This window comes from Chroicocephalus ridibundus, chromosome 1, assembly GCF_963924245.1.
Source record: "Chroicocephalus ridibundus chromosome 1, bChrRid1.1, whole genome shotgun sequence".
NCBI lineage: Eukaryota > Metazoa > Chordata > Aves > Charadriiformes > Laridae > Chroicocephalus > Chroicocephalus ridibundus.
In genome coordinates this window covers 101,244,284-101,388,462 of record NC_086284.1, presented here as the reverse complement: position 1 = coordinate 101,388,462, position 144,179 = coordinate 101,244,284, and the positions used below count along the sequence as shown (strand labels likewise).

Genomic DNA, 144,179 nt, shown 5'->3' with positions numbered 1-144,179 from the left:
GAATATTGCACCATTTCATTTTGTTTTGTTCATTTGTCCATATAATCACCACCAGTGACCAAAAAAACCCTATTAACAACGCTTGTTGCACCTTTCTTCAGTTTGGAGGATTTCTTCCCCTTCAGGCAGACAGCAACCCCATAATTAGTTAATCTGGCATTTGGCACATCTAAGGGGTCTGTGGTGGAGGAAGGAACAAGTTAGTGATGAGTGGAAATCTCTGATAATGCCAGTAAAAAGGTGGCCCAATTACTTTTCGTAAACATGATCATCAGTAAGCTGGTAGCAATTTAAGAGCGGTATAAGGAGCTATGCTAAAGTGATTAGGTTTAATTAATACAAAGTCATTTATCAGAAAGAAATGATTCAGCCTGGCGATTTCTCATTCATGTCTTCACGAAGGGGAAGGTGCATGCTCCAGTGTAGCTTTGCATCATTTCCTCTGCTTCCCATTGTTTGTGCAGGAGCGAGGCCTTGATTGTGTCCTGGGTATTGTGCTGCCTGGAACCGTGCTCACTCGATAAGTCATATCAGTCTATCCTGAAAAGGTTTTAGATCTGGGAGGTTCATAATTCAGGATAAAATCTGTCTCACACTTCACCTATATGGAGAACTGTGCTGTCAACATTTCTGTCACCCATGAGGTGGGCACCTACATGGACAACCTCTCTTGAAGTAGGTTGTGTGTGATGGTCACTTCTTCAGCAGGGCAAAGCATGGGAACAAATAGGTAGGGATGGTTCGGGCATTGTACTGAATGCTAAATGTAATTTAAAGCATGCTATCGAAGGTGGACACTTAGTCTCTATTATCCCACGGATTCTCAGCTGTTTGTAACCTAAATGCCACTTAGAGTGTTTTTTCCCAAAGATATTTTGCAAAAATGTCAAACTTCAGATGTGCAAGTGTGTACAAAACCCAGCGGTGGAGCTGGTTTGGGAAGCACTGGGTGAGTTTGCCTAGCAACTGTTTCAGACACTTATTCTAGTTAGACAGCACAAATGTTCTAATTCCTTGACTGCCTTCTGCAGTCCCAGGTCTTTACCTTGGCTTCAGATCTGGATCAGACCAGAACTGCTTGGGAGTGATTTTCCTTTATCAGTTACTTTACAGATAATTTACTAGCAGTCCGAGCTGCATATTTACTTTGAAGAGCAGAAACTTCATTTTTCAGATAAGATTACTCTCCTACAAGTAAATATTGGGCAGAACATAAAGAAGGGATGAAAACTGCAGACAAAATGAAAAGGAAATGGCTGAACAGGCTATTAGATAGTTCAGGTTGAAGTACCTTCAGAATCAGTGAGAAAAGAGATTAGGGGAGGAAATAGTTCACGGTTTTGTAGGACCAAGTGCAATGCTCTACACTGGCTTGTGATCCTTGCAATGTATTCGCCTGGCAAGCTCAGTAGATTTAGATACTGAAAGTTAATTCGGAAAGAGTCTGGAGGGCTATCGTAAACCCTATTCTGCTACATGTGTCTTTCCACTGTAGCATCAGAATTCTGTTGCTTGCTAGCCCAAATTCCTGAAGGGAAAAACGAAAGCCCTGTCTAAAAGCCTCTTCTCTGTAGCGGGGATGCTGCACTGCAGGGCAGCAGGTGCCAGGCTTGCCCACCCTTCCTGTGAGGGAGCTTTTGGGGGAGCGAAGGTTTGTAACAAGCTCTGCTGGAGCGAACGCCACAGGCAGCATGCCAGGGTGGGGAACCTGGGAGAGAGACAAAACGATGACGAGCTGCATCAGCTGCAAACCTGGGTGCCGCGTTTCCATGTGGTGCTTGGCTACCCTGGTGACAGACACGTTATAAATACCCCAAGACAGACCCATTTTGGAGGCGTGCCTGCAGCTGTGGGGAAGCTGCAGATTAGAAATTCCAACCGACTCATCACAGGCATGAAAAATATTTCCTAACGCCACTCTGTGCTCGGGGGGCTTTTCTTAAGCAGATGAGACTTCACTAGTCTGATCAAATTGCTCTTAGGAAGGCTTGTGAGAACTGCATTCAGCCCAAAACTTGATTACTGCTGTTGTCAAAGTCAGCGTGATGTAATGCTTGCCCTTGGAGCAAAATAATTAGACTAGTAGAGAATGGATTCTGGTTGAAGAGGCAAAGGCTCAAGCTGGGTGTTTAATGCCATCACTGGGTTGTGAAACGGACGAATCAGTAGCAAAAGTCCACAGTTGCACCTAGACACCAGGTCACACAGGCTAAAATGTGCTTGTAGGGCTTATGTCACACATGTGATGTCAGCCAGCAGAAGACCGCAGAGAATCCATGGCATAATAGGCATTCCTGGGCTGTGAGGCAGTCCTATGCCCACCCAGCCAGTCACTCAGCCCACCTAGTAGGGCTCAGGTATGGGGACTTGCTGAGCTTCGGTGGCCGTGGTAAGCCTTTTGTGTAAGCTCTCTGAACAGGACAGAGTTTTTACCCACTTTGAATAGTTTTCTCCACTGTGGTGGATGCTCACAGGGCAAATTCTCCTAGAGGAGGACAATCCAAAGGATGGGAATCTCAGACAGAAATTACTAACACTTTCTTTCTTTTTTCCTCCATAAGGTTTCAAACCTGGAGAAAACAGGACTGCAGTGGCCCAGCAGCAGCCCCCCTAGTGCTCCCTGCTAGCTCTGCCTCTTGCATGTTTGCTGAACCCTGTAGTTACAGGAGGTTACAGACACAGAGCCAGATTCTGCCATTGATTTCCCATGTTTTCCCTAGAGAGCAGCCTCGTTGACTTCCAAGGTATTACCCACAAAGCAAACAACTGCTTCCACTCATCTGGCCCTCAACAGTCATGTTACGTGCTTGCTTTGCCCACACGCTGCTCCACAGAGACTATCACAAACCATGGAAAATTCCAAAATTCGCCTTTGGAATTCCTGCGTGTTTTGAATGAGGGAAGGGGCCGGGTCTGCATCCAGATTAAGTTTAATTTGGTTTGTGGCTCAAAGCTGACCCAGGACTAGAGTTCATATTCATAATTGAGGAGTGGAAAACTCGTGGATTCATCTGATGAGGATTCTTACCAAAACAGCTGCTATCCTTGCATTTGGGGCACACATGAAGCAAAGCAGGACACAGAGTATCCCCTCAGCATCCATTGATTTCCATGGCATGACCAGAAGACCTTGCAGTCAAGCTCTAAAACCAGAGTATGTGAGGCTTATGATTTTCTAATTCTTATGCTGAACAGTATCCATTGAAGCATGATTGCTTGTGGGGATCAAAGCCCTGGATATTCTCAAGATATTGTGACATCTAACCTCCCTGTGATGTCTAAACAATGCCTAGGACTGGACTTTGTCTTAATCTAACTGGGAGGTAGTTCTTTTCCACTGCTATGGTATATGGAGGTGGGCAAGCTTGCTGCACTGGCCAGGGCCCTGGGATTGGGCTAAGGGACTTGTGCCAGCTGGCAGATTTGTACTATAAATAAGCATTGCTGCTTACTCTTTGAACTTGATTCTGCAGTAGCAGGGCTTAATAGAGGATGCTCATCACTATAGTTTTTTATTCAATTCTGGGAGACCTCCTTCCCCGACACAAAATCATAGAATCACAGAATGGTTTAGGTTGGAAGGGATCTTAAAGATCACCTAGTGCCAACCCCCCTGCCATGGGCAGGGACACCTCCCACTAGACCAGGCTGCTCAAAGCCCCATCCAGCCTGGCCTTGAACACTTCCAGGGATGGGGCATCCACAACTTCCCTGGGCAATCTGTTCCAGTGCCTCACCATCCTCATAGTGAAATTTTTCTAATATCTAATCTAAATCTACCCTCTTCCAGTTTGAAGCCATTACCCCTCGACCTATCACTACATGCCCTTGTAAAAAGTCCCTCTCCAGTTTTCTTGTAGGTCCCTTTCAGATACTGCAAAGCTGCAATAAGGTCTCCCTGGAGCCTTCTCTTCCCCAGGCTGAACAACCCCAGCTCTCTCAGCCTGTAAATCTTACAGTCTTACAGTACTATGACCAACAACACACTCAAAAAGAAGATGGGGTCTTCAAAGCTATTGAGGGTGGCATCTCTCTTAGCTTATAGAAGAAATGCACTTTTTCGCCAGAACACCATGACCTGCCCACAGACCAGCTGCATCAGATGAAATATGCATCAGGTCCTCCTAGGTGATGTGCTCCAGCACTGCTAGAAACAAATCTGTTTGCTCTTTTATCAGTGCAGCACACAGCACCAGTTTTCCATTCATTCCATTGCGGATCCAAAAAGAAAAGAAGCCAAACCTTTCGCTTTTCCAGTGTTTGTTAAAGTATGAGCATTTTATTTGGAGACTCTGAGAACATAATTGTTTAAAGTCTTAAATGAGATTCCTGTGCTGCCAAAAACATCCATTCAGAAACCACGAATCAGGCCACTAGAGATCTTAAGACTGGCATAAACATCATGAGACCTTAAAAAACAAGAAAATATGGATTCTTTCTCTATTTCTTTCTGTTTATCTCATTCCTCTTTCTTCCTTCCCCCCTCTCTTTCTCTCCTCCCCTCCTTCTCTCTCACTCTCCACCTCTCTCTCTCCTTCCGGCATTAATATTTTAAAGCTTTTCTCTGAACCACTAGAAGTAGAGAAACTTGTTTCTCAGTGGAAGCTGAGACTCAACTGTAACTACCTGACTCTAGGACATGAAGTTTTCAGAAAAACTCAAATACTGGGAGACTTCTAGTGCCATTCCAAGAACCTGCCACACTGACCTGCCAGAGGAGCTCCAGATAACCACGAGGACTGGAAAGGTTTCCCCTGACATAGAAGCTCAGCTGCATGCCATTTACTTGACTTCTTTTTAGTTCGTATCTGGCAACAGCAATTTCATGGCTACTTTTATTACAATTTATTGTCTATATTAGAGTAACACCTTCAGACCCTGTCCAAACTCAAGATACTTGTACACACTATAAGAAAGAGCCATTAACCTCAGAAGCTGCAGTCTTAAAGGACAAGATGAACAAAGGGAGGAAGAAATGAGAGATTATCTTTCCCTTCCCCCTTCACAGACAGACACTGTGCGGCAAGGCGAGATGGAGTAGCTTTCCCATGCTATCTCAGGAAGTCCATGGCAGAGATCAAAACTGAACCTAGATGCTGATTTCCAGGCAACTGTCTTATTCTCAAAACCTTCCTTTCAACCAAAAGCCAAGAAATGAAAGCAGAAACACTCAGACGGCAACCTGAGGCAACTTGCCACAGATGAGCTGTCATCAGGCTCCGCTCTGCCTCCCCCCAGCCACTGCCTGTGCAGGGAAGACACCTGGGGCGGTCGGGGTCCCTGTTTGGGCAGGGGCTGTCCCTCACCCAAACGTCCCTGGGTGCCGAAGGGCATGTTTCTGCAGCACAGACCCTGGCAGGTGAGCTGTGACCTGAGGGTGACTTCAGGACTTGTCCTGACACACAGCATGGGGAGGCACCACCGGCGCCGATGCGTAGCATGAACTGCAGTGCTCGGTCACCCCCATCCTCCCAAGGCCTCCCTGCCCCGTGCGAGGCGATGGCCGGCTGCTGGCTCTCAGGTGCCTTGTTTTTGCTCCAAGAGGAAAGAAAAACATGATCAGCTTCGCTTACCGTAGCATGACGGGAACAAAGGAACAAAGTACACTGTTCTTGAAAGTCAACACATTACGGAGAAATATCTGAGCTGGCAGGAATATTACTTTGATTAAATAAAAAAAATTGTTTGCTGGTAAACTTCCTGTAGTTTAAGGAATCTGTCTGACCTTATCAGAACACAGGCTGGGGGTGCTGAATCACCTTCCAAATAACTGGTAAACTATCTAATGTAAATAAATTTTATGACTCCCAACTATATATTATTAGGTAATAAACTTAATGACTTTATGAAGGTTATTAAGAGAAACCGTATAAACTGTATCAGGGTCCAGGAATAGGTACTGTATATTTTCATTTAAAAGAGTCAGTGGGAAACATAAGCAGGGAAGTAACCTACCAGTTTTCTGGATAAGATGATTTATGGTTATACCAAAAGATAGTAAGCACTGCTGTTGGGCTCAGAGGTCTTGTCTCCAGTGCATTGAAACTTATATACCGGTAGAGCTTGGGATCAAAAGGAGGCTGCAGAACCAAAAAGCTTTTCTGGTGGGAGGTAAGAGGATGGGTAAGCACAAGCAAGCGACAGTTTTGCTTTTGCAAAGGAAGGGGATGGGATGGGCCTCCCCAGGAGCAGGGAAGGGTCAAGCCTTAGGAAGGGGCTCGAATCAGATTTTCTGATTTTTCTTTTCTCTGAAGTGGATTTGATTCACGTAAAAGTCGTTGGCTCTGCAGGCTGTGCCTGCTACTGAAGAGCACCGTCACTGCCCCGGTGGGACTGGAGTCAGTGTCTGACACAAACAAGCCCAGCTGGCTGGAGTGTTGTGGCTGATGAAGAAAGTGGCTCAACCTGCAGCTGGCAGTTCCTGGGGACCTGTGGGGACCTCTGGCATGCCTCCCCCAGCACAGGGAGGGAGAGGGGTTCAGAGGCTCTGTGGATCTCTCTGAGTCAGAGAGGTTGTTTGTTTGCTATCTCTGGCAACAACGGGGCTGTTCCGAAAAAAATTCCACTTCCAGGTGCATCTCATGGGCCAAAGCATACTCCCTGTCACCCAAAGAATGCTCCCTGTCATCCTGCACCCTGACACGGACCTGCCCTTGCCACGGCAGCTCCTGGGGCTGCTCTGTTGCTTGTCGGCATGGCTGCGCCTCGGCAGCCGCACACCTTCTCCCACTGCCCCTCTCCTCACCCCCATCCCAGGCACGAGCTGCTGCCATCACTGGTTACACAGCTCTGTGTCTCGAAAGAAGGGAGAAGGTTTGCTGTTTACTTTGGAAGGCACTTACACCCCTCTTTTGTTACTGCAGATCGCACACAAAGGACAATCTTTGTCAGTTTTTCTCTGATCCCTACTCAGATATTTTTCCAGTGTTGATACCAATCTTGCCGGCTGCAAATGCAGGTGCCCTTTCCTTCCTGCTCTGCTCTCTCTCCTTTCCCATGGTTACCCAAGTAAAATAAATTATTTACAACAGACTTTGTCTTTGCAGCATTGTTCAACTTAGTAAGAGGGCTCCTGTCTAAAGGCCAAATCATGCTGCTCCGTGGACATATTCACTGGACTTTGATGGGAGCTACAATAATATCATCTGTTTTTACTGTGTAAATAGGCAGATACCTTAAAAACATGTTTTGATTCTCCTAGAAAGGCTCTGCAGGAGTGGGCATAGGCCAGCTGATGGAGGGCAACACCTCTTTCATGCACACATGAAGAAAAAGGTCTCTGATCTAAGGCTCCCTGAGCCGTGTCTGAAGCACACACAGTTCACGGGTGAGATGCCCACTGACTGCACAGGGCAGTGGTTCAGCTCCATACAGGGATGTAAACACACGGGCCGCTTTTGTTGTAAATTTTCCCTGTGCTGAAGGTGACACTGCTCAGCTGGGCAGGCCTGGCAGGAGGATCATCTCAAGGACCTGATGCAGATCACACACCGCCCGAGGCTGAGCTCTGAGGGCACCATCTCTGCGTTGTCTCATGGGTTTCAAAGACAAGGATGGCCCAGGAAAAAAATGAAAAACAAGTGCATCTGCAGCCCAGAGGCTGTGTTGTTCTAGTTCCCCCTTCAGCAGGAGGGTAATTACATCCCATACACTCACCCTTCCCTTTCTGTCCTCACACAGCACTGGCATTTCCCAGAGGAGCATTAGGCCAACAAAAGATGCCAGATCACTGTGTATCTTTTCTTTAACATTTACATTTTATTTAACAGGTATTTGAGGTGTCCCAATGATGGATAAGCATTGTTATTCTTCAGACCAGATGGGCAGGTATAACCAGCAAAAAGCACAATTTCTGACCCAATGCCAAAGTGGAGGGTGAAGGCGGTGATGGTTGGCCAAGGGCAGCTGTTGGAAAAGTTTGCAGCTCTGCTGCAGCCACTTGGAGCTAAAGCTGCAGAGCAGCAGTAGGTTCATTTATCCTGCAGCTTTGTGGAGCTCCTGGGTCCACCATGTGTGTTAAGTAATGCACCATGGTACTAATAAAAACCACTTTTTTTCAACTCCTGTTGTCTAGGAACTGCCATTCTTTTCTGACATGGTCATTTGCACTCCCTTGGCCTTTTCACTTATGCAGACCACAGTAAAACCATAAAGCCATCAGCCGATGGGAACACTGACTGCAAGAGAAAGCTGTGGCAGCACTGCTTTGCAATACCAGCTGCCACAGACAAGCCACAGGCCTGAGCCCAGCATTTCTGAAAAGCTGCCTCAGGTTTTGAGGTGGAGAATGACTTGTCCTCCACCAATAACTTCCCCCCATAAATTTAATGTTCTTCTGTTTGAGAGAAAAGGTTACTTTGGAAGCTGGTCCTGGACCATGAAATCATCTGCCCACAGGAACTGTGGTCTATCTCATTCCTTGTCACCCTCTAATACACACACAGAGGAATGAGGATGTAAAAAAATAAAGCGTATCCTAAACCCCCTGAAAACACTAAATCAAAACACATCGTTGCACAAATTATTTTTCCTCTGGGAAAGGAAAATCAAACCGCATGCACCATATACTAATCATGTGATTTAATGTACTCCTGGAATCATGTACAAGTCCTGGGAAGATAAAAGCAGTATAATAAAAAAACAACCAAAATCTAAGGGTAGTAGAACAACCTGGGCAGCACTGTTCACTAAATTCACAGGGACATTTCCATTAAGCTGAAGTAGAGGATGGGTGAGATGCACAGAGGAGCACTTCTGGTGGGTTTTAATTTTTTTGTCCAGAATGGAATCGAACCTTTGGTCAAAATGAAAAGCTTAATAAGAGGACTGCAGAGGGCATGGATGAGAAGAAAGTCACACACACACACACAGAGTGAAAAATGTGTGGTCTTTGAAGCAGAGGTTAAAAAAAAATTGCCACAGGGCTCATGACCCCCCTGAGACTCAGTGTAGCGTGGGCACTGGTGGGACAGAGGACTCAGGGTTGATAGCTTCCTGCTCCGCCAAGGCAACAGGATGAGAGTCACAGCACGGCCCCGTGCATGCCCCGCGCTCTGATAATGTCACTGCTGCAGCCGCTGAGCCCTCCCATTTCCTTCGGCGAATAAACACCTCTGCTTCCTCTTGATTCTCCCAACAGATATTTGGCGACCGAGCTTCTCAATTTCCTCATGAGAGATAAAGAAAAGTATAGGTTTTTCCCAGTTGCGCAAATCCCCCTGATTATAACCTTGGCATGCATCAAGAAATGGTTTCCTCTCTCATCAGCAAAACCTTTGCACAAGCCCCCCCCGCTCCTGAGCTGGCAGGAAAGACACTGTTGGATTTACCTTGGCTCAAGAGCAGGCACAGCGTGCTACGGGCTGGTGCAGCCTCATCAGTGACTAAATGTAAGCAGCAGGAGGACATTTCTTGGTATTTACCCTGTTCCCACTCTTGATGGCTCGATGGCAATTTGTTGTGGGCCACCTTTGCTCACCTCTGCTCTGTTCTCCAAAAGGGCTGGACAGCAGAGACATTGCCAAGGCCTTTGTCATAACAAACCTGGAGTGCTACACCAGTAAAAACACTTGCACGGTGAAGGAAAAGTGTGCTTATCTTTTTTTTTGTAAGCTAGACAAGGTATTGGTGGCAATCTGCTAGGAGAAATCACTGTAACTCATCAGCACCTCTCATCCCTTCAGCTTAGCAGATCGTGCAGCCCTTGTGCAAGGAAATAGCTCAGCGTCTCATTTCCCTCTCTTTCCGGGCAGTGGCGGGCATGTCAGCTCTCTAACCATTGCTCTGCTTTCAGCGTGCTCACCTTTGGTGTAGGATTCAACCTTCAGGGATGTGACTCTGCTACAATGGCATTACTGGGTTAGGCACCCGCGGTTTTCTTTTTGGCTCCTCAGCTTGTCGCAGAGTGAGAGGAGGACTCCACTTTATGAATAGCAAGGACAGGATGCTGTGCAGTTTTTAGCCTTTTGTGTATTGAATCCACACTCTGCACAATGGCATGTTTCAGAGCTAACAGTCCCTCAGGAGGAAAACACACTGGAGGAAGCATTTCCTGCTGTGGGCAGTTGACAGCTGGTGTTGAAAAAGGGCTTCTCAAGTGATGGAGAGGAAGCTATTTTGGGGAAGTTTTGGTAATATTATTTTACTCTTCTTGTCAACAGTGATGGTTACCATAACACAAGTACAGTGACAGATCAAAGGGAAAAGATGATGGGACTTAAGGGCCTCAGGTCAGTATGCGTGTCCCACCATGCAAACACAGGCATCTCCACTCAACTCTTGTCATTCTCAGATAGGGCTGGCTGTCTCTCACCTGACAATCATGTTTTCTGAGCAAGGATGGAGATGATGAGCAGAGAGAGGCCACAAATCCTCTTGTATATAACACCATGTATGGACTATGTCTCTGGAGAGCTGTGGTAGCCGGGGGGTTTGCAGTGACAATACAGAAGAAAGAGTATGGGGTGAAGTCAAGCTGTTTCGGTGGCACAGTCAGGCCTGAGCCGAGCAGGGAGTTCATGAACCATATTTTCTGCAAATGAGACAAGGACAAGTGGGAATGTAAGGGTCAAGATTAGGATGATTCTGGTGAAGTTCTGAAAATACAGGACCATTTCAGCAAGTAGTGTGGGTCCAAGAGGACAAAACAACAAAAGGGAGTCAAAGAAACTCATTCACTGAGCTCGGAGGTCAGCCAAATTGCAACAGCCAGGGTCACAGGGGCCAGTCAGCTGGGAAATCTGATAGATGTAGAAAGAGACACTAATTTCTGCTAACTGGTAGCAAAATGTTTTATTACACTGAGCAAACCAAAAGGGAATGCTTCTAGTGTAATTACTTATTTCTAGTCAGTTACTACCTCCACAAAACCTGGGGCACGGCTTAGCCTGGCAGTAACATCACTTGTTATAGGAGAAGAAATTCGAAATAAAGGTCATATAAATATGAAGAAAACTCATTTTGGAAAACCATATGGCTCTATGAGTGGAACTGGATGAAATCATTTTTAATGAAAGGGTTTAAATCAGAAAAATATCCATTTTAATTGACCAAGTATTTTGGTGAATTCCCATCAAATTTGATGAACTATTTTGACCAGAAAGGGCTGATAAGACAATGGCTAACCATCAAAATATTTAACTTCAAGATTCTCAAGCAGAAATATTTGGTTTTCCACTTCAAACTGAGTATAGCTTTCCAAAATATATCTCTGTATAAATATATCTTTCAGATTAAGGCTGGTGGGCAAGTGTTTATCTCTGAAGTCATTTATTTGCAGTTTGGGACAGCTTTGCTGGAAATGCAAAAGGAGGTTGCAGAGCTCCTGCTCAAACCGCCTGGCATGTCACGCACCACATATTAGAGGACAGCTGCACAGCCTTCTTTTGTCTGTCCATCCCCTGGCATCGTGACTGTCATCACTTCTCATAGCTTCAGCTGACACGATGAACTTGACAACACAGACGAGCTTGTTCTTTGTGTTGCTGCTTGATCTCGCAGTCTTGTCCATGACTACTCCAGCATGTGCCTCATGGTAGTCTACCATTCCCCATGTACATCATTTCCCCACAGCGCTATTGCTGAAGCAAGGGTGGTGGCCTTTTCTCCTTTTCTTCGTAACACTTCCTTTATTATAAAAAGGCTACAGAGCCTTAGGGAGAAGAAAAAAAAAAAAAAAAAGAAATCAGCAAGCTGAATGTTTACTTAATTGTTGGTCAAGTGTTGGCTCCTGTGGAAATGCTGGCTGAAGGCAATGCTGTAAAGCGTAGTCCCTTCTACGAGAGTGCCAGAAAACCAAGGGGCAGGTGGCAGTTCTTGAACAATAGTCAATTACACTTTTTAGGCAAATATTTGTTCATGTGTCCAGACAATAATGTCTTGTGGAAATGTGATTGCACAATGTCCTTGACAAAGGCTCATCTATTAACCTGGACACAATTGGGTACAGCTCTGGAACAGTGTTTAACACATGAACTTCTCAGTTCAAGCAACAACAAAACATCATGCATCCAACTCTGAACAAAACAATCACCCCAAATTACCTTCATATGGGGAAAAAAAAAAAGGCCACTTGAAGAAGATTTACTTTTAGCCTATAAAAGCATCCACCGCGAATGCGTGTGCTGGGATCTGTGACTCAGTTCCTACAGTTTCAGTGTGCTTCCAGTATAGCCTTGGCCATGTCACTCAAGAGTGGAGTTTCAAAAAGCCCCTGCGGGGTGCCTACGCTGTGCCGTGCTGTGCCACCGCAAGCGAGCTTTGCCCGTGCTCAGTGCTGCTGGGGGCCCAGCAGTTGTCTCAACAGGACGCTGCCTCACGTGCTGAGGCCCTGGTGAGCAGCTAGCTTTGCTTGGCACCACGCTGATTGCACACACACGGCTTCCCCCCGCTCCGTGCCCAGACAGGGGATGAGTCTGCCTGAGAGCTGTTGAGGATCGTCCTTGTTCCTCCTCAACCTGGATGTGGGTGGAAACTCTGAAGCAGGAGCCCCAGTCACATCTCGGCAGCATCTTCTGGGGAGCTGGCATCACTGATTCCAGCCCTCTCCTGAGAACGGCAGGGATAGCAGAGCCTCATCTTCAGGGAACAGTGGGAGTTTTGGGTGGTATATGGGTGTATGACAGCGTACCACTGTATTGCTGGTGCTCATAGTACTAAGCAAATAATAGTTTAGCCCCATAGTGCCCAAACTTGGAGTGGGGACTGCTGAGGAGGGGTTGTGGACTAGAGCTAGACAAAGTTCAGATAAATTTTCTCTACTTCTCTCTGGTTTTGCGGTCACACGAAATGAATGGCCTGTAATGGGGGTAACAGCCAGCAGCATTTGGGAATTGTTAGTTTAGTCCTTGGGGTTGTAAATAATCATTCACAAGCTGCTCGTCTTCCCCCCCATGAATTCCTTAATGCGTACCAGTATTTTCTGAATGTTTTGGCTGAAAACGTTCCAGCCTCCGCTTTGCACACCACATGTTCACCTCATCTTAATGGTGATTCAGTATCCACGAGGTGTGTGAGTCACCTCAGGGATGTGGGATTGTTTCTTATTCCCTGACTGACGGGTGGGCACTTATGCAGGGGAGAAGATAACATTTGCTGTAGACAGTAAACAAATAAAGGAACTAATGAGCAACAAACACAGTAGTGGCTGAAGGTTTGGCAAAAACACACACTTGTGCTAAAACTGATGAAAGTGACAGAATTCTTGTACTTCTGCCTGGATATTAATGAAAAATTAAGAACCTGTTCCCCTAGTGTCAAATTCATTTCAGGAGCATCTGGGTGAAATCGTGTGGCTTCTGCTAACGAAGGAGGTCAGTCAAGATGAGGAACTGGTCCTTGCTGACATCAAAACTGTGACTCTGGGAGTCACAGCAAACTAAACTTGCCTTGTTTGTTCATAAAAAATATTCCTGAGACAACTTTTTAGGCTTTGCCCCTCTTGATGTATGATAAAAATTCTCAAATTCCTGCTGCGGCATTCCTGATGGAGAAATCACGTTCATAACCGTTTTGTTGCGATCATTATCTTATAACTCTTTCCCTCCCTAAGCTTATTATTTTCCTGTATCATGTCAATACCTATTTTTCCATAGGCTTTCAAAGATCAAGCTTTGAAAACCTCTTTTGCATGCTAGAAGAAACTTTACCCTCTGGGAAGCTAAGCTCAGGTTTAAATTGCAAGGACAGCAGAAAGAGACAGTTACTGAACAACAGTTATGATGGACTGTGCTGAAAACCTTCCTCAGTTATTATAATGCATCCCGTTTTCTTCCTGTTCAGTTCTTCATGAGCTGTAAAGCAATGCCTCAACTGGAGGCACCTTTTGCACTCTCATGATGTCCCAGTTTTCACCACTAATGCATATAACTGAAGAAAGGCCTAATAAGTAGGTAAGTATCAAACACCAGGACAGGTTTAAATTGCACACAGAATTTTTCTTGGGAGAGTGACCAAAACTGTGAAGTGTGGCTCAAGATCACAGAGTTCAGCACAGGTCGGTAGGGTTTCATGTGCCTAATCCATAGCATCATGAAGGAAATCCTTCCAGGAGACATTTTTCTGACACCTCCCCCCCCTCCCCTTCCCGTGGCTGGCACGTGTGTTGATGAAAAAAAAATCATCTATTCAGAAGAGGAAAAAAATCACTCCTTGAACAACCATATTCAATGGCTTCTGAAGAAGTAACTAAAATATATCCTCTGTTAATTACTGCTCTCCAGAAGACACATTTAATAGCGTGATTACAAAAATCAGGGCATATACAAAGGCATAAAATATTCATTCCCCTGGGCCAAAAGCTGCTTTCAGTTACACCCAAGAAACCACATTAAAGCCTCCTGCCTGCGAGGTGCCAAGCCATCCTCAAAGCACTGCATCCCATTTGCTGCCGTTGACATCAGCCAGCGCGGCAGGCGCCAATGGCTGCCCCTGGCAGCTCAGCACTTGCCAGATGAAGTGCCAGTGCCCTGGTATGGCGACGGGCATGCACACGTGCCGACTTCTGCACCCACAGCCGGCCCCCACCAGCGTCGGTGCGAGCTGGACTTGTGCTTATGGGCTGCGGGGAAACAGTCCCCGCAGCAGGGCTCGGCTCAACCCAGTGCCTATTTCGGCACTAGAGGTTCGCTCCCGTCCTGTTGGGGATGTATAATTTTGGTAATTGGCTTTGCTTTTTCCGAAATTTCTGACCCATGGATGCTGTTAATGAAAGCGAGCGAAGGAGAAGCGGGGCTGGAGTCGGAGCGGGCTGGGGCGGCTGCAGGCGGTTGAGCACCTCTCTGCGTCCTGACCCAAAACCATACCGCTCTTTCAGACCCTGGCGCCTCTTGAGCGGAGGCTGACAAACATGCACCCTCCTGCCAAACCCCAGGATGGGCCCTGAAATGTGCTCAAATTAGGGTCCCCTGCAAAGAGGGGATTGCTCTAACCCACCGCTCCACCTAGTGTCAGGACATTTTAAAACACTCCGTTCCTCCGTGCCCACGCGTTTTGTTCCAAAGCATCCTAAATATAAGCTCTTCACACATTTCTACAATCAGGGTCTGCTTTGTAAAGTCTTTTTGTGGTTGCTGTTGTTTGTTGTTTGGTTTGTTGTTTGTTTTGATTTTGGTTTGGTTTGGTTTGGTTTGTTTCTTTTTTCTCCGGGGTCTCCTGAGTTTACAAGAGGCAGCAAACTGCTGCCCTCCAGGAGGGCTACGGGTGAATCCACCCTGGAGCAGTCCTCTCCTCTGAGACTTTGTCGTCACTTTATTATTTCATTAGCAGTTGTGCTGTAATGGTGCATGGCAATTTGTAGAGCGTTAAACAGACCAGCTTCCTACCCAAAGACACGCAAAAATGTAGCAAAAGTGTATTGCTAAGCATAACAAGGGGAGTGGGCGATGAAATAAGCCAGATATACAGATCACACTTCGCACGGTTAAAATAGGGTAATGCTCAGGGACAGTAATGTGCTCAGCTGACCCTCCAAGCTTATGTACTTAGAAGAACATCTGCAAGGATGCATCCTTGCAAGGACCTTACCTTCTCCAGGTCTATCATGTGGAAAGTACGAGGGTAAATTCAGGGCTAAGTACAGTTTTCAGACTGCCTTTCAGCCTTTCAGACTGCACGCTTGAACTTCTTTTCATTTATAGAGCCACGATCCTATAATTTTCTTTAATGAAAAGAAAAATCCCAGCTATTCAGATGATAGCTCTATTAGAGACATTAATGAATACAAAAAGTCCATTATCTTGGAATGGGGATTGTTTTTCAAGCTAAAAACTACTGCTTCACTGACAGATAAAAAGCTTTTTTTCAATATGTTATAAAAATTGCAAGGAAAAATAATCTTACCAAAAGGTATTTTCATTAGTTTTATTCTTTTAATCGTGAAAATATTTCTATAATTGCCACTATGTAGAAACATTTGCATTCAAAAAACACCTTAAAACGTGGCCTAAATTACCAGACAGACTCTATTCATAGGTTTATGGGCTGTGTTGCTCAAATGAAAAAATAATTAACTTCTCAGCAAAAATCCTAATGATGTCAATTTTACTACAGAAGATAATTTCGGCATACAAGAAGTTTAATTGCAATATCGCATACTTGTTTTTCTCATTGCCTTTGAAATAAACAACAGAACGTATGGGGGGGGCGGTATTTTCATCCTACCAGAAGACATCCCCTCCTGCTATATACGCCCAGAGGGTAGCAGCTCCTTTTTCAGTCTGTTTTTTGTTGCCTGTAGCCTACAGCCCCGTGAAGGTCTGCCCTGGGGAGGTGGTGTCTGCGGGCTGCGAAGGGACCATCCCTCGGTTATGGGGGGGTGAAACGTGGTGGGGGACCACAGTGGAGGGCCCCGGGTGGCATTTTTCACAGATGTGAGAATATTCAGAGCGCAGAGTGGTTCACTTTTGGTGAATCCTAGTGCCATCTTTTGGGGGAAATAGGAATATGCCTTGACCGGCGAGTATGCCCTGACACGTTTGAGGAGGGCAGCTCGGGTGATTCTGCTGCCGGCCCCTGATGCATGTGCAGGGCAGGGCTGGGGGCGCAGGGTCTCCTGGGTCTCCAGGTGTTACAGCAGCTTGAGGAGACAAACCAGGGTTGACTTTCCTGAGCAGAACCACATCCCAGGCCGAGTAGGACAGCGTGGCATTCAACGATGGTGACAGGGGGCCCTGGCCAGCGCTGCAGCAGGGGGTGAGGGGCTGGGGGACACTTGCCCCTGGCATGAGTACGTTGCCACCCACGCCGCAGGGACCTGCTGAGGGGATGAAAGATGTGCAGGGTCTTGCCAGAAGGAGCAGCAGTACTGGACTTGCAGTGCAGTACAGCAGCAGCGTAACATCAGGCCAGGGCAGCAGAGCAGGGACAGCACAGTCTGCTGCACCTTCCCAGCCCACCCTGCCTTCATCTCCCCCTCTCACAAACCTCCATCTCTCCTTTGGCTGCTCTGGGGGGATCAGGCTCAGCACCACAGCCTACTCCAGGCTGGGGCAAGGGGCATAGCCCAGACCTTCAAACAGAAACTTCAGGGAGCATTGGAAATACAGGGGGCATCCAAAAATGTCCTTTGCCTTCAGCTCTCCCTCGCCACCCAGATGTAGCCCAGGAGGAAAGCGAGGAGGGGAGAGGGCAAAGAGACTGAATAACATCTGTGTCACAAAGCATAGCCCTCAAAGAGCTGGTTGTAAACCCCGTGGCAAAACCCTGCAGATCCCCCAGTACTACAAGAGCACTGGTACGGGAATGATGAGATGATGGGGAGGCTTTAGCAGGGACTATTAGGAGCATGGAAACTACACATACGTGTGTGCACACACACATACACACTTCTGCTGACATTAGAAGGAAGCCCCAGCCCGTACCTGAGGGTGCCCAGCCCTCCCTCCATGGCTGCAGGGAGAGGGGGACAGGAACAGGCAGGGGGCACACAGGACTGCTTGGCAAAATCCCCAAGCCCACACGTTCATGCCCCAAGATGAACCCCACCATCTGAGGAGCTCAGTGACCATGCAGGATGAGAATGCAGGAGGTTTTGACTTGGTGTGCCTCTGCCCCAGCCCCTTGGCTTTCGTCCCCAGCCCAGAGGTGCTGCACACTGGGGCTGCTGGCATGGCTGGGGCAGTGGGTTTTGTCCCAGCCTGGCAGCCCGCCTTGCCCACTGCCCCACAGGAGCACAGCCAGAAGAGCCCTGCCCCAGCGGTCCAGCCTGAGCACACTGCCGCCAGTAACATGGGTTTCAAATTCACTTACCAGTTCCCGTATTTTTTAAAATGGATTTTTTGTTTTTCTTGCTGAACAGAAAAATGCTCAGTGCCTTGGACACCCACCGCTCTGTGAGAAACCTTGCCTGTAGGGACTGATTAGTCAGGGTGTCCAGCTGCCAGTGGAGTCGTCATTTCTGGATCTCGAAGCCTGAGCCAAGGGTCAGGAGAGGTTGCAGGATCTGACTCAGTCACTCTGTAACATGAGGGAGGGTCGTGAAAGTGGAGGCACGAAGCATTTGCAGGCCAAGCCCAATGTGCACTCCTGTACTTCAACAGTCAAGCAAACCACACCACTCCTTGAAAATGTTCAGGTCACCTCTTTCTATAGGAGAGAGTCTCCAGGAGCCTAATTACAAGGCTAATTGCATATAACCAGCAGGTGTATGGGAGCACTACCCCTTCCCCAGGGGCCTGTCAATTCTCCATATGGTTCTCCACGAACCACAACCCTGCCCAGATCACTTGGCCATCAGACAGTACCACAAGCACCCAGACCTTCCTTAGTGTCTCGTGTTACACTATTGTTCAGGAAACTTGTTAGCACCTTCACAGTCTGCAAGAATGCTTCTCCCTACAGAAGCCCTATAGCCTTGAAACAGGTGACCGCCCAGGCACTTGTTGGCTGCTGCCATTCTCAAGGCCATAAGAGGCCCCAGCAGCCACACAGAATGGGTTAGAAAATGCAGGGGCAGTTTTCGTTAAGGTCCAAGAGCCATAAGACCTCTATTTCTGTTTGTGTGGGAGAGCTTGTCTGGGGACAGAAGGTCACACTTGCACGTCAACATGCTGGTGTCAGAGCAAGACTGTAGACTTCACAGTCAAGGGTGCTCAAACACCATCCCAAATCTACATCATTTTCCAGCTCTTTTTCTTTTCAAGACCACCCTAAGCCCCACCATGAGGACATAAAGCTATTCGTCACAGTTTTGAAAAGTGCTTTGGTGAACTATTTTTCTTTAACAGTGAACATTTTATATGGTGGCATTTTACCCCCTGAAGGCTGCCTTCACTGGAGGGTTGGTCCCCTAGGGCTGTGCCCTCAGCTTCAAGTCCTTCCAAATGGATGTGACTTTGTTAAACGACAAAGCACCAGGAAAGGATTTCTGGAATATCTGGGGGGCTGAGACACACAAATGCCATCACAAGTCTATCAGATTTATGAACGTAAGCTACTTTGGGTCTTTTTGAAACCTTATCATCAGTCAGCTAACTACATTTTGCCAAGTATTCTGACAAAATAAAGCTGCTCTTCCTCTTCCAATTTCTCCACTTTTACATTGTATTGTGCCAAAATTGAAGAAAAAAAGGCATGTTAGATCCCAATGACTCTCTATAACATAATTGTAATTACAGTAAAGCCCACCAGACATTTTTGAGAAATAGATGACTGAGCCACAAACCAAACGTCTCAGCTTTTAGCCAAAGTAGGGAAATGGAAACGCAGCAGTAACTAGAAGCACCTACCATGTCTCAGCTCAAGAGCTATTCCAGTAGTCACAATGGATGATCAAAAATGCTAAAGTCGTGACTGGTTTCCCACCTCATAGACTGCTATGCTAAAACCTTTTACTGTAACCTGCATCGAGAGGAAAAGGAGAGCATATTGGATTTGGCACATAGCTGGAAACACACACTGTATGCATGAAACTCTGCTGGTTTTTGGTATACAATTAAAATAACAAGAGTGAACAAAGCCATTTACAGAGTGCTAAACCAGCATTTTATACAGCTTATGACAAAACAACAGAGATGTATTGTCTCATGCTTTTATACAGTCTGGAATGATTTATTATATACTATACATTTAGCATTGCAATACATTTAATTGTTGAGGTAAGTGGTTACAGAAATGAAAAATGCTGGTTAGCTCATTTTGCATAGCACTCATCAGTGATTGGAACTGGATATTACATTCCCAGTGCAAATTACCAGAATTGGCAAGGCTATTTTACAGCTGTTCAGTGTGCAGTCTACATCGTAATGAAGTCGTGACATGAAATGTTTGTGGAAAGTTTAATGAAATGTTAGCTGAAAATATACTAAAGTGGTAAGTGTAGAAAGAGAAATGAAGTATAACATTTACAAACTCCACTGCCTCATCGGCTCAGGCAGCTTCAACTGTTTCTTTAGCCCAGATATGCTAACCTGCCTCCTCCTACTAAATTGCACATCGCAGTTCCTCTCCAGCATCTCCTTTGGGCTCAGTACTTTGAATTAAATGTGACCTTATCTTCCTTGTAAGCCTTTTTCTGTTCTCTTGAACCTCTACATTCCCTAGGGTCCATGATCTCCTTTTCTTTAGCTTTCACCTCTCTTTCTGTTAACCTCTTCATATCCAGTTGCTGTTTCCTTCCCCACCTCCCTCAGATCCATCTTTCACTTTCTGTTCCTATACAGGGAAATAACCTGTTTGGGTTTCCCCAGGTATTGAAGCCTCTTGGCATCCCCTGACTACACGCACTTCTCCTTTCCCTAAGGGGGAGGGGAGGTTGAGCTAAGTCAACCTCCTTGATTGCTGCCTTCACGTTGTCAGCCCATGTTTTGATCCTCTGGTTGGCTCTCTGTTTACTGGCGACTCAGGTCTGATCTCATGTCACCATCATCAAATCAAGTCTAACACTTAGCACTGAGTAATCCTTGCAAGTGGCCCCTTAAAGGGCCACTTATATCCCCTTCCATAAATTGCTAATAAGGAGGCCGGTGTCATGAGACTTTGCTACCCCCTCTGACAGCACTTCATAACTATTTTTCTTCTTTCCCTCTTGATTTTGGCCTCCTTCTCCTATTTTTCCTTCCTTTTTCCAAGCCAAACTGATACTAGCTCTGTCATTTCCATACATCCTTGGTTGTATGCCCCCTTTGCTGCCACCTGCTCCACTTCCATTTTCCAGGAACAGCCAAGGTAACAACCTTTATTTTCACACCTGTTTTGAGAATCTAGCCCTGCCCTGCTCCAAAGGCTGTGTGCCACTTGCTGTAGTCCTAATTTTCTGTCTTTTCCCTTGGGAAGTCATGGTGGGAGCTTTACAACCGTACAGAGCCACTTAGAACTTTTCCATCGTTGTAAGTAGTAGTCACTCAGGGAAACAGCAGACACCTCAGTCCGCTGGGGAGCCAGGCTGTGAGCTGTCTATCTGTGTCAGGATATGAGCCCATCACAACGTCCAAGCACCTTCTACACATTTCCTGGATTTATCCTCAGAGCATGTTAGAAGAAAGCAAAAAACCAATTCCACCCTCCCTCCTTGAAGAAAGACCTGAAATGGAAAATGTTCAAGCTAGTCTTGGTAAGAAATGCAGCCTCTTCCAGCATTTATTAGTCTTGTGTATTTAAAGATACGAGCACTTCAAAGCAACATCTGTTAGTCATGATCTGTATTTACCATATCCAGCACAATAGGATCCGACTCATGGCTGGGTCATCTGAATGCCATTCTCATCCCAGGAAACTGATGTACCAGACTAGTGTTTCTGGGAACTAGACAGCATGGGGTGATTTTTCAACCGTAAAACAAATGAATATTTTGACTTTCCCCCTTTTTTTCTTCCCCTTGCATTTTGGCTACAGTAATGCAGGTGAACATACCCCCTCCCCAACACACAAGGGAAAAGGGACTTTATTTTAAAAATTGACCATTTCAGTGGTCATTGCTGTTGCAGATGTACTGGACAGCTTCACAAGCCCTCCAGCTCTTCTGCACCCAGGAGGGTGCAGGAAGGTGGTCTTTGAAGCCCTATACCGTTCCTAGCAGTCCTGCACTCATGCCTCAGGTGGCCAAGGGGTCTACATAGCTGGTTTGCTGATACAAACTGGCAATTAATTTTGCAAAAATATATGAAAGAATTGAGTGGAAGATGTGTCTAAAACTTAAAACTTGTCTTTCATATCCTCTTAGGACTGCTTTGAAGCCTGAAAGGACGGCGGCAATCATTTAGCCCGAGTGCCTGTGCCTGTTTTCAGAACCTTGTATCCATGTTCTGCAGAGCAGCTTTCAAGTTTCCAGTGGAGAAGAATGACACCATCATGAAGAAAACTGAAAATGTATAGGCACTTCTTTGGCAACGTTACTCACGATTATCTAGTATAAAGCAAGAACACACTGCTAGGTGTCCTGTGGGTTTTCTGCCTGAAGCAGCTTTCAGCCTGGACGGGACACAGATAGAACAGCCCCAAAATAAACTGCACAGTTGGGCGAGGTGAGCTGGTGGAATTAGCGCAACAAGTTCACAGCAGTGGTTTGGAAAACCCTTCCTAGCGGTCTGTTGGTGGAGACTTCTGAGGAAGGGAGGTTTTTCAGTTCATGAGAAAGAAACTGCTGCAAACAAAGGAGAACATGGAAGTCCATTCAGAGCTGAAGGGATGAACGGTCTCTTAGCTGCTCAAGGAAGACCTTTCAGCCAAGTGAGGCTACAAGCACATTAACTGCTTGACTGGGGAGAGAGGCATAGACTCCACTAGGAAGGAGGTGGCAGTCAGAGAAGTTATAGATCGAAAAGGTTTAGACAGCAGGAGCGTCTGCTCTTGTGCACAGACAGAAAAAAAAAACCAAAAAAGAAAAAGAGTCCATTAACAATTATCAGAGAAGCAGAGGGATAGGTTTGTGAAGTGGAATATGTCTAAGCTTGGCTAACGTCCAGTCAAAGGGAGCGTGATAACAAACTACAAATATTTGGAAAGCCCTAAACATTGAGACAGGCTAGGAACTCTGGAGTGTGATGCATGGGGAGCATAATCAGAAGAAATTGCAAAATACAAAAATAGCAGGAAAACAAAAAAAACAACACCCTCTTTGATAATGAGATGTATTAGCCCCCGTGTTAAGGGAATGGCTGGAAATGCCCTGGAGTTAAGACATTTTCAAATGAGAAGAGGGTTAAGGAAACATCAGTAAGCATACAATAGAAAATAGTTCCGTAACAGTGAAGGGGATGGATGGGGTTTCCCAAGTAGACTTTCCCACTAATTCTTCTAGGATTGCACATATCAGATTATTCTGCCCCTTATTCTTTTATAAAATATATACAACCCAAGATTCTGGTACGCAACCCAAGAATTGTTCTGAGCCTGGTTTTGAGAAGTTCTCACTCCAGTCATTTAAAAGTATATCTATGGGCAACTCCCAGCCTAAGCAGCCTGGCTGTTTTATTTAGTTTTCTTGAAAATATGTGCCTTTTTAAACAATGATGGCCATTACATTTTGAAACAATTTTCCACATTCCAGTTGGCCTAATATCCTGACTAACCTGCTCACCAAGTGGTCCCCCTTCTTCAAGCAAGGCTTCGGGTCCTCCACCCAAGGGGGAGTTGTGGAGCCTAGCCACTTTGGAGGCTGCAGCTGAAGCCTGGAAAGAAGCAGGGAGACAGGATGGCCTTCTGAGCAGCCTCATGAGTGCTTCCTGAAAATGGTGTGGCTTACCCAGACTTCTTTTTCATATTTTCTCTTGCTGAAATCCTGGTGTGACGCACTGGTCTGGTCTGCAGAGAGGTCAAGACATAACCAGGTGCGAGGCATGAGGGAGCGCATAGCCTAGAGCTTCATGCCTTGACCAGGTGCGTGTACGTGCAGTGATCATTGTGGAGGAAGGGCAATAGTGCTAATTAACCAAGGGGAGAGGCTTCATGGTCTCCTTAGCCTAGCCTCCCTCCGTGTAATGCCAAGTGCTGGAGGGTGGCCTCCACTGAACCCTTGTCAGCTATTAGCTGAGCTCTGACGATGAAGGGCTCTCCAAACAGCCCAACACAGCAAGGGATGTGACAACTCCAGTGAGGGCAAAAAAAGAAGAACTATCTTTACCAAGAAAGCACAAGGGAGCTCTGTTTTTTTCCACCAGGAGTTGCAGGCACATAACTGGTTTACCTGTCACTCATGAAAGGGTTTGTCTTGCTGATGGTCAGCAAGGTCTCAGACAAGCCCAAGGACGAGCCACAGTCCACTGTGAGCCTCCACAATAGCATCTAATGTCCTAACGTAGGTCCCAAAGGCAGGCTGGATCTGTTGTGAAGATATCTGAAGGCTCCCTCCACTGACCAGATATGGAACTAAGCACTTGTGTTGCATCTGGATTGCTTCAGGAAGCAGTTAAAATTTTTTCATGCATAAGTTAACTGAATCCTTTGGATGGATGAGGTGCCATTCTGACTTACTAGCGATATAGGTAAGCAGAGACTATTCTCAGGGCTGTTCCCCTGATGTGACCAAAACTTGAGAAGATGGCACAGAAAAAGATCGTGGCATCATTAAGCACATAAGGCAGAGTGGGTTTTTTTACCGTTCTTTAATGACTCTGTAATTAAAAATCTATTTTAAAATTAGATCTTAGCTGATGTAAGAAACAGTCCGAACAAGAAGAGTTTGCAGAAGAATGTCTAAATCATTGATGATCCCTGTGTTTCTGTGGGCAGTTTAAAAAGCATGTGGCATTTGAGGTGCCCAACGTGGACTCTTCTGAATGTGGAAAGTGTGGGGAACAAAGGAATTTAATACATTTGGTGCTGTCCTGTCCTAACCTCTGTTGATCTTCCCCTAAGATCTTCCCCTAAGATCTTCCCCTAAGATCCCACAATACAAGTGTTATAGAATACATCCTTCAAAGGCATTTTTTATATACTCACTAAAACCAATTTAATATTGGGGGAAATATCTTGACCAAGAACAGTGAAAATTGAGCTTCCTAGTTTTAAAACTTCTCACCATCTCTTCCCATGTAGCTTCTCAGACAGGTGCATATTTCTTGGTGAAAGTTAAGCTGCTTCTTTCAGAGCAGTCCCTGGAGTGCTGTAATAGTGTATGAGACTTGACTGACAACTGACTTTAAAAGAAGTCCTAATTTAAGCAAAGGGCCAAAGTTATCAACATGGCCAACTTGTACAAAGGTGGACTCATCAAGGCCATGCTGTCCCTGCATCTGGGTGCTTAAATGGCAAAGAGATGGCATGTTCAGCTGAGGTCCTGGGGTCTGGCTGGGACTCATGTGAATGTCTCTCATGGTATGGATGCAGAGCCGCTCAGCTTCCCTAAGCATTTTGGCTGTACTGGGCCCATCTGTTGTAATGGTCTGAACTGTGAACCAGCCCCTAAAACTCTGACCTCACTCCAGTCTTCCTGGCTCCCAGTAGCAGGGCCAGATTGGGTAGCAGGCAGTGTGCAGGAGAGACACTACCATGGGTCCACTCCCTGCTTTGCCTCTGCCAGTGCCCTGGGATACTGGACTGGTCCTTGCCCTCCAGCAGGAAGAGTCCGTGGGGTCGCTGCTGCCTCTCTGGTAGGGAGCTCCTGCAAGTAGCAGAGCCACCTGTCTCCTTGCAGTAGCAAGTTGGCCTAATATCCTTCACTCTCCTCTTCATCCTCAGGGTTGCAAAATCCAGGTTTTCCAAGGCTCCTGGAAAGCTGTGAGCTGGTCCTGGGGAAAGGTCTAGCTCTAGGACTCGTGTCCTGGACTCCTTCGCCAGTGAGCTACCCATGGCTTACTGTAGGATTTTGCTTTTCATCATGAGGGGTCTCCATCACACCATCTGCTGTGACTCCATCCCTGTCCCAGGATTTGGAACCTTTCCTTTAACGTCAGGATGTTGTTCCCATTGCACATGATAGCAGCCAGGCAACACAATCTGGAAATCCTGCAGGCAGCTCTGTGAGCACTGGGGATGCTTTGGAGGCCTCCAGGCAGGTCCTTGCCAATCTAAACAAAGACGGTTGTTTTATCTGGATTTTTAAGTGTTTAATTAAAAGGTGGTTCAACAATACACTTACCGTTTTTTGAGCTGGAAGTACAAATGAAGTAGATAGCAAGCATCTGTAGATGTATTTCCACTGAAAAGCAAACTATTATTCTTATAGTCAGCATGTAGGCGTGCCTGCCATAACTTTCTAAAATAGTGACTGACTAACCTTTTCCAAGAGTTCAGTTTTTCTAACCTTACCGTGAGTATTTATTTTTTAAGAAATACAGACTTACAGTGCTTATTTCCCAGACGATCACAAGGCTTATGATGCCACTGGTCAGGTCTCAAACATTAGTAAAATAATCTTGTGCTTATAAACTGCCACCAAGACACCCATAACACGGGAGTCTGTCAAGTAGGCTCCCATTGCACAGCACCGATTATCATGCTCCACAAAACGGATATGCAGGACATTTGCTACAAAACCTGAAACCACACCCATTTTGTCTGAAAAACAGACAGAAGAACAGCAAAAAAGAGGGATACAGATGGAGGTCTGAGCTGTCTGGGGTCTCTGCAGTAAACACTGCCTGCTGTGGAGACCCACTCATAAATGTCAGTGCGAATTTTCCAGACCAGCTCTTCAGCTGGTCTCGCAAAAAAACAGAGTCATGCCATTAGGCACCAGATGTAGTTTTGGGGCCCAGGGTACAGTGTAGGAAGCCTCTAAATCTAGAAGAGAAAGAAAACACCCTGCCCTTTGTAAACAGCCAGCATGGACTGCAACGACAAATTAACAAGCTACCATACACTCCATTCTAAAGTGAGGAATAATGGAAGTTATTCATTATTCACTTTATTTACTAATAATGATACAGTATGTATTAATAGTAAGGGGGCACGGTAATTCAACATATGATTCAGTATGAAAATACATCTCAGTCTGAGATTATGTCGCATAATCTGATAGCAACAAAAGGTAATTTCTAGGTATCAGTGTTCTTCCTTAGAGGCCTCTTTTAGACTTCATTTTCGATCTTGGCCATGAAGTTGTCAAAGAATTGGGCATGGTTGCAATCTCTGGGCAAAAGAAGCTCAGGACAAGAATGGCAAGGCACTGTTAAAGAAGGGCTGCAAGCAGAACCGTCTGGAAAAGAAGATACACAGCACCTGTCCACTTTGAACTTAGGCTAAGCGTTGCTATTTGGCCCTACGTTTTCATGATTGCCAGATTTCACAAAACAAAATTTTAAAACAAAATGCCTAGCATATTTTAACACGGTGAGTAGGAGGTCTGATAGGCGCGTCAGGCACTAAAAATGCAAATGCGAATGCAAACTACAGTGTCAATCTGAATTGCCATGCTAGGCCAAGCTTATTTTATTACATACATTCTGCATTCTAAGTACTAATATGTTCATAATGTAAACATTAAGCATACAGAGTTAAAATTCAAGGCCACAATATTTTTGATTGTCCCTTTTTTGTGTCTTTGGTTGGCCGAGATCAACTCGTAGTGTATAAATGCATAAGTTATATAATAATTATATAAAAAGGAAAAAATAACATTGACTTGTATACTTCATTCTGACAAACGCACAGCGTTCGCGACTCGATAAAGAAAAACTGGCGCCCGCCTAACAAAAATACTTAGATGATTTCTGATTTTGGCAGTCAGGGGTTGTCTCTTGCTTTAACCAATAGAAAACAAACTCCCTTAATAATGATGAGGTTCTAACTGGTAACTTTTAAATATCAAACACAATTCCAGTTTTACTTTTTTTTTAGAGATGCATATTCTGATTTCTGAATTCTTCTGCTTTTCCCTTTTTTCACTTTTTTTATTACTATAAAATCAAGTCTGTTCCTCCTGTAATACTGGGAATGGTATGATACTGAGCAATATGTTTCACAAGTCCAAACAAGTGTTTCTTCACAGTCCCAACGCTACAAAGTTTTCAGTCTTTTCAGTCTCTACCGGTAAAGAAGTTTCTTTTCTCCCGTCCTCACCACCTTTGTCCTCCTCTTGCTCCTTTCTGCTTCCTCTGTCAGGTGCAGGCCTCTGATCTACAATCATACACTTGCCCTTCTGCACATCCTCATTTCCAATGTTTGGCTCAGGGTTCCTGTAATACTGTCAAGGAATCTTAAAGTTTGGGTTGTCTTCACAGTTTGAGTAGCTGATAACACTCCGATAAATGGAACGCATTTGATTTTAACCAAAACAGTGCTGTTACATTCCAAATCAGCTTCCACACTAAACCAGTCTCTTTTGTTGATATGTTTTGATTTTTAAAATACAGGTAGGGTTTTTTTCTTTTTTTTTTTTCTTCCCTTCTTCCCCCCTCTTTTGTAATGATTCAGATATTGTATGTTAGGTCACTATAGACTTATCCTTATATTGCTGTAGTATAGTCCCAGTTTTGCATTAGCAAGATATCAAACTTTACACATAAGCTTATCAACTTTTTAAGACCACTAGCTTTCGTAGGTTTTCCTTATCATTTCATGCTTTTACCTACAATAGTCTATTGTTGTTTGGTCCACAGAGTCGATGCCTATATACATTACATTTTAGTATCTTAATACTTCTTGAACACCTCCTTTAAATCCCTACTACAAAGAGTCTTTTTGACATCTATTTTTTAATGTGTTTTTTTTTTTTTTTTCCCAGCCAAACGTTCACTTGTCCCTTTAGGCACTTTTAATTCGTGTACTCCAATAGAGTTCATTGCAATTCATCAGGGACTGTAACCCAGCGAGAAGTGTCTTTGCTTTTTCTGGTGATACTTTTTTTCCCCACTTAGTAGTAGGTGCCAAGATGAGAAGGCATATGAGCAGCTGGCAGCCTGGTATTGGGGTAGATACCTCCAGTTGGTGAATTCCAGTATGGATTAGGGGCAGCAAAAAAGCTGGACGATGTTACAGGCAAAGCAGGGGGGTGAGGAGCTACAAAGTTCATCTTCTGAGGGTGTGCGTGATAGGAGCTCATGTAGGGGAGGTCTGATGGGTATTTGTACATGGACGACTCTGGGGGATGAGGCTGGAGAGCCTGAGCAATTCCGTGGAAATCAAATTTGTAGGCGTAGCGCTTACCATGAACCTTAGTCATAATATTTTTATCATAGTAGTAGCGGAGCGCACGGCTGAGTTTGTCATAGTTCATGTTAGGCTTGCTTTTCCGCTCCCCCCAGCGTCGAGCTACTTCGTCGGGGTCGGTCATCTTGAACTCCCCATTGGTGCCCTCCCAGGTGATGCAGTTGGAGTTGGAGCTGTCGGAGAGGAGCTCCAGCAGGAACTGCCATAGCTGTATCTGCCCACTCCCTGTTGGGGGGGAAAGACGTAGAAATGTCAGGACTAGTGACTAATAATGTTAAGACATCAGTTCTTCCAGCCTCTCACATAAGACCCTACTAGGAAATGTTGCAACGTCGGTTCCTACTTCTTACTCTTAACTAGTCCCCTTTCTCCCAGCCCTGTCTCGTGAAATCCTAAAGAGCAGAGATAATGGTAATGTGTCATGTTTTCCCTCATCTGAGTGGCAGAATGCCATTACATGGAGATTTAATAGTTACCTAATGTCATTCAGTGTAGACAATTGATGGGGAAATAATACAGCGCTCATTTAGGAAACTAATCTCTAAAGTTCAGGACAAACAGCTTTCACTTGCGTAACATTTTGCTTGTTCTCACAGCATTATGTTGCAACTAAATGTTCTCTGCTATGGAATAAGCCTACACAAAATAGAGAAGTTTAGAGAAAGCTGGGCTGGTGCCAAACCATATCATCCATTTGCAGCATTTGGGGAAATGCAGAACGGAAACTTATTAGCTTGCTGTTGCACTGCATACAACCATAGGGCAAAACATTTGCAAGAACAGTGAAAAGGTCCATAAAATACACTCTTGTTGTCGTTCTGTGTCAAATGAGTTTAAATGATTATCGAAGTAAAGGCTTAAAAAGTTGTTGCTTTTTTCTCACTCCTCCGCCAAATTAATCTTAAAAAGAAAATAATTAGTCTCTGTCAACTTTGCAGAAGTGTGTTGCCCAGAGTTATAGGAACAAAATTTGACCATTTTTAAGTAATTGAAAGTAGATTTCAAAGGGCCTTGACACTGATATTCATGTTAAAAGCTTAGCATTTCTTAATAAAGCAGCACTGAAATGATGCAAAATACAGCTCAAGCAGCTTGCAAGGCAATCTGTTTCACAAGCACAATGTCAGCAGAATTTGCCAACCAGCTTGTATGTGCTAACTTCTAAGTACATCTCTGACCAGGAATCGGCTGGGTTTCTTTTTTTTTTTTTCCAAACCAGATATGTGGGTATAATAAACAAGCTTTTCTTTAGAAAGCTTATAGTAGCGAATTATAATATCAAGCTAGAGTAGCATCTGAAATCCATTAGCAGTTTATACTTCAGTGCAACTGAAACCCATATTCGTTTAAATGATATTTATCCAAACTGTCCTTAATGAATTTCTTCTGTTCCGTTAACATGCATTAAGTAAACAAACAAACAAAAGAATCCATGGTATGAGCAAGGCATGCAAGTTTTAATACACGAAACATAACAAGAGGATTAGCCTTTGAAAATCAATAAACAGTTCAGCACTGGACAAAACACAAATTTTTGAATAAGCAATCCAACATATGTTCTAACATAAACACTTGCCTTCCAAATGTAATATATAGTCCTATGAAAATAAATGGTTGCTGTCAATTTCCTTTTAATGAGAGAGTAATTCCACCAATTTATAAACACACAAAACATGTTAAAGCTCTGGAATGATGGTGTGCAGGAATTCCGTATCCAAATGTTAAAAAGTCCCCCAATCCACATCATGTTAGTGTCTTCCACAGTAATGAAGGCTACCCAATAGACACTTGACAAAATTGTAAAAGCCAGGGTTTACTAACAAATTAAGGGGAGGTAGGCCCCACTTCTAGTTAAGATCAGTGTCATCTGGAAACCCACTGCCTTAGGCCATTTGGAAAACCCTATTCTTAATACTCACTTAATTGCCTTCCTCTACCATGCAAAACTGTTTAGAAAGTAAGCTAACCTAGAACTGTGATTGATGTCACTTGGGATAAAGTGAAAGGAAATGGATCGGTATTTTGGCAATTTCATGCCTTAAAAAGCCATACAATTGTTGTAAGAAGAAACATTGTTACTGGGAGTTGAGGAGACCCACAATGTGGAATAAGGAACACTGTGCCCTGTGGCTGTTGAAGCAAGGGAAGTAGGAAGTGGCAGGTACAATGTCAATCCATTGTGGCAGATGATGATGTTGATTGTGGTAGTGTCTGGCCACAGTGTGTCCTGCGGACTCAGAGCAGCAACAGTGTAATCTGCACAGTTCACAATCAGTTCACCAATTAATTCCCCAAGAAGGTTCCTCATCTTCAGATAAAATATGCCACAAGCCCCTGTCCACAATGCACCCCCACTGCCGCCTTCCTAAAGTGGGAGAACATTTTTGAGGTGTTTAACGCAATTATTCTTTGCAAATCGATTATGCTTTCCTGATTTTTCCCCTGTATATTTTTGCTGGTTTGGATTATTCAGCCCAAAATTTTCTATTTGTCAAGGCCACTACGGCATTGTATTGTGGATTAACAGAATCTGTGACACACATGATGAAAATTAGTAAGAGACTCATGCCCTTCTGGAGGGGTACCGGGAGGCCAGATGGAATATCATGCAGCACTTAACAAAATCCCAATGTTTAGGCAACTGAAGTGAATTCCTATGGATATGAGGAGTTCAAATACCTCTAACGAGCTATTTGACTGACTGAATGTAACCATCTACTCTAGGAGGACTCGAATAGCTCTCTACAGAGAGCTATATTAACTACATCTCCAATGAATATCATGGGAACTAAGACATCTAGCTCATATATAGGCACCTACATTAAAATACATGAGTTTATGTGTCTTAATCTGTGACCTCAGTGCAAAAATGTGTAATTTAGAAACCTAATCCTGCAACACATTGGGTATCATCAACTCCCACTGATTCATACTGAAGAGCTGTAAAATTGGTCACATCACCTTCTAGGTCTGGCCTTAAAGCTGAAGTGGGGACACTACGTGAAGAGAAATCCCCCTACATCAACAAAATCCTTTCTCACCTGGATTTGCAAGTCGGCTGCTGGTCGGTCCAAGAATCTGATATGGATCTACAAAATCGTGAAAGAAAGATTTTAAATCATGTACCAGTGATGTCAAATATTTTAGTTATTTTTTAACCTTGTAAGGGGCAGTGTACACGGCCTGATGGGACAGCAGGTCCACCACTGGGGAAAGCAGTTCCTTTCTCTGCATCACAATATTTGCATGTTTCCCCTTAAAACTGGGCGTGCAAGTGAACAATTGCAAGGATACACATTTTCTTTTTGTGCTGTATTAGCGTGCACAGGCACATATTCAGACACACTGTAAATTTGGCCCAGAAGTATTCTGATTCCTACTTAAATAAAGAACACATACACACAGGCACCCTTTCATACTATCGACCCTTGCAGTGTTCCAGGCATGGACAGGTAACAGGGTGACAGTCCCCTCCACAAAGGACAGTGGCCTCTTTTCTTGTGAGGCCACATTTGTTTTCCCCATGCCACTGCTCACTCATTCTGTGCCAAAGGAGCCTCCACAAGAGGCCTGAGAGTGCACGGCTGAACCCAGGCAATGTGGCTGGGTCTGTTCTTCTTTGTCACTGGATTACAGTGAGGGATCCCCTGATTAACCTTGCAACTAGGGTTTTCAGAAGAGCCACACAATGCCTGTAGCACCTAGAATCATAGAATCACAGAATGTGTTGTGTTGGAAGGGGCGTTTAAAGGTCATCTAGTCCAACCCCCCTGCAGTAAGCAGGGACATCTTCAACTAGATCAGGTTGCTCAGAGCCTCATCAAGCATGGCCTTGAATATCTCCAAGGATGGGGCCTCCACCACCTCTCTGGGCAACCTGTTCCAGTGCCTCACCACCCTCATTGTAAAGAAATTCATCCTAATGTCTAATCTAAACCTACCCTGCTCTAGTTTAAAACCATCGCCCCTCGTCCTATTGCCACATGCCCTTGCAAACAGGCAATGTATTCCTCAAGGGATTCCCTCAGGAAACGAAAATTTATTTTGGCCTGAACTGAAATACAACAGAAAAAAAGGAAGGCTGTGACAGAATCACAAAAGCCAAAGCTATGGGCTGCAAGCACAGCCCAGAGCCCCTCGCTGAACGACCCTGTCGCTGGACTGCCTTGTCTTCGGACGGCTGCTCTCAAACGGCCGCCAGTTTTACAGCCAAGAAGATAATCAGGTTACATTCCTTATACATTGAAATAATCACACACAGCCATTAAACGGTCCTAAAGACTTACATAAATCATCGGTATATTTCCTGAAAGATTCTCATGGTTGGAAGGCCAGATTAGATAAAACGCTATTTGGGCAAAAAGCAATATAATACTTCCCAGGCAGCATGCATATGAGTTAATGAGATGTAGTCATGTGCACAGTCTTATTTAGCTATAAGAAAAAACAGAATAATGATTTGAAAACCATGTGATAAAAACAGGCTCAGTCTTCTGAGCTAAGAATATCCTCCAAATCTCTTTTATTTACAATTTTTGCCTTTTTGCTGTTAAAAAAAAGCCATAACTGACTCAGAATCTCTGTAGTACTTTCTAACTACCTGTCCAAAACACAGTCTAATTCACAATAAGGCATAAGGTCCTACCCCATGGATTAGCTGCTTTGAAAACCCAAAATGCACCTATTTTGCAAAACTGCTATTCTACAAACTCATAAACTTCTACTTTCTCCTTAGTTTCCCAATAGACTAAGAATCCTTTGAATTTTCCTGTTTAATTCGGAAGCCCAATTCAAATAGGTTTCTGTATGCTGTAATCCATTTTCCTTTCTCTGATCATGCACATTTTCCAAGTGCTAGCATTTCAATTACTGTGGAGTATATGGTCTTTTGACATCCTTACCTTCCTCCTTTGCCCCTAACCTGTACATAGGTACTTTGTTTAACAGCTTTTTCACTCCGCAAAGTTGTTACTGCCATTAAACATTACTAAAGGCAATTTTCAACCGCCATGGGAGCCTTCCTCTCAGATACAGGTGTAGAGCCAACTCATACACATCTGGGGATTTAGTGGTCACCAGCTGGAGATCTCATTAGTGGTCTGAATCAGATGCTGCAATTTGCTTCTGGTTGGTAGGCGAGAGCTGTCCTTCTCATCACGTTCAACAAACCCTGTCACACCCAGGCATAATTCAAACAAAATGACACCCACCTAACTGAGGACGCTGGTCTTCTGTTTTGGGAACTGTTGAGGATGATGGCTGAGTAGCTGAAAATGGAAAAAGCCATGTAGTTATTTTTCCAGTTTGGAAGATGGTCACCAAACCTGTGACAGATCATAGGCTTGGGAATCCTGCTGTGCCCACTCAGAGATGGTCACAATAGGATTTAGCTTTATAAGGCTATATGGCCATGGGCCTGATGAAGACTGAGTTCAAGGAAGGATGTGTCTGCCCCTCCACCCAGTATTGCCTATACACAGCTAAGAGGCTTTCCAGCCAAGGCACAGGTAAAAATCCTCCAGAGATGAACGCTGAGGTAGCTTCTACCAGTTCACTTCAGAGACTATCCCGGTTGCACCAGATGTGCATTAGGCCCACAGGCTAGACATATGTCAGTGTTTTTTACCTTTTGACTGAGGACTGGGGTGGGTGTGACTCGTCCATGCTGATCTCCTGGCTTGCTCATAAGGCAAATCTGCGAAGGAAAAATACATTGATTCATGCAGATATGTCATGAAGCGTTTATGTCCATAAAAGGCACATTTCTAGGGAACCCATTGGATTGGAAAAATTACTGACATAGGAAGGACACTCTTTGTTAAAACCTTTATTGTATTTATTGTCTCTAAAAACAACAGTACCACGTTGCCCTCTGCATTGTTCTTTAGAGGTACCTATTCTTGTTAGATGTCTGAACTGCACTGAGATAGCTGATGCAAATATAGTCCATAATTTCCAAAGGCTCAGAGTACTCCCTTTGGTCTCCTTCTTCAGCCCGGGACACCAAGGAATCACACACATGGCACATCATGGACAATTTATGCTAGAGTCTTGCAGGAAAGTCGCCCATGAGGTCAGAGCTCAGATTAAGCATAAACTGTGTACCATTCCCTCCCAATCTCAGCATGTAACAGCATTTTAAGAAGATAGACTTCAGTTGACTTTATGTGCCATTCTTTTTTAGTCTGTTGCTGTCATCCCCTGAGATTGATCAAACCTTACAGGCTGAGTTTGAGAGTTCCCTTTGCTGTCACCTGGTCACAGGCAGAGATACGTGAGACAAAAAAGTCTTGGTTTTGTTTGTTGCAGATTCCTCTAAACCACTGTTGTATGTTTGTGTTTGCACCGGCTCTCATTGCCATCATGCACTTTATTACGCCCTCCCTGTGATGTTACTCATGTTTGCCAGTGCTCCCTTCCTTAGATGCACCCTCTGGTCTCACTCTCATCAATCAGAGTCCAACCTTTTGGGATAACTGATTGCTCACTTTGCCAGTCTCACTTGTTTCTCTTCTACTAGTCATTTCACGTTATTAGTAATTCTTTTTTCCTTCACTTTCCCTTCCACACCCCATTATCCTCACAGATCTTTAGAAATGTAACATGTGCAAACAGTGAACACGCTTAAATGTTAAACATATATATGTACACATATTATATTTCTTACCAAAAGTGGATGGCTTTTTTCCTGCTTCCTCTTCTTAAATATACCTTCCTGCTTTTTGGGACAAGCTCCTTAACTTTATGTATCTGAATTTTTATTTGCCCTTTCTTTCATTTACTCATTACTTCTATTTCATTTAAATGCTTTAGCATATAGAAATGAAGAAACTAAAACAGAAAAGCTTTCTTCATAAAGTATATGTAGCAAATTCAAATGTTTGGTTTGCCCTTTGAAATCTTTTACAGTTGCCAGGGTTGTTCTATGGCTGGCTTTAACACATGAACTAAAATAGCTGCCAAAACCAGAGACTTATGTAGCCTGCCCAGGATCTCAGGAAGGTAGCAGTACCCACCTGGTAGAACTAAGCTTGTGCAGATGATTTGATTCTTAACGGTGCTTGTGCTTTATTTTAGAAATGATGATTGGAAATGAAACCAGTTAGGAAGTAAAGAAACAGTCACAGACTGGCTATGCGCAAAACAGATGTGTCTCTGCCCATTTCCAAGCACTAAGAGCAGAAGTATCAAATGGAAATAAAGTGTAATGTGAAATTTGCAACCAAATTACCTTTAATTTATTTAGTCTGTTTGGCTTGAGGAGCAGACTGGCACTACCAGCACTGTCGTCTCCTGGAATCTTACACTTCAAAAACTTTGCTTTTGCTGAGCTATGCAATTTATCTTTGTATTACATATGAATAACTAGTGCCTTTTATCCCTGATTTCTTGAAAATTATTCCACAGCCTCCCCTCCTCTCCTCTCCTCTCCTCTCCTCTCCTCTCCTCTCCTCTCCTCTCCTCTCCTCTCCTCTCCTCTCCTCTCCTCTCCTCTCCTCTCCTCTCCTCTCCTCTCCTCTCCTCTCCTCTCCTCTCCTCTCCTCTCCTCTCCTCTTTGTGGGTCTGCAAATCATTAGACATCTTTATGCTGAGAGGGATGTGTGATATTATGTGCTCGTACTCGGTGGCACTTGCAGTCTTAAAATATATTTGGTACAAATTTAGTACTGTGAGAAAACTGTTTTGCCTTTTAACTCAACACATCATAAGATCGTTTTCTGACTACGCCCTCTCCATTAAAAGAAAAATCCAGTTATCAGCCTTTCTTGAAATAGCGCAAAATTCCAACTTCATTCTTAGTTCAGTATTGTGCCTTGATAAACATGTTGCTATCCTAGATAAGCAGATTTGTTTTTTATTCGTGAGATATTAGTACAAGATGTCCTTATCTTGGACAGATCTTTGATGGGAATGCTCCTGTTTGATGAGACATGGAGACAAACCCATATTAGGTACTCCTGAGCTCCTGATGGCTTCATTGTATTACTTTCAGCTTGCTGAAACCTCGTGTTCTGTTGTAAAGGTGACTGAAGAAATACGCCTTTGTCATCGCAGTTCATTACAAGCCCTGCTCATTTCCTATTTTCTATTGTAATGCCTTAACAATGGCAATGCTTAATTACTTTCTCCAGAATTGCATCCCAGGATTTGGCTAATTCCCATTTAACATTATTCGCTGCCCCCCCCCCCCCCGCAATTTTTGACCTTTTTCATGTCATCAAGTGATTGTCCCCAGGGTTTGCTATTGCTCTCACATGAAGGAGCTTTGTTATGAAAAAGTTTCTTTGCAGTCTAGTTGAAATGTGATATTTAAATAAAAGGAAAGCCATGGAATAAGCCAACAAAACAGTTTCTTGAGAGAAAACTGAATTCCGCAAAAATTTTTTTCTTTCTGAATGAAAATTCTGACTTTAAAGATGTTTGTCAACTTTCAGTTGTAAAAGATAAAATAATATTTTCAAAATCACATGATCGTTTGTAGTAGGAAATTTTTAGTTAGGATACATCAGTTTACACAGAAGAATGGAGACACCCTATATCCAAACTGCAACTCCCACAAGGAAGTGTGTCAACACAGGAATATGCTCTCAATTAGCATGATTATTTTCTGCAGGACACCCGGGTCCCTCTGGTCTTATGTTACATGTTCATTTTCGTTGGAAACTACTGAGAGCTTCAGGCATCCAGTTTTACGTTGCATAGTTGGTAACTGTTTCTATAGCTATGCTTTGTTTTCTCATCCGTATTCATGTCCAGGTTCCTCCGTGCCATTCAAAGCTCCTGGGTGCTACTATAACCTGTGACCACGAGGGCCACGGTCTGCTTTAATCTTTCATGAAAACATCTAACTTTTTTTTTAATATCCTTTCTTCTTATACTTAGACTAAGTAGGTACTCTGTGACACTCTTTATTTTGATAATTATATCATGTTTCCTCATCCCCAGACCCTGAGTTGAACAATTTAGAACTTTTATATCTTTCAACATGCTCAAAAGATTTTTCCATGCTCCCATGGCTTGCTCTAAGTGCCTTCTAATTCTGCAAATAGTCTTTTTGATAAGGGATGATTCATACAGCTTTCCACACAAGGCCACACTGCTGATTTATTTAACGGCACAGTCAGACTTCCCATAAGATCCTCCACTGTGTTTCTTCATTTGCTTACTTTTTTTTCACTTTGGCCAACAACTAGAGCAGTGCTCTGGTTCACACTTCATTGTGCCCTAAATAAAGATGCCTATGTTATTCCTTTATGAGTGAAGAGGGTAAATTTGAAATCAGTAAGATATGCAAATAACTTGTGTCTTATTCTGCATTTACCGACTTGCATTTTGAGCTGTTAACATATTGACAGTTCATTGATCTCTAATGAGGCTCTGGGCCCTTGTACAGGAATCCTTTAGAGTAATCTCTGCTTCTAAGTAATGCTGAAATCATACATCATCTCTACGTTTTATACCAAATTTTATTGTGTCCTTTTTCTAATTATTAATAGCTATAGGTCATGGCAGAGAATGCTGAAGCACTCATGATGTCCGTTACTTAGCCTTTGTAACAGGTTAATCAGCCAGTTCTTGATCTGTTAAAATATTTTGTTTCTTCTGATAGGCTGACTTAACTTTCATTGTAAATAGTTGTGCAGCACTTTGGTAAATATCTTAGGAAAGCCAAATGCCCAATGTATGCATTGGATCACTGGTTTCCTTTGATTTCACTATGGTATTGTTATAGACAAACAAATCTAGCAGAAGAGTTTGTTTTCCTAGAAACTGAGCAAGGTGGATTTGATCATGTAATGGTCTGGTTGCTGTTTCCCTATCTATCTTTTTTAATTATCAATTAACAAACCTGCAGACATGCATATATACATGTATACAAGTGTATATTAGTTACTTGTGTATACTTTCCTGGGTTATACCCTAGAGCACTGATAAAAGATAAAATATTTGCTATCTAAATGCCCCTCTGTTTTTAATGAGAGAATGTGTCTTTTTACAAGAGCTGTCAGTTCAAGTGTATGTCCCTTCAGAACACTTGGATGTACGCCTCTGGCTCAGTGATGGATTTCCTTTAAATTTAGTATTTTCTTACAACTCTTCTTGATGTCCCACAGTACTCTGCGCTTATTACTGGGAAAGTAAATGTTCAGATTAGGTATTTTTCCAGCATCTTTAGTGGTGAAGGGTGATGCAAAGAAAATTTTTAGCTTCACAGCAATGTTCTCATCTTATTTAATTACCCCCTTTAGCCTTTCACAAACCAACACACCCACAATACTTTCATGGGCTTCAAACTTTTGAGCAATAGGAACTTTCTTATGTTTTGATTTGACTTATTTAGTCTCTTAAGCTCACAGTCAGATATTGTTGTGGGGTTTATTTGCTGCAAACATGAATAAAAAGTAGACAGCAGGAGAAACACGTATCCTGCATTTTTAGAGTACTTTTTCCCAGTATACATCAAATAGCATTATATTGTACAGACAGAGAGCTGAAGCACATTGAAAAGTGACTGCGCCAGGACAATGCAACAGAACCAGTGAATACAGGTCTGGTCTTCTGTTTCTCTGGTGCTTTAAACACTCGATAGCATCACTTCAAAGACAGAGATATGTGGAGGAAACAAAGGTTAAACTGCTCTATTTAAACATCTCACTCTACACAATGATATATGCACACACATATACAAAAAACAGGTATACAATATGTGTGTATACTCAAAATATTTATGAAAAGAGAGTTGAAGGAGAAAAAGAAAGAGATACTTCAGGAGATGAAATGAGTAAGACAATAGCATACAATAGGTAGTCATTGTTCATACCTGGCCTGGTTGTAATTCTTTGTGTTGCTTCTGGATAAACTGATGTATTTGGAAAAATAAAAGTGGCACCTCCTAAAGAGAAAGAAGACATAACACCTAAAGATTCATTTTCACAGTCCCTAAGTCCATTGATATTTTCTCTCTTGCAGTGTATCTGAATGAAGACTATAAATAATTATTTTCTATATTCTTAGGACTGTTATATGTAAAAGTTAATTCCGATAGCCTTTGCAACTGTGTAAATCCATTCAAATTACTGGATAAAAGTCTGTGCAAAATCTGTGTCAAGAGAGGAGAGAGTCAAGTTCAGAAAATCCCTTCTACCTTTCCCACAATCACTTCCACCTGGGTAGGCGGCTTCATATCTTCTGAAATAAAACTTCTTTGCCTTCTCTTCATTAGCGCATGCACTTTCCAAATGGGTTCACATTTTCAACAGAGTCTGTAGGTCTGGGCCAGAGCCTATTGGTGTCTGTGAGAATCTTCTCACAGACTTTGGTCGGCTTTGGGTCAGACCCTCAGAAATCTCATTCTGTTCACTGAATGAAAAAATTAAAAATATGGAGTTTGATATAGAAAATGGTATCTCGCTTATCTCAGGCATTGCAATTGCTCTAACTACATCAACAGACTTCTAATGACTGTCTCACTAGGAACGTGAAAAGGGTCATAAAGATTTGTGCAATTACTGATGTCTTCAAGAAGAATTTGTTGCTAATTTTTTTGGGGTCCTTTGAAAATCCCACTCCAAAGCTCTTATGCCACCAGAACAACTAATTTTCCTTATGCTGATGATCAGTGTGATATTATTCACACCCCCAATGACAGAAATACAGACAATCTCATTTTGGTGAAATGAATTTCAAAATATCATTGTCAGTGCACACATATAGAAAAAGATAACACACAGAACTGCTGACCAATGCTTGGATAACTGTATGCGGAAACTGCTTAGCAAATTAAAACCTGGAAAGCCAGAGATGGAAAAGACCATCAAGTCCATCTATTTTTAAAAAGGGCTTAACGCTTATTGCAAGCCCCATCAAAGTCAGTGGAATTTTTTGTTGCTTTTGGTGAGGTCTGCAGCAGGCCTATAGCCCACAGTAGGACTGTGACAAACATCTAATCTCAGGGAGAGCTCTAATCTAGTTAATTTTGCTAGGAAACTCACTGCTATTTGCCACAGTGAAAAACTAAATGAAATGTGAAAAAGGCATCGCAATCCAAGGTTTTCTTTTATTTTTCTTTTGCAATATCCTTTGTATTATCTTTTTCATTTCTCATAAAGAATTGTTATTTCTGGTCACTGTAGGTAACTAATACCCTCAGGCATGATCATGCAATATTCCAAACATCTTTAATCAGTAGGTATTCCATACTATATGTACAATTCCATGCCATCCTCTGTTGCACAACTGCTAGAGCAAGATAAAATTTCTTTTGAATTACTTTCATATATATTTTAAGTCACATCCTGAAAGACGGATGCTTTTGAGGCACGTATTGTATCGTTCTCCTTCCTACACTCAATAATTTTCTGGGCCAAATTAACAGAAGGGTGAATAGTAACAAAAATCGTTTTACATTCAGATCAGATTTAGTGGAAATTACAACATCAAACTTAGTGGAGTTTCCAGCTCAAGTCCCATATAGCTGACAAATGAGATGAGCTAACTGCCTAAACAGAAACTTTACTGAATTATACAATATATACTACATGGGAGGGGAGACAGTCCCCATTCACCAGAGCCCACAGCACTTAGGCAAGAGCTGAAGCACTTTTGAGCTCCACCACCCTTCAAGGGATCTGTGGAGCAGATCTGACAGTACAATGAGACAGAATGAGAAAAAAATGTCCACAGAGACAAAGGCCCCGAGCCTGCAGTTTATCATGTGTCAGGGACCCCATTCTCTTGTAGGACACAAGAAATTAGCAGTAAGGAGACCATTTTCGCACCATCTGGCCCTATGTGATCTCACCTTTTTTTTGTGTGTCTGTGCATAAAACTCACACACACAGCAAGAAGAAGGCACGCTTGTGTCTCCCTCCTAATTTACCATTTCCATTTTTAGCAAGCAACTCATATAAAGGAACCCTGTGCTTTTAGAAGATGACCTCTAGCAACAGGAGCAGTGCCAGCATTACCTGTGTTTCTAGCATGCATTAACCGTGGCGAGTTTTGTAAGGCCTTATCAACATCATCTGAAGTCAAATGTGGAAGAGGAGCTACAAAACAAAACAAAAAGCAACACCAAAATGAAAAAAAAATTGTGAATTATCTTTTTAAACCATATTTTCCCCTGCCAGGATTGTCTGAATGCGAGTCTACCAACAGTCAGTTTCAGTCTGCAGTTTGGAGGGAGGCGTGTGTGCTACAGCTTAAACTAGGGCATTCATTTATTCAACATTATGAATGCATAATATTTCTGACTGATTATTGACAGTGTGCGTGTGGAGAAGACTGCACCGCACTGGTGTTGCAATGCTTGTTGGTTTTTTTCTTTAAAAACCATGTTGACTTTAACTTCTTTAAACTGAGGCAAACCTGCAAAATTTCCCCAAGCTTAGATGAGATCCCTCAAGCCAGGAATTCACTAGTCCCTTCTTTCTTTTTTGAAATGCTAGCCATGCACTACAAGTGATTTGCCTTTGGACTTCAGGGACTGCTTGTTTTTTCCATGAATTTACAGAACTTTTATTCAATTCAGAGATATCTTATTCAGAGTAGAGCAAACTGCTGCCAGTCCTTAGAATCATGCCTGGAATTCGCTTTATGAATCAATGTTTGCACTCTCATTTAGCATTCTCATTGTTAAAATAGAAATAAATGAGTATGTGACCAGAAAAAACATTAGCACTGAATCCCATATGATTTTCTTCCTACAGTGTGCTGATGAATATGCTGGGTTTCAATTTCATTTTTGTCTGAGATGGACATGTAGAAATATTCCCTAACTTCTTTCTTTGGTGAACATGAGTGAAAGCCAACTGAAATTACTAGGAATCTTTCCATCAAACTGAAGAGGCTTTGGATGAGGCTCCCTCCTATGTTCTTAGGAACAGCAACATTTGCAACAGACATTTGAAAACCCAGCCGTGTGTATCCACACCATTAAATCTAAGACTGATATCAACCACAGCTTGATTGTAGCCACTACCATAACGACAGAAAACTAGCTTACTCTCTCTGAGGTAGTGTAGGTGTGACAGGAGGATATCTGCATTGTAGCTTGGGGTAAGTCTCTGGAAGTCATCTTTGGTCATTTTACACAGCTCCTTTCCATCGATGTTCTGGAACAACAAGATGTCCACATCCGGGAGACCATACTCCTTCACCGCCCATTCCAGCCACTGGCGTACGTGGTCTGTGCTCCATAACGTGGGATCTGGTGATATCACAAAGCATAAAATAAGGCAGAAAGGGGAGAGTGCAGACGCGCTGGACCACTACAAAATAAATGTAGACCACAGTCAAACTGGAGAGACTTTAATTCTGCGTTTACTGACTGCTGGAGATACATGAGGAATTAATTTGGCCTGTTGAGTGCAAAGGAGAATAACTGTCTGTGAAAAACTATGAGGGAAGAACTGTGAGCTCTGCTTACTAACCACAAATTATCTGCTGTTGAGCTCCTTCTCCTATTTAGTTCTTTTGCGTTGTTATTTTTATGCTTTATTATCCACAGATTAACATAGGCTCCTGTCCTCATGTAGAGAACACTCTTTAGAAAAGTATTTAAGAGAGCCCACTGAAAGCACTGCGACTTGCATCTGGACAATTTTCAAAGGTCTCTGTTCAATGAGTATCTTTATTCAAATGAAATTTCCACTCAAGTCAGGAGTACTGTTTCTTGGTCATAAGCTAAGTAAGCACTCACAGATTTGGCTAGTTATTTCATAAACTACAGTGGGTCTTATTAAAATATTTTGCACTTCCTTTCCTAGACTGCTGTGTTTTACAGATTACGTTGCTACACCTGCATGGGTTTTTACTTACTACCTGAAGTACTGGCAAAACCAGGTGGAAAAAAAATAAGAACTAGACCAGATTTTTAGCAAAACATTGGGTTAAATACCCTGTGTTTTTGAATGAATCCTTGATTTTAACTTAAACTTCTTTTTTACCTCTAAACTCCTTCTTTTCTATTTCTCTTCCATTCTACTTTTCCCTTTTCTTGAGTTATAATAAGCACTCATCAACATGAAGGTCCCTAATGACCTGCGGTGCACATCCCCATAATGGAAGACAGTTCCTACCATGAAAAATTTATACTTTTTGAAGAGAAAAGAATAAAGCTAAGGGGAACAAACTCCTCTTGAGTTTGTGCCTTCCAACCTAAATGATTCGGTGATATCCCGAAGACTGAGAGTGAAGCGCACAGAGGTCAAATGGCTGTACTCTGTCACATAGAAGTCTGGGAAGGACTGGGACTTGAGTGACAGCCTAAATAGCTTTTCTGTGGCTTAACTTAGTGCCACCTCCTCTCTTTTGACTGTTGTTCAGGCTGGTCTGAAAGAGGTGGGGACCTCTTTCCATGGGCTAGGAACTGTTCAGAGTCTGTCATGCTGTTGCTCACTCCCAATCCTTCACCCACTAGTGCCTCACCTATTCTGATGTTTCTTTTGGCATTTTAAGCCCTTGCAAGTCAGAATATTTAATTCTCTGGAGCTTCACCCAGCTTCACCCTCAGTGAACAGAGGGTTTCTGTATTCACTGAAGTGCACAAAAAACCACTTAAAAGAACTCTTCCATCTGGTATGAAATATGTAGCTACCTAGAGAGATGCAAGTCTGGCTGGTAAACCTAGGGTCTGGATGAGATAGCCCACATCTACAGCAGAGAACTCAAACAACTACATTCAGTTTTGTTTGAAGTAAAAAGCCAAACACCAGGAAGTTTACCAAAACATTTTGATTATGCCTATAACTTTTAAATGCTTCTTATTTATGATAACTAGAAAGTTACCACAGCTGAAAATGTAAATTTTGCTTTTTTTATTCCTAAACATTGCCACATGAGCTGCACACCTGCACTTGGGCCACAACAACCCCATGCAGCGCTACAGGCTTGGGGAAGAGTGTCTGGAAAGCTGCCTGGCAGAAAATGACCTGGGGGTGTTGTTTGACTGCGGCTGAACATGAGCCAGCACTGTGCCCAGGTGGCCAAGAAGGCCAATAGCATCCTGGCTTCTATCAGAAATGGTGTGGCCAGCAGGACTAGGGAAGTGATTGTCCACTTGTACTTGGCACTGGTGAGGCCACACCTCGAATACTGTGTTCAGTTTTTGGCCCCTCACTACAAGAAAGACATTGAGGTACTGGATCATGTCCAAAGAAGAACAATGAAGCTTACGAAGGGTCTAGAGAGCAAGTCTTATGAGGAGCAGCTGAGGGAACAGAGGTTGTTTAGCCTGGAGAAAAGGAGGCTGAGGGGAGACCTTATCACTCTCTGCAGCTACCTGAAAGGATGCTGAGAGGTGGGTGTTGGTCTCTTCTTCCAAGTAACAAGTGATAGGACAAGAGGAAACAGCCTCGAGTTCCAACGGGGAGGTTTATATTGGATATTAGGAAAAATACCTTCACCAAAAGGGTTGTGAAGCATTGGAACAGGCTGCCCAGGGAAGTGGTTCAATCACCATCCCTGGAAGTATTTAAAAGACGCGCATATGGTGCTTAGGGATATGGTTTAGTGGTGGACTTGGCAGTGCAGTTGGTCTTGATGATCTTAAAGGTCTTTTCCAACCTAAATGATTCTATGATTCTAACTGATTTTCACTCAAACATGTCTTCTAGGGACCTCAAAATAGCAAGGCTGTCACTGTGATCACCTTGTTCCTTGAATGTCACTCAAATCCACCTCAAAACACACCTCCAGGAATACACTGAGAAAAAAAATCTGTCTGAGCTAACCATGCTAAAGGTTACTAAAAGACTGAAAAAAGCGCCAACCACCAACATGACAAATGTTTTAGAAGACCATTCAAATGTCGTGAATTTCAGTGTGGTCTGCTTCCAGTTAGGCAGGACACTTCATTATTCAGTGCCTCACTCTTCTGTGCTTCAGAATAGAACTGTCAATGCCATTGCAGAGGATACTGCAACATATTTGTCCTCACGTGTCTTGACAAATAACTGAAATAATCACAGCTTGCAAAACTGGCCACAGTTAGTACTCTTGCATATCTTAGCAACTGAAAAACTGTAAGAATATTAAGCAACACAGCAGCAGCAGAAATGTTTCAGATAGGCACATCTCTATTGGAGAGGAACTAGCAGCAAAACACTCTCTTCTGTTTGCAGGTTGCAGGTGTTGTTTCTATGCTGTGTATATCCAGCGGTTTATGAAGACCCATGTATGTCATGATGGTCTAATGGTTTGGACTTTCAGAAACAGGCATGCTAATTATTTTGAAAACTAAGGCAACAAACCTTCCAGCAGAGGTTTGTTTGGAGGACAGGGACACAGGAGTGAATGCCTTCTTGTTCAATTAACTGCTAAATCCCACAACCAAGCTTGCCAAGACTAACCAAGAATTTCTCAATTCTCTTATATTGCAGTGGAATTGTCAGTTTGCTTATTAAAATGTTTTACACCGCCAAACTCAGGGGACAACCTAGATAAATGCTTTTCACGCTGTTTGATTTCACAGAAGCTATTCTGTTTTTAGAATGCTAAGGGCCGGACTGCATTTAGCATTTGCAGGAATATTGTGTGGTACAGTGATCCTTTGTCTCTCCCACACACCCTGCACCCAGCTAGTCCATGGTGTTAGGAAATGGAAGTGGCTCTTTATTTTGCCAACTTCAGGGCGAAATACTCCAAAAGGAGCTAGAGAAGTCAGATATGATCTGACTGCCTGTAATCAGCCAGTTCTGGTGCTGAAATGGGAAGAACAGGTTGAGGAGATGGCTTCACTATGATGTTTCTCAGCTCATTCTCTTAATAACCCTGGGAAATTACCGCTCTTTTCTTCCTGATCACCTGTATCATATTGCCACTTTCCTCCGTATTTTCTCAAATAATGTTAGTAGACTTAGGGGAAATGCATTTTTTTGCTTTAAATTTTTGTGTAGAGGGTCTAACCTGCTGGCACAATGACTCTTCGTTCATTGGTAGTCATATTTGGGGGTGGAACATGCTTCTCTTCCATGTAGTTTCCATAGTTCATCCCAACATTGTCTGAGCCGCTAACCATTTTCCCTCCTTTTGCCACGCTGCAGTCATCAGGAGAATTCCTAGACAGAGAAAAGAGGTGTGCTTCTATTATTATTCCAGCCCCTGCTGATATCCCCAGCAAAGAATCACACTGAATTAAATGGAAAAAACTAGACTCAAGCACCAGGGTTGGGCTGTCACTGGAAAACTCAGTACCTACCACCCGATGACTCTGCTGATTCCTTCAGTTGCCTCAGAAAAAATGGCCAGCCTCAACGGACCATGTATTTATTTTATTTTCTAAGGATCAGGATCTTGTATGTCTCCAAACATATAAACACTAACGATTTATTTCCAGAGACATGGCTAGAATGAACGCTCATTCATGAGCTTGCTGAGCCTGATGGCTGCAAGTAGCTGCACTTCTCTCTCCAAACACCTCACAGACAACTCAGCAAACACACAGATGTACTTAATGTAAATTTTCTGAGGGAAAACTATTATTAGTTGTCATTGTCCAAGCCTTGGACAAGGCTTGGACAGCTTCCCATCACCACTGCTGTCATTGTTTCATGTGGGCCACGCTCAGTTGCACTTTATGTCATGCAATGTAGACACACTTCTACGTATGGCTTACAGAAAAGGAACAGTTGCCAAAGCCGTGATTCAAAATACCACACGCATGACTGGAAAAACCTTTCAGCTCCTGACTAGCACAGTCTCCATGGTACTGTAGTCAAGAAATGGAAATCTGCAGAGGATCTGCAACCAGACACCTCTTTAATTTTGGCTTTGCTTTCTGAATAGAGTCTTTAGGTTTACCATCCCACAGGGGGTTCCCTAATGGCATTTTAATTGCATCACAGTTTTCTTTCTGGCAGACACAGACATATTTGTCCCTTAATTTAATGTCTACAACGTGTTTCATCAGAGAGAGAAAAATTGTTACAAAAATCAAAATAAAGAACAGAGCCACAGGGAATACCTTTAAATGTAAAGAGGCTGTTTGGCAAGGGAAGGAGGGTGTTAGTTGGGTTTTCGTTTCTTTAGTGATACTACATTACTAAGAAGCTTTCTTTTAGTTCTGCCATTTAACTCCTGAAACTGTACTATGGTCTTACTAAACAAGCAGCAAGTCAGGTTGAAATGCTTCACTTTGCTTCCTTGCAAACCAATTAATGTGCAGTCCAGAGAACCAAGAGAGTCTCCAAGACCCGGACTCTTGGAAGCGTTTCATGATCTGCCGCCTGCCCCCAGAATGTGTTTCACCCAGAGCCTCTTCCTCTCCCCAGCTCGGAAATCCCAGCTCTTGCTGCAAGTGTTGGGCAGCAATGTCACTGTATGCCCACCAGTGGTCATAATACAGGACCTTTCCCAGAAGAGTTTTGCTATTGTTTGAGGACAAAAGAGGGGAAAAAATATACAGTTTTGATCATTGTCTGCTCAACATACATCAAAAGGATGTGGCAGGTATTTTATCCCATGCCCACGTCACTCAGTTGAGCTGGCTTCTCAGCTCTACCATGGGTCTGCTAACGCAGTTATAATTCTCACATGTATATTCTAAAGAAAAATAGCACTTGGAAAGCTGAAAAGATTTAGTATACATCTTAAATAGTAAAAGTACATCTTAAGTATATCAGGTTTTTGCTACGCAGTGTTACTTCTAATTTTACCATGTTGTGTTAATGTATATATTAAAAAAAAAAAACCAACTACTGATGGCTTTCAGTTTAAAAGTAAAGTATATCACAGAAACCATTCAACGGGTACTGTCATCCTCTTTAGGAGAAGGAACAGGGCCTTGAATGTTGCCTGGGAAATGTTGGCTTCACATACCTTTTTCAGGTACAAAATATCTCGGGTGCCGCATGACATATTACATATGAAATCTGCCTTGTGTAAAGGTCCTACAACTGCTTTGTCAGCCACAGGACTGAATAATAACCACAAGGGAAGATACAGTCCGCACATGGTCTTGCCTGTCATTGAGTGGCGGTGAATTTAGCCTTTCCTCTCAGAACCAGAATACTTGGGCATTATTCTCTCAGGTTTAACTTTTCTATCCCACTACATACCTCTAAATATAATTCTGGGATGTAGCTTATTTCTGTCTAAACAGAGCTAAGCAAAACAAAGTAACTTTTTCTTTCAGACGTAAACATGTTGAAAAAGAACTTTTGTGATGATTGCTTGTGACTAAAACGTTGGCTTTTTCTGTTTACCTTAACAAATACAAATGGCATATATGCATAAATGAGTCTGGATACTAAATAATGTATATTTGGAAACATCATCCAACTCCTGCTCTTATACCTGTGCAGACGCCCACCCTGACTCGCAAGGTCAGTTATGTTCCAAAGACAACAGAAAGAACCATTTAGCCCATTCACTGACATTTTAGGGACGTTTTTGGGAAACAGAGTTAGTAGCATCCTTTGGCCTAACTCACACAGTTACTTTATTTTGTTTTCTGTGAAAAGGAACTTGGGATATAGTGACATCAAAGTCTTGCTGCTGACATGAAATACCACATCAATATTAGCCTACGCCACTTCTGTGGGCAATTGTGCATTAAAAACACTCTTGTAAACACTGAACAGTAAATGATGTGAAAGATCCAGTAAGTAGCACACGGCTTTTGGCAATCTGACAGGGCTTCTGAGCTGGTTTTCTGATCTGAATATAAACAGACGGGGTGGGGAAGAAGATCATAAATAAGTCATGACTTTTGATTAAAATCCAGAAGCAGACGGTCAAGGGTTTTGTCCTGTTAGCTTACTGGGTGGACAAGCAAATCCCCAGTTCAGCAAATCTTCTAAGACCATGCTTAACTTCAAGCATGTAAGCAGCTCCATGGGAGCTAACAGGACTACTCAGGTACTTCAAATTAAGCGTGTGCTTATGCATACCACTGAACCAAGGCTTAATTTCAAATGGCTGGAATGGACTTCTACGGTATAGAAAGCAAAACTGAAAATGCAAGCAGACACTAGAAAATGGTATTTTTAGTGCCCAGAACAACAAGAGAGTGATTGTCTGCAAAGGCTTTTTTTAGGAGTTTCTGTGAGTCTGCTTTATTTCTGAACCACCGGGGGAGCAGGGGCAGTGGAAAAGCAGCTTTCTGAAAGTGTGCCCAGTGTAAAGGGTGCAGCTTTGCAATGATTCATCCTAAGCTCCAGGTCTGAAATGAAACCTGATATGTTTTTCTTCACAGCTGCATGTTATTTTTACCCTTTGTAAATATACTGTGTTACACCTGGAATTTACCAAAAAAAAAAAAAAAAAAAAAGTGGAAAGACCACAATCATGCTACCCAAGGGCACTTTGTCCAGTCCTGAGCTGATTCAGCTCTTGATAGCTGATAAATGTCTATTGAAAAAAGTATTTCTCCATGGGTCCTTGGACCTGGAAGCCTCGCCTTTTTTCAGGGTTACTTAGAATTGAGCTGATTTGATGATTAAATTTAGCGCCCACTCCTACTGAAGCCGATTGGAGTTTTGCCAACCATTGACTCTGATGAAAGCAGATGTAAGTTCATAAATAAGTGTATGAAACACATTTTTTCCTCTTCACTATGCTACTATTTTCCCCATGTGACATGAAACACCTGTGTTGTGTTAAAATGCAAGGTGTCAGAGAAACACAGATTAGGAATCAGCAAAATTTTACATGATCTTTGTGACATTCCTGTGATATAAACACCTCTGATATTTTTGAATTTCAGAGGGAAATATATGAGAAAAATTGTATTCTCCAAATATCTACATATCTTTATAAGTTTATTTAACAAACACAGCTTGGATAACTTTCTTACAGAGGCTACTTAGAGAAAAGGGGTCTCACGAGAGTAGAGCGGTATGAGGATATCTTTGAAGAGTTTGCCATGTATGGTCCCCATGCAGCCTGTGGTTGGTCAGGCCAGAGGACACACTGAGCTACCAGGAACTTTTCCTCTGTGAGGCTCTGGCAAACAAACCATGATACTGGATACAGATTTTTCTCCTACTGTCCTACAAGATACAGATTTTTCTCCTCTCCTCTCCTCTCCTCTCCTCTCCTCTCCTCTCCTCTCCTCTCCTCTCCTCTCCTCTCCTCTCCTCTCCTCTCCTCTCCTCTCCTCTCCTCTCCTCTCCTCTCCTCTCCTCTCCCCTCCTGTCCCATTTTGTAATGCCAGTGATCTGAGAAAGAGGGGAACAGGCCCAGTAGGGCTGCCATGTCCCCATCCTGTCCTTAAGTACAAGACAGAGAGCTCCACAAAGCCAGCTCCCTCAGATAATTTGGGCGAACATAGCCAAAATGACATCATGTAAAGGTCAGCTCATACAGAGCGTATTGCAAAGCATGCTCAGGCTTGCCTCCATTCACTGTAATTATTCAAGTTGTAGTGAATTTGGTCAGCAAAGCACTGACACTCCCAAAATGGTTTGTCGCTGAAAAAGTGGTCAGTCCCTGAGATTTCTTTGAGGTACACTGCTGTTTCTTAAAGCACACCTGACATACTTTACTCCACAGTATCAATTCAAAGGGTTACCACAGCTGCAGCCCTAAACCCCATTTCCTGCCCCTCTCTACACCCTCTTCCTCTTCATGAACCAGTGGGATTCACGTCTGCTGAGACCTGCCACAGCAGTGACATGCAAAGAGGGGACCTGTGGATCCTCCTGTGGGTTCCCCTTTGGGAACCAATCACTGAGGACAGCCAGACCTTCCTGGGTGAGAAGAAGCCCGAGCTCCCCAGCCACTGGAGCAGGAGTGTGGCTGCACCAGTAGCTCTGCAGAGCCCCAGGCGCTGCTTCCCTGGCACCAACGGTGATGCCCATGGGTTCTTAGGGAGACTTCGAAAAGTGCTCTCAGTGGTAATATCAGAGGCCCCAAGACTTGCTTTGACAGAGCTTGGTTACCACCACGCACACTCATTGCCCAGCACTGCAGCTGGACACAGCTGCCCGGCTTTTTCTTGCGCATACACCAGGCCAAGCCCTGCAAACGCACCAAGCCCTCTGCTGCTGTGCAGGCACCTGCCCTTAAATCTGCTGCGTGAGCACCACCAGACTTGTCTCAATGAAAGGAAAAGAGAGGTTTTCTTTTCCCTTCCAAGGCTTCTTGTGAAAGCAGTGCAAAATTCCCTGCAGAGGACTCCAGCATAACAGGGGCATTAAAACGTCAGAAAATGCACACAGGTTGAAACATCCCTGGGGTGCTCACACAGGCTCTCACGCAACTGCTTAGTGAACTGGGCTGGGGAGCTGCTTCCCTGGCAAGTACGTGCATAAATAAATAAATGGGTGGGTGGGTACGTAACTCAGTGCTTAGCTATAACCTGAGTCACTCCCCCACCCACGTTGGGCGGCTGTGTGAAGGCGACGCTCGCCCACAGGGAAGGGGACAGCCAGGGTGGGAGCGAGCTGCTGAGGTCTGTGGAAGGGAGGGAAGCCCCTTGGGACACACACCGCCGGCTAAAGTTGGCTTAAGCTGATGCTGAAGCCACGGTGACAGCCTGTTTATCTTTGCTATAAGGTGAGTGTCAAAGGCAGTCCTAAGAAGACAAAAGAAAGGCAAAAAAAAGGAAAACCAAAGTCCTCACTGGGCCACGCAGTCTTGGAGGTGCACTGCTCCATGCTGGGCTAACGCAGGGGCAACCAAACCGGTCTTCAACAGACCAGGGCCACGGAGAGGCTGGGTTAGGGCGGCCCCATGCTAACACACTCCCTCAGCAACCAAAACAGGGGCAGAACCAGTGTGGGGTGCCCCGGGCTCGGTAGGTGCTTAGGGTTGCATGGGGCCAGCCCAAGGGTTGCTCAGAGATGTCGCAGTGTGGCACATAGAGATGCCTTCCGTTCCTTCCTCCAGTGAAAGGAGAAAGCAAACACCACACGCCAACACATGCAACGTTGTTGGCTTTTTGTAAGCAAAACAAAAGATGCTTGTTTATTGAGTTATTGAGTTGTATATGCAGCAGCCGTTCATTTTCAATCAAACAATAACTTTAGCTAATTGAAACAATCTTTTCTTCTTCTTTTTTTTTTTTTTCTTTTGCCTAACTTTCCCCGGCTATCTTGCGGCCCACAGCTGCTTCAAGCCTTAAGGCCATCATGGCAAATTAAGGCAGTCAGCATCTGGCTCACTAGAGGCCAGTCAAGCTATAAATATTACCGGCCTGGCTCTTTGTGTTCATAGTGTAGGGAAACAGCTGGTTTAAGTTTGACTGCACGTTGTCATTTCTCCATTAGTGCAAATACTTCAATATTTCTTATGTGTGAGGTTGGAGTGAAGAAAGGGAAAGAAGGGAAGGGGGTCACTAAAAGCCAAAGCTAAGAAATGATGTTCTGTATATACATAATTTACAATTAGATTGCTGCCTGGGAGAAGGCTGAAGTCTGACATGGTGATAGCTAGGCCAAAGCCACAATGACTTCCCAGTTGGCCTATAACTTTCAGGACCTATTTTCTCTTGTTTTTCTTTTATTATTTTTATAGAAATTCTATTATAATGGTAATGGATTACATTTCTCAAATTGTATTTCATTTCAAGAGCTCGTAAGACTGTTGTATTTGTGGTTTCATAAAATATGAAATACCAGGAGACAGGGCCCTTCCCAAACCACATATGCCTTCTTTTGTGGGCAGGGATTGTATAGAAAGCTAGCAAAGTAGACCGTTCTAGGCATAAACAGAAGTGACATCTTGTATGGAAACCATAATCCCCCATGTCTGTGGAATGTCTGCTAATTTTCATTACTAGCATTATCCGGCTGTGAGGCTGACGGGTGTGAAATGGTAAAGTCAATGATTAGCCACTTTTCTTTTTCTTACTCACCTTCCGCTTTGTCTCAGAATGCTATTCCCAAGCTGTAAATACTGAACGCCCCCACTGATACTACCCTAATCAAAATAAAACACCTACTAATGATCCATCTCCAAATGTGCTGGGTCAGAGACAACCTGCCTACCGACAGTGTCTGTGCCGTGCCTGCCAGGGAGAACACCACAACCACCGTCTCTAAACGCTCTACACACAGTAAATACTGTACTGGAAATAAAGCAGTAATGCTAGCTAGAGTCATAAATAATGACAGTGATCATAACTCTCATGGGGTCCTATGTCATTATTTGAAGACTAATTTTATATTTCACTACCCATATGAGAGCTTTTGGTTGCTTAGCACTTTTGAAATTCTGGCTATCCTCATCTCCTTCTTAAACTCCTGAAGCTAAGCACGCAATTTAAGCATCAGTGGTCAATCCAAAATGCAATCATGCCAATTATGAATGAACACATTATCCCAGCGTGTAAAGCTTCTTAGCAAGCACCTGCCAGCCCAGAACCCCCTTAAAAGCTGCAAAAAAGTAGCTATAGTAGTGGTGAGCTGGGTTTGTTTTTCTCCTTGGCAACATATTTGCCTCAAGAACAGAGCCAAACCATGCACGCACACGCACACACACACACACTAATGTTAAGCTGGTGGATTTTCAGAGCAAAGAGGAACTTCTTCAAGTAGTCACACATAAAGCCCTACATGGAGAAGATTCTGAATTTTCATTTTTTCCACTTTGGTAGGCAGCCACTCCACCAACCACCCAGTCAGTGGGAAAAAAGATTATCAGTCTGAGATAACTAACGCCACATCTTTTTACCCAAGATTAATATCACTTTATATAGGCAGCTGCTACAAGTGCATTAGGAAAGTCATCCTCTTAAGACAGATCTCCCGGCTTTGCTGCGGACTGACGTAGGGGCTGACTCAAGCCCTGTTGGAGACAGAGGAGAGAGTCTCATTGACTGCCATGGTTTTTGCACCACGCTTGTTGTTTAGTCTGAGCTGAGGTTTACCAAGAATACCAGGTCTGCATGCCGGCGGTACGCCACCAGATGTGGAAGGGATGGCACTAAGCCTCAGCTGCGGGGTTGTGTGCCAGGGATGGAAAAAGCCATGCCCTTGAATAACAAGTGACGTCAGGGTGATTACTGCAGACCAACTTCTCCATGTGTTGGACGCAAGCAAGGTGTGCAAATGCTCTAACTAGATCCACCAGTATCATACCACAGACTGCAGCATAACGCAGAGGTGCCTCATTGGGCTTACAGCACGACAGCCCGGATCCTGGGAGCAGGTTCTGTCGTGGTGACGATACAGAGCTCCATATGGATGAATGCACCCTCCTCAGTGGCTGGGCACATCAGCTGGCATGTGGCTATACTGCGCAAGATAGATACCTCAAGTGCTACCCATTCTAATTTGCTGGTTTGTATAGCGCGGAATAGCCACCACTTAGGAGACTTTACATCAAAGGGAAAAGAAAAAAAAAACCAACAAAAAACAAAACCCCAAAAACTTGACGTCACTCCAGACTCTGAAAAGTCCTCCTGTGTGTCAGATGCATTCAACCCAGCTAATACAGAGGCTCTTTGATGAAAATTCAGAACAGTAACATGCAAAGAAAAATGGTATTTCCCTAAAGAGCTAGCATAAAAGATATATTAAGTGATAATTTCATTCTCAAATGGTTTTCAAGCAACAGTTGGTAGCACTTAAACCAACATTTTGCACATGATTAAATCTTAATGACAAATAATTATTTCTGGTATTTCATTAAAACTTCTGTATCAGCCAAGCTTGTGTTTGAAAACTTCTGCTGTGCTTTCACTGCAGCTAACTTTCCAAATGCTTTTTCAATGAAATCATCACACTGCTCACGGCAACTGAAATTTATCTGTGGCCTGAATAAGACTCTGTGTTCCACTTCAGTCTCCCTTAAAAAGGCCTATTACCTACCAGTAAATGCAGTTCTTCCAAGCTACCTTTGTATAGCCCCCGCCATGGGCACGGTGGAGTCCCATGGGTGGGCGTATTCAGAGACCACTGAGCAATCCACAGATTTTAAATGTTGTTTAAGCAGTACCCAGGGCCTCCTGAGACCATAGCTGCAGGAGTGAATTTCACCCAAAACGCATAACATGAATTGGATTGTAATAGAATTGCTCGTACTTAATTTGATAAAACAAACAGAACAGTAAGTAACAGTATGGCATATGCAATCTCCAGATTTGTATTATAGTCCTTGACTACAGCAGGGTGAATCTTTTGGTCTGACTCAAGAGCAAAAAACAGCAGGAAGCAACATTATTACATGCAGGCGAAAGATTGGCACAAAAGGTCTCATTAGATTTATGTACCTGGAAGAAATATAATGGCTGTACCAACATAATGAATTTGAAGAAACTCAATTTGATACCACCTGTGACAATCTGCATTACATATGCAACAACAGCAAGGTAAAGGACAGCTTTAATTTAAACTTTTCTTGGTTTATTTAATTTAAGGCAGGCCCTTAGGCTATATTTTCTGGTGCTGTGCAGCAGGGTTTAGTTTTAAAAAATACTGTTATTGTTAAAGAAAACTGTGTAGTTAATCCCTCTGCAGCACACTGAAAATAACCCTTTAATTTCATTCTAATGGTATTTCTCCGGTATTCACAGGAATGCCACTTTTGAGACTGTTATGTTTTGAGATGTAATGCAGGGCAATTACAGCCAAAGTATATCTGGGGAGAGTCCTAGCAGAGTGAGTACATTTCTACTTCGAGTGGGTACTTAATTGTTGCTGTGTAAGAGGTTTAGTAAGCACCTAAAATTTTATACCCCCTTCCAGACGACAGAATATATGGCCAGGAAGCAGCATAACACAGTGAGAAGGGAGAGCCAGACAGCAAAAATAACCCATAAAGCTAACTATTCTCTGGCTACCTCTTTGTGGGGTCTGGTACCCTGTTTTGCATCCTCTTTACGCTGTGTTATTCTGACCCAGGCTCCCCCATAGGAAGACGGTTACAGAGGATACTGTGGAGATCCTTGAGGTAGCACTTCTGCGGCTCTGCAGCACGGCTGTGGTATTTTAGACTCCTTTGGGGCAACCCAGATTTTAAAATGGGGGTAAACAGAGAAGGTACAGTTTCACTAAAAATGAAAAGCAGCTCCAAGCTCTGTAGCTACTGCATGTGTTAATTTTTAACATACGGAGCATTTTTAAGAACTGAGCATTTCATTGAAGGAAATAAATTTACGGACTGCAAAAGAGCAGGGTGGGGACGGCTTCTGCAGAAAAGAAAACGCAAAGTAGCCGGCAGAAGGGCAGGGTACCACTAAGCTGCACATACAAATTGTGGCCGATATTATGCGTGTGACGAACAGCAGATAATCCGTCAGGAAACCAGTGAAACACCAACATACAAAATGGCAAAGGCCTAGCAGGACTTCAGGAAGGAAAAAATGGTTTTCAGAATTTTAGGAGATGCATATATCACACTGACCTGTAGTGACTTCTGTATTGACAGTACTAATCAATGTATCAGAATATTTGTTATTATTATTTAGCAATAATATATTCCTAATGAGTAATTCCGTTTTATGCAAGGCTTGAGTGATACACACTTTTTTCTACAATTGGCAGGAATATCACATACTAGGAAGCATTACAATTCCCAAAGTATTAACACTATATATATCACATGCACACATGTATAAGAGTTTTAGAAATGCCATAATGTATTTATATTTATTACTTGGCAATATTAGTTCTCCCAATTAAAAGTGTAATCTTAAGATCTATTCTTTCAGGCATGCATTAGGCCTTATAAAATAGTAGTTTTCTGATTAAATAAAAAGTATATGTTAATGACAATAATTTTTTATTTTTGTATGAAGTATAAGCATATATGTATGAAAATTTTTTTGTATTGTTAATCTATTCTTATATTTGGTAGTCTGTAAGTGATTTTTTCTTTGTTTTTCAGCATAATGCCATGTCTTAGAAATTGCAGTGAAGTATGAATTTTCCTTGTTTTCTCCAGTTAGCAATTCCACATTGCTCTGTCAATAGAGGAGGCTGTCAAATCCAAGATTAATAAATGAAACCCTGCGTCCAATGCTGCAGGTTATTTTTAATTCAATATAGGAAGAATTACATTTCTTCCTATCATATTTTCAGCCAGAATGTGCTCTTTAGAAAACCAGTGTTCTTATGAAAAACATTTTGCTGTTCAGAGCAGTAACTTTTACTTCTGGCAGCGTAGCCCGGGTGCCAGCTTATACACTGGTTGATACTGGGAAAGAATGGCCAGGGCTGACCTGTTCACTTTCTAATGATGACCACATTAAGCACCTCTGAGTGATGCTGTGCAGAGAAAAAAGAAGAACTGAATCTTCAAGTGCTGCTCAGCTGATTTGCACTAAACTCCAAGTCCTAGTGATGGAGTAGGTAGATCTAAGCTATTTTTTAGAGAGAAGGTACCCAGAATTTCTTCTTTTCATCTCTTTACTTCTGTAGTGGTGGTAATGGTGGTCAGGATGGTGCAAAAGTGTGTTACTTGGGTTCCAGATGCCTTGGCAACTCCTAGGTGCCACCTCTTTATAAAAATTAACAGTTCTGCTGGAAAAGTAAGAATCAAAATTATGCCTTGTGACTGATCAAAAAAGATTGATTTAAAGACAATTCCACTGATGCTCAGATTATACATCCTTGCAAAAGTAGATGCCTGTTCTGCTAGTAAAAGTTGCAGGCCCCATGCACAAATATTTTATGCAGCTAGTGTGGAGACCTGGATACCTCTGAAGAAGGGCAGATACACACAGAATCACAGAATCACCTCTCTTTGCAAAGAGCAGCTTGGGGAACCTAAACCAGGGGCCAATTCCTGTCTATTGGCTGTGCAGGTAGCCTAAGCATCGCCCTAAATCATTCAATGCATGCACACACTGATAGAAAGTACCATAAAGGAAGGAGAAATGATAGGCATTATGAAGATACCTCCAAACAGCCTGTTTAATTCAGGGCTTCTGAATGCTCATCCATCCCTGGAAAGTATTCTGAGTTCACATATACAAGGTGAACATAGCTTAGATTTGGGAGATACGGACTGTGGGCCTCCCCCAGCCTGACTGCATGCCCCCATCCACCAGGCATCTTACGATACGCTGAACACGAGCCTGCCCTGTCCTGCCTGCTGAAGTTGGGCTGCCAGGCAGGCAGCAACACATGAACTGGGGGTTCAGGTGAGAGACGGGGAGCCTAACTCCAGTCCCGCAGCTGGGACACTCTGCTCTGGTGGCTGCGCTGCGGTTCCCCGCTCCCTGGGTCACTTCTGTTTTTATCCAATGACGGCACATCCCCCGGGAGAGAAGCAAAGGCACTGAGCACCAGATCCTTCCCAGATGCATGCACAAACAGATATCCATCCACAACAACACTTCCAAGTCTCTCGGATAGCAAGGCAGGGCTCGGCTGCCTTCCAAGCACCCCGCAATAGCAGGGGGGCCTCAGGGTCTATGGCCCCCTCTGGACCAAGGCAGCCCCTGCAGGAGCCAGGTGCTTTAGTGCCTGGAGCTCCCAAAGAAGGGTTCTTACCAGTCTCTGCTGGTTTGGGGGCATGCTGGTATGTGACAGCACATTTCCTACACCGTTCTCTCACCCACATGCTATACAGGTTTGCCTGGAGACCCAATTTAGCTGACTATGGGCACGCATTTTGGACTCTGTAAGGGTCCTGACCTCCTAAAGCAGACTACAATCATTACCAGGGTTTCTAACAAGGATTAGGATTAGGCAGGGCAAGGTTTCAGCTAATAAAAGATAGTATTACCACCTACAGTTTTGTCCTTAAACCATCACAGCAACAGCCAAATGTCTGTGATTCACAAACTGAGCTTTAATATTCAGGCTAGTTACGTATTGCGGGAATCCATGACAGCAAATTCAGGGTTCTGGCTTGAGTATTTAAAAAAATGTGATTGACCAACCATTTCAAATGGATCTGTATCATCTAGACTCCTCCTTAAGATCTGGGAGTATGTCAAAGTAGGGCTCTGTGTACGACTGACTTTAGTTATGTATAACATTACAAATTACTACCACTAATCTCAGTAACAATTAACACTAATTACCTACTCTAATGCACTTTATGGAATTTACACTGAGAAAAACAGTGATCAGTTCTCTTACAGAAATGCCAGCACAAACAGTCAGGTAATTTTAGGAAGCAGGTGAAACTGGTTTTGAATCAATACTCCATTTGTGATTATATCTGTGCATTTGCTCAGCAGAAAAAAAAGAAAAAAAACCTCACTGAAATTGATTGTAAACATGTTCTGAATAAGTAGGCTTAGAAGAGTACCTCCCCTAATTCTTTGTAACTTCAGTTCACCATTTATTTCTACATATCTCAAATCTTTGACTCTTCACTGGAAATTCTGATTTGACTTCAGCACAGTTTCCATTCTTACCACTGAAAAGTGTAGGTGTGATAAGCTGTCAAACCACTTTGCCCTGCTTGTGGTGCTCATCACGTGAGCACAGCACGTGTGAACAGTAACCACAGTGCCCATGGCTGAGGTTTGTCTAAATAACTGATGCTGGGAGATGAGATTAGTAGGTGGGTGTTTGTGGCAGAGAGATGTGAAGCACAGCCTTCGCTGGTACATCACCAACAATTGTGAGCAACTGACTCTTTCTGGACCTCTGCCCTTCAGCAACACCAAAGGAAAGCTGTTTTGACAGTCAGGCATTTTAAACAGGAAAGCACTTGTTTGGATAGTTTCCTTGAAAAAAAAAAAATCTTCATTGTGCTTTTTCAGACGGAAGAAAACCCATAGAGTGTTCCTATGCTTGGGAGAGCCACCAATCAATATTCACAAATCCACTGTGTTACTCTTTCAGCTTAATCGATACAATTCTGCTTCATAGTGACATTCATAAAAAAAGTCCCAAGACAACAATTAATGCACTGACATGCTATGGCTACTGCCCATTGAGCTGAATAATTTCTTTTCCTGTTCCTTTTTACTCCCCTGCTTGCCTCCATACATACACTGTTTCTCCAGCCTGAGCTCTTCTTAAATCCAACTCCACGGTTATGCTTTTTGGCACTATGTTTACAGTAAATGTGAAAGTAAAGACCAATCGTTCACTCCTTCTACCATTACAACAATCCACTTCCTATGCTTCTCTGTTTGGTTACGTTTAGAGCAAAGGCAACTGCCCAAATCACTGTATTTTGACAACTTCCATTGAGAGGTAGATCACATACGCCGCACCCTTGGATGGATCAGTGGCGCTGCCTCAGACTACATCAAACTAACTATTTGCTAACTTGAATATATGCTCTTTCACCAAGTGTGCAATGCAAGTTCACAACCAAAATGACCCACAGTCAGAGGAAATACAGAAAGGTATTGCACAAGCTCATGCAAAGACTGTGACAGTTAGCACCATTTGAGACTCTCCATAATACCTGAACAGGGCTGGCAGGTGTGACCCACCATGTGCGGGAGACCTGTAGGCTTCTAGGACAGCAGCTGGCGGCCAGGTGGGATATCTTGGGGCATCTAAAATGGCGCTAGATTCACAGATTTAGACAACTGAGCTATACCCATCACAAGAAAAAGTGCACTTGAGCAACAGTAACACTGGCCTTATTACCTTGACCCATTAACCTGGTTTGGGTTACACTCCATCTTGATGGTGACTCTGGCCGGGGGCTGCGACAACCAGTCTTGCTGGGGAACACGCGGACTCATCTTTGACGTCTGCCCATATTCACTGGAGGAGGAGGCCGTCATCTCTGTCTTCGCAAGGTGGGGTGATCCGTAGGCGCACTCGAACAAGGACTGGTCTTCACTCACCACTGATAACGCTTCCTGCAAACCAGAAAAGTCAGCGTGACCATGTTTCATAGCAGACATTACAATATTTCCCAAGGAAAAAAGGGCTCGTCCATCTCACAAGAATATGAACAGCCAGTCACTTGCTTAAATGCCAATTACTTCTTAGGCACGCCAGTGCTGTTGGTGGAGGTGAGGACTCATGGTGCCAGACATGCTGTCAGCATACGGTCGGAAGACAACCCCTTACCTGAGGAGATGCTCCCACCAGAGGCTGAGAAGATGCACATACACATGCTCCCAAACACTTGGGAATAGTGGCCAAGAGCTGGGAGGGAGGACAGGGCAGGACAGGCAGTGAAGCTCGGGCCTCTGGAGCCCCAGGTAGGGATGCAGAGGGCAAGATCTGCCGGGATCGTAAGCAAGCTGCCATCGCTGCTTTAACTGCCCCTGTAAGAAGTGACCGCACGCCATGCCTTGCTGACTCACTGGGAGCTCCTCTTCCTTCCTCTGGGACTGAGTCCAAGTCCCTTCTGGACAGGGAGTCGAGACACAGCTGGGCGCAACCTCTGATTCAGGGACCCTGCTCCTTCTGCCAGCATCCACCGCCGGCTTCTCAAAGGTGCCTGCCACCAGCCCCGAGAGGACACCATGCCCACCAGTCGCCTCTCTCTCTCTCTCGTGGCAACCCTTCCTGGTGGGATGGCCAGCTGGGCATCCTGCTTCGGCACTGTGGGAAGGGTTTCCCCAGCCACCTTCCCTCAGCATGGCAGCAGGTGAGGGCGGCAGGGTTCAGCAGGCCCCTTGGTGGTGGCTGGAGACTGGAAGGAACAAAGGCCACCCTCTCTCCCACCACCACACACTGGCACCAACTCCTTCCCCACATTATCTGGAGACGAGCCATCGGAGCGAGGTGGTGGCCAGGGCTGGCTCAGGCAGGCAGCGTCCCCACAGGGTCCATGGGGAAGCTGTGGGAAGGGCTGATGCTGCTGGAGGGACCCATCCTGACTGAGCCGAGGCTCCCTGGCCATGGGAGCCGGTTCAGGCTCCCGCCCACCCGCTGGCCCCCAGCACCATGCAGGCTCAGGGGGACACCCCTCCAAAAGCAGCCTTCCAAGGAAAGTCCGCCTCTCCGTGGGCTACTTGGTGTGAACACGGGGCGTAAGGATGCAAATGGGTGGTAACCCAAAGCATGGCTCCCTCCTTCCACCCTGGCACTACAGCTCTGCCCTGAGACGAAACGGGGCAGGGGGCAGCCCAGCACCTCCCTCCCTCCTTCCCTCCCTCCATGGCCGGGGAGCAAGCCCCAGCACCAGGCCGGTGGAGGACCAGATGACAGCAGCTGTGGCGGCAGCCAGCTGGCGATGGCTGGAGGCGCAGGGGCCAAAGATGGGGACACCAGGGTGAGGGGAATGCAGCCCAAGCCAGATTTGGGGCAGGGTGCTTGGTGTGGGACCACACCTTGGCGAGGCAGCGTGTGTGGGCCTGCTGTTGGCAGCCGGTGGGGGGGACAATAAAACCATGTGGCCCTGCCAGCAGAGGAGGATGCGGTAGAGAGGGGAGAGAGACAAGAGCCAGAGTGATGGGAGTCCGACGGCTCTGGGAAGCAGAGCGGCTGTCTGCCAGCTCCGACCTTCCCCACCTGCTGGAAGAGGGCTTTGCACAAGCTCCGGCAGTCGCATGCTGCCCTAAAAATCAGCAGCGATTGTACTTGTATCATTTTAGGGCAGTATACATTTATCATTCTTTTTATTCGCCTAGTTTGTGAGCCCTTGGGGTGCACTCTGCTAATATTGATCATTTTTTTTGCAACCGCAAGGGCTGGAACATCATTTTCTTTTTCTTACTTCTCATTAAAATTGAGATCGCCCCTTAATCTCTGGACCTGGGGAATGGGCTCTCAAGCAGCCCTCCAAATGCCACGAGAGTCGTGACCGAATCACCAAGACTAATGCTTCCCAGCACAGGCCAGGATGCAAAAATCAGACAGTGATCTGCACCTTTGCATTGTTGCTGTTCAGATGTAAGGTCACCGCCAGGCTACCACCATTAATATTTACGCCCCAGTTAGCACCCCTGCTTTGCACGCTTTTCCCCCAGCCTGCGCCCAGCTACCAAACTGCTGCCTCTTGGGTCTCTGGGGGTGTGAACGTGCTTCTGCGAGACAGAAGGGATGCCAGGATAACATCTCTCCTTTTTGGCATGCCTCTCAGACTCCTTTGGCTCTCCGGCCTGCCCAGTCATGCTAAAAACTGCTGGTGCTGCTGGTGGTCTGAAGGTTTTCTGGTGAGCCATTTCTGAGAAAGCCTGAAGATGGCTCCTGCTTTTCAAGGAGGTGTGGGAGGAGATGACTGTGGGTCCCTTGCTCCCCAAAGATTGCTCCCTGGCTACAGTGAGCTGAGAGACAGCAAGGGGACTTGTATGGTAAAGTAGCAGGGATCATATCACAAGAACTAAAGAAAGAAAATGTTACAATGGAAGGAAAATAAAAAGTCCTTTCTCAACAGTCCATGAGAGCTTTTCATGAAGATATGTATATATATGTATATATATTTATATATATGTATATATATACACATCTAGATATATATGTGTGTGTATATATACACACCTATATTTATATCTATATGTCTATATTTATATCTATATATCAATAAACACACACAGCCTGGCCAGGCGATCACAGTGCATCCCATGCCTGAAACTATTTACTGCCAGTTCCCTCTTCTCTGCCCCACTGTAGAGCTAATACATGAACCAAAAAAGGTCTAATGAAATGTTAATTTTGGAAGAGCTAGCTCCCGTAAATACATGAAAGTGTGAATTGTACAGGAGAAACCAGATAGCAGATTACAAATATAACAGGCATAATATTATTTTAATCTGTAAACCATTTACTAATAGAACTTTTCAAAATAGGCATCAAACACTATATAATGGATATGTTTCTCGTCCTCCCCCACACAAGTGAAATAAAGCAAATCTATTCTGGTTCCTATTAAACCTGATGCCATCTAATGTAAGTTAATTTAGGAATACTTACAGTAAGTATAAATGTGAACAAAAAAATACAGGTTTTCTATTTTTTGGCATTACTAATGACAGTAAATACTGCTTGTGCTATGAGTGCCTATTATGTTGCACAAAGAGGGAAAGTACGCACATTTTAACTTCCTGAGGGAGACAGCAAATACTGGAAGTATGAGCCAAATTAATAAGCATTGTGCGAATATCTGAAAGACTACGACAAAACCAAGACAAACATAAATGAACCCAAGAGACAGACTCAGACTTCACATTTCATGAAAAAATGCCTAGTTACTTATGGAAAAAAACCAAAAAACTCAATTGCTAGAGTTGTGTTCTGATTTAAGAGCAAACGCTCATCTGCACTCCATCTTGCTCATTATCAGTTAGTGCACGCTGACAGGTCTGTAAAGGCTCTGTAGGAATAACTGAGTTTCTGCCAATTTTGCACACTGTTGGGTCGGTCCGTATGGGGAAGGCTTATTAATGTGTACTCTACCATAGCGAGCATCTCTGACACTTTACTTTGAGTCCTCGCTGAACTTTGCTGGCCTGTCATGAAGGACAGTAGGACATGTATTGTCCCTCCCTTGAGCAAATTACAAAAGCTGAACTGGCCACCTAAGCTTTTGCATGATTTTGAGGAGTCAGCATAACTGGCGAAGATGGTCTAAACTAGAATTAGCCTTACTTCCTCCCTAACTCTTTAACCATCTTTTCCCTTCTTGCACATAAGTGAGATTGAGGTTTCAGTGTGGGAAACATGGAAGCTGTGTTTAGCACCTGTTCCGCTACTCCTCCTGTCAGCTGGGACTCAGGCAGTCATACCGACTGCCCTCTCTGTCAAATGCAAGCAGGACCGGTGATGCCAATTTAACAGCAACCGCTACAGGTGAAGTATGTTGTCCTTGCACGTCCTCATGCAGAGGGAGAAGTTTTCTGCCACACATGGGTGAAAGTCGTGTGTCCAGGGTTGGACACTGCTGCCTTTCTTCCTCTCAATGATCTTAAAAAATAAGGATTTCTGGCCCAGCCATTTCTGAATCCGCTGACCTTGCAAGACACAGTGATGCTGAACAATCAGAGCTAATGCAACCTGATATAACCTCACGTGAAACTCATACTGTGCGAAAGCATAGAAAGAGCATCAAGAAACATGAAGCACTTCTCACCTCTACAAGACTGTCTGATAACTGGCATAATTTGGTATCCCCAAAACCAGGTAAAAAATGTCCATCAGCTGCTCCTTGCGTGCATTGTTTCATCTTCTCTATCCTTGATTTGTCTTTATCAATTAAAGCCTTCAAGCCTTAACCCTATTTAAGTTGTGAAAGGAAGGCTCTAACAGCAAATTACGGTACTTAATAGCTGAAGAAAGCAGTACAGGTATTTCTTTCTTTAATACAGGGACTTAAAAATGTGCTTTCTGCTATAATTCTAAATGCAAGCTCCTGGATGAAATGTAATATAAAAATTGTCAGCATTCACCATCATGAAGAATAGCTGCATGGTCTGTCCACATATAAACATAGACAAAACTATTAATAGTGACAATGGTTTTTTACATATGGATGCCAGTTCTATTTCTAGTAAATACTTTTCATTACTCATATACATGTTAATCCTTTTTTCTCATCCATATTAACACTGTTACCGGAGCAGTTTGGCAACTTCAAAAAGTAAGTGGGATAAAGCAAGGTAAACATTAATAAATATTATAAAACAGATGCATTATAAGGCTCCTTTCAATCTTGCCAAGTTTTGTGCCTTTGTGGTAATAATTTAAGTAGTTGATGGGTCATCTTCCTGGATTTCACATGACAATACCATAGTCTCATGACATCTCAGAAATGAAGCCTTTCGGTTCTAGTAACCAGTGTCTGGGGCAATGTAATATGAAGAAACCAACATATACTGCTTGCAGTGGCACGTGGAAAAGGACTTTCATGCAAGTCTGTGAAGTAGAGCTGCTGGTAATATTAGCTGAGGTCAATATTGGACCCAGATTTTCTTTATTTCATCTTCCTTTCCCTGCATGCTTCCTCTCACGACATCACCAACAAAACATAGAAATCTCTTCCTTCATTAAGATTTTTTTATTTTTTAATCGCTTGTACCATGCAAAACTTGGCTTCTCATTTGGATTTTCCATACTAACGATAAAAGAACAAAATGTCTTCTCTATTTGGTTTTGACTTATACTTCACCCATAAGTTTAAAAAAAAAAAAAGAATAACGGGCTGACAAATTTGTAGAACAATAGGTACAGCAACGCCTTTAAAGGAGGCATAAAGTCATTAGGACAAAGGTGTTTACTTAATCAAATGCAAGATTACTTGGCCTAGAAACATGAAGTTACAGGAAATGTGATTGAAGTAGTTCCCATCATGAGAAGTATATGCAAGCTGACCTGTCCTTTATATGCAATGTCAGGAACTAAGGACAAAGACCTTTTTTCCTAAAGCTCGACCAAACTTCAGAAATGGATAAAGAAGACAATAAGGCATGCAGTCATCTAGCATAATTTGCTTGTGCTAAGGGGTATTGGGGAAAAAGTACTGCAGCAGGGCTTTAAGACTTTGGAGGCCATTCTAACCTGGCGATGCTTTCTCTCAAGTTAATTCTGATTAGGGAACGTGCCGGCTTGTGCATGAAATACATTTGTGCACGGTCCCTCCATGTCATCAACCCAGCTTCCACTTTAGACAGGACACCATTTCCATTCGTTTGTACAGCAATCAAGTTGAATCATGTCTCCAGGTAGTACACTCATTGTATGCATGTGTATACATGTATATCTCAAAATATTCAGATCTGTTTTTTTAATTTCTTCAAATATTTCCATGGTTTATCGCTTAATCCCTTAAACAGAAAAGGTTTAGTAGATTTTTTTTATCCCCATTGGCTAATCAAAATTTCTCAAGTGATTTGCTGCTCAAAAAAATGCTTCAAGAACTTTGAAAGTCAAGAACTTACTGGCCAGCACTGTCAAAATCCTAGCAGGCAACAGCACATCAGTATGATGAAAAACATTGGCCACAAACCAGCAGGATACTGGGCAAGAACTACACGTAAAGAGGAAGATGCACAAGGAGACGCAAATACAGCAACAACCCTCATTATGTATTGAGAGATGCTGCAGACAGTAAAATGCATGTTTTGCCTGCAGAGTCTGCACTCCCACACTCCAAAACGGACCTGTTACCCTTGACTATGAGGGACTTGCAATAACACTGCAATCAAGAACTTCTAGTTAGCTTTGCCATACGTGACGGAATTCATATAATCTATCTTTTGACAACGGTTTTATGATATTTCTCCTCGTTAATGTAAAAAACTTTTACTTCTCTAATTGTATTCCACAATAATCCTTATGTAAGCGCAAGCTTAGAGCTCCACGCGGCCACAGTCCATTCAGACACAGGCTGTTTCCTATCACTTGTCGGATGTCTGCAGTTGGTCAGAATAATTAATCCTCCGTTCTATGAAGAATTCTGACATACTGGGACTTATTTTCATTTCAAATTAGACAAAAAGCTGTTATGCGAAAACTTTCACCAAATGTTTACGAAAAGGATAAATTTGTAACGCACTGGCGTGTGTTTTGCAGATGTTAAAATATTCTAAGAAACAGTTACATTTGCAGAGGACCTGCATTTTCTGAGGGAAGATTGTTCTGATTAAGACCATGCAATTAGCTCTATTAAGCATTTCCATGCTTTTTTGCACTCAGTATCCCTTGTGTACTTGATAGCATTTGCCACTGAAATTGTGTGCAATCGAACTACATACAATTGTAACTGAAAGGAAGAACAGGTGCAAACGTGCAAGACTGCACACCGTATGCGTCTTGGTACAGCTGCTCCAGATTTTAGCAGGTCACTCCTCTCGCTTGCTGCTCTTCTCTCTCTTCTTCCCCAGACTGCATCTTCTGATGCTCTAGGAAGCTGTTTATCTGGAGTGAAAGCCTAATTTCAAACAGGCCAGGAACGTCATTTCCATGCTGGAACAGAGAGCACACGCGAGGCTGGACACCAGAACCTCGCAGAGCAGCAGGCAGTCTTCCAGTCTGAAACTCCGCTCTGCTCATGTCTGCAACAGGCTTTGCTGCACGATAAAGCAAGCTGTGGCTGAATTGCTAAAGGGCTTCTAGCCTAAATTTGCAGTCCCGCTTTAAAGCCAAGTCTTTGAGCCTTGGATTCATTGCATGTGGCAACAACCGGTGAAACAAAAGACAAATGATTGATGTTTTAGCCTTGCGATAGCTTATTAATCACGATGCTCTTACAACTCTATTCTGACCATTCGCAAAAGCAGCAGTTTCGCAAGATAATCAATATGCTGTGTGGAACATACTGGAAAAGGTTACTACTTAAAATGCAGTCACCTGAGTCAGGAATTGCAGCACACATCTGGATTATGTTTTCCTTCTAAATCTCTAAGTCTTGCATTCATTAGATCAGACAAAAATCCACATATTATATTCATGAGAGAGTTCAGGAACAACAAAAAGCCTTGGCAAGTACAAGATAGGAAAGACAGATGTTGTCCTCACCTCCACCCATGAGAATCTTATTGCCAGCTCAGCTTACATCCTCCACCTATTTGCAAAGAGCGCTTGGATAGTCCGTGGTAATCCAAACACAGGCCCGGTGCTGCCACTTATCTGTTATCTTCACCTCTTGCTGAGAAAAATACAAAGGATGTTTGGAAGCAAAGGAGAGCCACTGCTGCAGTCCCACTTGAAAAAAGGAATAATCAAGCATCCATCAAAATGATGTTATGAAATCACAGGCTCCATTTATTTCTGGGAAACAATAGCAGATGTTTAAGGACTGATCCTGCAGCCCTCTTTGTGTAAGTCCTTCTCCTGGCTTCACTGGGACTAGCAATGGGAACAGATGCCTCACGGCTAAGCCCAAAGGTTTATCATTTTGTGTCTTAATGAACAAATTCTGAGACATTATACATTCAAATGTAGACTGTGGTGCTTTATCACCATTTCTAATATATAGACTGTCATTCCTGAAGTGCTAGCAAACCCCATTTTTGCCCAAGCTATTTTTGTCACCTCATTTCATCACAGGGTAATATTGATAGCACCAGGAATTCACCTCTGGCTCTCCAAGTGCTCCATAAAATAAAAAAAAATAAATCACCGTTGCACTACTGCAGATTGGGTAACTTTGGTAAGAATGACTAAAATTATGTCTCGGCTTGGAAAACATATCTCCCTTGTGCCAAGTTCAGTGCCATATCTGGGATCACCCTGCATCAACACACTAAAATTATCACACCACGTAGAGTTGAACCACTAACCTTCAGAGATCAGGAAGCATCCATGAGATTTAAAAAGCTGACATTTCACAATCAATCATTTCACCTGCAGTCTTTATCTGACAGTAAAGCGCAAATAAATAGTTTAACCCTAAACCAAGAGTTAATAAATGGAAATAGGAAACTCCCTTATACATGTCACATGCCCTGGACAACATCAAAGCAACTCGGCAACCTTGTTCAAATGCAGTGATTAAAACCTATTAAAGACTGCATCTGTTTCAGCACATGTTCATCGCCCGAGTGACTTCAAGAGGGGTATGCCTGGAAGCATCTCTGCTCATGCACAACCACCCAAGAACTGCACCAGGCTTCTGAATGAAAGTGGACCTCAAAATTCACAAGACTGTCCCAAAAAGTAATAAAGCAGACAATCTGATGCTATACAGAGGGTGAGTCTGGTTGCGTTCTTCCTTCTGCATGAGCAGAGTGCTGGCAAACTACTTAAAGGCTGAGGCAACAGCAGGTTTTATTTACTGCAGCAGTAGCTGAAGGAGTGGGGTTAGGTGGCTGCAGGGCTGGAGCAGCACAATGATCGGTTGGGCTCAGAATGCATATTCCTGAACAATTATGTCAACCTTAATTCACTAGAGCTAAAAACAATACAATCGTATCCTGCAGATTGTATATTGTATATGCATTTTTAAAGAAAATGTAGCTTTGTATGCTTATTTTAGCACTTCCATCCATATAAAGAGCCGTAACGCTGAAGTTTGAATGACTATTTTTTCAATCAATACAATAGACTTTTCTTCCTTTTCATCTTGATAGTATTGTCAATTATGAACTTTGAAAGCTTGAAGTTTTTTGCTCCTTCATGCTTGGCTGTTAACTTCTAGGGCTTCAAAATGGCTAGGAAACTGGGAAAACTTGGATATAAAACTCCTTTTCATTTCTGCCTCAGCCCAGGGCTAGCCTGTTGCTTCTGCCTTGCTTTTCTAGTATAGGGCTTTATCTGAAGGAGCAGCCAACCTTCTACTATGTTAAAAAATATAAACATCTGGTGTTTTTTTCAGCAATCTTTCAAGCAAAGATTTGTTTGGCAAAACAGGTGGCAGGTTTTTAAAGTGGCCTGCAGCCTAATCGGAACTGAAGCCACACCTGCTACGAACTTCTGATAAGAGATCAAAATGATATTGGGAAACAGTCTTGGGACCAAAACAGCTGCCCAAAACAAGGCGGCAATCCCATTCCAGGCATGCAATCCTACCCTTTTCATGTTTCCTCTTAAAATCTTTGGCATTGTGGATAGCCCCAGCATTTTGAATGGGATGTCTTCAAGAATTACTGCGTGTTTACTGGGATTAGTCATCTGTCCAGAACTAAAGGCTGTGCTTGAACATGGTAACTCTGGTACTCTGGTTTTGGCAATTTTATTGTGAAAATTCTTAACATAAAGATACCACATGATTTTTTTCTGCCTTATTCAAAAGATTTGTCCCGTTTTATCACAAGAAGGTAACATTTGCAGATCTTTTTCCTACTGTTTAGCCAAAACTACAAGATTATACATTACATTTATACTAAGTTTAATATTTGCTAACTGTGGTGGGTTGACCCATCACATATATATTTTTATATATAATTATATATGCCCATTATAAGTATACACATAAGTATATGTACACACACACATTTTTAGATAATCCCATCCACAACCTCTGAACAAATTTTAAAGTAAAAATAATTCAGGTGTTAAAATACTTTTCTCTAAGGTATACTATGTACCAAAGAGAAACTCATCATCAAAGTGATGAGAAATGTATAGGAAGGAATGAAGAGACCTTTACAGACATTACATTGATGAAAGAATTAAATATTAGGGGTAAAACTGAAAAGAGCATCCAAATTAGTTTCCTTTCGGATGAACTTTTGGTTTTTATGAATGCCTAGAAGCATTAGGGAAATAACACTTGGACGATGGCCATGAACTGATCTTCTGGGTGACCCATCACTTCCCTGTCGTGCCTCTGCACGTGGTGCTTGTGCACGTGCGCACACGTGTGTGCGTGTGTGTGCGTGTGTGAGTGCGATGAACAGGTCGTTCGCTTTCTGGGTGGGAAGACTGAAGTTATGGGGGATCTCAGCTCCCAGTGGAAAACAAAAGGGTGTCCAGTAGGTGTGTTACCCGTTAAATCTGGCTGGTCCCCTCAAACCAGCGGCCAGGCACAACAATCAGCCAAGAGAGAGGGAGGGGGGACCCATCTCGGGCATCTGCAGATCTGCCTTCCTGCAGCTCAGCTTCCTCCTCGGGGACACCCTGGAGCTGGGGATCCTCTTGCCTGCTGCATCAGGCTGACAAGGTCTCAGATGCTCCCCTTCATACGCATTTAAAATTCTCACCTGCATATTTAGAGAACACTTATCACATCCAACACTTATTAAAGTAATTTCCTTGCTTGATAGCTTTCGCAAACACTGCTTAAGCCATTTTTACTTGTGCGGATGTTTTTATTTGCTTCCAAATGTATTTGTCTTGATATTTTTGACTGACTCGTCTGCATTAGATTACTGTAATTAAAATGCAAATTGCTATTGCTTTTTAAAAATTCACTACATTAAGAGTGCTCTCCATTTTTGCACAACACTGTAACAGAAATTCTTTTGTTTACATTATGCTCCCTTCCTTTCCCTCAATCACTTTTTATTCTGGATCTTCCATGTATACATTGAATATATACATATATAGTATTATGTGCTTCTCATGGTATTGCCCATTTTACGAGCATATGGAATACTGCTCAGCTGGGTAATCTTTCTAAATTCAGAATGCACCTTCCAAGTATGCCCACTGTGTATGTAAAATATGACTTCCTGTCACGATAACCTTTACAGCGTATAGCCTAACATACTTTCCTATAATTGTTTGCAATGAATATCTTGATTCATACTTCAGCACACGTTATTTTAGTCATTTGCCACAAAACATGACTAATGAAATTAACGCGGGGTTGAATGTCACAGTATTAAGTCATTTCGGTGTGTGCAAAGATTAACACAGGAGAGTGCTTAGTAAAATGTCAATGAAGTTAAGCGTGTGCTTATGTTTAAGCATATTTAACCTGTTCTGCTGAACCGGTACAAAGTAAGGAGATTATTGTTTTAGCTCAAAGATTAGCTATGAGATCAGTCAAAGAGACTGGTATGGTTTTTGATATATTGCAGTTAGAGACGTAGTCAAACCAATGGATCAGAACAAAAAAATGTTGTTTCATACCTGTGACAGACAAAGGTTGGAGTGAATGTTCTTTCTTTGCCCCCAGACAAAACAAAACAGAACAACCACAACAAGAAGCCCTCACATACACAAAAAAAATCCGGCTTTGTAACAGTCAAACAAAATTCAATCCCAATTATGCTTGTGGTTTTGTTTTTAAACTGTGTTCTTATTAATTTAAGGAATGGCTTTCTAAACAAAATTGCCAATCCGAAATAGAAACAATTACTTCAGAAAAGTTTCAACTTTTTTCATTCTTTTTCCATTTTTTAGGACAACTACCTCACAAATTCAACATTTATCTTTATCGTGCAACTTGTGGCTCTGTCATCATGCTTTCTGCTGAATCTCATATCCAGCAGAAACAGGTTGTGGCCCATTTTTAATTGTCCATGTGAAGAAGAAAAGGAAAATGCATGTGGCGATATCTTTGATGTGGCAACAAGAGAAATCCTGCACTTTTTCCCTGCAGCAGTATCTCTTCTGAACCGGTGATTACCAACGTCATCACCCTTACTGAAACCATGCCCCACAGCTCTGATATTGACTGTATTTCTCAAGACACCAGCATTAGCTCCAGAAGGACAAAAAAAAAGACCACCTGCTGCTATTGATGAAAAGCAAACTGGGAAAGTCAGTGCATATGAAGACAATCTCGAGTCCAGAACCCTGAGATATGCATTTATTACAGCAATAGAAACCATTAAGATGCTTTTCCCCACATCTCGCTAATAAGACCAACCGTCTAATAAGCATTAGTATATGAAATGAAGCTGTGTGGATGCAAAGCTTAAGATATGCTATGATAAAAGGTTTTTATTTACTTTTCTTTGGACTGTATTGACAAACGACCCACCAAAATGTCTTTATATACTGTAGGCTATGCCTTCAAACATACAGGAGAGGCATGCGGGCTGTTGCTCTTTTATTGTTTCCCCAAACAAACCCATTTCCTACAAGCTGTTCCCATATCTTTTGTGCCACGTCCAGCTTCCCAGAAAAACAGCAGGAAAACAAAGTGTGAACTCAAAACAACCCATTTCCACAGAACAATGTGCCATACCAAGGAGAGAGAGAGAGCTAGAGGGGGGAGGGCTGGGGAGAGGGGAGCAAGAGAGAGAGAAGCTGGTTTGATGCTGCCAAGAGACTTGAAGAAAAAAGGAAGGAGGAACTTTTAAAAGTCACAGAGAGGAAGAGTTGTGTAACTGCAAATATGCAACAGGCAAGTTGCCAACTATTTCAAAGGATTTGAGGTTTCAAAATCATCGAGAAGACTAACTGATTTGCACTCTGGGTTTTGAGCTTCCAGGAACACCTTTATATGTCTGAGAGCCAGAAACTGCCACCTCTTTTTATAGAGTACTCAAGCCATACTTGGTCATAATTTCAAGTTAAATCAGTAAAGAATGTAAACAGACATCATTTATGCTTCTCTGCAATCTAATAAAATGAAAGCATGGACTAAATAAAGCAAAATGACACATGTCGTTCCGCAAGAAGGGAAAACCAGAAGATCACATTGATTTAGTTCCTGGCTGACATGAGCAATCTCCAAAGCTCCCGGTATTCAGTAAACCAAGAAAACCCATACACTAAACTCCCAGAGTTATAATGCACACTACTCATTGAAACGCATGTGATAAAAGTCAATGATAAATGTCACCATGCCATTGTAAAATCCTGTTTCCGTATTTGGCTTGTCAGGTATATAAAAATAGAAAGAAGGAATAAAAGCAAGTAAGGAACAAATTATTTCAGCCTTGCTGCCCATGACAATTATGCAAGTAAGAAAGAAACATTTGTAGAATCAACACAACAACTAGAATGCTTTTCCCCAAATAAAGAATCCGACCAGCTTTGAAATCTTTTGAGTAGGGAGACACTGCTTTGGCAGTGAAAAAATGTGGTTCATTTCTTTTTTTCTGTTGGTAAAAGATGCAAAAAAACCCCAGACTTTGCAGTCACTTGCACTTAAAACCCACAGTCCAAAACACTACCATGTGTCAGCAAGACCTGGCGTTACGATGAAAGGTGTACTCTACAGAGAAGGAGACATGGGGCAACAATCGTGTCATGATGTGCTGACTTCCTACTGTGGACTTCGAAACTGCCATTGTACTGCAGCAAAAAGGACCTTCCAAATGCCTCAATAAGTATTTACTAACCGTGAATGTTACGCAGTGTTAGATGCAAGAAAGAAATGGACTCCACTATCTTGGGCATTGAACTAAGGCAAAGCGGCAGATACACCTTGTCACAAAATGCTTGCAGACAATGCAGAAGGGACACAAGTTGAAGGAAATAGATACAACGCACAAATTAGGTGCAGAGTGTGACCAGTGTGACTGTCACTGTTGTGCCAAAGGTTATTTTTCAATTTGAATGAGCTACACAGAAGATAATAAAAAATGAAAGGCTACTACTCATGGCAGGCAAGAATTGGAGTGAAGGTGAAGAGAAAAGTCTGAGGAAGGGGGAAGGAAAAGCAAAGAGCTATTCAGCACTGGCTGAAGCAAACCAGCTAAAACCATACAAACGACTCATCCTTGTCAAGGCTCCTTCTGCAGCTGCTTTCTTCTTGGTGGCAAGGGGGAAACTGGAAGGATCTCTCCACTTTTAGATGACCTTTGACTGCCCAGGACCATCCCTAGACCTCACAGTGGGGAGAAAATGTAGTGTGTGGTACTGACAGTGCCCCTCTGTGCTCCCCCTTCAGCCCCAAACCCTCCCTGCTATAGATAAAGCCTCCTGAGTTTTTAGCAACCTGCTCTAGTGGAAGGCGTCCCTGCCCATGGCAGGGAGGCTAGAACTAGATGATATTTAAGGTCCCTTCCAACCCAAACCATTCTATGATTCACGCTTAGATACCTGTGCTGGGTGGGCGGGAATATCCCTGCAGGCTCCTGCAGGGGCAAATTCCCTAATATAGCATGTCCCACCAAAGGGAAGATGGCTCTCACCCTTCTTATGCAGAATCCTCCTGCCCTACTGCAACGTTGGGGCTTGGCTTTTGACAGCGTCAGGAGCTGCCAACAGCTGAGGTAAGCCAAAGGCAACAGTAAGTTGATAAGAGCACTTGACATGAGAGCAGGAAGGTGGGCTTTTTATGTTTTATTTTCCCTCTGAGAGCTTGACAGACTGAAGATTGGAATTTGACCGAGGAAAGTCTAAGAGTTTTCTTAATATATCATTCAATTCACCTGGAACACGTCCAGTTAATGAGGCTTTTGTAGTTGTGGGTGTTCAATACATTTGCAAGTCAAACAAATAATTACGATGCACAGATACGTGTAGGTACCCAGCCTCAGGTATCCATGTCTGAACTAGGCATCTGTTCAAAGCACGAGTTTCTCAAGACTGTAATTCTGCAGCCAGTCAAATACAAACTGATTCCTGAGGATTTCAAACACTATCTTTACCAAAACAAAATTATTTTAACTTGTTCAATGCAAACTAATTTTGCTCCATCAGAGTTAATAGAAACAGACGCTTGGTTTTCCTAAGAGAACGCCGACTCTTCTGAATGTCTTTTAAATATATAAAAGGTTTCTGAATTCTTCCTTACAAGATACTTCCAGTAACACTGAAATAGAAAACAGATCTTCAGAAACCAACTCTTCTGTAAGAATATGGAAAACAGATCTAAGGCTTCACGAAGATTTTTTGCTTCCTCGTGTTGAGTATTTCATCTCTGACCAGGCATGTTTTAAAGCTGTTTATTACCCTCTGAAGCTTCAGACTTCAGTCACGACTGTGGAGAAAACGTTTGCTAGAAACATTTAAAATTCCTGCCACATCTTATTGTATTCTACTCCTCCTACAAATAGCTTTGTATGTTGAGCACACTAAATATTACATATGTCACATGCACAAATATTTTTTTTAATCAGTTATTTGAAAATTCAGTCCTTATTTATGCAGTTTTCAAAGTCTGGAGTTCCTGATTCTGCATTTCTAGTACAATCCTTGAGAATATTTTTTTGACTCTTACAGTATTTTGTAAGTGTGAGTGAAATCACCAGTTCTTGCAAAGAAAACTACACTATCCATTTTAAAACTTGGTAGCTAAAATTTTGCATGCCACACTAATCTTTTACAGGAGCATCTCTATTGACATAAATTACTATTTGTAAATAAGAGATAACAGCCTCTAATTTACAGATACTTCTCAAAGCACTTCAGCATTAACTGAGCTTTGTGGCAGCCTATGAAATTTTAGCAGCTGAGTAGTGTAATGTCCCATTTCATGCCAGATTGGAAGTGCAGAGAGGTTAGTAACGACCCCGGTTCTGTGGGAAATAGAAAAGCTCTGAAAATCACAATAAAAGCATCTCAGGATGGGAATCTGAAAAAAAAAACCCAGCCGTTTTTGCAAATACATAGTGATTTTTTCAAGTCACACTGTGGATCTGTGGATATAACTGAAAAGGCTCCTCTCCAGTCCTCTGCCCGAGTCATCAGCCATCAGATCATGCACGCACAGAACCGGCTCTGACTCACTGGTGCTACATAACTCTTTGTTCCCAATGGGATTACAACATGGGAATTACAAAAGGCAACAAGTCCTGTATTTAGCCAGCAACAACAGGAGTAATTAGCAGGCTACTGATTATACAAATAGGAGGGTTCTGGACTTTTTTTCCTCCTGTATTTTCATTATTCAGGGGGAAATATTTTCCAATACAAGCGAGGTACGGAAATTTGCATAGTCGAGTGAACTGCATGGAAAAGGGTGTAAGATGTTTGTGTGAAGATGCAGGTGACCGTGTGAAACCAGCTCTGTCCTTCAGGAGCATGTGTTCAGAAGTTGAGAGCAACGGAGGATTACATAAAGCAGAGAAAAGGCAACCTGAGTGAAAAAGAAAACAGAGGAAGAGACGAAGTAGTTCTAAAGGAGATCAAAGAAATCTAGAGAAGGAAAGAATATGGATGATTAAAAAACAGGCAAGTCTTTGAGACTGGAGGATTCTGCTGGTGGCTGGAGCACTGGGAAGGCACTGAGTACATAAAAGTCAACCAGAGAAACTGAAAAAATCAGAGGCAATCGAGGTAATGTTCATGAGGACTTCGGTGTGCTGGAGATATCCACAGTGGTTACAATTTATATGAGAGATTAACCGTCACTGAGCATTGCAAGACTTCAATATATGGAGACAAATGAGGTGGGGTTTTTTGGAGCAGAGTACAAAACTAACTTTAAAAACATATTCATTTCAGTTTAGAGATATGTTTTGACATTTGATCAGCAAACCCGCAGGCTCTCGGGAGCTTAGAAAGTAAATCAGAAAGGAATACTAAAAAAGAAAATGGGAAAAAAAATATTGAAGGTCGGCGAATTGAACGCTTCTATTGTGAGCTTCTGCATTAATTTTCCACTGTCACCTCAAAGAAGACAGAATCAGTATTTGGTATTTAGCAGACACGTTGGCTAACAGACTGGGATAGAATGGATAGATATTAACACATTCATAGTACAGCAAATACAGAGGATGTAGCTTAGAAAATCACAGTGGCTGGTTGAATACATTTTTCATGCCAGCCCTGCTGGGGCGTTTTAGCAGTAGGAGAAATGAGGGAATCACAGTGCAGTTTCTTTCTCAGCCAGCTGAGTTTACAAATAGTCTTACATGAACCTCTGACATGTCATGCTAAGCCTTTTGCTAAACGACCTGCCCCGCAAACGATATGTGTGACAAGGAGAATGCATTCACATGTATGAACTGAGGACTCCTGCTTGTTGTGCTGGGACCACCGTGGGCATCACATCCCCCAGAACAGAGAGACGACTCAGTTTGCCATTTGCTAAGTACAAGGCAGGTAGAGAAGGGCTTGTCTTCACCCTGACACAACTTGCCTGGAATGTAAGGCGTTTCCTCATGGCAGAGGGCAGCACATCCACCCCGGCAGTGGGCATCTCCCAGAGGATGCCTCTGCCAGGCTGCGGCTGAAGGGCGCAATACAGCTCACTGCTTCAGCCCAGTCATATTTCATAAAAGCAGCTCAGGGTCTTTGCACAAAAAAAGAGTCTTCTACAACGGCCCACTGCTTTGTGAAATCAAATGCAAATTTTTAGCTTGCACTTTGGGCTTTGGTTTCTCCGTGCATTCGCCTAATTCACAGGAAAAATCAGGAAATTTTGGTGGTGTTTCATGTAGGTCTTCTTTACTTGCAAAGCTAGACTTTTTTGGAAGTTTGGGCCTCTATTCTCCTTTGCTTGACCACATTCTCATTTATTTACACAAGTCTGGTGATTTGTAAATGGTCTCTGAAGTACTGGAGATCACAGTTTATACTCACTGTCATGAAAATTCACAGTATAATGACTTTGTTTTTCTTTTCTCCTGGTGTCCCTTGTGTACTAAGCGGATGGTTTCTAAAAATCTAAAACTTTGTCGTCCTTAGGATACTTCATGACTCAAAGTACTTCCTAGACAGATTTGGTTTTCCCACCTTTCACTTCGTTTTTTTTCAGCAGTGACCAGCACTGATTATTATTCCTTCAGTTGCTTTAGCAGTAGTTTGTAAATTATTTTGAAGCAAATTGCATTGGTCCTGCTTCTGCTCAGCATCTAGCTTTAGAGGCATTATCAAACTTAGAAATTTCATTTTCAGCATCGTCCCAATCCTATTTGCTTTATCTTATCTAACATTTTGAAAGAGTTAATTCTGAGGATTTATCAAGCTTCCTTTTTAACAACTGTAGTTGCCAACTTCCATGATCTTACTGAACCTTAGGTTCCTTTGAACCTAAATTCGTCAGCTGAAAACCTAAGACTCTTAGTTTTCATTTCAGCAAAAAAATTGTCAAGGTTTAAAAAGCAGATAAGAAAGTGAACAGCATAACATATATTATTCCCTGAAATTCCATGATTTTTAAGCTGATGTCATAATCTTGTGAATTCTGAATATTTTTTACTGACAAAAATGATAAAATTCCTTACCCTCACCTTTATTTCAATATTGTCTCCCACTGCTCTCTACCTCCACCTTGACACTTTCATATAGAACTTTTTGCAACATTTTTTCTTGTCTTCATATTGAACCTTCTGAATTTCTTGGTGTCTTTCTCTTTTCACTAAGGATAGAAACAGAAGAGCAGCCAGAACGAAAAAAGGAAAACAATGCCTTGGGGCTCACAGACACCCCACTTAACGCTGACCTTTCTCAAGCAACCTACCAGCCCTCTTAATTGATCCTCTCCAGTGTCATAAAAGGCCCCTAAATTACTATATATTAGTAACTTATAATGTATAAGTTACTATACAGAAAATATATTTCTCCAATAGGTCAGGCTGCTGGCTTTATTTCTTTACAGATTCAGCAGTAAGATTTAATATCAGACATCTAATGGCAAGAAACCATCCAAATCCCAATTTACAGACTAGAAACATGACCAGAAATGTGTTTGACTGATTATTTTTATTAATTAAAAAGTGCACCCTAAAATTCCAGGTTAGATCCTTAGACAAGGTACTTGTTTTGCATGAGATCTAGCTCTGCACAGAAGACTAGGTCAAGACCTACGTGGTACTAACACCACATGAAGTTCCTTAAGAAGTAGGTAAGCAAAGTCCAGGCGGTGTGTGTAGTTTTACGCAGGGTCTCTGCCCTGGGATGAGTTCAGCCCTGTTACATGAAGTCAGGCCTCAGAAATAGAGAGTACTTAAAAGCAATGCACTTTGGGTCTGCCTCCTGGCTTTTAAGCCTTTAGGGTAGATTCTTTAATATTAGAGAGTCTTTAGTCAATGAAAACTGAAGACTTCAAGTGTTCACATAATTTCAGAAATTGTCCTTTAAGAAAACTGTTAAATATCACAAGGCTCCTGATAAAAATTATAAGAGTTGGCAAGAATTGCATCCTCCAAGGAGCAGCTGAGAGTAACAGAGGTTAAGGCCAAACAAAAACTCCACGAAAGAGAAAAATAGCACTAGGAAGGCCCAGGCTCAGAAGAGAAACATACTTGGAATTAAATTTGGTCTGGCCTGCATTCTAAAAGGTTAGATTAAGTAAGTGAGGAAGATGTGGGGGGAAAAAAGCGAACCTGAAGACAGCTAAGATTTAACATCCATGCTAATTGGAAAGTGTCTGGGCACCATTACGGAGAAAGAATTCATGCAGAATGAGTTAAAAGTCAATAATTTACACATACACTTTATAGATTGTGCTATGCTTCAAAATTTAACACCTGTTCAAGTTCGTTTTTTAAAAAGGTGTTGTAGTTGTCAAATCTGCAACACACTTGCCCACCAAGCAGCTTTGCAATTCGTAGTTCAGTGCTATCCCATTCTGAATGCTTGGAGCTAAAGCTTCCCATCCTAAGTGAGAAAATAAAATGCCAAAGTGTTGCATGAGTAGCAACAGTTAGCAGCAATTTTTCAGCCAAAAGCATGTTATTGACACCCATGTGAATAAAGGCCTAGCACAACACCATCAAACAGAAGGTCTGAAGAGTTTAAAGGGGAATGGTTGCTACTTTGCAAAACAAAAACAGCCTGTGTTTTGTCATATTGAAGGTGGGAGGGAAAATAAAGCAGTTCTGCAAAACTGCAGTTTTCTAGCATTTCAGCTGGTTAAAACTACAGGTTGGGATGAAGGTACAAGAAAGAATACAGCAAAGCCACTTTGCCCAAATTTGTCTCCTATGTGACTGTTCTTTCTTCGACTTTAAATCACATTATTTTACTAACCAAAAACTTTTCCTAGGAAAAAAAAGGTCTAACTACTTTCAAATTTCCTTGCTTTTTCTAGAAAGGCAGCATTGACTAAGCAGGATTTTTTTCTCATCAGTGAAAGCAGGTAAGTGTGATAACAGAACTTTCCAATTGTGAGTAAGCAGTCCATCTTCAAAAACCTACCCGAAGCCTCACTGAGCAGAAACAGTGGGAACTCTCAAGTGGATCAACACCTTGGAAAATAAAGATCCTTATTCAGGTCTCTTAGCACACATTTGACAACCTAACCTTAGGGACCCTTTTTTTGAAAATTTCAACCTGGTCCATTTAAAGACTTTCTACTAACCTTGCCCCCTTTGGCATAAAACACCAATGATTTAGTTGGGATTGTAAAGATTTACTGTGCACTTTTCCTATCTTATTAGAACCAGTAATGGAATCCACTTACTTGAATTTCTTTGGCTCTGAATGCATACTGCTGAAGAGTATGACATCCAGAGGTTAAATTCCTGACTACCTTTCATTTCAGTTTTATAACTGTAGTGAGTACATTTCCTTAAAACCTCTGCATTCTAAATCAAAGGAAAAATTATTTTTAATCTCACCAGAATTTAAAAATCCCTAAGAATTCAGCAGTAAAACTATTAGACTTTGATGATTATAAGAAAACAAAAAGAAAATTAAGAAATTGCCAGAAGCGTGTAGATAGAAGTTTTCTAAAAAAACCTGTTTTTCAGATAATTTGTTAGTTTTGTTAAATGTGTATACAACATATATTAAAAATAAACAGTTTCAGTAAAGACCTTCACTGAAACACTGTCAGGAGAATAACTATTTCTTGACCAATATTACTATCAATGCATACAAATTTATTCTTCTCATTATGTACGAGCCCCACGCATGGAAACAAGGACAAACCTTTTTGTTGCATGTCTATCAGACAAGGATGACGATCTGTCTCTCTGTATCCTTTTCATATATTTTTGCTCTGAATCAGAAGAAATAACATGATTTTCTGATGTCTCCCTGGGTGTAAGTCTCTTCACCACTTATCCTGTCTAATGCCGTACATATGCAGAAACCTCTGTCCTTACAGGTGTATAAAATGTGCTGGATTTGTCTTATTAGTTCAATAAAAAGAAAGTGGGGGCCGTCACCTCGCCATTGCAGAGCCCAGCATGATGAGGCACGTTTGCATACTCTTAATCTAAAACATCAGTGGAACAGCTCAGATGCTTTCAGTTCAGCACGTGTCTGTACGGTTTGATGGATCACATCTACAACGACCATTCAGTGAATACCGTGCTGCCTGCGACCCTCCACAGAGCTCGCTTTTTTGGCTGAGGCAACCTAGCCTGATTCAAAGTTCACTGAAGTCAATGGAGAGACTCAGCACCATCGACAGGATCGCGCTGATGCGAAGCCAGGACAGGAAATTCTGAGGAAACATAAGAGCTACCCTGTTTGTTGCCTTGAATATTTGTTTAGTGTTTTGGAATTTACTGACTAAAGCTGCATGGAAGAACTTGGCAGCCAGAGACTTTTGCCAAGTTGTGTTATTTTGGTTGTATCAAAACTCCTGAAATAAACCCAAAACTCCATTGAGAATTCTATGTTCGTGCCATAGCCTCCTTGAAGTCACTCTATCCAACCGTTCAGGATTACCCTGGACTGGTAGATCTGCTGCAGTCTTGGCTACCAATGTAACATTACGCTAAGAACATGATGTTCTCCTCTCACTTTACATCCATCTTATACCTCTGTGGCCCACTGGACAGAGTGGATTCAGTTCTGATTTGCTCAAGCTTAGAGAAAGAGGGAAATTCACCAGGTTTACTGTAGAGCCCAAGACAAAACTCCTAAAGTTTGAATTTCTTTATGTGGCCACCATGATGTACTTCCTCTAGCTGAAACAAGTATTAAGTGTAGTGGCCACATCCATCAGTTATTGACTGGACAGAGGAGGGTCCCAGGTTCCACATCTCACAAGTGGATATTTTCTTGACTAAAACTTTCAACAAAAATACACCTTTGAAACTCAAAAAATACAGATTTAGAAAAGAATGGACATGAAAAAGGAGCCTTCGGATGACTCCGCTGGAGTTTGTGTTCATTAAGAGGGTTAATACAAATGTTCCTGATTGTTTCTGTTGTTTATGAATCTCGACCTTCAGAACAGCAATGAAATGTGCTGTCTCCTAAAGATGTTCCCTACCGATATGACACACACTTTGCATTGTTTCACTGCACACAAGCATTAATATCCCAGAGGTAACCCACCCTTCTTTTAACGGCTGGTGACAGGTCCAATGGCTGAGCAAAAATCAGTTGAAGGAAAGGGAAGTCTTGTCGGAAACGAGATTAATCTTGTAACGAGTGTTCAGCCCTGATAACCCATCTGTGCAGAGAACTGCTTTAACTGGAGAGCAATTAACCTTCACCTGACAAGCTCTGTCCAACCGTTATAAACAACATTAAAGGCACAGGATCCCCCTCTTTTTTCCCCCCTTTACGTAGACTAAACAATCAGAATCTGAATTCCATGAAAACGGTACATGTAATGGTGCCTTGATGACAAATAGCAGGAAAATTTTTTAAAAGGTAATGGCGGTATGGAAATAATGTGAAAAATGTCTCTGGCCACCACTTTAGTGAGTTGATCTGATTAGTAAAAAGCAACAATTTTGAACACTTCCAAGGGAATACCTTACGCATGAGGGAAGCTGATGTGAATATGCCAAGGACTAACAATAATAAAAATGTATGCAAGTAGATAAGAGCTGGCTAACCATGTCCCAGGACACACTGCTTTCAAGATGGAGCATGTATTTCCCCAACACCCCTGTGAACCCAAAGCCAAGGGGAACTTCCTAGAGCTTCTTCACCCACGGCCTTGTGAAAATTACTTGTCAAAACTAACTTCAACTTGCAGAACGCATCTGCAGTAACTGGGCTTTTGGGTCAGGTCCCTGCAGGACCGGTTCTCCCGTCCAACAGCTGGTGCTCCAAGTGATGCCTTCATCGTGGTCTCTGGAGGGATCTGTAAATCCAGCCTCGGATTCCCAGCCTGTTAGACCACAACATAAACTTAAAGAACTGCCTTTCCCGCAGTAGTCTGAGGAGATGAGTGAACATGGGTCTATTCTTCAAAGATGAAAAGGCACAATATATATGAAGCCACAAGAGCAAATGACTACTCAACTCTATGGGGAGAGGCCAAGATACCGATCTTGGTCACAGTGGCAGAAACCTGGAATGACTCCAGGGGAATCATTGGCAAAAAAAATTGCACAAAATTTGGGCTGAGCTCCTGAATAATTTGAGTGAAAGCCTGGCCCCAGTCAAGCCATCGGCCAAATACTTTTGACTTAATTTTGGCCGATTTCACTCCAGATTTCGTAAATCCTCATTCATTCTATTAATCTGCCTGAAAGCAATTACCCTGAAGTTACGATTAGCAATGGAGGTTTTCTGGTTTTTTTTACTTTTCTTTTGCTCTAGGTTTCTCTTTTTCTTAGGAGAAGTTCAAACATGCAGGTTAGTCGTGGTTTTATTTCTCTGTACAGTGAGGCAAAATTTCCGTTTCAGCCATTTCAGTTGAATTTATATGTCACTGTGGATTGCAAGAGATGGCCACGACTCTTTAATATATCCAGAAGATGCTCTGAACATGCTTCTCTTGTTGGAGAAGTCCACCTCGAGGGCTAGTGAAATGTATATTTTATTTGGTGACGCATACAAATAAGGAAAGGATGTGGGCAACAAGGAGTTGGAGGGAGGTTGCTTGCTCTTCATCTGATGGAATGACAGTGCATTTTGAAGCATCCTGATTTGCAGTATTGTAAAATGCAGGGTCACTTTTCCTACCATTGTGGAGAAACCCGCTGATATTTCATAGTCCAATGTAACAGCATTGGTCTTAAATTTTTACACAAACAGATGTGTTGTAATGCAGCTTAAATGTTTAAATAGTGACAGGTAGAACATTACCTTTAAATCATACGAGAAGAGCTTAGATCTTTTTAGTGAATTAGATATTAACAGATAGGAAGTTCCTATTGAAAGCATTTCCTGTATTGGTAGTCCCTGATTTTGGCGACTTATCTGGGTAGGAAATGAACACAGGAAGTATCTGTCTACAGACTCTTTATCATCAAGGTAATTGCTGTGGCAGCATTTTACTGTTTATCAAGGTAATAAACATACCGTCTAAAAAAAGATGTTTTTCAACTCTAAAGAATGAGGTTTAAAAAAAAATCTTCCAGGCTAGCATTGCAGTTATGCAAAACCTTCCATGTAGAATTAATATGCTGCTACTTGTTTCTCTCAGCACAACTGTAATTAGGGATTTGTCAAACGAAACATTTCCAGTCTCCTGTGGCTTTTTTCCCAGTTACAGCACTGTTTATCTCGCTCTCTCATCTCTCTTAAGTCAGGTAGGTCATTTTAAAGAGTTCTGCCACTTCCCATAAATAGTTATTCACCACCCCTTCCTGCAGGTATTTGCATATACCCAGTCCTTGTAATTTGTTGTTGTATTTCCTTCCCATCTATCAGGCACTGCTTAACCTGGCAACACATACATTGAACTAAGCGAGTCAGATCTTTTCCGAGTGTGAAAAGGTTACGCCAGCCTAGTGACACCGTTTTCCACCCACCAGTTGAGATATACACTCCAAATAAACATACTCTGCAAGTGAAGGGAGACATCATATCATATGCATTCCTTCCACTCATTCATTTCCAAAATCCACCATTCCAAAAGACCATTTGCTTGCTCCACTGTACGTGGATGATCGATTGGTGTGTGCTTCAGCCTACCCTTAAAAAATTGCTACTACTTATGATTCTTTTTTACCTTTTAATGTTCAATGATATTTTTATGACAATAATTGCCATTTTATTCATTTCACTTTGAAACAAATTAGATTTATGACATGATAATTACCAGAAGTGGTAATCATTGGTTTGTACACAGTAGTTATTAAAACCCATTACTAGTATTACTTGGTTATTACCCACTAATATCCCTTTCCTGAAAGCAATGTCTAATTTTTCTAATAGGATGACTATGTGCATAGTAAAAATCAGCAACCTGCTGCCTAAGGATGCATGCCAAGGAGAGAGAGAACTTCCTTGTGATACACGTTTGCAACCTGAATCTCACCAGATTTCCTGAAGCTTCTTTTCCCTCTGTTCACTGGGATGGCTTGTTTACAAGATTACACAGTCCTTCTTTTAAGGGGGACAGTGGGAGGGAATAAATTGAAGGACACAGCACTATCCAACCTCAGGGAAGCTTGGTTACAACATTTAAAATAACCCCTTCAACCATAAAGGCACATTCATCCTTTAAGGAAAGGATTGATACCTTTTTCATATAAACGCTTTGAAGTTTCTTTATTGTCGTTAGCGTTCTGAACAGTCAATATTTCTTCTATAATACCCTAATATATATTAAGGACAGCAGGATGACTAGCAGAGTACACGCCATTTTGTCAGACCATGGGCTTTTCATTACTGACAATGTGAAAAGCTGCCTGTATTTCTCTACTGTATCATTATCTGTCAAAAGCAATTAATTTTTAAGTACTGAATGATGAATCTGATAAAAAACACATTGCAGTCAATGAAAAGATTTTTGTTAACTTAACAAGGTTTGGCACTGCATGTGATATTTTCTACTGTATCACTTTTACTTTCTTAGAATGGATAATACAAGTGATACAAACCCAGTTTTTCTTTTTTTTTTCTCCACTTTGCTGATTTTCAAAATAATTCTGTTGGCTTGATTTAGAAACTTGCATTATGAAGTTTCTTTTGGAGTGAAGAGCATTCGATATTTTTACTGCATTATAATTGTCACTTTGAAAATAAATACCTTCTTCTGGCATTCACATTTCTCAAAACTACTTCTGTATTTATCTGTCAGCAAGTCATTCTCCAAGAGCACTTGATTCTTTTAGTATTATTTCTGAAAGTCCTCATGGAACTTGCTGAAAAACATTTTGTTAAGAGGTAATATAGTTGTTGTTAAGAAAAAACAAACAAACCAACCCATTCAGAGAGTCAAACATACACATTTTCCAGCTGTTGTTCCTTGCCTGGGGATTTAATTCTGGAAAGTGAAATCCTTATATTTGACTTCATTTTGGCATATGTAGCCACAAACCAGATTGAGTTAAATGACTGCTGATTAAAAGCAAAAGAAAAGAATACAAAAATCCCCAAAACATCTTCTTCTGTTCTTATATGACTATTTCTTCCTTGAAATGGTACATTTGTATTTGAGTCAGAAATACTGTCTTACCTGGAAATAATTACAGGTCTGATTCCACTGCCTGTATTGGAACAAAATCTTCATGAAATTGGTGGAACCTTTGAATTAAGGAGTGCAAGATCAGGCTAAGTGGTTTAAGGCATTCGTGCTCTTCTTGTTTCTGATTCACCAGAGCACTCAGGTTATGTGCTTAGCTTTAAGAGGGTTGTGTCGTATCACCAAAGCCAAAGGAAGTATTTACAAGCTTAAAGTTAATTACACATTGCTAACTGAGATGAGAACAAAAAAAGAATAAACTTTATAATTTTTTTAATGCAAGGAATAGAAGTACAAATTACTGTATTAGTTCTGTTGGATTCAGTGCAGATGCAGTCCTCTAAACAAAGACTTAAACATTTCCATACGCCCAGAGCAGATTTTTTTTCAACTGTCTCCAGCTTTTCTTGGATTGAGAAATATTCAAGTGAGTACTTAGATTTGCTAAAAGAAAGTGAGAGAAGAGTAATACCATAGAGAGAAGCACCGATGAAGATTCCTCACAAAAAAAATATATATTGCTACTATATACTGCTTTAATCAGTATATTGATACTCTTTCAAGCCTTAGAAACCACAAAGATTCTCCCATCCTTTATCAAATACACAGACTTTTTCTCCCAGAAATCGCAGCTTCCATGCGAACAGCACATCAGAAGTCACTAATAAAAAGTGGACACACACATATTTAGAAGTAAATTAGAGTAGAAGAAATATCCACAAGTGAAATCAGTAAGTCATTTTAAAGTCAAAATATCTTACTGAAGAGCTTTTTTTAAGTATAATTGCATTGGCAGGCAGGGAGAGAAATATAACAAGGCTTGCTGTACGGCAAGGAAGTGGAATTCTAGTTGCAACTTTCTAATTAATGTTCTTTCCTCCACTATACGATAATGGAAAAAAAACCAAAATGACCTTCAGGATAAGTATTTTTACTTCATCCCAAGGTAACACGTAAGTAATTTTTGCTCCATTCTATTAAAAAAAACACCAAAAAAGACACGATGCCTAATTCAGAAGACTTTTATATTTTCTCAATTTGTATTTATGGTAACCAGTGGGACACCTATAATTAGCAGTGCTGTATTGATTTGATGGTCTTCAGCTTCAGTGCTCTGCACTTTTGCGCTACTGCACATATCTGTCAGGTACTACTTGTGCCAGAAGGAAACGTGTCACCTTACTGCTGAAATCCTGACTGTTGAAAAAAACCTTGAAAAAACCCATTTTATCCTTCGAATGCCAAAAAACATAACTGTGAGGTTAGCCGTGTGTGCACCAGGTACAGTGAAGTGAATGCATGAGAAATACCAGCCCCCCCGACCGCGTACCGAAACCAAAATCCTGGCTGTGGAGGCACACACCTTCTCCCATCACTCCTCTCCGCAGTGCCTTACGCCGCCATCCCCGGGAGCCAGCCCCGTTCCCAATCGGAGGGAGAGGTGCCTGGCCTGAGCAAGGGCAGCCGCTCTTACAGCATAAAGGTCAGAATTAAAGTAAGCCATCCATGCCGTAGCCTGGGAAGAGGGCACTGCTGTGTCCTCCTTCTCAGGAGAAACCTTCCACCGTGGTGCTTTCCCCGTCATGGGGGAGAAGGGGAAGGGGGAAGCAGGAGGAGGGCAGGGGACAAGAAGAGACGTATCTCCCAGTAAAGCCACGCTCGTGACGTCAACTCCAGTGCCAGAAAATGTACACAAATGCTCGCCTTCATAGATACCTATTACCCCCAGTTAAGCCAGCCTGTTTTCTCATGATCCCTGAGCGTCCCATGGGTCTGCCTGCAGATTGCTGATAGGAAAAGGATGAATCAAACAGTCTTACTGGAAGGCCACCTTTGCAGGTGTGTACATTTAGAGCAATTTCTATCCAGTTACAAACAAATACATAGCCATTTGCAACCCAATTTTGACATCTAATGACTCCACGGCCTCCCTAAAGAAGCGAGTTGAATTCCTGGCACAGAGTTCCCAGATAAAGCTTTCCACCTTCCTTGGCCACAGCCTCTTGTCGCCTGTGCTGGGACTGCTGGGCTACCGATTGCCAGCAGAGAACACAGGTCATTGTATCGAAATTGCAAAAAAAAATATTTGCTGAACATAACTGTTTAGCAAAAGCACAAACACCCGTTTGGCATTCAAATGTAATCTCTTTATTTCGGAAACCTCTCAGTTAAATGACTTCTTTATGTACTCAGTATAGAGGAGGAATTGAATCTCTTTGGGGTGGCTTAGCTTCATGTCACAGTACATTTCCTGCATCTATAGTACAAAACACCTGTCATTTCTTTTCAGTCATTCTACATTTTGCACTTGCACAAATAAAGTCCTTGCTTCAATATCTAAGGCCTTCCCAGCACCCTGGGCACCAAAGTCCTCAACATTTTGGGGTGCCTATTTGTCCCAGCAAGTTTCATGCTCCCAGAGGAGGAGACAAAAATGTAGGGTTTTCCACTCAGGAGACTCTGCTGTCTGCGTCGCGCTGACAGGCTGCATGATATACAGCTGCACACAGTCTCTGCCCACCTCGGTAAGCGTAAGGTGGAGGTAAAATAATAACAGTGAGATATTGTTTGCAATCATTTACACTATTAGAATTCAGTCAACACAAAACATCAAAAAATAAATAAGAGCTCCTCAAAACGCATACAACAACTAATCTCATTGTACCATCATTTCTGAAGAAAAAGAAATTTCCCATCAGCATCAATAGTGCCTTCTGATTAACAGACGCAAAACCCAGCGTTACTGTCTCAGCACATAGCCCTTCTTTTAGCAATGCAAAACCTGACTCCCCGAACCTCAAGATTTTCACAGAGCGCCTGTCATGTCCTGTGCGCTCTGAAAGTATGCGGCAAAACCAAAGGGAATTCAGCTGTTTCAGGAGCTACTTAGCATATAATAGATACTGGCCAGCAATGCAGAGGAGACTCAAATCTTTGTCTCCGTAAATAGCCCCTCGAAAGCATCAGTGATTGCAAAAAGAGAAGGTTCGTTAGTTTTTTTTAATCACGTTGTCTTCAGGCAAGACTTTCACATTTCAAAAACTATAACAAAAAGCATCAAATGCATCTTTAAAATGTAAACATCTAAGCAGAAGTTACTGAGAAATCAAACTGCAGCTCCACTTAGCTAATGGCCAGGCACCGCGGCTATTCTGTACCTCTTACTAAATCTCTGGCATAATTAGAAAAGTACAGAAATACACAATACCACAAAGAAAACAAATACCTTGATCCCAAATCTGATAATACAATGCCGCAGAGTCTTCACTGTACATGCTGGTTTGCTCTTTACGTAAAATTAGTTTCACTATCACAAAGCGTTTAGTTACAGTTATACTTCTGCAATTAATCACAGCTATTGCTATATCTGTAACTGCTATCTTTTGCAACATACACACAGAGAAGCAAAAACTAGATAGATAGACATATAGATTTATTTGGCTTTCTAAGGGACACAACCTGAAAAACCCATCAAAGCCGCTCTTAAAAAAAACCCAAAAAACAAAGCATGCACCGAGATCAATTTATAAGCCAATAAGAGAATTTTATTGTCCAAAAAATTAAGACAAAAAGAACACACCCATGAGATCTTGCCACCACCATTAAAATAACATTCAGAAAGGTCCCAAGTATCAGGATAGCATTTCTAGAAAAGCACATAATTAACACCTGCATGAGAGAGAAACAAGAGCTGGTGCCTCTCATTCCCACTTGCTAATATTTGTACCCCATCAACAAGAGAAACATTTAAAAGTATCCAAAAGTTCAGGGCTCTTAGGAACCCTTTTTTTCCTTCCAGTGCACACCCTCTCCCCTTATGGCAGTCCGCAAACACATCCAAGTTGTCAGAATGATACCTACAAGAAATTTCTGAAGCTCTCATAAAAGGGCTTCGCATATGCAATCCACAGCACTGAACAGTGAATTTAAAAAACCCAATTTTTTTTCCGAGTTTGAAGTTTTTAAGCCTTGCGGATGGTTGGAGTAGGAAAAAGGAAATTTACTAGGCAGTACAAAGGAAATCTTGTTGTCCTCTATTGTGGCAGTGGGGGTGTTGCCCAATTCTAACTTATCTAGGTTGATAAAGGAAACCAAAGAACACGCCACTGAAAAAAATTCCAACAAAAAAGGTACCCCCTTCTTACCTTAATAGTGCTTGCCATAATGTGATCAAGATTATTGATCGCTAATAATTGCTAATAATAATTATTGCTTCGCTCTGACCAGAAAGAAGTTTTGATGAGGTTGTTTAGAGCGGATGAGATTGTGCTAACTCTGGGAAATGAAGTCAGCCAATGGCAGGAAGAGGTTTCTATTGGTCCTGGCCACTGCAGCTCGAAGAAACAGGATATTTGGGAGCGAAGAGATAAGAGTCCTAAAACAATGTTGTTTTTCTTGATGATATATGACTAAATTTTTTTAATTTTTTTTTTTTTTTTTAACAAAAAAGTCAATTGCCTGTGACTGGCTGGGCAGGTGTGATCTGATGTGCAGTAAGTGTGACATGCCACTTCGAGGCAGGATGCAGATGTCAGATGAAATGGGCCAAATTCAGCACTAGTTTCATGCAGTCTATTCACTGGGGAATTGCTGATTCAGGGCCAAAGCCAGACTTGGTATAAGCGGGTGTAACTGCAAATATGTTAATGAAGTCTAGCCCCGCTTACACCACATCTATATTTGTCCATTAACCTCATTCCTGGATTCTTGAGCTATCGACACTTTCTAGCCTACCTGACTTAGCGCGTTTTTGTTTTTTTTTTCTTAGAGAAGAAGCAAGTAGACTGGAGACAATAATTTCTTTTTGATACCTCTTTCTTACCGAAGCAAGGAAGTCACAAAAAGATATGCATTCCAAAAGCAAGCACCTGAATGCCATAAACAGTCTTAAATTTTCCATTCTCTTCCTTTATTTCACAGCTCTCTCCATGCATGAAAATGAGATGGTGCCACTGGTGATTCCCTTTCCAGTTGGAGTGCGATAGTAATTTTTTATTCAGTATTATATATTTTTTATTCATCCTTTTGTAGCACTTGGCAGTCGCAGGGCACCCAAAAACTACCAGCTCTGCAAACGAAATACCGTACCTGTCCCAGACCCTTGCTTAGGAGTGTTGAACTAAAAAAATAAGAACGGCAAAGTGTTCCCAAAGTACCAGCCAGTGCAAAAGTCCCCATGTAAAGAACCACTTGGGATCCATTGCTGGCACAACCCTCTTGCTCTCATGATTCTCTCAATATTTTGTGTTTTTGTAAAAGACAGTTCCTGGCATCAAGAGATTCTGAGCTTTCAGCTAGAAATCTTGAAAATGTGACCCTCAAAAATTGAAGGAAAACTTACAATAAGTCAGAATGTATTAATTGTTTGACAACCTTGTAATTTTTAAAAGCTGGTCCTACTATAACTGGTTTACAATTTCTCAATGCTTCCTATAACAACGTAAAACAATGGACATGTTGCGTGAAAGCACTGCAGCACTGAGTAAATAATTCCCGCTGTAATAAGCTCCTACCCTCTGACCAGGGACTCTGGTATGATTAAAAAAAAACCCCAAAAAATAGTGATGGTCTGTCATGGCTTTATTTGGTGGAGGCAGATGACCTCACCTCTCCTAATGCCTTCCTCTCCGGCTTCTTAGGAAAAGAAAATGAAATCAGAGTGTTGCCCTGTAACTGGTGATGACTTTTTTGACTGGTGATGATGCAACTGGTGATGCATTTGGTATGCATTTCTTCCAAATGGTACCCAACAATAGTGATAAGTCCCAGTTCACTCTTCCCCTCCTATCCTGACCTGAAGAAGGTGACACGTGGCCATGCACTTCTCCAGAGATGCACCCAGAGGACACGAATCGCTGCTTCACTCTCAGGCATTCGTCCTGCAGATGCTGCTCCATCTCACCAAGGCAGAGCAGAGGAAAGGCTCGTCCACCCGCCCCTGCTAACGAGAATGGCCCTGCCACCCACTAGGTCCTGGGAAATCCTCATTTCCAGGTGCCCCATAGGGACCACAGAGCTGGAAATCCCTGAGCACAATGGAATGACACAGGACCAGCGCAATTGGGATCTGGCAGAGCTGCCCCCGGGCAGTCCTTGTTTCAAGCTTGGCCGTGTGTCTCCCAGTTGGGCCTGCATCCCAATTCATCTCCAGCTGCCTCACAAGCCTCAGGGCCTCCTCAGGCAGTCCAAGGGGCTGAGCAAGCCTCCAGCTGAGTCCAGATCCCGATGGAGATACTGGGAAGGGGAGAGCAGACAAGCAGACACCCTGCTTTTCCTTCCTGCTCTGGATCCTGAGGTGCCACAGGATCAACTCCCGGTACAAGTTTAGCTTGATTTTATAGTTCACTTTAAGGAACTCCGGCTTCTTCCACTGCAGAGATGACTTTTGGTCACTTCAGAGCAACCCAGAGTCAACACTGCTGTGCTGTATTTTATATTCTCTATTAGTTGGTTCATATAGAAGTCCGGTGTTGCACTGCTGAATGTCTTCTTGCAGTCCACATCCACCGAATTACTGTGCTTCTGCAGAGTAGGTAACTTCTGGTAACTTTCCTATTTTCATTACAAACAGTATGAAAAGAAAGCAATTTACAGTAATTGTATTTCATGGGGATGTTGATTTCCTCCCTTTTCATCTCCAAACAATGAGCAAGACAGCCAAAAGATTAGAACCTTTTTCTTGAAATTTCAAAGCTTTGTACAATGTTTCAGTTGGGTGACTTCCACTCCAGTTAAGCCCATGATATTCTGGATTTTTTCTCAAATATATTGAGAGACTTGAAGTGTCAATTCCAGCTCTCCAGTGGATGGGATCTGACAAATTCATTCACACGCAGGTTTTAGTTATGATTCTTCTCCAGCATACCTCTGTATAGACAAACATCCTCTTGATTTATGTAGGGCTTTTGGAAGCATAAGGCAGGCAATACCAGGCTCTGTCGAGCTCTATTATTATTATTATATAAGTTTTACAGAGCCCACAGCCTGGTAAGGATTTTGCCATTTTAGACTGGCACATATTCTGTGCCAAAGAATTCAATGAAGTTTATTTGACTTTCAAGCTAATACCCACAGGCAGATTTCTGAGTGCTTACGCTTATGTTGATCCAATTGCAAGACACAGCCTTGGTATTGTAAAGAAAGGAAAATATTGGGTTATCAAATCACCATCATCCAGTTGCAAAAGAAAAATAGTACAAACACTTCTACTATTTTCTCTTTTCTGCATTTTGTTAAGGTTAAATAGAAAGAAAATATGTCTTTGTTATGTTAGGCAGCTATATGTTGTTGTCTGAAATAATGCTGTGTGAGTTTGGAAAAATGCAGCTTGGTCAACAAACAGAATGAAAAACAAAAAAGTATTAAAAATCCACACAAGTCGCCTAACACTCCCTTCCCCCCTTAATTTCTCTCTTAGGCTTGTCACCCTAATTTGTCTGGGCTCCCTTCTGTTGGAATTTTCTTCTACATTCAAGCCTGCATCTAGAAACCACACAGCAACAAAACACTACCGCATGTGCTTAATATTATACATGCGCTTAAGTTTCTGGATCAAAACAGGGGTTTTGCACATGCTTTAGAGTTACAGCTGTGCTTAAGTTCTTTCCTGAATACAGACAGGCTTAAACACTGCTTTAAGTGCCTTCAGCCTTTAGGACTAAAGAGCTCCCTCTTTAGAGAAGACCTTTCTAAACTGGAGAAAAATGATCCATCCGATCTGTGCTGATCTAAGCCTGCTTAAACCAACAGGGCCTTGTGAGGACCTAAAGATTCAGTGCGACCACACAAAGGAAGTGATTAGTCTAAATCTTGAACAAAGAGGATGAATTTCCAAAGACAAAAGTTACTTTGCTTGTTGCATCCGTTCAATATGCATGTACTCACCTAAACGCATATAAATATTTCCAAAGAGACCATTTCTCATGTTATTTCAAACACCACTACTAACTCTAAAAATAAAAATAAAATCCTGTCCTCAGATTTTTTCATATCATATCCGCTGGTGTGTTAGGATGTAGGAAATATATTGCAATATTCCCTATGTAAACAGATCTGCAATCCATCTTGCTGCCTGGGAGGTAAACCAAGAACGCTGCTCTCAGGCTGAGCTGAGCAAGGGACTAGAGGCACACTCTGCTATCCTCACTAGTGCCGCTGTGTCTTTTTCTTTCACAGCACTGGTTCAGCAGTCTGCCCGGATAGCTTCTTTCCTTTTAACTTTCAAAATGTTGTTAGTACTGCTAATAATGTGTCCTTCATCCCTTTAACGGTATGGTTTTCTTTACGCTGTAAATAACTCTGGCTAAATAATTGAGCAAGCTGGAGACACATTCCCCTTGTGTATTGTGCTTAGTACTCATCCATACAGTGCCTGCAGATGTGGGTATTAAAACAAAAAAAGAGAAGAGAGAAAAGAAAAGAAAAAGTGAGCTCTGTTCCTCTTACCAGCAGGTAAAAAAGGAGGTTCTCCTCTAGGTAGAACCAGGCTAGAAATCAAAAAACTTGAGTACAATAAAAGACTTTGCATTGCAGCATTTGGAAGCAGATTTTAAGAAATTCAGGAAAATTAATGCTACTTCATGGCATATGAAGATACACCTGTAAAGGTCTTAATTCTCTCAAAAAGACATAGCATTTTTCTTCTCAGTTTGGCCATACTCATCTTGGTGTGTCAGGGCCAAATACACTCTTACTAAGTTTTCGGCAAGCCCTTCAGCAGGACTTCTTCCCTTTAATTCACAGCTTTCAGCTGGCTCTAAAGAAAAAGTCAGTAAATCTGCTCACAGAAGGGGAAACTCTCCCCTCACCACAAAGCAAGCTCTCACCAATAGGCTTTTAGCAGGGGAACAAACAGGGGTGCCCAGGAGAAGAATGGAGTTTCACAACCTGCCCCGAGGGGCCATGGGACCGTCCTGCTCCAGGATGATGGACTCTCATCCCCATCCCCAGGACTGCTGGGCCTTTGGGGCTGCCCAAGGGACCTCTTACTTCCACACCTGAGTGGCTTTGATGCAGCACCAGGTCTGAGGGCACAGGACAAACTCCATCCTGGGAAAAATGGGGTCCGGTTCTGCTGTGGGCTCGTGCCTAATGACCCATGGCTAGAAGCGTGGAATTCAGCTCTGGGGGTGAAGGTGCTACTCCGAATTAAGTGGGGCATTTGCTTTAGCCAAACTCCAATTAGTATATCAAACCAAGCAGCCCATGTAAAGCCCCATAATTAATGCTAATTATCACTACCTGGCCTCTGGGGCAACACGGCACACATCCCACGAAAAGCACCCTTTCCTCCAGCATCGTTTCCAAGCTTTCGCGCTTCTCATTTCCCTTACTACCAGGTCTGGCACTGCAGTGGAGCGAGAAGGAACATGTCCTCATCCCTTCGACGTTCCCCCAGTTGGCGTTGAGTGCCGGGAGCGCCCCTGGCAGCCGCGGGCAGCTCGGCAGCAGCAGTCACTAGAGGGTGCTCCGTGCCCCTCTAAAGGAGAGCTGCTGGCTCGCCTGGCTGCATCGTTTCCTCGGACACGACGCGGTGAACAGCTCTTCCCCAAGTCAGAAATTACTTCTGTTAATAAAAAGAGTTCTTTAACAGAAGCTGATAGAAGAGATTTCTTCCTGCTGCGGTGGCACCCACCGTCAGTTTTGCCCTGAAGGCTGGTTACGACTTAACATCCCCCTCTGTCTTTGCTTCCTTTCAATCACCCCACGCACTTTCTTCGGCTGCTCCAACCCATTCGGCCAATTAGTCCCTTCGTGTCTTCCCCACATCCCCACCTTCCTACCTGTTACAGCAATGAATTCACTTCACTTGCTGGCAGAGCTGAAAAGTTGGGAGAGAGCCTGATTGGGGGCAACATGATTTTTTTCTTAACTTTACATTATGGAACAGTAGCAATCAAGAATGGATTGTCTTCCAATGGATAAGGTTTTACAGAAATTAAACACTGGAAGCTTCCTAAATGAAAGTCAAAGTACTTCATTTACCGACTCAGAGTCCCTAACTATGACGCAATCTACTTAAGCTCCTATCGGCCAAAATATTTTTGGTGACTACACCACTGTTTGCCCACTTTTTCTGATCATCTTTGGAGACCACCTATACTCTCTACGTAAAAAAATACCACAAAAATGGGAAACGAAATGGCAGCTCTGTTTACATGAATTACATCAACACAGTCACAATTATATTGACACTGGAGTTATTTGCAATCTCCAACATACATACTTCCTATCAGGGAAATGCTGATGCACTCCTTTGCAGACAGGGAGCTGAATCTCTATCTCCTGAAGTGGGATTCACTTCATCAGGCTGCAACAATTTGAAATGTAGATGTCCAGACTAAGGTAGTTCTCCAAGACGCTTTCTGCCGTCCCCACTACAACTATCTGCATCATGTCATTCGGTCTCACCTACAACAGCTATTTAAAAGAGGTGAGATGAATTGCACCTTTAAAGTACTTCTCTCCATTACCTACAAAAGGAACCTGTACGATTACCTGAGACACACAGCTTTTGGATAACACTGCCTACGTGAGATGGATCTCACCCAACTTTCCTTTTATTCTTCCTTAATTTTCCCATCACCAACATGTTAACAGTTCTAGAGCCAAATGCCAAAGGAGTGCTGTATGTATTAATAATAAAAGTGTGCTGAAACCTTTGGCTGAAAGTTGTCACTGATAGGAATGCTATTTGTTTTGTGTTTGATGATAATTTAAAGCTCGTTAAGTGACAATGATACCACAGGACACAAAAAAAAAAATAATACCCCAAACAAAACACTTCAAAAAAGCAAATTCTCTGCAAGGAAAAAAGAAATAACTATGAGACAAAAAGCCAACATTTTTCATCACTTTCTTCCAAATGTTTTAGGTAATTTTAACTGAACTACACAATAGTTTGAACTGGTTATTACAGACCACTGTCCTTCAAGGTCTCACGATCCCTAGATTGATGGGCATTGCACACAGCAAGTATGTCTGGCATATTGAATTTCTACACCGTATTAGTGAGGCTGTTTCAGGATTTTCATCAAGAATGGAACCTATTAAAGTGTCTCTCACACTCTCCTGGCTTTTATAGCATGCTTTGGAGGACTGCGTGCTCTCTTTTCCTCTCCATGACCAGGAAGTCTATAGAAAATGCTTTCAACTGTTTTATTTGACCTTTCACCTCTGGGCTTTTGCCTAATCTGCAAATTTGAATAGGAGGTATAGCTGTGCTTTCCCCCCCCCGCCCCAAGTAACTAGCTGAATTCCTTAAAGGACCAGACACGCATCTAAAATTGGGACTCTCTTGGTATTGTACTTCTTTGTTAGTGGCTGTGAACAAGAAACAGATGTGAAATATCTGTGTTTGAAAGTTAGTGACCCAGAAAGACCAGGGCTAATCCAGATCATTCTTAATAACTGAAATCTGCCACCCTTTGACCACCTTGAGACACATGCACACACCCAGGAATACCCCACCCCCACCCTAGCAGATAGACAGACAGACAGAAATAAAAACCCTCAGGACTTTTATACATCCTTATGCTAATTATGAACTCAGATGTAATACAAGATTTCAACAGTAGCAAAAAAAAATGGATTCCCCATTGATCTTTTAGCCCAGTATCAGTCAGCCTGCTTCCATTTAGACCGCTGTTTTCCACCCAAGGTGAATTTGTCAGCATCAGGGAAGAGAGGAAATGTAAAAGAAACAATAGGCATATAAACAAAACTTTGGTCTATTTAGTTTGTCTCAATCTGTGCCAGGTATCTCACAGTATCTTATATTAAAACTGAAATAATTGTCTTGCCTGCAGTAGGGACCCCTTGCCTGATGCCATCCTCAGCTGTGGGTGACAGGGCACAGTTAAAAGAGCAATGGGGTGGGGGTTGATGGAACAATGTGCTAATTAGACTCCTCCATGAACATTCTTCTTTTGTCAAAATTATGAAGGAGAAATTCAGGTTTCAGAAGATGCCATTCCCATCACTGTTTCCAAACACTATATATGCGTGCTGCATGCGTAAAGAGTAAAAGCAAACTAGTTCCACTGCACTGGTAACTTGCTTTTATTTTCTTTTCCTTTTTTCTGTCTAGGACAGAAGGATACATTTAGCTGGCCCTTTTAAATACTGAAAACAGGAAAACAATAACCACTGAACAATTATTTTGCAATGAGATTCAAAAAATAAATAGAAATTAAGCACTTGGAAAATGTGATAGTACCTCTTCTAGGAATACTCCCGAGGCTAGGCTGCATGGGCCAAAAAGGATAAGATTCACACGTTTCTGTAACTGTCCAATATTTCTGGCTCTCTCTAAGGCTCAAATACCTCGTGAGAAAAAAAAAATATTAAAAAAATCACTGTTAACTAACACTGGTCTATCTTGAATATCAGCTAAACAATTAAACTAAAAATATTTATCCTCTTTTTGAAGAGCAGAGCAAACATATTGAGAGGAAATAATAACCAAAAATGCCTGTAGAGACTACAGTTTTCTTGTGGCGTTCTGAAGAGCAGAGAGGATAGGTCTCAAATCACGGCATGATGATGTGCTACAAATAGCTCACTCATTTCTCCAGCAATGAAACGCCTCATTCCTCTCTTCTGCTAGATTCCATGTCTGGGAGCTTTACTCCATATCTGCAGTGGTGGTCATGCAGGATCGTCTCGGTAGGAGAAAGGACTTTTGTTTGGAAACCAGGTGATTCCAGGAACTGCCTGTTGGCAACCCTCTAACTTTGGCATTATTCAACCAGTTTATAAAATAACTTTTCACTAGCAGAATGAAACGTGCCTGTGAGCTCTTCTATAGAGTAACAGTGTACCTTGGATCTGTAAAGCTGGATGACAAATACCAAGTATTTCCAACACCCAAGAAATGCCACACTGATGGAGTCCTACCTGATGTGATTTCTATATGACCACATTTTTAAGCTTAGTGCTTTTAGAGAAAGACATTTCCAACAACATACAAGAAAATTAGATTATTATCTTAGAAGTACTACAGTGAAATCAAAGGACTTGGCAAGGATAAACCAAAATATTTTCTCTTGGGGACTAAATACACCCGCAAGAAAGAGAGCAAAGGAGTTCTCAATTACTTCAATAGATAAAAACTGTGGGCATAAAATGCTTATCAAAAAAACAACTGAATGTAGCTAATTGTCAAGATAATTATACCTCAGAGTTTTTACAGACCTGGGGTTTGTCATCATCACAGTCTTTTTACCCATATTTAAAGCACTTTGTAGGTTATACAGTGTTTTAAGAAAAATAAAGACAATGTCCTGCTTCCATCGACCTGGATGGTAAAACTACTCTTGCCTCGACAAGATTAAGGTTTCAACCCACTGAGAATTAAATAAAATTACACATTATCATGGTTTCCTCCAAACTGGAAATTCTGAGTTTCAAAGGGCCCTAAGTAGGTCATGTTACAAGATAGAGAAAGTACTGTCCAATAACAAAAAAATTAGCAGAAGTGGAAACAGGGAGGGAACCAATAATTGATAGGATTTAATACATGATTTAAGGCCCGGGAAAGAATCCCTAAAGCCTTCTCCTACTATGAAAGGCTTGCCAGACATGTGTGAAAAACTTGCTAAAACATGTGTGTTGAATTACCTTGGTGGCCTGTGACTTTCCCAACAACCATTCGCAATTATCTGGGATCCAGTAAAACAGAAATGAAGTTTTGTATGCAGCATTAGTCTTGTAGAATGGGGCACTTATTCTAAAAGGATCTGTGTTTTGGGCCCGTCCCTAGAAGATGCCAAACTTTTCCAGTTCATGCCACCCAACTCCATAGAATCATAGAATAGCTTGGGTTGAAAGGGACCTTTAAAGGTCATCTAGTCCAACCTCCCCTGCAATGAGCAGGGATATCTTCAACTAGATCAGGTTGCTCAGAGCCCCGTCCAACCTGACCTTGAATTATGGACCATCTCCTTCTTCATCTCCATCTTCTCAAAAGACTGCATCAACTGAAAGATAAACATTTAAATTGCCCCTCCTTCTGTTGGGCTTGGTCTGACTTTGAGCCACTTGATCTTAACCACTCTACAATTAGCCCAGTATTTTCCACAACGTACTGTGACAGGTCTCGAGAAGTTTCTTGAAACAATTCTATATGAAGCGCTACTGCATTTCTCAAAAAGAAGCTGTGGCGTTAAGGCGGTTTGGTTTCCTTTGCCTCTTTGCCCCCTAATCCTTCTTCCCCACTGCCAAGGTCTCCTCCGCTCCCTCCTGTCACTCTCGGACACTGCACAAGAATCAGGGTGCTGCAGCCAGTCTGGGTCCGTGCAGGTGCCCATGTGGCAGGCAGCTGTGGCCAAATGCAATGGAAAACGTACCCAGTGGGGCAGAAAATGCTTCTCCCGCTTTTCCCCCACCTCCCTGTTGAGCTACACAACCTCCTGGAAAGCTGGTTATCTTTGAGCTCTCAGCCCCTCCATTGAATAGGCGGAGAGCTCTGCTTCCTTATGAAATCTGGACAGGAGCTACTTGAGGCAAGACTGTCCCAGACTGTCCCTCCAGTCAAATCTGTCTGTACACTGAATGGCTGTCTTGATGGAGGGGAGATCCTCTTTTCACCCATAAAGTTTTAACCAGTATCCCACATAAAATTCTATTTTAACAACCAAGAGAATCAAGGTGAAAATTTTGTTTGGTTTGTAAATGGCAAATTTGTTATGATGAGAGGAGAAAAGCCATGTTATTGATGTCAGTATCATTTTTTTAATGGTCTGACATTAAAAAAAAAGGAAAAGGAAAAAGAAAAGGGAATGGGAATGGGAACAGGAAAGGGAAAGAAGAAAATTATCCTTACACTTCAAAGTAACCAAGATTTCTGTTTTCTTTAAGTGTTAATATTTCATAGTTTTTCAGTTCTTAGGTTCAACAAAGGACACTCCTGGTACCTGCACTGTTGTCACTTAGCAACTGCAACTGTTGGATTTCTTTTTAATGATCTCATTTTGGTTTTGAAAATAACACCACAGATGTGAACTTCAGTCCTGCAAAGACTTATATATGGCCTTATCTTTACACATTTGAACAGTACATTCTCATTGACTTCAGTGAAGACTACAAAAAATGTAAGAAACCAATTTATGGATGTGGTTTTGCAGGCTTGAGACTTTATTTTCTTAATTTTAACTTTTTCTGAGAAGTTTCATTCTAGCTGTAACTGAGCCTCTATTCATGCCTTGACATACCATAGGCACAAATGCTTGAAGCTAGTGCTTTCCATGTCCAATGTAGGCCAGAAAACGGCAAGATTTACCACTGTCATCAGATACTCAGAGTTTTAGGAGACCTAAACAGTAGGTGAAAAAAATGCAGGCAAATTTCAGAAAACCTGGACTTTCCTGTCTGATGTGGAAAACAGTCTTCAACAGACCTTTTTTTGAACATATTGATAATGGGCTTACCAAAAATATGTTAAGATGCCATTTGAAACACAGTCCTGTATAGATGGATTTACCTTCCTACCATGAGCTGCTGACACTACTATTAGTGCCAGTACTTCATAAGGAGTTACTCAGCATATCAACCTACTTTGCCAACTAGCCACAGGTATTTAAGATAGCCAGGTGGTTTAAAACCTTAGCACTCAAGCACAGGGTTTGTTGCCCTCCAAGGCTAAGCTGCTGTTCCAGTTTTGTAAAGATCTCTTACCATATGCAACGCTTCCATCACAGTTCGGTGAAACTGTATATATTTATGGGCAATGCAGTTATTTGCCAAAGAATGTGGTTTGGGGATAGCTGAAGCCATTTGCTAGTTCAGGACAAACTTGTTGAGTAGTTTTGGCCTGAACAAAAATAACAGCAGGCTTTGAAAACACTGGACATTCCCTTGAACAGATATTTATAGTGGTTTCAACACTTTGGTTTCAGGGCACTTGTCATGAAAGCAAAGGAAGGAAAGATCACGGTTCTCAACATTTTCAAGGAGGGAAAGCTCCCCCTCCTTTCTCCACGGTAGCCCAGCACATGCCCAGGCACAGCACTCAGATCACCTCCATCCCTCACCAGCAGGACCTTCCACCTGCCAAGACAGCAGCTTCATCATTCAGTCACTCACTCCCCAGCTCAGCCTCTCGCTTGCTCTTTAATTATCCTGTGCCAAGTGGGACAGAAGGAATTACAAGCAGCTGAACCACGATATAACACTTGGTCAGATGCTTTCCTGGATCAGGACCTTCAATCATAAACTCCTCCCGTGTCCTGCACAATGGCAGACCCAGATCTGAGGGTCTGGGAAGATTTGTTTGCCATTGGAGTACAAATAACACACAAGAATAATGTTATAAAAAGAATGCATTTCTCTCGAAGTTATGTTTGTGTAGGCTTTGTTCAAGCCAAGCATATGCAGAACCAAAGCTGTGTATCTGCCAATATTGCAAGTATGATCCAAGCAAGTCCATCGAGATATTGCCAGCCACACAGCTCTCTCCATGAGGAAAGAATTTGGAATGTATTATTTGACACAGAACCATATAATTGCAGCACCAAAAATTATAGTAAATGGTTCTAATCAACTGCCAAGAAGTGGGATATTTTTCTGGCTTGAGCTTCTAATAGAAAAATAAAAAATGCAAAAGTTACAGCAAGTCTGATGTTACTAAGCTGTCATTCTAAAAATTGTCCTTTGAAACAAAATTGAAGTGGATAACAAATAAAATGATACGTGTTAGTTCCAGTAAGGTTGGAAAACAAGTAGATTGCTTTTGCAAGCTTCCTATACCAAACAACAGAACTTTGTGTGCTATGAATAGCCAGATTCATACATGGTAATTTATGTTATTAATTTTAAAGACTGTACAAAAGAAGACAAAACAGTTGACTCTTCAACTACAATGATGATTTTAGTGTGTTCAGGTCTTAAAAAATATTCAGCTGCTATAGGTGAAGTTTCATTTGAAGGATTTTCTCCCTCAGGCAATTTTATTATTGTGGGTGTTTTTTTCCCTATATTTTTTTTAATTTTAAATTACCCTGCCATTTTCAACATGGAACACCTACAGATTAAAATAAATCTCAAAGTATGTTATGGAAACTATATACACAAATTCATGCTCTAATCACCATGCTATTCTGGGCTTCAATTTCATTCATTACATGGTGATTCCCTGGCCAAGACGTAGAAAGAACCTCCTTCCCCAGATATTTAGCATGGCCTAAGGAAATGCAAAGGATGCTGTCGGGTGACAAACATCTTTATGCAGTAGATAAGTTAGGCTAAGTAAAACAGATCATTAGGGAGTAGCGGTTTACTGTGAGAATGATTTTTGAGGAGAACTGCAAAAATATTGTAATGGGGATATTGTTTCCACATTTTGGGGAGAAGTCAATAATATATTCCTTATAAAATAAAATTCTGAGCCACCTGAAATATTTGCACATTTAAGTTTAATTCCATGAGTTTCTTTGGATTATTAAAAAAAAAAGTGAGAAAATTAGGAAATGCCAAAACACTCTACAACAACATTTCTAAAATGAAATGTTTCTATATACTCAGAGAGCAGTGTCCCATTTACAACAACCTCCCACAAGCAGGAATAATGGTGTATTTCTCCCATATTACATTTATATGGTAGTGTGCTGTGTATTGACACTGTATTTCTTTCCTTTTCAGAAGAGTTTTCAGTGTGTTGCCTGTCCAAGGAAGAAGAGTCGTGGGAGCATATGTGCTCCTTGCACTTCTTGCCCTCTCTTTGTTTTGCAGTATTTATGTTCTATCATCTTGTGCCTATTTCTTGAGTCTTGGAGGTTTTGGTCTTCATCTGACAGCTTCCACTTTTGAAACGTTAGTACACAAGCCTAGACTGTATCCATAAAGAGGGTTATCTGCACAAAGTTAAGAAATAAAGAAGTCACACCAGCTTCTTATGTGCGAGCAGCTGGATACATCTCTTACCTACACAACCATAGGACTATGAAACTTTCCACACAAATGCTCTTGCAACACAAGCAGCTGACCAACAATATCAAAGCAGCAGACTGAAAGTGAAGGAAACTTGTGGTTTCTTTATGACTCCGAGATGAATTCTTTCATCAGATTAACCACTTCTGAAAGCATCCGGCATGTCTAACATACTCGAGGGACAGCCAGGATCTATTCTGAGGCAATGCATGCAGGGTCTGACTCAGGAGAACATCCTTATTCAGGAAGGACATTTAATTTTAGGTTTCACTTTAAGCATGTGCTTAAATCCCATTAAAATTGGTGAAATTTAAGCTTATCCTCAGTTAAGCATGTACTTAGGCAACTTCCTGAATCCAAGGTCAGTAGGCAAATGCAGGTAGAAGTATAGATTGCTACTGGCAAATGTAGAAAGTAGCAGAAGAAAAAACAACTAAAATTGGGAGCTAATAGAGTATCAGTTATTATTAAGAAATTTTCTGGAAAACTAGGAAGAAAACCTAAGTAAATGGGACTAGAAGGAAAGTGGTCTCCTACACAAAGTCACAAACATCATCCCTTTATAAAGCATTAAAAGAACAGCAGAACAGACACGCCACCAGGTGACTCGTGGGAAATATCTGATCACACCCATCAATCAGTTGTTGCTTGTTGCCTCTTTCACCTCTGAGCAGAGATAAAAGGGCCATCACGCCATGGGCTGAGTCCCAAGCTGTGCTGAGAATGGCATCTCTGAAATCAGGGTGTGTCTGGAGGCATCAGCACCTCTCCAGGTCTGGCCATGGGAGGATTACAGCTGGGGGCCTTGATAAAAGAAAGATACATCTCTGCTTCATAAAAGCCAGGCTTATAAATGAGAACATTTTGCTGGAAAATACTCAAATCTGACACAGGCTTGGACATCCTCCAACACTTACAGAACAGCAAATCAGGTAATCAAATGCATTTAGATCAGAAGAAAAACAGCGTTGCCAAACTCCAGGCGTACCAGATCTGGTGACCAATGATAGAGTCAGAAACTCAAAAAAGCATTCAGGTAAGTGGAAAAATTCACCAAAAATTGTCTGGGTGTGGAAACAGTCATTGGATATATGGTAGGTTATTTTGGCATCATAAATAAATAAACTTATCTTTTTAGGAAATCATCGTTTATCTGGTTGTGCTAAAGAAACAATGCTGGTCATGCTAAAGCAGAGCACTACCTCTTGAGAAAAAAAGTTTGTATTTGAAACTTTTTTAGCTAAGTGTGGCTATATGTAACCAATCGGGGCCCTGTGATGCCCGTGATCAGCTGCCATGTACCTGACAGAACTAGTCCTGAGCACTGCTGTTTAGTTCTAGATTCAGACTAAGTTGGAGTGGGCATTTATGTCTCTGTGGGAGCTGACCATAATTCTGTGTTCGACCCCATGGGTTGCAAAACCTGGTTGTAACTGATGTCTCCTGGATTTTTGTTTGGGCACAGCACAAATAAATATGGACTGCAACCTGCCTCCAAGGAGAAATCTTCAAGGCAAAGGAAGTAACTGAAAATCAACCAAAGCAGTGTGAATCTGCACTGTTATTAACAGTGTGAAACTATATGCCTGAGGTGGCAGCGTGTGCTCAGCCCGGCAGCACTATGCCTACGCTCCCTTCACGCGTTGGGGTTGCATGCTGCTGTCAGGAGTGGTGCTCCACAAGCAAGATTTCCATCCAGACCTTCCTAGGGAGACAACTGATGCAACCTGGAAACCAAGACAGAACTAATAAACTCTCTTGTCAAAACAATTTTCTGGCAGCTCACTGAAAGAGGATGCTGCCCCTTGATTCTGCCCCACTGGTGCACCCCTGTTAACTGCAGAGGATGATTGCGTGGGGATTTCGGAAAAGGTACCACAGGTTAAGGGTGGGAGAAGGACCCACTTAGCAGAAGGTTTGGCTACTACTTTGTGTTTCAGAGCAGCAGGGTAATTATAATGGAAATAATGTTAGTTAATCATTCCATTAGCAATTTTCATACCTTCTGTGGATAGAGGACGAGATGTCTTGTAAGAGACAGCAAATTGATGTCACCTTACACCTTCAAGAATTTTGTTGCCTCCTGTGAGGAGCTCAGACTTGCCCACCAACACTTTAGAAGTGACATGCAATATAACCCGTGACACAAAAGGCATGGAAGAAATGTTGTTACAAGGTTCTCTCCTTAAGTGATTTTATCAGAATTGCTTTAAATCACTCTTACGGCTCCAAAATTATGGAAAGCATGTTGGGAGAAACAGTGGTATTGTGGGAATGAAAAACAGTAGACTCTGTTTCTAAGAAGTATATAGCAAAGACTTGTTTTCTGTTCTAAAATAAGCTTTGCATTATCAGCATAGAGCCAGACTGTCAAGTCCTGATCAGGTCATCTATGGTGCATCAGACATAAACAGGCCAAAAAAAAAAAAGCCTTCTTAAAGGGATCACTGAAGACTTCTTTTGCTGTAGAGGACAATTTGGCTTGCAGAGAATCATTACCCACCCCAGACAACACAAGAAGAAATCCTAAGAGACCACTTCAAGCAGTGTCAGGGCTGTCTGTAGGTTGCCCCAAACCCACCTGAAAATGGGGCTACCCAGGTGAGCAGGAAAGCGATCTTTTTCCTCCACCAGCTCTGCACAGTAGTTGTCACTGAGCCTGTGCCTTTTGGTGAAATTTCTGATGGCTTTGTAGCAAGCCTAATCTAACAATAGGCAGCCTAATATCACACAAGCTGTTGGTCTCCTTGTTGGACTCAACTTTCATTAACATCAACTGCTGAGGAGGATGTTACATGTTGTTCGCAGCTTTGGTGGGTTCCCAGAGCTCTGCTCCATGGAGTAATAACAAAGAGATTTGCCATGATAAGATGCCACCACTTTCTATCAAGTGAAATCTATACAGAAAATAATTTTTAAGAAATGATCACACTCATTCTTCTCCATATCATCAGGAAAATGTCAAGTGGAAGAGATGCAATTAGCTGAGGGAAACAAGTATTACCAGGTTTTGAAGAATCACAACAAAGCACGAGCACCATAAAGACCAAGTTTCCAAGAGTAAACAACACCCAGCAGTCTTCTCTGGCAAAGAATGGAAATTGGTGGTAAGCAAGCCATTTGGGGAAGTGATCACGGAAATGACTAAAATTTATTTAAAAGGATTTGCTAATGGGAAAGCATATATCTGTGCTGGCACAAGGATATGAACATTTGTGAAAAAGTTGGGGCAAACTTAATGGAGGAGAGCTTAGAGTAAATATTTTGAAGAAAACACTATTTGGAGGAGGTAGCTTTTTGTATTACAATCTCCATTTCATTCAACCTCCAGGAAAGGTCATTGATTTAATCAAAAGCTTTTTTCCTTTGGTTAGACTCCCGAATGTACATACCATCAAGATCTGGTGCACAGAAATAATTTGAAGCAAATCTTCTAAAAAAGGTTTTGAAGATGCTTGCCAGTAGAACATTGTGCCTCACAGCTATAATATCAGAAAAAGCCATTCAATTTAAATTAATATATTTGGCCAGACAGCTATATTAAAATTCTTGTTGTTTTTTCTGTTATAATGGTAGCCTGTGGTATGACTAGCCCTCTTCAAAAATCTGTGTAGTTATTGCCTTTCTCTTGCCTAGGGTGCATCATATGTTTTTGATTTTGATGAGCTGCATTGCACTACCTCATTAAAACAAACACTTATGCAAAACAAAAGGCTGTGTATCACAGCGCAGGGTATGTAAGCCAGCTTTGAAGAACTGCAGTGTTTCAAAAGCATGTTTCAAAGGAGAACTTCCGTCGACCCAGCTCCACTTGTGTTTAACATTTGTGGATGATGTCAGACACGTTCGGTACTTTCTTAGCCCCTGCAAACAAGGAGGCTTCAAAAGCGGCACTAGCTGCAGCTGTAAAGCCTGCAAGTGCAGTGCTTGCATGCTGGTGGAAGGGACAGGTAGGACCTTCTCCCCGTGGGCATGTCCTCTCTCAGCCAGCGAGCACAGGGCCGTACCCCCGGGACGGCTGGGTGGGCTGCGCCGGCGCTGCTGGACAGCTCCCCTTCTCCTTCCCTGGCCACCGGCCCCAGGACAACCCTTCCCTCCTCCCAAAGGCCTCCACACCCTCTGCAGGTGTCTCCTCTTTCAGTGAGACCGCATTCCCACAGCATCTCTGGGGTGAATCAGCAGGACTGTATTCTGTATGAATCTTTTTCGTTCCTGGTTATTTTTGCCTTTAAAAAATGGCTGGCTCCTTCCCACCGGAGAGGAGCGCTCACATAAAGGGAGCTTTGGATAAATAGCTTAAATGCAGACATTAAAGATGTCTGAAGTTAGGTGAGATGAAGCCTACAAAAAAGCTGAGATATGTGACTTTTCTGTGTATACATTTTTTGGTGGCTTGTTTAAAAAAACCTCAAGTGCCAAGGTTGATGTTTTTCATCCAAGTCTCTCAAGCTCAAGCTGTTTACAAGAAAAATTACATCATCGCTACTACTAGCTTAACAAAGTTTATATCGGCTAGATTTTGGAAGGTCATCAAGATGTTATAGAATCTCAGTGATTATCACGGTTTTGTATAATGTGTTCCTCATGCTAATGCTTTTCCACTGTGTGTCAAAATACTTAGATTAATGCAGGCATCGATGCAAATATTTGCATATTTTAAAAAACATTCACTGTTTGACATTTTTGACACTCCACAAGCTCATTTTTAATCACTTATTTTTGAGATTCAACAATCACGGCTAGTACAAGTTCAGTAGGATTTTCTACAAACTCCCTTAGAATTACAGTAACTAATGGTGCTACATATTAACTCAACACAGAAAAGCAATGACCAGGATGTGTGCTGCATCATCTTTCTGAAATAGCTATTGTTAATCCATATATTCTACAGTTGCAAAAATTTACATATTTTTAGTTTTCCATGTGGCACATCTTAAAGTCACTGACACGAAATTATGACAAGACTGTGGTGTTTTGGAAGCTAAGGACACAAGTCTCTTTACACCATGTCTTTATTTGTGGAAATTCCGTACTGAAGGATGACTTCAGTGAAAAACAACTGAGCATTGCCAGATTTGTTTCTGGCCCTGCAGCTTAGATAGTTTTGATCATTCATTCAGAAAATGTACTACAGGAAATGCAGGGAGCGGACTGGTCGTACAGTTTGAGGATAAGTTGTTTTGTTGTTTTTCTTTTAAATCAACGTAGTGAATTCACAGCTTGTGAGCAAGCCAGAGCCCCAGTGCAAATGTGTGAATTACTTCAAAGGGCACGAAATGTGTAGAAAATAATTCTATACTCATGGACAGCTACGGAAGAAAAAAAAGACAGTATTTACAACTTGAATAGTTTGTTAAAAAACATTCAAGCATTTTGCCTTATTATGAAGGACTCTACTCACTGGTTTATCTTGTCATTTCCCTCTGGATGGCTCTATTGTCTCCTGCTTTTAACACACCCATGTGGCTACTTGTTTCAATGTACTAATTATGTTTAAAAGTGATTATTTCATTTATTTTACAAATCTAGCAACGTGGCTTCAAAAAACTAGACTATTATCTAGCACTAAACTCTGCCAAAAAGTGATAGCATTCAGAACTAGTAAAAGTATATACATATAGCTAAAAAAAAAAAAAAGGTGAGGGTTAAATCCTGTCTCCATTGAAGCCAGGGGAGTTTTGTCACTGTCCTCCTTAGCATCTGCACTTCATCCTAGCTACTCATAACACTTTTCATATTTGAAAGGGAACAATTTAAGGTGATAAATAGCAGCCAAAATGCAAATGTGTGTGTGTGTGTGTTTAAGATTTAAAAACAGCCTCAGTGTTGAAACTAAACTACTTCTGGCAGGTTTGAAAATTTTGGCCTACTAGGCTAGATCTGACTTTAAGCAGGGGATACATTTCTGCTTATGCTAGCTATCTGAAAGCTCTAGGCTAGTCAGACCAACTCCCTCTGAAGACAGTGGAATCCCTCTGGAGACATCTTCTAAGATGTTAAATTCAGGCTGCCCAGATTAAAAAAAAATTACAAGGGCCACCAACCCACGTAACAAACCTTCCCTCAGAAAATGAAGTGATTTCTATTTATGTGCCTATATATTGCTTTAAAATCTATTTTCAGGTAGAAAAAATGCCTCACATTACCCTGAAGAAAAATTTGCACCATGAAATATGAACTTTTTCCGCATTTCCTATGGGTAGAAACTTTATTGCAAAGTCCTGATCCTGAAGTCACATCCACAATGGCTGTCCGTGTAGAACTGGCTGCAAAATTTCATCTTTGAGACGCAGTGCCCACTGATGCTCATTATTGCTGCAAGGTGCACCGAGAATGGTTAAATCCAACCTTCTGGCTCCATAAACGCTGCACGAGAGCATTGATCAATCTCACCAAGAGGGAAAGCGTTTCCCCTGCCACCCTGCCTTGCTCTCCACCACGTCCTAAACTTTCCTGTGACCCTGTGGTTTGAACAATGTCCCAGAGAGGGTAAGATACGTGTTAAACACCTTCATGTTAAAGGATGGTGAGCAATCCAGACCTGCTGGGAGAATATTTTCCCCACCCTTAAACAACATGAGAGAGTAGGTGCTGTTTAAAGTTAGGCAACTTCTCCCAGAAAAACATTTTTGCTTTAGACCAGCCTGGGTGCAAGGTCCTCTGCCCGGAGCGGGGCAGCCTCCCCCCAGCACCACTGCTCCCTGCTCTCCTGCAATGGGACTATTATGTGCCCAGCTCCACTTCTTCACATCAAGTCTTTGCACTCAAGAGGGTAGTGGCCTTTGGAGTTATAATAATTTGGTCAGAGGCGTCCTTGGGATGGTTCCCCTGGGCTGTGGCCACGCGAAGGGCCCTGTGCTGCGCCAGTGCTGAGCTCCCCTGCAAGAGGATGGAGGTGATGCTTACGTGGGTCACAACCCAACCAGTCCCCCTACTCCTTACCTAGAGCAGGCACAGTCTTGGCAGCCTCTCCAGGGATCTCTGGTTTTGGTCATTTTGCTGTTGCATCCCAAAAGTATGAAGATTAGCCAGTGTGCAAGAAAGCAGACTGGAAATATGACAGTAAATTGTATGTGACTGTCTTTTCTTGTGAAATGTCACTATACTTAAATTAAGAATTGTGAAGTTATTTTACATCTTTTTTATTTCCTTGATAGGTTTCCAAGGTAATTCTTCTACATTACTTCAATTTTTTTCCATTCAGAGAGCAGAACTTTTCAAAGCAGGGAAGTATAACATTTTGTATTGCTTTCCTGACAATGTGTTCAGTGATATATAGCTAAAAAATGGCAATATTCCCATACTCAGTCCCTTCTAAATGATTTATCATTTTTTGCTTCTTAAAAAAAATTAAAAAATCTAAAAATATTTCTTGAAGAGTTTTTGTTTTCAAACGTAAATATACAGTTTGGATACAGAAACATTTTAATGCTTCAGAGTAATGCAGCCAACAGTCTATTTGAAAATGGAATGCTGATTTGCTACCTGAAAACGAAAATCATTAAAAACGGGTGTTGGCACAAATGGAAGTTATGTAATTACAGAATCCTTCCTTTCTTTTAAGCATCTCTCCTTACAGAAAAACAGAAAAAGTTTCTCATGCTTATGTGAGTGAAATATTTCAGGAAACTCCCTCACAACTTTTCTCTGGAGGAGGAAGGAAGATGATGTGCAATAGGTTATATCTACATGTGTGAAGCTGATCTTTGCCTCCCAAAAGCAATTTTTTCTTTGCCTCCCAAGACAATTTTTAGCCAAAATTATTTGCCTGTCACAGAGGAAATAATAGTCTTAAGTTATAGCCACATGTAGAGCAAGACAGATAGAAGCGATGCTACCCCCTGTCAAGCCTGTCAGATGTCTGGCTCTAGAAAGACTTTTCCTGTGCCTGCCATGCCAAAACCAGTAATATTAACAGTGCTGCTATTACAGCCAGCACTTACAAAACTGCCTTCGCATTAAAGTCTATCTCATTCAAAACAATCTAAATATTCTCTATCTAAACCACATGAAAGTATGTAACAGTGGGGCTAGGCGTTATCTGAACCCAGCAGAAGGGCAGCCTGGTTTGTTCATCAAGATCACCAGCAGTATCTAGTCAAGCATCTGAAATCACAAGCCCACTGCCCAGTTTCCTGGAAAAAATGCTGTCAGCCACACACTCTCTTCCACACAACTCCACCCATAATGTCATGGCCCTCATTTTTATCGTATTTTTTAGGACACACTCTCAGAAAAGCCTGTGGTGATGCCATGGGAAGTCCTGCATTACCAGATCCCAGGGTTCACATTAACCTGTCTCGGAGAGCCTCTGTTTAAGATATATTCTTACAAGATCATGAGAATTTGCACGTGTTAAAGACAAAAAGCATTATTTTGGAGCTGCTATTTCATTTCTTCAGTGTGAGATCTCCCTCTGACAAAGAGCTCTGCATTTGCAGGGGTGATGTGTGCCAGGCCAGATCCTGTGGCTCCGACTCAAGCAAACACCCCACGAGTTTTAGGAGGGGCTTTTGACTGCGTGAGAAGAGAGTCTCCATTCCTTTCAAAAACTTTCACAGGCATAACCTCTAACTTTATTTGTCTTAAGTGATGGCAGAAAGCCATGATTTAGGCATCTGAGATGGCCTTGTATTGTTTACCTCAGGAATTTTACCTGGTGTTTTGTTTGTTTTTAACTTACGCATCCACCTTGCAGCTCTTTGCCTGCGTTACTGGATTAATTTACCCTCGTAACAGACACATGAAGTGGGAAAATACCGCCGCCTCCTTGTTGCTGGTGAGATGCTGCGTCCCCACTGCACAGCAGGAGGCTGAAGCAGAGGGAGACCTCACGACATGCCGGGGACCGAGCAGGCAACTGGTAGAGCCGCCCAATCCATCTGAAGACCAACCATCAGAGGTCACCTGGGTCATTACCGCCATCTGGTGTTGGCTATAAGGATAAATTGAGGCTAATAAGGCCGGTCATCCTGAAGTGAGAAGGGTGCTGGGGCTCATGGAGCTTGGAAAGGCCTGGGGAGGTCAGAGAGCAGCTGGGACATTGACCGGGGAGGGACAGTGCTGGTGTCCCCTCCAAAACAATGCCAGTGTCCCCTCCGGACAATGTTGGGTGCCTCCTCTTGACAGCTGCTTCAAGATTTACCAAGTGGGAAATCAGACAAAAGTGGCTTTTGCATCATCAAGGCTTCAGAGAGCAAAAAGTACTCAGGTAGGGCCAGTTTTGCCACAGGCAGAAATCATGGCAATTTCACAGATCCCAGCAAAGCCAAAACATTAATTTATTCATACTGAGGACCTGGCCTCCCATGTCCAACGTCATCAAAAATATTGACATTTTGCAAAACGGTCCCAGTTTTTCAGCAGTGCTGCAGGCTCCAGTTACCACTGAGTGGTTGCCATGTTTTACCCCAGCACTGGCTCCATTTCAGTGATGAGTGAAGTGACTCCTATAAAAATAGTTTGAAAAGCACTCAGGGATTCCTTCACGATAAAAGCTGCAGTTATTCACCATATGGTGCAAATAGCCGGGAATGCTGTGCCTCCTTGTCAGCCAAAGCTAAGATCTGCAGGAGGCAAAGGGATCCTAGCTAGGAATGATACCATCACCTTGGGTAACAGGGTTGGACGTTTGAACCCATTTTAAAAGAAACTCTTTCTGGGGCAAGGAAAAAGTAAAGATTAGCGTGTATTTAATTTTTAGGCAGAGCCAAGCAGACACAAAGCATTAAAGCAAAATATTTTACCAAACTCCTAAAGAGACAGGATTAAATATACTTTTAAAATTATTTGTAATCCTGAAAGGAAGGTGAAAGGAAAATTATAATACAAAATTTAGTTTGGGAATTTTAAGAAGTCACAGTCCCATGAGGCCATGAAGCACGTTTGCCCTCCTGCTCCCCACAGAAATCATAAAAAAAAAATAATTTAGTAATTTGTAAATCCAAATTGCTAATCCCGGTACCTCTGATACCTTGAATTGGATACTAAAAATACTGGAGATAGCAGTTTGAAACATATTTGGTAGAACATTTTCCCCATCTGATCCGTTGTTATAAACTTGTCACATGATTTTTATTTTAAAAGTTTAAGGAGATTCTTCAAGCCGGTGAACGCACCTTTCCACTACAGAATCAAGATGCAGCAATGTATGCAAATCCTTTAGGAGATTATCTTTATCTTACATTAGCTGCCCAAAAGTTCAACACCTAGACTAGAAGAGTAGCCTAGGCTCCTTTGAAATCTATTTTAAAATGGGATCAAATACCCTCTGGATATGCCTCTATGTCCATTAGCTCTGAAGATAGATTTACCTTTCAGACAAGTAAAGTTAGGTGAGGTGAATCTTGAACTTAGTGACATAAAGTAATGAAGAAATAGCATGTAAGTCAGAGGAGGGTTTCTGTGAAAGGCCTTACCTACAGGACATCAGGAAGACAGAAGTAAAAGGAGATGGTAAGGCAGGAAACCAGGCACCTCCTACAAAATGGGTGGCACTGGGCAGCCAGTGACAGCCACACCGGCTCCCTGATCTGAGGGAACTCAAAGAGCACTGTGATCTCACTGACATAAGTGAGAACTGGACTTGGCACCCTCTGCACGAACTGATACTAATGGAAAATCTGAAAGAAGTATGTGGCAACAGCTTTATGTGGTTCCCCAAGTAACGATATATCTGGGAGCATGGGAGAGCTGAGAAAACTGTAAATAGGAATTGGGTCATCCACATTACCATTTTAAATCCAGCTCAGCTCGGGAACAACCAGAAGTTGTCACCAGCAGACAGGTGGCTATTTAGTGGTGGTTTTAGTCAAGGTCCCAAAAAAAAGACGTCGACCACACCTCAGGTTACACCCACGTACAGCTATTAACCTTGGCAGTCTCCTCTGGAAAGGAGAAGGCTTCCTAGAGGAACAGAGACCAAACTATTCTCTCATCTTGCCCATGGATATTTGAGGCCATGCCCGAAGGCACTGACGTCACGGGAAGGATGTTCACTTCGCTTCCTCCTGCTCCACACCATTCTCCTGGGCAAAAGGGGTCACCGGTGCTCAGGGCCTGTGGTCCCTTCCCAATGCCCAATCCTCATGCAAATGCAGACATGATGTTCCAGTAGAAACTTTACAGAATAATAGGGCATCTGACCCATGCCACAAATAACCTCGAGGCTCACTAAAAGCATTTTTCCAAGGATATCACCTGACAATGTAGCCAGGGGCGTTCTGTGTTACAGTCTCAGAAAGTGTGAGAGTTCCAGAATGGATTTCTAATACAACACTGAGCACCAATTCTTCTGTATTTCTTTTTCATATTCCATTTCTCTATTCCTGAAACCACTAAACTTCACTTACTTCTCTAATACAAGTTGGAAAATGAACATTTTTGTACTGCAAGAGACAGCAAATGTAAGCCAGCTAAAAATGTTTTACCCAGGTATCTCAAAGAATACGCTGACACCAAACTCTATACCAAAAATGACAGCAGCAGTAAGAATGATTCTGCAGTACCAGGACACACATTAATCGTGTATCCACCCCAGTCACCACACTCAGTCACAAGCACAGAGGCCTATCATAGCAGCTACAACAGCTGATTATGGTATTAATTGCCATCACTGACATTTGTCAGCCACTGCATCACGTGAATCACTGGCTGGTCTGGACAAAATACAAGTGTATCAGCAGCACAGGACTTTCTGCAGAATAACTTTAAGAAAGTTATCAAAGAGGAACAGTTGTCATAGGATGTGGGTTCATATTTTGCCATAAATTAGAAACTGATAAGCAAAGACCAGGAGACCAGTTTTCAGCATGGAAGATTAATGCAGGGTGTCTCAACAGCAGTATTCAGTATATTTAATCGCAGTGATAGTTATTCAATGGCGCATTTTTTTTTTCCTACCTACTTTGCTTTTTCAGATGCATTTTCATATTGATTTGTCATAGCACAGCGCTTTCTACTTGGCTTGGTGAAACATTCTGTATTTCCTTCAGCTTGTCTTGAATAACCTAAAAAATACATGAAAATGTACATCATCTCCAATCTGCTGGGGGCCTCACTTCCTCTTTTCCATCTCATTACTAAATATATTAAACAATGCCAGATTTAGGATGCAATTGGAGACACCCTGCTGCAGATCTCAGGTGCCAGGTTGAAAACGGAATGTTTACTATTATTTTCTTGTTTTCTTTCCTATCCATTTTAATGGATGACTGAATATCACTTTTTCCCTTGACAGGAAAGCTCCTTGACCTTTTTAAAAAAAGAAAAAAATTAACCTGTTCTTCTGAATCTGCATTCTAAAAATTGTGGTAGAACAAAGACTTCCAATTTTCCTTTGGAAAATACATGCCACTTCGTCTCTTTCATATCATTGATGTAGGAGGCGTATTTATAACTTCACCATTGTTTATTATTGCGACTAGTTAGGTGTTATTTTTGCCCTGCAGTAAGGCTTAGAGGTGCTTCCCAGCACCGCTCTCATGTTTGTTTTTAAAAGTAAGTACAAAGACTGTCACTCTGAAGTTCTCTCCTTCCCTTGAGTCCCTACATTTCTGTTGTGAGCAGCTCAGGCACTTCATTCTTCAGGCCTTTCACAACTCCTGGATTAATACCATCAGGTCTGGGTAACTTGCTGCTATTTAATTTATCAGTTTGTTCCAGCACTTCGTCTGTTGATCCTGGCAATGGATGCAAAATGCTTTAAGGGCGCCTCTACAGCAGATATCTAAAGCAAGTCACACACACATCCCTAGAAAAATCCCCACTCCAGCAGCCAGAATTACAGATTACAGCCTGGTTCATGGACACAAGCCACACCAAACCAAACGGGGGATTCAATTAACTCAGGTCTTTCTGCTGCTGAGCGTATGGTACCACGTCAAACCTCTTTATGACTGGCACAATCTATAACAGAATTATTTTTTTTTCCCAAATGGTATGCATTCATGTGCTTTGTTCGGCTAAGGTGGCTGCCGGTCTGCTCCCAGCTCTGTGTGTGCGCACACACGTATTGCAGCAGCTGCCCTGAGGACAACCTCCTACAGCTGAAAGACGAGCCTGAGCCACGCTGCAGATGAACGCTTGGTGACATGATTACCGTAACTATGTGGGTACCATCCCGAAAGTGCCTAACCTCAGAAAACATGCACATTGATTCCGACACAAAGCCTCGGTGCAGCAATTACTCCATGGGCTCCCGCTGCCCCAGCAGACCAGCTGGCCACACATGCCACCTCCTAGCCCAAAAAAAGTGGCAGCAAGAGGAATCCGAGGAACCGGACACACTTGGGAGCTTCTCTGTTTACACCAAGACCAAAAGCAGCCTGGAGACAGACAAACTAGGGGCAATGAGGGGGGGCCGACCTGCCGGCAGCCCCCTGGCCCTTCTCCCCCCACCCCAGCGTTATTAGGGCTGCAATGGGATCCATGTGTGATTGCCGGCTGGCCCACATGTGGGCCGCGCTTCCCGCACTCCCAGCCCTGCCGGGGCTGGGGTTTTAAAAGAATGACAGCATTATATTTATATATCTGCTGCCAGAGGCCCGCAAAAGCTTCGCTAATTCTGGACACCTGCAAGGTCCGTGCCATGGGCCGCCAGCCCGCACCAGGGCAAGAGGCGGCTCTGGGGAGAAAAAGGGTCGGGAGGAGGGAAGAGCAGCACCAGCCCCCGGGATGGGAAAGCCAGGAGCAGGGGGAATTGCTCTCTTCATTTGCTTTGGGGCACACCCTGTGGTTATTCAGTACCAGACCCAAACCTCATTAAACATGGGGTTCGTTTGAGCTGGCCTCGGTGGGGTGAACAGGCCCTTGCTCCCGCTGCGGGGGGCTGTGGGTCATCCCGGCGGAGGGGCAGAGCCCAGGCACAAGCTGGCGACCAACCCCGGGGCTGCACAAAAACTCGCCTTTTTAGCTGGCTTCCACCTTGACCACATTAAACCAAACACAGCCAAACAAAGGTGGGGGAGGGTCAGATCTGTGCTGAAGCAAACAAACAAAAATGCTTTCTGCAAAGCCTGCCTGATAGATTTAATATGACTGGGTTTTGGAGGCTATCTATCTTTTTTGTTTGGCATTAATATAAATCAAATAATCCCTTGATCCTGAGAAGGCACTGAAGAGACTCAGTCAAGCCTCCAGAAGGGATGTGCTCCTTAAGTTGGAAAGTTGGCAGATGATTTAATTTTGTTAGCGAATTTGACAGTGCCATAGGAATTTTCCAAAATCAAAGAGCCCTTTCATAGGCTTTTCTACCCAATACTCAATCCAGTGTCTAAGAATAACATTCAGCCCTCATTAATTAATGATATCAATCCGAATAATGTCAGATTGCCTCAGAGACCTTGCCGGGATGGATGAATCACACCCTGCTGGCTCCAGGGCTCTCGCTCTGACAAACTGCAGTGTGCGATGACGGGCTGCTTCGCCTGGAAAGCTCTCACCCACGGAGCCCCAGCAGCTCGCAGCCCCGTCCCGTCTGAGGCGTGTGCTCAGCGCCGGGGGCAGGCTGCGAGGTTAATGGGTGTCTGAGATAACACTCGGCTCCTCGAGGCCCAGCAGGGCAGTAGCAAGATGTTGTGGACCCCTTCCTCCCCTCTCCTGGGGCAAGAGGGGACGCTGAACCCCAAGAGCGCGGCTGCCAAGCAGGGTGAGCTAGAGAGCCGTTAGCATTACACCAGTGTGCCTCTGCTGTGGGCAACACCACAGCTGGCTCATCCTCGACTGGCTTGGTTATCTCTGCTGGGCATGAAGAGCTACACCCTGGCTGTATCAGAAAGGAAAATATTGTTTTTTCACCCCGGTTAGGCGGTGCTGCATCTGCCCATGTACTTTGGGCAACAGAAGTGAGAACAAACTGCAAAGGTCCACTAACTTTTGAGATTCGTAGCAGAGTCAAGATCATATCCGATGGTGAAATGCCACAAAGAAATTTACATCTGCGAGTCTGGCTTTTAGTGAAACTACAAACTGAGATTTCTCACAAGACCTACTCAGCTGATACCGTTCCAACATGGGAAATGATACACCAGCTGTCTCTATAGATTTACAATTTTACCGAAGCCATAATTATGTATGAAAACATCCAGACTGCTTCCAAAGTGCACTGTACTAATATTGATATAAAATTGCCTTGTTTCTATTTGCAACATTATCACAAATCCACTCTTGAAGCTTCCACGTATCCACATGCTGCTTTCTGCGATAGCTGAAAGCAGTGATTCCTTATCAGTCATGAATATGAAGTTTAGTAACATTTGCATATCACCATCTTTTTACGCAAATGTTGCATTCCTGAGGCCTCATGAAAAATTTACAGGCAAGAACAACAACCGCATTGCTTAACACATTCTAATAAATGTTTATTCGCAGATGCTCTCCCTTTTCCTTCTGATGACCATGGCCAGTCAGGCATGCACATCATCTCCTACCCCTGCACCCCAGTTTCCCATCGGACGCCCTGATCCCGCCACGCGTGGGCAGGATCAGCACAAGGCTGAGCCAAGCTCAATGTAAACACGAGCTCAGCAGAAATACACATGTGGCGTTGGTTGTGGGATCCCGGTCACAGAGGCAAAGTGTCGGAGAGACAAAGCTGGGACTTGTCTTTTTGTGCAGTGTTTGTTTATATGCCGCACATGTTATGCCCAGTAACACGAAGCCATCAGTTTCAAGTTACAAATATACCATAAATGCCATAAGCAATTTATTTTTCTGCTGTGCCTGGGAAAGTAAATTTGGGATTTTTTAAAAACCTTATTTGATGCTGATGTGTTCTGATTGCCACTGCAAATATATATGTTTTTATTACGCATAAGTACCATTTTGATGTGATGGCCAAAGCTCTCAAAGGGTTTGATGCTGAGGGGTGGGGCCTTGAGGCCATCAGACTTCGGGACCCCCTCCACAAACAATTTTCAGTTCAGTAGGACTGGACTGAGAACAATTTTAACGTGTTGTTTTCTCGAAGGCATCTTGGTTCTAAAAGCGATTGATGCTTGCGTTTGGAAGAGGCATTGCCAAATAAGCCTGTAAAAAGCATTAAATCTAGAATTTGTTATTTTACTAAAGCATTCTGAAAAATTACGCTAGTGATTGCATTCGAAAAATCTGGTAACGTTAATTTCACCACTGAAATATGATTTCTTTTAAAAGTCTTTTCCTTCGTGGTCCCTGCCATAGGATCCACCCCAACATCTGGATAACAGAATCCAGGCTGACAGACTAATGCACATGTGGAGGAGTGTGTCTGCTACTTTGCTGCTTCTCAGGACAGACACATTGTCTCCCTCTCCTTCTCCCTGTCCCCTCCTTTTCTTTTCCTTTTTGTTTTTTTTTTTTTTCTTCCTTTAATAAGACTGCACATGTCTTCCAGCTCTCTGCTGTGAATGTGACCAGTATGCAATATTGCCTTGCATCGACATAGAACGTCTGGCTTAGGTGATACCAAGCGGTTACTGCCCTGGCTTTGAATGCTTGCTAGGTTATTAACCGGCACATCTGGCTCTCTCCCTAGGAGGGTGAGTTCTGCAGTGCCCCAGGAATTTCTTTCATACACCACTTTTATTAGCTTTTCAAAAGAATACGGATTACCACTGGAAAGGAAGACTCAGGTCATTTGCAAGCATATTGGTCCCCAACCTGTTTACCATGTTTAAAAAGCAACAATAACCAAAACTCATTATTTGATTTTCAGAATTAATCTTTCCTCATTTTAGCGCAGTCCTATTGTTCTTGTATTCGAAAGGTCTGCTTTACTGAAAAAATGGCTAGTGATTTGGACAGATAGAATTAAAAAAAAACATTTTGGAAAGCCACAAAGATAACTTAGATAGTTTAGAAATAAAGCTCCCAAAACATTAATTTCTAATCCTATTTTTCCTGTGGACCTCACTCCATCATCACAGGAGGGAAGAGAAAAGTGTTTCAGGCTTGCTTAATCAAAAGAAAGAAGCGCACATGTAGCTCCAGAGAGCAAATTTATCTCCTTTGCCCACACATGGAAGTTACACAGGACGTGAAGTTAGAATGCAAGAGTTATATTACTATAATTTCCCATCTGGACATCCCTATTTCAGTAATGTCAGAGAGGCCTTTTCTGGTTTTGTTTATGTCACTTCCGAAGCAGTTTAAGACAACTGGGAAAACTACTTTTGTTTTCTTACTGAAAAAAGAGACACGTGGGGGAGTCACAGAGGTAACTCTCCAGGGCTTTCCTTCTACCTGCCTACCAAAGTTCAACACTCCTGGCAGAGCTCTCCTAGAGCTAACTTGGCAAAAAGCTGCTTGCCCACCTAGCTACCTGCCTGCCTACCTACCGACCCACCTGGGACTCCACCTTCCCAGGAGGAACCTTCCTCTTAGTGCATCCCCTGCAACTGCTGAGCACACTTCAAGCGCAGACAGTATTCTCCATGCAGAGCTGGGAAAAAAAACCAGTTTGCTGGACTTGATAATCAATCTCTTTTGAAACCGTGTGAGGCCAGATTTTCGGAAGCTGTCGGCACTCACCAGCTTCCATTGTTCCAAGTGGGAGTTGTTTGCTACTAACAGCTTTTGAAGGGATGATATTTCATGTAGGTGTCTAAATGGGAGCTCTGCTCTCCACTAACCTTTTGCAATTGCTTTTGGCTAGACTGACCATCCAGAAATATCACATCGCAAAGAGGAACATGTAAGCACTCACAGAAAGTGTATTTTAAAACTACGCATAAATAGCCCATACTCCTCCAGCCAGGAAAAAGAAACAACATTCTGTGATTTCCCCAAGCAAGGGAGACAGCCAGGCAAAAAGTTCACAAACTTCAGTAAATTCATACAATGAAAACAAAAACAAAACAAAAATTCCTAATTATATAAATGAAAACAGTGAATGTTTTCAAGAATGTCACAACCTTATTGGAGGTTTCTGCCAAACAGAACAAGAAGTTAAGTCTACCAGAAAAAATCCCAGTTTCTTTAGATCAATATCAAAACAAAAGGGATGTCTAGTCAAAACTCTAAGCCATAAATTCTAGTATCAAATAAATCACAGCCAACAGAACATAAAGATCTTCTCACCTCCTCGGGTCTGAATCTCCTGAAAAGCCCACCTTGGCAGCATTAGACTTGGCATTATTCAGTCAGCTCCAGTCTTAAAAATAACCACGACTCATTTGGTCCACTAAAGTTTATGGAAATCCTTACAGGGTTTTTTGTTGCGCTTGCCTATAAATTGCATTGTCTTCTTAAGGCTTCCTGTCCTGCAAACAGAGGCACTAGCACAGAGATTCAACTGAGATTGTTTTCCCCCTCTTCTGCTGCTTTTATTTAACACAAAAAAAAAAAAAAAAAGGAGAGAGAGAACTGGTAGAAGCTCCTTACAGGAGTTGGAAGAGGACATCTGCAGGCAATTTAACATGAGGGTTTGTTTCTGTGTCAGCTGGCAACCCCTGGATAACTCTGTCATGTAACTTATATGCTAAAACATGATGTAGGACAACCAGTGAGATGGGTAAATATGGCAGCACATCAGTTTTATTTGATTAAGATTTATACTTTTGCAAAGGGAGCAGCCCTGCCATAAACTATGAAAACAAATACAGCCCCGCAGCCAAGAGCACGTCCCACCCTGCTGCACCCCAACAGCGCTGATCTTCATCAAACCCACCTTCTGCTGCAGCCCAGGACAGTCTCTCCCTTCCTTCCAAGGCAATCTGAACAGCAACAGAAAACGGGCTTTTTCAGATGAGGAGGAAAATGTCTCCATTCCTTTTGTGGGCAGCCATCCCTCACAGCAGCCCCCTTTCTATTCAGTTAAGGGTCCACTTTATCCTTCTTCATAAGTCACGGCAGCAGAATGTGGAAGGGCTCACGCAAGCACGAGGCCAAGCCTGCGATCTGCGCCTCAGTTCACTGCTTCCTGCCGATCCTGAAGAGCTGCTCAGGAACATCGACTGGTATCCAAAGAGAGCTCTGGAGATAACCCAGCTCACAAAGTTCCCCCCACTCCATGTGTTTAACTTCCTCCCAATTAGAGGAATCTGGTCAAGTGAGGAATGCTCATCCATTCTGGTTCCACTTCTGTGCTTGCATCAGATCTCATGTATTTTGACATTTATAGCCACGCATTTGAACTGAGGCACCAATTAGATTCAATTGTTAAAATTACCTTCCTCCCCCTTCCTCTTTGTGTGCATGCTTTGGTTTGAATTATTAGCAATTTAGAAATCAATCTTGCAGTTAAATGTTTAATGATATAATTGCTTCTGTTGCCTAAGTTTGTTTAGTTTCTTCTTTATTAGCATGTAATAACTGAAAGTATATTTTCCTCTGTCCCAGTTAATAATGTCTCTGCGATGGCTCACGCGCCGTTAGCCGGCTGGCTGCAGTTCTGAGACAACTCAGAGAGAATTGGAAAGATTTTCTGAAGCTGTAATTAAGGGGTAGGTAGTTTCCCTTAGTTTCTCTAACTAAATGAATTTGAATTGTCAGTTGGCCTCCACTTCAATTTTTAAACATTTTTTTGTTGATTCCGAGTTCATTTTGAGGGCCTCTTAGTCTAAATGTCAGGCAGGGAAGATCTGCTGTCCCACACCCGGACACGTGTGCCAGATGGGTTCATGCCACACAGCACACTCTGCTCTTCAGCCCTTGTCCCCAGATCTTCTCAGTGGAGAGCTCTTACAGGAGGGCCGTGCAGGTCCCTGCCTGCTCATCTACACAGGTTCCGTTGCAAGGAAGCTTGGAGACTGGGAAGAAGGCAGCTCAGCCTGTCTCCTGCTGAGGAGGAAGCAAGGACTGTGCCCCAAGTGTCTTCAGACAGCACCTGTGGTTCTGCTGTGCAAATCTCCACCCTGCCCTGACATCCAGACTCAGGTTTGGGACACGGCTGCTCCTGCGCAGCCTGCCATCTACTCCTTCTTTCCGAAGGATTACTACACTTGTGTAAAATGCCATCTTGATGTTATTATATTGCTTTTGGATTTGGAAAAGGCTTGGGTGTACCCCTAGTTCTGTGTTACATGCTGAGGATATGCCATGTAAGATGGGATTCAGTCCATATAATGAAGAACCACCTACAAGTCCCCCTGTGTTTAATGTAACTACTACGGAGTGTCCGTGTAAACAGTGGAAAGACAGAGGCACTTTCCAAGGACAATTCACCCCTTCCTAACATAGGTCTCTCCCCATTCTCTAAACAGGAGACCCAGAAACTCCTTAAAGTAAATACCAGTCGAGCGCAGTTAAAGTTAGGTAAGCATCTCATCCAGCACGTCCTCAGGCTCTCCCTGATCATTTGCCATTTTGAAGTTATCCCATCTTATTCTATTTTTCCTCCCCAGAGGGCACAAAGCGAGTGTTACAGTTCGTAACGCCAAGCCCCGTGACAGAGCAGAAAACATAAAAAACAGAGGTAAAAAGGGTTACATGTTTGGGAACAAAGCTGCCTCTCCTATTCCCAGCTGTTCCCTTAGGGGCAGTCGCAGCAATGCCTGGTGCACGTTCAGATTTCTGCAGCAGTGAGATTACCACTGATTTAAGCCAACATACCCCAATATGCTCCTTCTGACACCCATCCAAGAAACGCAGGCCGTGCTCAGCCCATGGGTGCTGGAAACACGATTTCTCACGTTTGCAGGATTCTTCCCACATTATTCTCAGGTCTGACATCTGCCAGGTTTCTGGGTTCATGGAAAATCTCTACATATGACCAAGGCAGTATGGACAAATAATTATGTCAGCTCATCCTGGAAGTCTTGCAGCACACCACAGATTTATCTGCCTCCTTTCGCTGAATTTCAACTAGCAGGTTACAGCATCCTACCAAACTTTTGCTGTTCTGCAAGGAGGTGATAACGACTGCCAGCAAGTTTATCTTTGATCCAAGGTAATCACAGACAATATGAAATATATAATGCACGTGCCAAACACTCTTTTCAGGCCTCAGCAGCAAAAGAAATTGTTCCCTTTTGTGTCACAAAAACAACACCAGAAGCAACAGAACTACTGGCCTAGGGGTGTAGGGGATGGATTACAGTAAAACTCACCTACAGTAGTTGAGTTTAACTGTGTTGTAGATCTGGAGGGTAACGTTTGGGTTTTGCATGTTATTAGGCAGCAAAAAGCTGTATTTCTGAGCAGGACCTGGTAGGGAAGGGAGCACGCTGTTGAGCCTGTTGGGTACAGAGCTCACTGGCAAGACAGACATAAGAATTTAGAGAGACAGCAGTGGTCCTGTCATCCTTTCTGTTCTTCTAGGGCAAAAAGGACAGGATGCACATTTTCAGTAAAATCAAAATTGCACCAAGAATACACGTAGTGTAGAATCAGTTTCTCTTTCTAATGAAACATGCCTGGAAATACACAAATACTGGCTACTGGCTTGAGCCAAAGAAGAAACATTTTTCACACAAGAATTTGAATTGGCTTGGGAAAGAACACTGAGACTCTCAAAATGTCTGAGACTCTCAAAATAACGGGCAAAGACTTATGGAAACGATAAAATAGTACGTTGGTGGAAGGTATCTAATCAAATGCCCGTAGCTGTTTATGAGGTAATGTCTGTATTAATAATCTAAAGAAGGGGATTAAACAGCACATCAGCAAAGGACATTACACCCTAAAGTCAACTCTAGGACACCAACAGGACTGCTGAAATAGTCGAAAAGAGTCTTGAGGAGATTAGAACATGGGTAGGAAATAATGAAGCGTGATTTCAGATTTAAGGAGGATGGCTGTCAGTACGAGTATGCAATATGAGATCTAAATAAAGGGGGGAAGGGAAGAGAGATGGAGGAGGGAGGTTGAAAGAGACAAGAGATTAATTTTTGAGCATCGTGTGCAGAGGAAACACATCACCAAGTCCAAGGAAATCATCTCTCCCTGTCTGTGGGCTGCAGGAGGAACGGCCCCTGGAGTACGCTTCCAGCTCTAGGAGCCGCTACCAGGAGGATAACGACGTGGTGATTCGAGAGCAAGCAGCAAGTACTGCTGACAGCAGGGCTGGATGCAGCTGCAGCGGTGATGGGAAGGAAGGCTGCCTGGCCCTCATCACCTGAAACAGACTGTGACCAGAACTAATGCGGGCAGGCTGTGGGATGCTTGACAACCTCCTCTGAGCTCTCCCTATAAATCTCCCTCTTTAAGAAGGTGAGGAGGAGCAAAAGCAGTGTGAAAATAAAGGAGTTTGGATCTGTAGAGAGCAGATACACAAAGGCTGGTCAAAGAGGGGAGCAGGGTGGCTGCACATGAGGAAATGCTTCACAATTATGAGTTGTGGAGAGAAAACTCTCAAGAAAGGTTAAAGATGACCCATTGCTTGGGATATTTGTGGCCCGATCAAGGTAAAATGCAAATCCAATGTACATTAAAGAGTAATCTCTGCAGGTGGTTTCTGTAACCACTTGTTAAGGAAGGAGGAGACTGTCATTACAGCCTCTCGGAGTCCCAAGGCTGCCCAAGCACCATCCTGGTGGAGCCCCCTGAGGCAGACTTTCTTGCACCCCTTTCCTTTAGTGCTCTCACTGCGGCCACATGCAAAAGGCCTGGTCTTGGAGGAATGAAACACTGCATGGACACTGAGGCTAGTGGAATTGCTGGCCCCATCCGCTGGGATGGCCAGGACCTAAGAAGGAGGAGACACCTACTTAGGCAGTGGGCTTGAGAGAGCTTTACAGGCAGCAAAACAAACCTGCAATTTGGGAGCCCTCCGTCCCACTCCAGGCCGTAGAGGGGAGGAAGAGGAAGGGAAGGAATATTTTTTCTCAGTATTCCCAAAGCCTTTTTGTCCCCTTTTTGTCCTCATCCCAGTCTGTCCCATTTGTCCTTCCCAACTTCTTCTTGTAACTTTTCCCCACCCTCAGCTTGCCACCCTGGCTCTAGTTTCCAGGACCATCCATTTTATGATTTCTATCCATCAGCAGTAGAAATGTCCAGACTTTTAACCATCTGGCAGACTGCAGAAATGAGATTTGAACACATCTGACTCCACATAACAAAGGGTTAGTGTAAAGCATATATATCAGCCAGAGCATTGAAAATGCATTTGGTACTCTTTAGTTTGCTCTTTCCTGCTTATGAAAAAGATAATTTTTGTTTAAAAATGGCCTCACTTAAGGAATTATCCATGCCATTAGTCCCCAAAACAATAGAGATTAAAGTCTCTAGACCATCCCCTATCAAAATAACATACTTTTCTTTGAACATGTCATTAACACTGTTTTCCATCTGGCTGTTGGCAGCAATCTTGGATTTGCTCCGAATTGCTGAAAGTTCATCAATTATAGTACACAGAAGCCATTATCTCTCTTTTCCTTTAGCAAGGAGGTATTTGCTCAGGCAGAGAGAAGGAGGTAGAGTTCAAGAGAAAAGAGAAAAGAAAAAAAAGAAAAAGAATTTACTCATGTAAACTCTATGGCAATCATTTGGTTACAATCCAGAATTCAAAACTTCTGAGAAGTAAATCACAGTTTCTGCATATAAGGAGATTCTAGCTTTCAAATACAGTAGTGATTCTGGCATTATTACAGGTAACTGGTGTATGCTGACAGGGGATGGGAATAACACACCAGATTTTAAGCCTGGCACTTTGGGGGCTAGGTGAACCAGCGCTGGTGCGGAGGAGTGTCGCCCACATTCATAATAAACTCAGTTTCTTTATTTTATGAGAACCCAGAGCAAACCATGGCTATCATTCAAACAAGATTTAGCAACTGTGATCCAGCTAGCATAGTTAGTAAGAAGTACAGTGAAATTGAAACAGTGGTGTTACCCTGTCAGTACAAAAGCAGGGGAAGAGCTTTTAAAGTTTTGCCAGAATAATGAATGAAGTACACAGTGAGGGGTAAGCAAAGAGGATGGGACGTACAGCTACTCAGCAACAGGAGCTTCAGGGACTGCTGATACGGATGCTTTTTCACATCTGTCACCGAGGGACGTTTGTAACCCACGAGATGAGAGCCTGCATGCAGCAGTTATCCCAGAGCAGCTGTCAGGCACCAAGTTTGCAGCCCAGATAACCCACAGTAGCTTGCTCACATCTGTGCACTGGGGCTAAAGGCACCGTCTCTCAGCTAGAGGCCATTGCAGGCAATACGTCCATGGGGTCATCATCGATTCACACCTGTGGGAGGTTTGGCTCATTAGCCAACAACTATCAGCAGCAGTTATTCCATATTTTGCCCAGAGAAGCTGTGGATGCTCCGTCCCTGGAAGTGTTCAAGGCCAGGCTGGAAGGGGCTTTGAGCAGCCTGGTCTAGTGGGAGGTGTCCCTGCCCAGGGCAGGGGGTTGGAACTAGAGGGTCTTTAAGGTCCCTTCCAACTCTAACCATTCTATGATCTTCTGGAGGGGATGGGAGTATGTTATCAGATTGACTCCAGGGGTGACATACTGTGATACAGTAGTATTACATAATCCATATGGATCGCCTACTCAACTAGGCTGCAATGTGTCTGCCATTAGCTTACTTCACATGTGACTTTGGGCAAAGCTCTTTGTATCTTTGGCTCAGATTTCCATGCTCTCACTCTTAGCTGAGCTGCCCAAATATCATTTTATAAGCAATGCAAATAATCCACAAAGAATCCACAGAAATTTGCCTTAGCAATGTAAAGAATCCTCAAAGACTAGGCTCCTAACTTAGTCAAGACTCTAAAAAGACATAGGAGGAAAAGCCTGGCTTTATCCTCCTTATCCTGGAGGCTAATAGTAATTCTATCCTCCTTCACTTCTTGTCCCCCTTGCCTATTCAGGCAGAGACTGCGTTGTGCATAAAAAACTCCCAGCATAAAGAAGTCTTGGATCCTATTTAGAGACTCTACAATTCCAGGAAAAATAACAGATTATATCAGACCCAGAATATGCTCCTTAATGAATAATACCAGTTAAAAACCGATCTAACCATAACACAACAGATTAGGTACATCCAGCGGCATCTCCATACTGCCAAAATTTGAAATCCAACATATTCTTTGGCCAACAAAGGAGCTCTGGGATCAGGTTTTGTAATACTTTTAATGATAATTTGGGATGCTGTACATGGAAATGTGCACGTGCAACCTAATTCATAGCCCAGGCACATAATTGCAAAATTCAGGAGTAATTTTCAGAAACAGCTATGCAGTAATTCTTTCATTTCTTCTGAGAAACCAGGTTTTCCTTCATTGTAATATCAGGTACAGTTTTCAGATTTGGTAACCTCAATTTGATAGGTTCAGAGGCAACAAACTCTAGTTACATCCACACAACAAACAAGGTTGTACGGATACAGGCCATCTGAATTTGGCTCAAAGTGTTTGATGCCCTTTGAGATTTTTTTATAAAAAAGCATCCTCTTTGATTAAGCTATCTGGGACATGAAGTGTCTCTGTTTTTCAACTTCCACAAGACAAAAGCAGGCCATGCAATCCACAAGGACCTCTGTTCATCTGCTGCCATTCACCTGTCTCTTCAGTCATCCCAGATCTCAAAATTGTCACCAACAAACAGAAAAACTGGACCATCTAAATATACACAGACCAAATCTTCCACTGGCATAAATCAGCCTTAATTCAATGACAACTGTACCAATTTACCCTAGGTTAGACTCCATTTCTGATAAATGACGTAATTTCTTTACCTACAAGTCGTACCCTGGACTCTGCCTCTCCCGGTGAGGGACAAAGGAACAGCTGTAACTCATTTTTTTCCCTAAGAATTGCTTCCACAAACTCCCCTGGCAGTGATGGCAGTAGCTAACTAAAAACAAGCATTTTATCTTTGCAAATGAAGCTCCTGAAAGCAGAATTTAACCCTTAAAAAAATAAAAGTTTTATTGAATGGTCAGCATACACAAAGCATACATTGTTAAAAACAACACATGAAAAACTCTGGTGGCATATGCACAGTATTTCTGTGACTACTGTTATATGAGTGTAAGGTATAACGTATAGAGTTTAATGAATAATGGGAGAAACAAATCACATTAAAAAATCTGTGTAAATGACAATTCATCTTGTCCATACAAACAGACAGCCTAGCAACTGGCTTCTTGAAAACATCTCTAACCTTCCTTTGAGTTTGATGAGATATAGCTCTTGTCAAGATCTTCTATTTAACACAAGTCTAAGCAGCCAGATCCTTATGTACCTTCCAAATGATGAACTGCCCGAAGCAAACTAGTTCAGACTGACAAGGCTCAGCTTCCTGGTGAAAACAGTATTCAGCACACTTGTGCAACATCCCATTTGGAAAGACGGCAAAAATGGTGCATTTTCTAGAAGTGACCCTTAGCGTACACAGAATAAGAAATCCACTTTCACTCTGAAACCTCCTGTTGGTGACAAAAGCACCTTGATCTCATGACACAATAGACAGAAATCTTCCTTAATATTATGATTAACGTCAACAATTTTATAGCCTCCAATTAAAATGACAGCCCCTTTCAGTGGCATGGGCAAGGTGAGTGGTGAGGACAGAGCTGGTTGCAGAGTCCTGTCTACAAACTCCTCTCCAGTGTGCAGACTTGTTAGAGAAAGCCTGTTCTGGAAGCATGCAGCCATACACAAACCTAGTACCCAAGCCTTTTCAACTATCAAAACTGCTCAGATGACTGCCCAAAAATAATTTCTTAATTCTAATTAGGGATACTGGATAGCAAGAAATCATGTGTCTTGCTTTAAATCAAATAAACACTTATTTTCTTAACAGTTTGCCACTAATCAAAACTAATGGTACTATTTTAAGCCTTTAGCAATAGCAAACCTTATTAAACTAGGGTGCTGATCCCACAAGCCATGGGGGGCACACTCAACTTTACCGATGTGGGTAGCCTTCCTTATTTCAGCCCTCTCACAGGCATTAAATGTGTGTGGAACTGCTTGAAGATCAGGGTCAAAATTCCCCATATTTTGCTGAACTCAAACTAAAAGTCCGAACGTATGCATCCTTTTTCTTGTCCACATCAAATGTTTCTTTCCTTTATGCTTGGGCAAAACGCAAGGCTGTGACTCAGGTGAAACTAGGCATTAGGGAACAACAGGAACACGGGTTCACCATATCAATTATGAATGCTTCATTCAAGCTGAAAAATGTAACGTTTAATCCTTAGTAGCTATGGAACGAAGCTGCCCAAACAAAACAAGGACACACACATTAAGACTTTCAAAACATTCCCAAAATTGGACAGGATCTGGAATACAAGTCTTGCCTTTTCTCATTTGGGAACAGAGTGCAAGAGCTGCAAGTTTAGTTAGGTTTTCTCCTGGTAGCGGGAAAGGCTGATTTCAAAATAGCACACATAGAAACTCACATAATGCAAATGAAATCACCCTTTCTGCAAAAAAGATGTCTCAGAATATTCATATTTCCATATTCAACTATATTTCACATTAATTTTCTGCACAGGTTCGGGCAGAAAACTTACATCTTAAAATCTGTCAAATCTTAATAATTCAGACACTTCCTAGAAAGTGATCTTCAAAGCTACAGCTCTAAATGTGCATGAATGCGGCTGTGTCTGCTTATTCAAGAAAATAAAAGCAACAATACCGTGTGATTACCTGATGGAGTACAGTTAATTAAACAAAACCTTATCAAGGATGACTGTAACGAACCCTTTCACATCACCACAGCAACGAGAGAGAGAAAAAACCATCACACGAAATAGTCTTTCCCCTCATGTCCTGTGCACTATATTGTCTCATGGCTTATTTTTTCCTCAAGGCTTATTTATAGACTGTAGTTGTGGCCACTTTAAAGTCTAAATGGAAAGAGCATCCGTGGCAGCTTTCTGAAGAATGTGTTTAGACCAAAGCGGACCCTAATGACATAAACAGAAATGTGAAGGGTTTGATGTCTAGTAGGCTAGCTTTCCTACACCAAACAATATTAAAGTAGTTGCCTTCCTTGCACCCTTTTTCAACGTAACATCAATTTCCGCGTGCCGTTCTGCTGAAAATAGGCTCCTACAAGTTCCCTTGAACACATAATTACAGAGATTTTTATGCAGCTCTCTTTTACTCACTGTAATAAGATGCATGCATACCCAGCCTTGCCCTCTCAAACTCTAACTCCCATGGTTAAAAAAACCTACTTCAGATACCAGTTTTGGCAAAGAGCGTGAAACTGAGTTCTTCCTAATGTTATTTCTGGCGCTGCGGACACTTAGACAGCATAAAGAGGTACTAAATCCCCTTGGATTTTTTGAAGTCTTACTGGTTGAAATCCAGGTGACGAGACATGTTGAGGCGAGACTGCTTATGGGAGGGGGGGAATGTTTCCTTAAAAACAACTGAGGACCAGAAGACTGAAAGTTCTGGGTTTGGAAAACTTGGAGAGGGAAGGGACAAGCTCTCATACTACTGCTAGTCATCCTAGAATCTAAACACAATCCAGAAATGCTGTAGGGAGATATATAGAGAGGTTCTTTCATTCACTACCTTTTTACAGGAAAAGTGAGTTGTTTAAAATAATATTTAATTTTTATTCAGTTAAAAATAAGTTGTAAAATGAAGCTTTTCTATAGAGAGCTGCTGACTTGGAGACAGCAGTCGACTGAGAAGAAACTCCATGAAAGAAGTTGTAGAAAATGTAACTTCAAGGAAAGACTGAAAGACAAGACAGACGGACAGAAAGGCAGTTAGAAAGAATAAAAGAAAACTTTTCACATACAGCCTGCCTAGCATGGCTGATCTATTTACTTGACTACAGCAATCTTATTACACCGGCAGCATTTTCAGATGGCAAAATGCAAGCGAATGAGAAGCATGCACTTTCATCAAATTGTTTGTATCTAAGTATCAGATGGCTTTTCCCATTTAAGGCACTGCTATACGAGTGTCTTTTTATTTTGCTAAAAAGAATTATTCTTCTTCTCTAGAAGCAGTCAGGAAACCATTTGCAGCCAAAACCTCTAGATGAGAAAATAGTGAGGAAGAAATAGAGTATCCCCCAAACCAGTCAGTTTGTGAGGCTCAAATGCTGTTGTTTATGTGGAACACCCCAAAAACATCTTGATCTTAGCAACACACCATCAGCTATGCCTGCTAAGTCTAGCAGGTTCCTAGTCTTCAGTGAAGAAGGATAAGAAAAACAGGGTAACAATACTAACGATAATAGTAACAATGCAGTAAAAACAGTACAACACCTTCTGAAATGCAGCAAAAGAATGCTGGTTTTAAGGCAATAGCACAGTGCAATGGGCAAATGTGCAAATGTTTGCAATGTGCAAAGTCACTCCTATGACTTACCTAATACTATGCCCTGACTCGCTTCAAAGGGATGCTTGTTTTGGCTTTGGGTTTTTGCATTGTGCTCATTTTCCTTCTTCAGTTGAACTTAATGTTTGCCCACGGCTTTCATGGAGCAGAACCGGGGACATATGAATTCAGTATTTTTCAAATAGGTGTATTTTATCAAGCATTTATATTACAGGACAATCAAGGCGTTTTAATGTCAGAAAAAGTTATCCTCAAAATATCCATATACTTCAGAGCACATCAGTCCAGGTGTCAGCAGCAAAGACTGCAGGACTGACTCAGACAATAGCATGCAAGTATGAAGGAATAAAAGAGCCAGTGTGGTGCAGTAGCACAATTTATAAACATACAAGAAAACCTGCAGTATGTATACATATTCTTTAATTTTATGACTCTCAAAACAGCTGAGGACTTACAATAAACAGGAAACTAACCTTGATGTGAGCTGCTGGATCTGGGACAGTCTGAATCATGTCCTTTAACAGGCCAACGTGTTTACCAGGAGCTCAGATCCCAAGGCAGCTGCATAACCAAAGAAACAAAAGTCATATGATTGTATTTTAAAAGTTTATTTTCAATAGAAATCTCTTATCTTTTTATAGACTGATACGCATCTTTCCTTTCCCAGACCTCCTCAAGAACCAGTACAGTTGAAGGTCTAAGACATTTCTGTTTCCATACAGTCTGTTTAGGATATATTTCATACAGGAGAAACCAGTCAGCCCTGAAATTCTCATGGAAAATTGGTCTTTATCTATAACGGACAATTTTCCTGAAATAAGAACTCTGGGATATGCACCCCAGATATCAGGGATTTCCACAATCCCTTCTTCCCAATTTAGAAACATACAGCAGGATTGGGACAGATCTGGAGCTGATATAAATCAGTATCACTTCACTGAAGTTGTGCCCATTTACAATAGCTGCAAATATGGTCCAGCCGCTCAATTAACAGCACTTCAGAGCATGGATCTTCTGGGATCCCTTATCCATGTCCGGTAATAAAGTACAGAGGGGTTGGGACAGGCGGAGTGTATTTGCCAGCATGTGCAGGGGGTGGGAGACCATTAAAACAATTTAAAATAATAACAATATATAATGTAAATAACGTAGAGTACTGCTCAGTAACTAGAACATCAAATAACTGCTAATAAATTGGGATCGATAAGTCAGGAAACTACAAAACACATGGAAAAATATAGGAACGTGAATGTCATTTAAAGTACTCTGGCTTTTTCTCCATTCTCCCTAAAAGCCTGGAAATTCCCATTCCTCACGCAAGAGGTTTCCTTTTCCCCATGACCTTGAACTTCTTTCATCTTTCAAAGCAGAGAGTCACTATCAGAAAAAAATATCTTTTTCCTCAGCATCGGCTTTTTTTCTTTCATTATCTGTTCTCATATCCACACTAACTTGCAAATCAAATTGCAGATAGCTTTTACCCATTTACTCAGGAGCTATTTGTGAACTGTGGTACTACACAGTGCAATTAAAGGTATCACCATTTAGATCTTGGTACATTCCCCCCTTACTACCTAACGGAGCCAGCTTGTCCCTCTTCAAATCCATGAAAACAATGTACTTAATTCGACAGCCCATTAGAGAAACCCCAAAACAAGCCAAATTCCCATTTTGTACACTTCCCTCAGCTATCCGTGGATGATCAAATGGGATACTGATGTCATGGTTTTAAGTGAAGATTTTTCTTTCCACAGAACTCAAATATCTTCAAAAGCAATAGACACTTGTTTTGGCAAAAGCAGACTTTCAATAACAAAGTTGTTCAGATTTAAGTCCTATAGAAACACTGACATGCCTTTCAGTTCCCTTCCTCCCTTCCCTAGTAAATCCTCGCCCACCACGTTATTCATTGGATTTATGGGATTCATATCTTAAGCTTTCGAAACATCATACACAGGATCTGGAAACTACTACATTTCATTTAAACTGAACAGAAAAATATTCTGAACCCAGTGCTCAATTGTGTTTTCACAGCTTGCCCGCTTTCATCACTGCACTGCCATAATGGCACCTCACCCCAGCAAAGAAGCCTACCCAGGAAAGAGGGGACTTGTGCCACAGCAGTGTTTATTTCTGCCTCTCGAACATCTTTGCCCAGTGTGCACGTGGGCACTGCGTCTCTCCTCCCTACCCACATATTTCAGTCGGTTAACCCAGGTTTCAGAAGAGAGGTGGGTTTAGATACATTTTGGGAAGCAACTTCCAAAAACAGCTAGACAAAGAGAAGGGGCTGCGACGCTCTCTACGGAGCTGGGCACCTCCGCCCCTCTGTGTCCCCAGAAATGCCTGCCCCAGAGCCCGTCCCCTGCCCAGGACCAACTGTGTGCCACCTGGCGTAGTGGTGGAGATGGAGCACGCAGGACCCCCGGCTCGCCCAGCCTGCCACAGCTCAGAGAGCCGCTGAGCTGGAAACGCCTGACAGCGGGGCAGGCATTTCTGCCTCTCCTGAGCTCCCACTGCCTGGGTGGCTCGCCCAACAAAAGCAGGATTTTGCACTTAGGAAGCACGTGTTGAGCTCAGAGGTGTGGACTCCATTCCAGAAATGCCCCGTGTCACTCCGGGGTGGGAAACAGACTTTTCTTTCAGAGCTCAGACTTGCTTGAAGCTACTGGGGCTTAAGAGAAGTTTTTTGAACTATGCCAGGCCCATTCATATCACGTCTTTTCCCCAAGAAGACGGATTCTTTATAGAAGAGAAGATGACGGAGAACATTTGCAAACCAGTTGCCAACTCTACACCACATGGTATGGGAATCAAAGACAAGCACATGTTAGCCAATGTGAGCTGGAAAGATGCACATGCAACTGTTCTGGCCATTTGACTTTTCCCCCGTACTGCTGTGTAGCCGTGATCCTAAAAGGGGGAATTCTGCTTTAAACTCAACCTTTGGCAGTGTATTCTTCTTTCTCACCTGGACATTCATTTACAGCTGCTCTAAAGTGGGACATGTCCTAGTTTGCAAAAGGCACGACTTTTGTCTTTTTACGTCTGGAAATCATTGTTAAAAAAAGCTGTGACAGTTTTCTTTGCTTTTTCCAAACAGAAATATAATTTTAATTATTTCAGCTCCACCTTTACTGGCTGGAATGGGAAGCTTCCAGACATCTGGTACTAACTTGCTGAACCAGATGGTATTTATTGCCCGAACCTCCTCCACCCCCACCCCAAATTTCATGCTGGTCATGTTTGTGCTTGACAGTCTGTCACAGGGTCTGCACGTGGCTATAGATTTTGCCCTGCATCGCCTGGTTAATATGACTCTAATGTAAGAGCCAAAATGGCACTAAAGCCTGGCTTAGGGAGACATGTCTTTTCAGGAAACTGAAATAAGGAAACCAGAACACAAACTGAAAGTTAACTGCTTGCTTAAGTGCCTTCCTAAGTGCTGTGGGGCCACGGTGCAGCATGGATGGGGAAGACATGGCTTCTCAGTGGAGCTGGAGCACGTGTACTTCCACCCCACAACCAACGCATGCCCACCAAATGAAAAGAAGCAGTATTTCAGTTATATATGGGGGACAGAGCATGTACTGAGCATGCCCCAGGGGCCCTGGGAGAGAAGGCACCAGAGGACAGACAGGAGACTGCTGGGACAGTAGACCAGGCTCACATGCCCTGCCCACATCCCCAAGAAAAGAGGATAGCTGGCATCAGGCTGTGGGCAGCATTAAACACTCACAACAGGATCTGGCTTTTGGTACTGGTTTCCATTCCCCTGATGCATCCAAAGCATCGTAGAAGAACAACGTCAATAGTGAAAATAGTGAAAATAGCAATATTGCTTATGAGACGGGAGACACAGATTAGCCTCTGATGTTCAGGACAGATTAAAATATCAAGATAAAACCATGTTATTGTACAAAACCAGCCAGACCTGGGTATGCCTGTGCTACCCCATACGGGGAGGAGACAGATAAGCTAAGGAGTCTGTTGTCTTTCTGTGCACGCGTGCATGCAACCCGCGTCTTTGGAGTTATGTAAATACATCAAAGGGTCACAGAATTATGTACAGCTCTAGAGTTCACCAGATGTGATTACATTTATAGTCGTATCAAAAGGATTAGACTTTTTAATGTGCACATATAGTGCCAAATTACTGAGAGGCTGAGCGTCCCCTCTATAGAGGGGGCAGTATGCACCCCTCTCTTGTACATTTTTGCACTCATGTTACCTTGCAGACAGGAACATAGGTCTATTTTTCATAATTTGGCATTCTATGCTCAACTAAAAAAACTAGCAGGTTCCTCCTGATGTGTCCGACACCCTGCACTACAGCGCTGGGAGAGACCATGACCGGGCAGTCAGCAAAACTGATGGAAAAAGACTCCAGGCCAAACTCCTGGCAAAGCGACGCCCACACGGAGCAGAGCTTGGCTGCAGCAAGTTAAAGAAACACGGTCTGCACTGCTGTTCTGCTGGGGATGAATGTTGCCCGAAGTACTTATCTGCAAAGGGAATAATATTCCAAATACAGCCACAGTGTGTATCCAACACCGGGTAACGAAGGGCTGCTGAATCAACGACAAAAGATGCCAGAATTGCTGGGCCAGATTCCTGGTGCAGTGAAAGCAAGGACAATATCAAATGGTTACCCGAGCACCGGCTGCACGGGAGAGAGCAGTGCCAAAGCTCTGCCTGCAGGACACCAGCTCTCTCTAAGGAGCCCTCTGTCACTGCTGCGGGGACACCAAGAGCCTGTACTTCACAAATATGTGAATGTCAGAGAGCATGAAAAGATATCCATGGCACACAGCACTGGAGATTTGCGCGCGCGCGCACACACACACACACACACACACTCACTCTCCAGTACGATGAATAATACAGAGTGGCATTGCACCGAACTTCTACCAGCATAATTTTAGGATGTTTACCATTACTCACAGGAGGTGAATCCCTGAACAGTTATGCAGACTATCCCAAGTGAGTGCCAGCAGGATTTTCAGACCCCCTCACACTGTCATGCAACTGTACTTGTCACATATTTTACAAGAACTGATGTTTTTCAGCTGTTGGAGAACTTTTGAGGCATCCATTTCTGGATCGTTTTTTCAGGAAATCTCTTTTTGTGCCTCTGGGTCCTACCAGCACTGGTGAGACCGTGCGTATAAGAGAGAAAGGTTGGGATATTCAGAAGGACGAAGGACTGTAAACCTGCTCTCAGTGGTGTGTAAAAACAGTGTAAGCTCCTGCTCCTGTAGGTTAGAGCTGCACTTCTTTGGTAGATGAATGCCCTGCGTGTGGTTTTCAGCCTTTCAGTGATTTGTGGACACCCACAATCATTCCGGTTATGGTGGGAGCCCTTGTATAGCAAATTTAAGCCAAATTTAGGCTTGCTGCTCTTCAGAAGTAATTGACAGATCTCAGGAGCTGCAAGGACCACTAACTGAAAACCAGTGTGCAATCATTCCCCTAGTGCTGCTGCTGCTTTATTCATCGTGTAGGGCTTTATTGAAATTATTACATTAAGTTTTTAAGTTCTTTAAATTAAGTCCTTTAACAGGGCTAAGAAGAGAAGTGGTGAAATCCTCATGCATTGAAATAAACTGGACTTTTTCCACCGTCTGAAGCAGGCCAGAAATTCATCCACTCTGCCTTAGTTGATATGTCCAAAATTCAGGAGCAGAAGGTGGTTAAAAGCATGCAGTTTGGACACGCTAAACAAACAAAACAACGAGCTTCTTGCACAGCATGGTGCTGTAGTTTACACCTCCCCTTCTCTAATACTTCCAGGTTCAGAAGAAGGTACCGTAGAGCCAGGCAAGCAGCCTGAGTCAGCTCCTGCCGGCACCGAAGGTGTGCCGAGAGCCGGAGGGGAGCCCTCCCAGGAGACGAGGCAGACCATGGACCACTCTGCAATGAAGACGCCTGTTTCTGGGGGGAAACGGCTCAAAGAGCAAAACCCAGTAGTATCTAGTGAAGAAAGGCCCAGAATGCAAGTCACAGGAATGTTTATAATTCAGCGTTTGTAAGCCAGGGCTCCGATGAGCAGGCTGTGAAATACAGCTCTTCCAAGCCAGGGCCAATGTCGACAGTACGCTGTTGCGTAGCAGAGCTGCACGACATGGGCTTAGAGCTTTAATGTTTAACTTGTGGTTGGGTATAACCACTTCAGTTCGTGGTTTTTTTTTTTATTTTGTTTCTTTTGTTGTAACCTCTCTGCATTTTAACAGCCTCAACAATAAAACGCTGAGGAAAGACCCTGCTACACCCAAGAAATGCCACTGCCAAGGCTGTTCACCTGCAGTCAGCGTGTAGCTGCTGTTAGGGTAAGGCTTCATGATTGCAGGTGGAGATACCATGAATAAAACAACAGTACAGGAGAAGAAAACCAAAATAGGAAAAGATGTGTCAAACAACGTTTCTACAACTTTCCATTCTCAATGTAAACCTTTTGCACTCATCCTGCCCTGACAGGACCGAACTCAATGGATGTGCTGTGCACCGTCTGATGTGCATAGCTGCAGGAGTGAAGCGATGCTCAGTGGCATTGATTATTGCAACAGTAAATTAGGATCAATAGATCTGGGCTGGGAGAGGTTCCTGACCTGTGAACCTAGCACACTTCTCTTCTGTACTTATGAGCACATTAAATAAATGGTAAGTTCTTTGGGAGATATTTAAATAGAATAATAACTCATTGATATTTTTCCAATCACATCTCTTTGACAGTTTGCTGGGTTTTTTTTAATGATACGGCATTATTTGTTTAAAAAATAACGCTATTTCTGTCAGTCAGATCAGGGTGCTGGTCTAACTGGCAGCAAACCACCCTTCTGGTGGGACTCCCTTCCAGCAGCAGCACTTCCCCGATGCTGCAACAAGCCATGGTGCCCCCAGAGCACCCGGGGTAACGCGTGGCAGGAGGGAGCACGTACCGGCTCGGGCTGGTGGGTAAGTAAAACCTGCCCCACGGCAGCGGACGTGGGCTTGGCGCGGTTCAAGCTGACCGTGAAACCACAACTTGAGTGTTACCGTAAGTCAGTCAGTAACCGAAGAATAAGCCATGTGTCACCACCTGTTTGCGAAGGCACAGATGGCCAGGGTTTACAGTTAGCTCTGTACTAATAGCAGTACTCCAGGTCCTTAACGTCTGGGGGGGGCAAATGGATGCATCTATCTGAAGCCGCGTCTATGCCATCTGTGTCTATGTCTGTCTCTCCTGGAGTTCATTGAAACTGAAGAGGGAAGATGGATTTTCTTTTGGGATACAGAGCGTATCCCCACGTATATTTTTCTTGGAGGGCTCAATTCCCTCATAGGGAAAAGACAGAAAAAGTTCCCCCTCTCCTTCCCTTTGTGGAGCCAGTGGAGAAGGCACATTTCTACGTCACCACCCAAAAGTATCTGTGCAGCTACTGCTTATCTCACGTTCCAGCCCATGATCTCAGGGGAGGATACAGCCCTAAATTAGCTCATTTACAGTAGGAACTTTAGACTACAGCCAAAAATATTTGTCTTTATTAGTACTTCCTATATAGTACGCCTCTGACCAATAACTTGTTTTATTTATTTTTTTGGCAAATTACCATGTTCTTATTCAAAGCCGTAATGAGGATTATATATCAATGTGGAATGCAGAGCAGCTATTCCTGAAACTCCCAACTGCATATAAAAGAGTTTGGAATTCCCCAAACACTATCTCTTTAGTCCAGGCCACTTACAAATGTGGTTAACATGAATGAAGTAATATCTTCAGAAAGGAAGGAGACTTTTGAGTCACGTCTGACACATTTAACTACAGCAACCACTTTCCATAGCTCAAGGTTTTGACTGTCTATCTTAATACCGTGCAGGGGTGTTTGATAATGATTACTCCCTGATGCTTATCCTGTTACAGGATACTTATACACATGCACGGGATACCAAGGGGAGAGTAACGAATGAATTCAAGACTTTGTACTCTCCAAGTGGAAAACCACAGAGGTCACCAGAAAAGTTCCCGAATCAAATCAAATTCCTACCTGGTGCACTTTGCTGCTTTTCTTGTTTCATGCTAGAGCTGCCCTGTCGGATTTCTGTGTTTAATTATTCAAACTCAGCTCAACTCCATGCTTAGCTGAAGGTGTCTGCCAGTCAACCCCAGAAAAGTGAGACACGTGGCCATGAAGTAACCATCATGTAATTTCTGTCTGCAGATTATAGTTATGGACCTTAGTGCTCTACAGAAATATAACTTTCCAAAGACAGTGCATTGTACAAAAAGCAGGATGACATCAGGAGAGATATATAGTGACAAATAGTAGTTTCTAATTTACATTCATTCCACTGTTAAAAGCCCAAGCCTGTTTCAACCATTTTAATCGATACTCCACTTAAAATTACATGTGCTGAAAGATACACTCACTCAGTGTTATCAAAAGAACAAATAACAAATTATTTTGAGGCTGAAGTCACAAGCTAAGGAAAGCTAATACCTCTTTTTGAAAGATAAAAGCAAGTGAAAGTGTTTTAGAAAGTGAAACAACAAGATCCAATTCAATAATAACAAATTACATATCAACCTCCTGTGGTGTGTGCTATCAGCTCCTTCAACCCTTCCTTGGCTAGTGCTTCTTGGACTTTAGGGCCCTTTGTTTGACAAAGGTTTGTGGATTAGACAATGTTGGCATTCTGCACTCAGTTCTGGTACCTGAATCTTCCAGGTCCGAGGTACCTGTGTGATTCTGTGTGACAGATGATGGACAGATTAGACTAGATGCTCTAGCTGCCCTCTAGCTGTCAGATATCTATGCCTCTAGTTTTAATTTTGTTCACAAGAGATCTCTTTCTAATAAGCCCATGAAAAGTGCCATGCAAGAATCAGTACATACCAAGTTTTGCACCACACACCGCATTTGGGCGTTACGTTCATATTTTCAACCCCATTTAAGCATCTAGTAAAAACTGACGGCATATACATAATAAGCAGAAAACGGCAGTATTTTTTAAAAGTCATAAATAATTGTGTGAACACCTCACAGGCTTCTCGAGGCTAACTACTTGATTAAATTTGCATAATCAGAAATTCATACACCATGCACTTTCAATAATTACTGACTACATTAGACTAGTACATTATTTACTGCAGATTATCCAACAGTTCTGCCAAATCTAGAAAAGTCCTGAATATTTACAGTTAAAAGAAATATCTAAAATCTGAAGAATCCTAAATTAGATTTATGGGAGAACTAAAGTGTGATGTCACTTAGCTTAGAAATATATGAGCAAGAAATAAAAAATAGTTAACATTTTCTCTGCTTTCAATAAATTTCCTCGGTTGTCATATTCAAGAAACATATATGCTGTTCAGG

General features: G+C 42.6%; 1 protein-coding gene across 6 annotated transcripts; it reads right to left on the bottom strand.

Annotated features, from left to right (window-relative positions):
• Positions 1 to 25,814: 25,814 nt before the first annotated feature.
• On the bottom strand, positions 25,815 to 135,387 carry ERG (ETS transcription factor ERG). 6 transcript variants are annotated; one of them, XM_063345417.1, is made up of 10 exons: positions 135,300 to 135,387; positions 60,975 to 61,192; positions 46,429 to 46,580; positions 42,527 to 42,730; positions 41,490 to 41,570; positions 39,344 to 39,415; positions 34,148 to 34,216; positions 33,732 to 33,788; positions 31,563 to 31,610; positions 25,817 to 28,746 (listed from the first exon to the last, which is right to left on the bottom strand). In XM_063345417.1, the coding sequence occupies exons 1-10, from the start codon at positions 135,336 to 135,338 to the stop codon at positions 28,226 to 28,228; spliced, it is 1,461 nt and encodes a 486-aa protein (XP_063201487.1). In that variant the 5' UTR covers positions 135,339 to 135,387; the 3' UTR covers positions 25,817 to 28,225. The 6 variants fall into 6 exon arrangements, with proteins under 6 accessions (XP_063201505.1, XP_063201487.1, XP_063201534.1 ...); XM_063345464.1 differs by lacking the exon at positions 135,300 to 135,387 and adding an exon at positions 96,967 to 96,982 and having other exon boundaries at positions 25,818 to 28,746; XM_063345425.1 differs by lacking the exon at positions 135,300 to 135,387 and adding an exon at positions 91,872 to 91,996 and having other exon boundaries at positions 25,818 to 28,746.
• Positions 135,388 to 144,179: the final 8,792 nt, after the last annotated feature.

Bases quoted from the DNA above. Each gene is read 5' to 3' on its own strand.
- ERG (XM_063345417.1), bottom strand. From the start codon at position 135,338: ATGATTCAGACTGTCCCAGATCCAGCAGCTCACATCAAG. The intron at 41,571-42,526 runs GTAAGCTAGTTT...TTTGTTTTGTAG, and splicing joins CCTACACTACCTCAGAGAGA to CTCCTCTTCCACATTTGACT. The intron at 34,217-39,343 runs GTATGAACAATG...TTTCCTTCGCAG, and splicing joins AAGAATTACAACCAGGCCAG to ATTTGCCTTATGAGCAAGCC.